At 38.9% G+C, this 144,179-nt stretch overlaps 3 protein-coding genes, 2 long non-coding RNA genes and 1 other non-coding gene across 15 annotated transcripts in view; 4 read left to right on the top strand and 2 right to left on the bottom strand.

The window, feature by feature from the left end:
• The window catches only part of ZNF260 (zinc finger protein 260), a 6,071-nt gene extending 3,223 nt beyond the window's left edge, over positions 1 to 2,848 (top strand). The window contains exon 1 of the mRNA XM_037013852.2: positions 1 to 2,848. This exon is cut by the window's left edge and continues 3,223 nt beyond it. The gene's annotated coding sequence lies outside the window, so the exon portion shown is untranslated.
• A 39,398-nt stretch (positions 2,849 to 42,246) lies between these two features.
• Positions 42,247 to 78,193, top strand: ZNF566 (zinc finger protein 566). 6 transcript variants are annotated; one of them, XM_017674546.3, is made up of 5 exons: positions 42,247 to 42,882; positions 57,713 to 57,779; positions 60,620 to 60,746; positions 61,053 to 61,151; positions 72,795 to 78,192. In XM_017674546.3, the coding sequence occupies exons 2-5, from the start codon at positions 57,771 to 57,773 to the stop codon at positions 73,814 to 73,816; spliced, it is 1,257 nt and encodes a 418-aa protein (XP_017530035.2). In that variant the 5' UTR covers positions 42,247 to 42,882; positions 57,713 to 57,770; the 3' UTR covers positions 73,817 to 78,192. The 6 variants fall into 6 exon arrangements, with proteins under 6 accessions (XP_017530035.2, XP_036869744.2, XP_073082378.1 ...); XM_073226277.1 differs by having other exon boundaries at positions 42,249 to 42,882; positions 61,077 to 61,151; positions 72,795 to 78,191; XM_017674547.3 differs by having other exon boundaries at positions 42,249 to 42,882; positions 61,056 to 61,151; positions 72,795 to 78,191.
• LOC108406046 (uncharacterized) lies at positions 57,786 to 100,926 on the bottom strand. 2 transcript variants are annotated; one of them, XR_001855344.3, is made up of 5 exons: positions 100,806 to 100,926; positions 69,079 to 69,165; positions 67,205 to 67,250; positions 65,484 to 65,560; positions 57,786 to 59,026 (listed from the first exon to the last, which is right to left on the bottom strand). It is a non-coding gene; the product is annotated as an uncharacterized lncRNA (long non-coding RNA). The 2 variants fall into 2 exon arrangements; XR_012126805.1 differs by lacking the exon at positions 57,786 to 59,026 and adding an exon at positions 64,740 to 65,076.
• Positions 85,757 to 95,290, top strand: LOC118971628 (uncharacterized). The gene is made up of 3 exons (XR_005060142.2): positions 85,757 to 92,047; positions 92,982 to 93,047; positions 94,305 to 95,290. It is a non-coding gene; the product is annotated as an uncharacterized lncRNA (long non-coding RNA).
• LOC118971644 (small nucleolar RNA SNORA18) lies at positions 89,355 to 89,483 on the bottom strand. The gene has a single exon (XR_005060159.1). It is a non-coding gene; the product is annotated as a small nucleolar RNA SNORA18 (small nucleolar RNA).
• ZFP82 (ZFP82 zinc finger protein) lies at positions 100,851 to 122,170 on the top strand. 4 transcript variants are annotated; one of them, XM_037013829.2, is made up of 7 exons: positions 100,851 to 100,992; positions 105,903 to 106,014; positions 106,327 to 106,412; positions 107,778 to 107,931; positions 108,027 to 108,153; positions 109,200 to 109,289; positions 116,730 to 122,170. In XM_037013829.2, exons 4-7 carry the CDS (start codon positions 107,797 to 107,799, stop codon positions 118,079 to 118,081), a joined length of 1,704 nt encoding a protein of 567 aa, XP_036869724.1. In that variant the 5' UTR covers positions 100,851 to 100,992; positions 105,903 to 106,014; positions 106,327 to 106,412; positions 107,778 to 107,796; the 3' UTR covers positions 118,082 to 122,170. The 4 variants fall into 4 exon arrangements, with proteins under 4 accessions (XP_036869724.1, XP_036869726.1, XP_073082359.1 ...); XM_073226257.1 differs by lacking the exon at positions 100,851 to 100,992 and adding an exon at positions 101,020 to 104,421; XM_037013831.2 differs by lacking the exon at positions 107,778 to 107,931 and having other exon boundaries at positions 100,852 to 100,992.
• The last annotated feature ends 22,009 nt before the right edge of the window (positions 122,171 to 144,179 follow it).

Genomic DNA, 144,179 nt, shown 5'->3' with positions numbered 1-144,179 from the left:
ATTTATCAAAAATTTTAATTGTCCACATAACCAGTGTTGGCATTAGAAATGTGACATTTTTTAAATGAGGAAACCATGTTACTCTTAAATTTTTTTCTCTATTCTGCCAGACACAATCCAGCCAGCCTCCAAGCCCCCTTGTTTGTTTTCTCAGAGAAAATAGTGCTGAGAAGAAGCTTAGACCTAAACAGTATTTTTTTATTTGAAGCAAATTTTTTGAGGATTTTTGTTTACTTGATTCCTTTCCACAACAAATTGACATATAGAAAGTTGTTAGTGCTCTTTTTGAATAGTGATAAAAATGAGTATGCAACATTTAACACCTTAGGCTGATTTCAAATATATCAATTTCAAGCTCACAGTAATGAAATGCTAATATAACTATAGCACTACACTGCTTGTTTGCATTTTTGAAGGTTAGTTTTAGGATTCTATATGCCATGGGTTGTTTTCATGGGTATCTGAAGTAATGTATCTAAATAACATGCATATCTTTTTACATGAGTTTAAATTATCCTATGTTTTCTATTATTCCTCAATTAAACATTCTCTCATTTTCCTTAACTGTTCTGCTGTTGTACTTACACAGCTTTAAAGTCATCAGAGCAACTAGGAGCTCTAATTCAGACCAAGCTAGGAGGATTACTTTTTGGTGCCTATAGTTGACCATTGCCAAGGCCCAGGAACAGGAATTATGATTCTCAGATAGACTAGGATGAGCAACTGCTGCATATTATTCTGTGATACTGTGTACTATAATTTTATTTAGCCATCTCTTGATTCATCTTGCCACCAGACAGCACTACAGTAAACACCCTTATAAGTGACTCTTACATTTGAGGCATTTTTATTTCTGGAGAATAGATTACAGGCAAGAGATTGGCAGATAAAAGGATATGTGCTATTTTTAAACTTTAATAGATGCTATCAGTCATTTTGTAAAAAAACTCTATTCCTGAAATAGATGGCATTATACTACTTAAATTCATGTGTGTCTGATGACTATAAACCTCATCCATTCCTGGATTTACTTTATTGTAAATTTTCATAATCAGCCCATTTGTCTATAGTATTATTTATCTCTGTCAAGTTTGAAGACCTCTTCATATGTTAGACATTAGGAAATTGTCTATATAATAAATGATTTTTTCATGAAGATTTTTAAAATTTCTATATAATCAAACATTAATTTTTTCAAAGCTTATAAATTGGTTACAGAGATATTTTAATCTCTAGATCATATGTTATTTCTTAGGATTTCTTGCAAGTTGTTTTCTTTCAGCATGTAAATGTATATACTGAAATTTATATTTCTAAAATTTAATTTTTGTCATGTGAAATGAAAATTCATTTTCTTCCAGATGGGTTTCTGGTTGTACAGCATAATTTGTTTAATCTATCTGTTCAGGAGCAAATCACACATCTCTGACACCAATCTAAATGTCCACGAGCAGAAATCACAGATTTGAACTGGCAGTCAAAAAAACAACAGAGTGGGCTTTAACCCAGGATTGGGTTTCTTACTAGCTTTGTCCTGTCAAGAAAGTGTCTTCACAACATGTTCATCAGTCTTGCTACTGCCCAAGCAAGCACAGCTCCTGGGGTCTAAGCACTACACAGAGGAGAAAAAGAATGTGTGTGGTTTACCTCAGCACCTAGGAACATCAACATTCTCATCCAGGATATTTCACAGTAATCCACTGCATCTGTATCTGCATGGTGTGCCAACATCACATGGGAGCACACACAGTTGTAAAACTGATACCCACTTCAACACAGGGAAGCTGCTCAAGGTTTCCCAAGACTTGATGCATTAGTCACATAGTCTGTCAGTGTCTACATGCCAATTTACAGCGCAGGTTCCCATCTAGGTACAGGCTGCAAATGAATTTACGGTGGTATTCAAGAAAACTTGTAGAAAGGCAAATCTAAAGTCTACGGTCAACTTTGCAGACATGGGTCAGTGAGAATGGCCTGTTCTTAATTCTTTACTGATGCCATCCTTTTCCTATTCAAGTAAAACTTCTGTTGTATAATCCTTTAAGCATATGATCTTTTCTTCACCTGAAACTGCCTTGTATTTTTTATTTATACCAAGATCTATTTCTGTATTCTCTTGTTTCACTAAACTATTTTTCTATTCCCATACTAATAACATTAATTGATAACATTTATTTAACATGAGCCCTCTTGTATTTTGATACTGCATAATAGAGCAAGTTTTCCTTGCTGTTTTTCCATTTTATTGGCTATTCTGCTAACTTTCTTTTTATCAAATGAGGAAAATTTTCTCAATTACAAAAATCCTTTAGTATTCTAATTGAAATTGCATTAAATATATACATTTATTTTGAGAGTAATACATTTATATTAGCTCTGCCCCCAGACCTAGTATACATTTGCATTTGTTGAGATTGTAATTCATGTCATTCATCAGGAGCATTCTGAACAAGATATTTGAAACCCATCCCTGCTTTATACTGTTATATTCAAAGAGGGTTTGTTACTTGGGTGAATAAGAAAAATCCCAGTTAAGGACTGAATGTATCCCCTCAAAATGTAGATGTTGAAGTCCTAATCCCCAGTGTGATGGTATTTGGAGGTGGGCCTTAGGGAGGTATTTAGTTTTAGACTGTGTCATGAGGATGGGACACCCATGATAGGAATAGTGCCCTTAGAAGAAGAGAAAGCTGTCTCCAGGTGTATGCACTTAGGAAAGGCCATGTGAGCACACAATGAAAGAAGCTGTCTGCAATGAAGGAATTGGGCCTTCACCAGGAGTTGACAGTGGTCTGATCTTTGATTTCCCAGCTTCTCGAAATTTAAGAAATAAATGCCTATTAAACTACTTGGTCTATGGTATTTTGTTAAAAGTAGCCCAAACTAAAACCCTTTCTTGTTTAATTTAACTCCATTCAATTACATATGGGGTAATGTACTCATACTAATATATAAATAAGACAAGGGTACTTTTCATTAGAGTGCAATTGTCTTGCCAATGGGTTTCAGCCCTGGGCAAGTTCACTGTGACCAAAGAAATTGACAGCAGAACGTTCTTGGGGTGAAAGGGTTATACCCAACTTTATTTCCAGGTGGTAGGTCAGTCACTGAAATCCCATTCACTCAGAGCGAGTCTGCATGCAGCAAGCCAGTCTCTTCCTCTGGGTCCCTCTGCACAGCTATCCTCTAAGCCTCTGCACAGTCATCCCATGCAGCCATCCTCTGGGCCTCTGTCCTTGGTGCTGCCACCACTCCAGCCTCTGCTCTGCTCTCCTGCAGCCTTGGAAACCATGCCACCGTGTCGTGCCCAGAGGACTGGGTAGAGCTCTTTATATAGAGTCAACAGCCATGTATTGCCCACAGGTGTGCAGTGAGCTAGTCAACCAGGGCCAGGTGAGAATCCTGGCCACAGGAACTCTCATTTTATCCACAGTAATCCAAACCCCATTACCAAGCTCTAATTTTGGAGAATTTATAAAACTTCTCTAAGCCCCAATTTCTTCACTTTAAGAAAAATATGTGAGAACTATGTAGTTCTTGGGAATGATATCACCAAAATGTTGAACTAGGAAGAACTAAGCTGTTGTTTCCCCCCACAGAAACTACAAACAAAATATCCAAGCTTTCTGCACCAACTTTGTGGTGCCCCTGGAACACAGTAAAAGGTTTACAGAAACATGACCAGTCAAGAAAAAGCCATTTTCAAATGTTTTGTGGCATTTTTACTCTTGCCCCACTCTCCCAGCATGGAAGTGATCTTAGTCTGAGTAAGCAGCACCCATTTTCCCTGTCGATCTGGAGGGAATAGAGCAGACCATGTTTGCAAAGTATGTACATCTGTTCTAACCTGCCTTGAGGATGCAAGAAGGACTGATGTAACTCATCTGTTTCTAATTACTCGGAATGCAGGTGGGAAAAGCACCAGGCACTGCTTAAATTTCTAATGTGCACTAGAAACCTACGGATACCTAAAGAAAGATTATGGCTGGAAACAAAATAGATAATCTATGGCCTAGAGGAGAAGCTGGGTTAAGACTTTGGGAAATTAGGTGTGGATAAAATGAGAGTTCTTGTGGCCAGGATTCTCACCTGGCCCTGGTTGACTAGCTCACTGATCACCTGTGGGCAATACATTGACTCTATAAAAAGAGCTCCGCCCCAGCGCTCTGGGCGCTACACGGTTGCAAGGCTGCAGGAGAGCAGAGCAGAGGCTGGAGTGGTGGCAGCACTGAGGACAGAGGTCCAGAGGACAGCTGTATGGGACGCCTGTGCAGAGAGGCCCAGAGAATGGCTGTGTGGGATGACTGCACAGAGAGGTCCAGAGGTTGGCTGTGTGGGGCAGCTGTGCAGGCAGAGGGGCCCAGAAGCAGAGACTGGCTTGCTGCATGCAGACTTGCTCTGAGTGAATGGGATTCTAGTGACTGACCTGCCACCTGGAAATAAAGTTGAATAGAACCTTTTCACCCCAAGAACGCTTTGCTGTCAATTTCTTTGGTCACACTGAATCCATAGCAAGTTTGCCCAGAGCTGAAACCCACTGGCAAGACAATTGGTGAGACTCAGCAGGGTTCATGTTGACCAAGGAAAAAGACAGGCTGCCCTCATGGGAGGGGTGCTTCAGTGGGCTGCCCCTGTGAATGGGAAGACAGTGGATCGTCCCCCAATAGGTATGTGGTCTGAGGTGGCTTGCCTCCTAGAGGACTGGGCCCCATCCCAGGACTGGAGGCAAGTGGAGGTGACACCTGAGGCGGTAGGAGTGGCCCTTGGTATAGCAAGCAGATCCTTTGAGAAGCAGAGTGCCTGGGAGGCAGTGGGGGCTGTGGGTTGGCTGCTTCTCACAGTATTAAAAAAGTCTACAGAGGAGACCCAAGAAATGGTGGCACGAGAACGCGAGCTGCAAACCTCTGGATTCCCTGAGGAAGGATATGGCCTGGATGCAGCAGGAGGAGGCAGCACGAGAGCGCTGGCAGCAAGGTGCCATTGGAGACAAGATGGCAGCGCTGCCAGGTGTTCTGAAGGAGGAAGAGGCCACCAAGGAAAAGGACAAACTCCTGAGGGAAGCACAGGTGGAGGTGGCATGAGAACGTCAGTTGCGAAGCATTGAGGTGAAGGTAAGAGACCTTCTGAAGACTGAGCTGGCATTGTTGTGAGGCACAGTAGTAGAAGAGGCACTTGGGGGAGGGGAGAGAAATGTGCCATCAGCCCCAGAAATGGAGGAGCTGGGGAAGGATGAAGGGGTGATGCCAGAGGCACTGTTGCTTCCTGTATTAAAAGCATGCCCAGTGGTTGTAAAGATAATAAAGACCCAGCAGCTGAAAGTTCCCTAAGGAGAGCAGCAGCCCGCTCCCCAGGTCGTGGAGCACGCTATGGTCCGCCCCTATACTCAGGCTGAGCCGGTGGCTGTGGGACTTAGGGGTGGATGGAATTGTTCTGTCAGGATCAGAGATGGGAAAGCTGTCTTCCCTGACAGTGCAGCCTGCCTTGAGGCAGTGATTACAGAATGCCAGGTGACATGTACAGTAGCTGAAGCAACAAGAACTTGGAAAGAAATAAGACCTATTACAAGAATTTCAGGGGACCCATGAAGGTTACAAGGACCCAGATGTGGGTTAATTTGGTATGGGCAGGAGCAGATGGAAGGAAATTAGACCAGAAGCCAAATAGGATCTTACTGGAGCTATGGCAACAACTGAAACCAGAGCAGCAGTTCCAGCCATTAAGACTAAAAAGGCAGAGGTCAGAGACAGAGCCATGAGTCTGGCCTGTGTGTCTGCGAGACTTTTTGCTGGAGAGGCTGGAGAACAATGTTGGAGCTTCCTTGCACAGGGACCATTGCAGAGGACTGAGGGCACATAGATTGAGAGAGAATCCTGGAGGGGTGGAGTGTGGATAAAATGAGAGTTCCTGTGGCCAGGATTCTCACCTGGCCCTGGTTGACTAGCTCACTGCACACCTGTGGGCAATACATGGCTGACTCTATATAAAGAGCTCCGCCCAGTACTCTGGGCATGACAGTGCAGCACTGCAAGGCTGCAGGAGAGCAGAGCAGAGGCTGGAGTGGTGACAGCGCCGAGGACAGAGGCCCAGAGGAAGGCTGCATGGGACGACTGTGCCGTACAACTGCGCAGAGGCCCAGAGGATGGCTGTGTGGGACGGCTGTGCAGGCAGAGGGGCCCAGAAGCAGAAACTGGCTTGCTGCACACAGACTCGCTCTGAGTGAACGGGACTCTAGTGACTGACCTGCCGCCTGAAAATGTTGAAAATAAAGAAAATAAAGTTCTTTCACCCCAAGAACATTTTGCTGTCAATTTCTTTGGTCACATTGAATCCATAGCAAACTTGCCCGGGGCTGAAACCCATTGGCAAGACATGAGGACATTCAAAAGTGGGTCTATATATAGGAGACTTTAGAAAGACATACACATATCACACAAGATGCTAAGTAAAAGACTTGAGAAGACAGATTTCACTTTGGGATGATCCCAAGGCTCAGAGCAATCCTCACTTAAGTAGTCAAGAGGTAGAGCCAATCTGAAATATATGTGTATGTGTGTGTGTGTGCATGTGTACACGCACATGCTTTGTTTCAACTTCTGGAACTCAATAAAATTTAGAGTTAGCCCCTACGTGCATCTTTGGGGCTGAAAAATGGGTTCCAGTTCAAGATAGTGATATAGGAAGCCTGAATCACCACCTCCCATGGATGAACTGAGTCTACAGCTACATGTGGAAAAATTGCCTCAAAAACACCTAAAGGCTAACTGAATGGTAATACGCATTGGGCAAATGAGAAGAACCACACAGAAGCAGGCAAGAGAGTGTGGATAAGATGAAGGTTCCTGTGGCCAGGAGTCTCACCTGGCCCTGCCCACACAATGCATCGTTATTGACTCTATAATAAAGAGCCCTGCCCAGTGCTCTGGGTGACATGGTGACACAGTAGCAAGGCTGCAAAAGAGTAGAGCAGAGGCTGGAGTGGTAGCAGTGCCAAGGACAGAGACTGAGACAGCTGTGCAGGCAGAGAGACCCAGAGGCATAGTCTGGTTTGCTGCATGCAGTCTCTCTCTGAATGGACGAGACTCTACTGATTGACCTGCCACTGTGGAAATAAAGTTCAGTATAAACACTTTAACCCCAAGAATGTTCTACTATCATTTCTGTAGTCACGTTGAATCCATAGTGAACTTGCCTGGAGCTGAAAGCCATTGGCAAGACAGACAGTCTAGGACAAACTCCTAAACCCTGCCTCTAGCACACACAGACCCACATGGAGAAAACTCAAATTCCAGTGCACCTCCCTTGGGAATGAATGGTTTGGACCCCATGTCAGGAAACTCATAATTTGTAGGACCTGTACCTGAGACACAAGCTGCCAAAACATCTAACTTTGAAAAACAACTGGCCTTGTACCCCAAGACCCACAAGATTGTAGCAATCTAGGAGGCAACTCTTAAAGGGGCCGCTCAGACTTATCCATTCTAGGTTCCACTCAGAAACAGCTGACTGTGCTCAGATTTAAGGGGGCTCACCTGCTTAAGAGTGTCAGCCTGAGTGGCAGGCATCTAATTTAATATACATCTAGAAGCCCACTGGGTCATTCTCCAGCAATGGTCTAAAGAAAATGAAAGTTCCTGTGGCCAAGATTCTCATCCGCTCACTCACTACACATGTGTGAGCAATATGTTATTACTGACTCTATATAAAGAGCTCCACCCTGTGCGCTGGGCTGCATGGCTGCAGGAAAGCAGTGGCTAGAGTGGTGGCAGCACCTAGGACAGAGTCAGAGTTAGTCGCGGGGGTGGAGAGGCCCAGAGGCAGAGACTGGCTTACTGCATGCAGACTTGTTCTGCGGTGGACAGGATTCTAGCGCTTGACTGGCCACTGTGGGAATAAAGTTATATATAAACCCTTTCCCCCTCAAAGAATGTTTCATTGTCATTTCTTGGTCTCAATCCAGAGTGAATTTGCCTTGGGGCAGTCCCCTCAGGTGAGACAAAGGGGCTTTTATGTGCATCTTGTGCCCCAGTCTTCGCAGCTACTGTACATACCTCTTGACTGCTTAGCTCTAGAAGTCAGAAGAGCTTGCATTTCTGGACTGTAATAATCAGTGTCACCCAGAAAAAATCTCAAACCCCTATCTGGCAGCCCAATTATTGCAGCTACTGATGGGATACCTCTACATCACCCTGCTCTGGTAGCCAGTGGTAACTCTACACTCATTGGTAACACTGGACTGTCACCAATGGAGAAAGAGTTCTAAACAGCTACCATGCCCTGGACACAGCAACAGGCAACACAACCAGGAGCTCAGTTTTTCTATGAAGGAGGCCTATTAGCTAATCATCTTGACTGTGGCCCAAGGGGCAGGTTTCTGATTAAATATGCACCTAGGGGCTAACTCTAATCCTCTTCAAAGACCTCAGAGGGTGGGCATAACCTTTGCATTCTCTCTGCCACACTGCAGAGCACTAGTATATCCTGGAGTCTGTTATACACTTCTGGTGCCCTGGTTTATATGTCTGGTGCCCTGGTTTTTGTGCCTGCCACCCAGCAGATGCCCTGCGATGGCCTGACTCTCATGGCCAGGGGAACTTGCATTTCTGAGGACTATGGCAATCAGAGAGGCAGGTCTTGGCAGGTTGCCACCCCAAAGCACTGCACAAATAGGCTGAGGTACACCACCCAAGTTTTTCTCTGAAGGGGGCCTCTTTCTCTTTCCTTATCCAGGAGCTATAGCCAGAAAGATAGGCTTCAGGTTTGGCATACATCTAGTGGATATGGAGCTATGCTCCAAGAATGTAGGTTGTGGACCCTGTCCTGGTGCTTTCCCTCTGTCTTCAGCTCACTGGTATCTCCCAGAGAAGAGCTTATAAACTTCTCTGGAGCCACAGTTTCCCAACTGCTGCTGAGGGAATACTGCCAGATAGCCTAGCCAGTGGGGCTTCAATTTGCATGCTCACAGGACTTTATATGTTTCATACTTATACAACCTGATGTCTGAGGGTCTGGCTTCCAAAGAGGATAAATTCAAGATCCTCCCCATAGGAATGCTGACAGAGTTAGTCCCTCAGCTACTGGGGACTATTAAATACTTAATAGGCTTCTTGAACAAGCACAAAGGTTTGAGAGACAAGGTTCACCTCCTATACGAGGCCACTCCTTCAAGACTAGGAGAGGTAGTTTTTTCATCCACTATATAAAAACCAACAAAGAGAATGAAGCAAAATGAAGAAACAGGAAGATGTTCCAAATGAAAGAACAAAAACCTCAGGCAGAGAAAACCTTAATAAACTGAAGAAAAGTAACTTTACCTAATAAAGAGTTCAAAGTAATAGTCTTAAAGATTTTCACCAAAATGGAGAGAAGAATGAATGAACACAGAACTTCAACAGAGATGGAAATTTAATAAAGTACCAAATAGAAATCACAGCTGAAAAATATAATATCTGAGAAAAACATGAGTTTAATAGCAGACTAGATGGGGCAGAAGAAAGGATCAGTCAACTCAAAGACAAGGCATAGAACTCACCCAGTTAGAGAAAAAAAAAAATGGGAAAAAATGAAGATAAGGGGCTTATGGGATAACATGAAAGGGACTAATGTTTGCATTAAAATGGGGTCCCAGAAGAAGAAGAGTGAGAGAAAGGGATGGAAATCTTGTTTGAAGAAATAATGGCTGAAAACTTCCCTACCATGGAGAAGGAAACAGACATTCAGACATAGGAAGCCCAGCGAGTTAAAAAGATGAACCCGAAGAGACCCACAGCAAGACACATTCTAATTAAGGAGTCAAAAGTTAAAGACAGAATATTAAAAGCATCAATAGATAAACAACTTGTTATATACAAGTGAACTACCATTAAGACTACAAAGAGATTTTTCAGAAGAAATCTTGCAGTCCAGAAGGGAGTGGCATGATGCATTCAAAGTGTTGAAAAAAAAAATACTGGAATACCTGGCAATGTTGTTCTTCAGAATTGAAGGAGGGATAAAGAATTTTCCAGACAAGAAAGTTAAAGGAGTTCATCACCAATAAGACTGGCCTTTCAAGAAATGTTAAATGACTTATTAAACTGAAAAGAGAGGATGCTAATTATTTTTTTCGATATATAAATTTTATTTCTACATGGTAGCAATTAACAATCCTAACATGAAATTAAGATAACAATTTAATTCACAATAGCATCAAAAAAGAATAAAATAGAATAAATTTAACAAAAGAACAATAAGACTTGTACACTGACAACTATAGAACACTGCTGACATATTAAATGGAGGGACATTCCATGTATATGGATGAGAAGACTCACTATTGTCAAGATGTCGACTCTCCCCAATTGGTCTAGAGGATGCTAATTATTAACAAGGAAACATGAAAGGGTAAATTTCACTGGAAAGGTAAAAAGATAGTAAAGATTGTGGATTAATCATTTATACAGCTAGTATGAAGGTTAAAAGACAAGAGTAGTAAAAATCTACAATTAAAATTAAGGAATACCAAAAAAATGTAAAATGTGACATAAAAACAAATTATGGAGTAGGGGGAGTAAAAATGTTGAGCTTTAGAATGGAATCAAACTTAAATTGTCAACCTGTCTGAGCAAGAGCAATACCATCTTGTCAAAGCCATCAAGTTGACCGATGAATAACCCTTGCATTCCTTTCTTTGACATGCAATTAAGTATTCTTATAATATCCAGACTGAAACAACACATTGCTGCCTGGGGCAGGACTCCTTGCTCTATTCCAGTGATAATATTCAGAAGTCAGCACTGAGCATACAAGTGACTGCCCTGCAAGCAGACCCTTCCTCCTTGCCTCTAGGAGTTAGCCTCCCTAAATACAAAGCAGTGCAGAGAGATCTATGTGTCTTGTAGATGCCCAGGGCAATATTCTGCAGGTAAGATCCCCTTAATAAACCTCTACTGAATTCAAACTGAAATTAATCAGTTTATTCCTTTACTTTCACAGCCCGTTTGGATTTCAGAGATTGGTTTGCTCTCCCAAGTGGAACACAACCTAAAGTAGACTGTTGTAGAATATAAATTGCTATATCTAAGCCTCATGGTAACCACAAATCAAACAACTGTAGTAACTACATAAAAGAAAGAGACAAAGGAATCTAAGTATACCAAGAAAATCATCAAATCACAAGGGAGGAGAACAAGAGAGGAACTCCTCCTTGGAAGTAAAGGAATTTTAGTGAAGAATGCATCTTCCCCACTTACCTATTTTTCAAGAAGAGGGGTTTTACCTAAACACTTCTAACTGCTTGCCCTACCTCTTAATTTCTCTCCTGGAGAGATGGAACAAAATTGCTGATTAGACAATTTATTGCCTCTCAGCTTCAAATTAGCCCTGACCTGTGAAAACAGATCTTTCTTTTTAACCATTTTTCTTTTACCAGATTGCATGCTGTTAAGTTTTGACATTATAGGTTGCTGGAGAGACATCACAGGAAGAAGTTCTCCTTGCTTCTGGTAGGGCACCTTCTCAGGTCCCTGAAAGTAAGCTATCTTCTCCCCTGCTTGGCCCCACAGATTTCTCCAGTACAAAGTACCTTTGAGTAACAGCTTTTTCTAGCGATTTGGCCGTCATGTTTTCTCCATTCTTTACTCAGAGGCATCATAGCAGACATCATGTATCTGTGCCCCAGCCAGGCCTCCACTCCCTGCCCCGTCTCCATAGCCCTACACATGCACACTGGGGGCCCCATGCAGCCAGCCAGCCAGCAAGCCAGTATCTGGCCTTTTGTCTCACAGAGATATCTGGAGCTGTCCTAACCTAAGCCCTTCATGATGTGTCCTAGGTTCCTGCAGAAGGAAGCCTCTATGGCTCCAGATTCTAGCAGTATCTACAGTGGTGTCCCAATTCCCTCTACATGCCTACTATTAGCCTCATCTCCTACTACCTAGTAAGTGTGAATCATATCTATCCTGGGCAACCCAGCAAAGTTCTTTGCCATCCAGTGGTCTTTGATAAGGTATGAACCCGTTACCCCCAACTTCTGAGTTTGTTCCTTTGTCCTCTGCCTCAGCCCTAGAGACCTTTGAGTCCCTTTCTATCAGTAATATTACTATCATTGATTAATAATTCTTTAAACTTCCCCTGTTTAAATCACTGTGTAGTTTCTTCTTTTTCTGTTGGACCCAGATTGAAACAGAGTTTGGAAGAAGACCTGGGCATAAGCTGCCCTGGCCATACTTCTTTTCTCTTCTGCTGGGGAATCTGCCTGTCTGCATATGCCATTCATTCCCCAATGCTCTAGGCCATGCCATGAGATTGAGGATTAAGAGTCTGTTCTGTCACTGTCATGATTCACTGGTGACATCCACTTGTCACTATAATTCACTGCTGTCATGATTCAGTGGTGTCATAATTCACTGATGGTTATCCTCCAATTTGCCTTTATCTATAATAAAGGTATTATTTGGCCTCCATGTGCCTTATCTCTTTGTCTTACATCTCAGATAACTCATGGGACAAAGTTGGGTGAAAAATATTTGGACTCTTCAAAAACCACAGCACTTAATATCATTTGGACACATCACATAAAAATATTTTAGACTATCCTATGCTTTTATCATCTTGCCTTGTAGTAGTTTCCTTCAATAGCTTTTGGAAAGAGAAAAAAAACCCAGACTTACCACAACATGATCTGTAAGGATGAATGAGAAAACCCCATACTCACTTTCTAGATCAGGGGACTGAATACTTGGACCTAAGATGGTTCAAACCATGGAGAAAAGGTTTCTCTTAGGCAGTAGAAGGTATGTTGGGTCTGTGTAATCAACTTCCAAATAACCAGGAGATGCGTGGATGCAAAAGCAAGAGCGTTTATTGGGTAGCCAGCATGCTGGGGTCTCGCACGCGCAGGTGGAGACCCCAAAGTACAAGTTTATTCTTATTTTATACTAGAGCGGGCCGTGTGCAAAGCGGGCCATGTGCAGAGCAGGCTGTGTGCAAAATGGGCCGTGTGCAGAGCAGGCCGAGCGCAGACACGGGCCATGTGCAGAGCAGGCCATGCATAGAGCGGGTGTGACCTGTTTCTCACAAAACGAAGTCATTAAAAAAATGGAGTAGCTTATGCCCAGACTCTTTAGTCAGGACTCTTCATCTCCCCCCCTTGAGTTTTGTTCTATTTCAAATCTTTGAAGTAATGGAATAGGGTCTTCCTTATTCGAGGGCCTGTACTGAGATCTAAGGACCATGAGTTGGACGGTGGAGATCCGTTTCTGTACAAATTTGAGGAGGGCATTGATAAGGCAGGGGCCACATGTAAGAACCAGTATCAGAAGTAAGAGGGGGCCTGCTACTCCTGATAATAAAGTTGTTAGCCAAGGGAACCAACTGAAAAGGCTTTCATACCAGTTTTGGGTGGCTGCTCTATTTCTCTGCCGGTTTTGAATTCTAGTTTTTAGTTCAGTCAAAGAATTTTGAATAACACCTGAGTGATTGGTATAGAAGCAACACTGTTCTCCTAAGGCTACACATAGTCCTCCTTGTTGCAAGAACAGTAAGTCAAGTCCTCTTCTATTTTGTAGTACAACCTCTGCTAGGGAGGACAAAGACTCTTCTAGCCGGGCTGGAGTAAGTTCTACTGTTTGGAAATCGTGGTCGATAGCATCACTGAGGGCTTTGTAATTTTTATCTTGGAGGAATAGAGATACTATGCCTGTACCAGCACTGGCCGGCCCAGCCCCCAAAATGGCAGAGACTACTATGGTGGAAATAATTTCTCATTTTTGCCTGCTTAGACTCCTTTGACTTAGGGAATAGCTATCAATTATTTCTTCTTCACCGTGCACTACTATCCGGGGGATGAGTTGCATGAGAATGCAGACATCATCATGAGTTCTAAGGGTGTCAGCATGGATACAAACAGTTATTCCTGTTTTACAGGCCCACCAAGTGTTGGGAGGGGCTACTAGGTATGATTGGATCTTGGACTTAACATTTAGGGTCTGGCTACATAAGTGAGGGTAAGGAGGCAGTCAGTTGGTGGCAACTCAAAGTTCTTGCCCTGTGAGGGCCTGTAAGGTAACTCTAGGAGCACTCTCAAAATTCCCTTGGGACCACCGGCATTTGGAGGAGTCAGTCTCAGTAGAGAAATTGGTAACTAGAGCAATGCTATCATAGAAAGGGGGTCTACAGTCTAGGCAAAGTCAGCAGGATTGGGTTACTTCTGGTTTGGAGATATTTAATACCTGATAAGTGGCCTCTACTAGATGGAAGAGACTGGGTCTGGTTAGGGATGGGGAGAAGGTTAAGTGGCATAGCTTTGAATCTGACCTTGGATCTGTCCTAGGCGAAGGGTAGGTAAGCCCTGCAGTAGATTTCTGAAGTTCCTCAGGGAGTGGAGGAGGAGGCACTGAGTTCAGTCCCCAAATGACTGGTGGTTTATTTAAGAGTGTAGCCTCCCGGAGCATAATCGTAAAAAGAACTCCGGGTCTGCTCCCTCTGCATAAAAGCGAAGGCCCCACATCCTCCCTGATTTCCACTCTTCCCACTTAGTTTTCCCTACGGAGGTGAAGTGAATGCGGATCAGGTTACAGTCTGGGTTACTCTAGCAGGTAGGCCCCTTAGATTGGCTAACTTGTATCCAGTCACCTTGTACAGAGGGTTTCCAATCTATCTTTCCTGTAGACTCACAGCCCCAGATGGCACAGAAGAAGTGTTCTGGGCCCCCACATTTAGCCTGCTGAGACTGACTTCGGCTATGTCCGGGACAGACATAGAAATTGTGTTGACGTTTCAGGTCTCGGTACCTTGGGGTCCTACACCCTATTCTTTGGGTTGGGCGTGGGTATGTGGGGTCCTCTCTTAAGCCCCAGTTTGTCCCAAACAACTTACAAACATCAAAGTACAGATCAGGGAACCATGACTTAGGGTGTCCTTCTTGTTCTGTAGAGTTGATAATGTCTCCAGTCTCGGACTTGATGATGATCCACTCAAGTCTCCTTGAGAAGTGGGGACTTCCGGCCACTGCTGCCACCATTAGTTCCAGGGTTAAAGCCTGGAGAACTAGAAGCGGCCACATGTCGGGTAATTTTTACTCTCAGAGGGTCAGTCGAATGGGCTTGAATTGTCCATGTAGACTCTTGATCTCTAGGAGCGGCCTTGACCTGAGTGTGATGGATCCATGCTGCTATCCCGTCAACTTTGATCGCTGTGGGAGTTGCTAGGATGATTGTGTGAGGTCCTTTGCAACGCAGCTCTAAGGTTTCTTTTTGATGCCTTTTGATCAGTACCAAGTCTCCAGGTTGGAAATTGTGGGGCTCCAGGGGAGGCTTGTAGTATTCCGCTTGTAAGTTCTGATGTAAGGCTTCTTGGACCTGAAACAAAGCTTGTAGGGAGGAAAGAAAGTTTTTATCTTTTTGCTCAGCTAACAGATCAGCTTGCAAGTTGGGAAGAATCGGGGGAGGCCTGCCAAATAGAATTTCAATGGGGTCATGCCTAGTCTATAGGGAGTGTTCCTGACCTTGAACAGAATGAAGGAGAAGAGAGTCACCCAGTCACCGCCAGTTTCTAGGGTTAATTAATTTGGTTAAAGTCTCCTTAATGGTCCGATTCATCCTTTCTACTTGACCTGAGCTTTGGGGATGATATGCGCAGTGTAGCTTCCAATTAGTCCCCAATATATGACTCAGCCCTTATGTTACCTGAGAGACAAAAGCTGGTCCGTTGTCTGACCCAATAAAAGCAGGAAGGCCATACCTTGGAATAATGTCTTCCAGGAATTTCTTGGCAACTACTACAGCAGTTTCTCTTTTGGTTGGAAAGGCTTCTACCCATCCGGAAAAGGTGTCTACAAATACTAGCAAATACTTGTAACCATATTTTCCTGGTTTGACCTCGGTAAAGTCTACTTACCAATAGGCTCCAGGTCTTGTACCTCTTTTTTGGACCCCCTTTTCGGTTGTTCCTCCCTTCGCGTTGACCAACTGGCAAACTTTACACCAAGAGACTACCTGATTGACTAATAATCGGAGGCCATGGACCCGGAGATGGGAGCTCCAGAGCAGTTCTGTCATTTTACGCTCTCCCAGGTGTGTGATCTGATGAATGTGTGAGACTAGTTGGGCAGCTAAGAGGGAGGGTAGAATGTAGTCCCCTTTTGGGTCCCGATACCATTGTTCATCTTTATGAGCATAATGTGGTCCCCGCTTCTGGATCTCAGACAGATCTTTCTGAGTGTACTCTGGTACTTCCGGTAAGGTGGGAGAAATAGCAGCTGGCGGGGGGGAGAGTTGGCTGCTACTAGGGCCTTGGGTGCCTCTGCTAGGGCGGCTTCTTTAGCTGCGAAGTCTGCTTTATTATTTCCTTGGGCCACTTGCCCTTCACCTTTTTGGTGCCCGGGACAATGTATGATAGCAATCGCCTGGGGAAGCCAAATGTCCTGTAGCAAGTCTAGAATCTCTTGCATGTTTTTGATAGTTTTTCCCTCAGCTGTTAATAGTCCTCTTTCTTTGTAAATGGCCCCATGTATGTGGGCTGTGGCAAAGGCATACCTGCTGTCAGTATATATGTTTAGCCGCTTACCTTTTGTCAATTGAAGAGCTTTGGTGAGGGCTATCAGTTCTGCTTTCTGAGCTGATGTTCCTGAGGGTAGGGGGGATGTCCATACAACTTCCATCTCTGTAGTCACTACTGCCCCTGCATATTTCACCCCATCTTTGACCAAGCTGCTTCCGTCCGTGAACCAAGTAGTATTGGGATCCAACAAGGGAACATCTCCCAGATCGGGGCGTGTTCCCTGTAGTTTCCTGAGGATCTCCTTGCACCCGTGTGAGGGCGAATCTAGATATGGATCTGGTAGCAAGGTGGCTGGATTCAATGCTTTGCTAGCAGCAAAGCGGATACGAGGCGGATTAAGGAGCAGAACTTGATAGTGGGTGACACGCGAATTTGACAGCCATCAGTTAGGAGGGCACTTTAAAACTCCCTCAATGGCGTGGGGTGTCATGACCACAAGAGTCTGGCCCAGCGTCAACTTGTCTGCATCTTTAACAAGAAGTGCAGTGGTGGCTCTGATGTGGAGACATGGTGGCCATCCGCTGGCCACTGGGTCTAATTTCTTTGATAGATAAGCCACTAGTCTCCCCCAGGGGCCCAGCTTCTGGGTGAGAACTCCTTTTGCCACTCCTCTCCGTTCGTCTACATACAGGTGGAAGGGCTTGAAGACATCTGGGAGGGCTAGGGCTGGGGGCTGCAGGAGAGCCTCTATGATTTTGATAAAAGCTTCTTCCATCTCAGGCTTCCATGCAAAGGAGGGTTCCTGTCCTCGGGTGGCTTCATATAAGGGCTTAGCTAGTTCAGCAAAGCCAGGAATCGAGGTGGCAGAACCCTGCTGTCCCTAAGAACTCCCTGATAGCCCGTCTACAGTCTGGGCTTGGTAGCTGGAAAATAGTCTCTTTTCTGGCCTGGGATAGCCACCCATTGGTGTCCCCCCCTTGAGTTTATATCCCAAATAGGTGACTTCTTCTAAACAGAGTTGAGCTTTTTTAGCAGATGCTCAGTACCCTGTTTTCCCAGTTTTTTTTTTATTTTTTTATTGAAGGGTAGTTGACACACAGTATTACATTAGTTTCAGGTGTACAACACACTGATTTAACATTTATATTCATGATAATTCTAGGTACCAGCTATCACCATACCAAGTTGTTACAATATTTTGACTATATTCCTTATGCTATACATTACATCCCGGTTACTTATTTATTTTACAATTGGAAGTGTGTACTTTTTTTTTTTGTGAGGGCATCTCTCATATTTATTGATCAAATGGTTGTTAATCACAATAAAATTCTGTATAGGGGGGTCAATGCTCAATGCACAATCATTAATCCACCCCAAGCCTAATTTTCATCAGTCTCCAATCTTCTGAAGCATAACGAACAAGTTCTTACATGGAGAACAAATTCTTACATAGTGAATAAGTTACATGGTGAACATTACAAGGGCAGTCATCACAGAGGCTTTTGGTTTTGATCATGCATTATGAACTATAAACAGTTCAAATATGAATATTCATTTGATTTTTATACTTGATTTATATGTGGATACCACATTTCTCTCTATTATTATTTTTAATAAAATGCTGAAGTGGTAGGTAGATACAAGATAAAGGTAGAAAACATAGTTTAGTGTTGTAAGAGAGCAAATGTAGATGATCAGGTGTGTGCCTGTAGACTATGTGTTAATCCAAGCTAGACAAGGGCAATAAAACATCCACATATGCAGAAGATTTCTTTCAGAATGGGAAGGGGGGGGAGGTTCTAAGCCTCACCTCTGTTGATCCCCATTTTCTCACCTGATGGCCCCCCTGCGACTGTGCCTGTCTTAGGTTGTTCCTCCCTTGAGGAATCTTACCCGTCTCTGGCTAACCACTCATCTTCCGGGGCCATACAGGGAAATGTTAAGTTGGTAAGTGAGAGAGTAAGCCTTATTGTTTGAAAAGGTTAGCTTTTTTACTTCTTTGCATATTTTATGCCCTGTGGCTTCTATGCCCAGCATTTGTCTTGAGGTGTCTTTACCACTTGGAAGAATTATGATACTCGGTAAATTCGATATGAGGCACGAATTCTACTTAAGGGTTATAATTAGGAAGGAAGAAGAAAAGCTATAGAAGTAGCAGGTGGAAGAAAACCTGGGAAGATTGATTATTTCTTTGACATACCTTCTTGTAGAGTAACTTCAGCATGTATAGGTTTTAAACTACTAATTAAATTGCACATACATATTAACATAATAGGAGTACAGTTACATAACCAAGACATACCTGTAATTACCAGCCATCTCCAGTGAAACCAAGAAAACCAGTTAGGCACCTTAGGCATTTGTGAAAACTTATCTATAATATGGTGAATATTGTCCAACTGAACTTGAACAGTCTGAGAGAAATCAGACAAATTAAAACAACCCATTCCTGGGTACTGTTCACATCCCATATGTTCTTTTAACAGTAAATAGTCTGTAGTTGTAAGATTTTGGAGCTCTACAATTTGCACTTCTCCTAATTCTTGGTTGAGTTCCAACAGTTTAGATCCAGTGAAATTTGTTGTTTTACTGTATGCACAGGCCAGCTTAGATATCTCCTTCATTCCCATGGCAAGTCCAGGAACTGGTGGGGTGAGTGCATCTACACCTGTAGCAGTGCATGGATCTTTGTTGGGGTTTTTTGATGGTCATCTTCTGGCATGAGTCTTCCCGAGATTGCTGATGTTGGAAGCTCTTTTTCATATCATATCTTAGTTCATTTTCGGGGTAGCCAAATTAGGCTTTGATCCTCTGTATAAACACAAACAGACCCTATGCCTACACTTTTATATGCCCTTTATATCATTGTGTAGAACTCATTGGAGGTCACCACACAGGAACTGCTTTTTTTTAAAAATCATTAATCTACACTTACATGACGAATATATTGTTTACTAGGCTCTCCCCTATACCAGGTCCCCCCTATATACCCCTTTACAGTCACTGTCCATCAGTGTAGCAAAATGTTGTAGAATCACTACTTGTCTTCTCTGTGTTGTACAGCCCTCCCCTTTCTCCCAACCCCCCATGCATGCTTATCTTAATACCCCCCTTTTTCTCCCCCTCCCTTATCCCTCCCTACCCACCCATCCTCCCCAGTCCCTTTCCCTTTGGTACCTGTCAGTCCATTCTTGAGTTCTGTGATTCTGCTGCTATTTTGCTCCTTCAGTTTTTCCTTTGTTCTTATACTCCACAGATGAGTGAAATCATTTGGTATTTCTCTTTCTCCGCTTGGCTTGTTTCACTGAGCATAATACCCTCCAGCTCCATCCATGTTGCTGCAAATGGTTGGATTTTCCCTTTTCTTATGGCTGAGTAGTATTCCATTGTGTATATGTACCACATCTTCTTTATCCATTCATCTATCGATGGACATTTAGGTTGTTTCCAATTCTTGGCTATTGTAAATAGTGCTGCGATAAACATAGGGGTGCATTGGTCTTTCTTATACTTGATTGCTGCATTCTTAGGGTAAATTCCTAGGAGTGCAATTCCTGGGTCAAATGGTAAGTCTATTTTGAGCATTTTGATGTACCTCCATACTGCTTTCCACAATGGTTGAACTAATTTACATTCCCACCAGCAGTGTAGGAGGGTTCCCCCTTTCTCCACAGCCTCGCCAACATTTGTTGTTGTTTTTCTTTTGGATGGCAGCTATCCTTACTGGTGTGAGGTGATACCTCATTGTAGTTTTAATTTGCATTTCTCTGATAATTAGCGATGTGGAGCATCTTTTCATGTGTCTCTTGGCCATCTGTATTTCTTTTTTAGAGAACTGTCTGTTCAGTTCCTCTGCCCATTTTTTAATTGGGTTATTTGTTTTTTGTTTGGGGAGGCGTGTGAGCTCTTTATATATTCTGGACGTCAAGCCTTTATCGGATCTGTCATTTTCAAATATATTCTCCCATACTGTAGGGTTCCTTTTTGTTCTATTGATGGTGTCTTTCGCTGTACAGAAGCTTTTCAGCTTAATGTAGAACCACTTGCTCATTTTTGCTGTTGTTTTCCTTGCCCGGGGAGATATGTTCAAGAAGAGGTCACTCATGTTTATGTCTAAGAGGTTTTTGCCTATGTTTTTTTCCAAGAGTTTAATGGTTTCATGACTTGCATTCAGGTCTTTGATCCATTTTGAGTTTACCTTTGTATATAGGGTTAGACAATGGTCCAGTTTCATTCTCCTACATGTAGCTGTCCAGTTTTGCCAACACCATCTGTTGAAGAGACTGTCATTTTGCCATTGTATGTCCTTGGCTCCTTTATCAAATATTAATTCACCATATATGTCTGGGTTAATGTCTGGATTCTCTAGTCTGTTCCATTGGTCTGTGGCTCTGTTCTTGTGCCAGTACCAAATTGTCTTAATTACTATGGCTTTATAATAGAGCTTGAAGTTGGGGAGTGAGATCCCCCCTACTTTATTCTTCTTTCTCAGGATTGCTTTGGCTATTCGGGGTCTTTGGTGGTTCCTTATGAATTTTTGAATTATTTGTTCCAGTTCATTGAAGAATGTTGCTGGTAGTTTCATAGGGATTGCATCAAATCTGTATATTGCTTTGGGCAGAATGGCCATTTTGATGATATTAATTCTTCCTAGCCACGAGCATGGGATGTGTTTCCATCTGTTAGTGTCCCCTTTAATTTCTCTTAAGAGTGACTTGTAGTTTTCAGAGTATAAGTCTTTCACTTCTTTGGTTAGGTTTATTCCTAGGTATTTTATTTTATTTTTGATACAATTGTGAATGGAGTTGTTTTCCTGATTTCTCTTTCTGTTGGTTCATTGTTAGTGTATAGGAAAGCTACAGATTTCTGTGTGTTGATTTTGTGTCCTGCAACTTTGCTATATTCCGATATCAGTTCTAGTAGTTTTGGGGTGGAGTCTTTAGGGTTTTTTATGTACAGTATCATGTCATCTGCAAATAGTGACAGTTTAACTTCTTCTTTACCAATCTGGATTCCTTGTTTTGTTTTTTTGTTTTGTCTGATTGCCATGGCTAGGACCTCCAGTACTATGTTAAATAACAGTGGGGAGAGTGGGCATCCCTGTCTAGTTCCCAATCTCAGAGGAAAAGCTTTCAGCTTCTCGCTGTTCAATATAATGTTGGCTGTGGGTTTTTCATAGATGGCCTTTATTATGTTGAGGTACTTGCCCTCTATATCCATTTTGCTGAGAGTTTTTATCATGAATGGATGTTGAACTTTGTTAAATGCTTTCTCAGCATCTATGAAGATGATCATGTGGTTTTTGTCTTTCTTTTTGTTGATGTGGTGGATGATGTTGATGGACTTTCGAATGTTGTGCCATCCTTGCATCCCTGGGATGAATCCCACTTGGTCATGGTGTACGATCCTTTTGATGTATTTTTGAATTCGGTTTGCTAATATTTTGTTGAGTATTTTTGCATCTATGTTCATCAGGGATATTGGTCTGTAGTTTTCTTTTTTGGTGGGGTCTTTGCCTGGTTTTGGTATTAGGGTGATGTTAGCTTCATAGAATGAGTTTGGGAGTATCCCCTCCTCTTCTATTTTTTGGAAAACTTTAAGGAGAATGGCTATTATGTCTTCCCTGTATGTCTGATAAAATTCTGAGGTAAATCCATCTGGCCCGGGGGTTTTGTTCATTGGTAGTTTTTTGATTACCACTTCAATTTTGTTGCTGGTAATTGGTCTGTTTAGATTTTCTGTTTCTTTCTGGGTCAGTCTTGGAATGTTGTCTTTTTCTAGGAAGTTGTCCATTTCTCCTAGGTTTCCCAGCTTGTTAGCATATAGGTTTTCATAGTATTCTCTAATAATTCTTTGTATTTCTGTGGGGTCTGTCGTGATTTTTCCTTTCTCGTTTCTGATACTGTTGATTTGTGTTGACTCTCTTTTCCTCTTACTAAGTCTGGCTAGAGGCTTGTCTATTTTGTTTATTTTCTCAAAGAATCAGCTCTTGGTTTCATTGATTTTTGCTATTGTTTTATTCTTCTCAATTTTATTTATTTCTTCTCTGATCTTTATTATGTCCCTCCTTCTGCTGACCTTAGGCCTCATTTGTTCTTCTTTTTCCAATTTCGATAATTGTGACATTAGACCTTTCATTTGGGATTGTTCTTCCTTTTTTAAATATGCTTGGATTGTTATATACTTTCCTCTTAAGACTGCTTTTGCTGTGTCCAACAGAAGTTGGGGCTTAGTGTTGTTGTCGTTTGTTTCCATATATTGCTGGATCTCCATTTTGATTTAGTCATTGATCCATTGATTATTTAGTAGTATGTTGTTAAGCATCCATGTGTTTGTGAGCCTTTTTGCTTTCTTTGTATAGTTTATTTCTAGTTTTATGCCTTTGTGGTCTGAAAAGTTGGTTGGTAGGATTTCAATCTTTTGGAATTGACTGAGGCTCTTTTTGTGGCCTAGTATGTGGTCTATTCTGGAGAATGTTCCATGTGCACTTGAGAAGAATGTGTATCCTGTTGCTTTTGGATGTAGAGTTCTGTAGATGTCTATTAGGTCCATCTGTTCTAGTGTGTTGTTCAGTGCCTCTGTGTCCTTACTTATTTTCTGTCTGGTGAATCTGTCCTTTGGAGTGAGTGGTGTGTTGAAGTCTCCTAGAATGAATGCATTGCATTCTATTTCCTCCTTTAGTTCTGTTAATATTTGTTTCAGGTATGTTGGTGCACCTGTATTGGGTGCACATATTTATAATGGTTATATCCTCTTGTTGGACTGAGCCCTTTATCATTATGTAATGTCCTTCTTTGTCTTTTGTTACTTTCTTTATTTTGAAGTCTGTCTTGTCTGATACCAGAATTGCAACACCTGCTTTCTTCTCTTTGTTGTTTGCCTGAAATATCTTTTTCCATCCCTTGACTTTAAGTCTGTGCATGTCTTTGGGTTTGAGGTGAGTCTCTTGTAAGCAGCATATGGATGGATCTTGCTTTTTTATCCATTCTATTACTCTGTGTCTTTTGATTGGTGCATTCAGTCCATTTACATTTAGGGTGATTATTGAAAGGTATGAACTTATTGCCATTGCAGTCTTCAAGTTTGTGGTTACCAAAGGTTCAGGGTTCGCTTCTTTACTATCTTACTGTCTAACTTAACTCCCTTGTTGAGCTATTATACACGTGGTCTGATGATTCTTTATTTCTCTCCCTTCTTATTCCTCCTCCTCCCTTCTTCATATGTTGGGTGTTTTGTTCTGTGCTCTTTTTGGGAGTGCTCCCATCTAGAGCAGTCCCTGTAAGATGCCCTGAAGAGGTGGTTTGTGGGAGGTAAATTCCCTCAACTTTTGCTTGTCTGGGAATTATTTAATCCCTCCTTCATATTTAAATGATATTCGTGCTGGATACAGTAGTCTTGGTTCGAGGCCCTTCTCTTTCATTGCATTAAGTATATCATGCCATTCTCTTCTGGCCTGTAGGTTTTCTGTTGAGAAGTCTGATGATAGCCTGATGGATTTTCCTTTGTAAGTAAACTTTTTTTTCTCTCTGGCTGCCTTTAATACTTTGTCCTTGTCTTTAATCTTTGCCATTTTAATTATTATGTGTCTTGGTGTTGCCCTCTTTGGATCCCTTGTCATGGGAGTTCTGTGTACCTCTGTGGTCTGAGAGACCATTTCTTCCCCTAGTTTGGGGAAGTTTTTGGCAATTATTTCTTCAAAGACAGTTTCTATCCCTTTTTCTCTCTCTTCTTCTTCTGGTATTCCTATAATGCGTATATTGTTCCTTTTTGTTTGGTCACTCAGCTCTCTTAGAATTCTTTCATTCCTGGAGATCCTTTTATCTCTCTGTGCATCAGCTTCTCTGCGTTCCTGTTCTCTGTTTTCTAGACCATTAATGGTCTCTTGCATTTCGTCCATTCTGTTTTGAAGTCCTTCCAGAGCTTGTTTTATTTCTGTGTTCTCCTTCCTTAGTTCTTGCATATTTCTCTGCAAGTCCATTAGTATGATTATGACTTTTGTTTTGAATTCTTTTTCAGGAAGACTGGCTAAATCTATCTCCCCAGGTTCCTTCTCAGGGGAAGATGTGGCAGATGCCGAAGCTGTCTGGGTTAGTCTTGTCTGGATCATGTTTTTTTGCCTTTTCATGTTGACAGGTGCTATTGACTGTCAGCTGGGAGGGCCAAACTTTTCACTTGCTACAGGCCTTTCTTTACTGGGACAACTGCGACCCCTAGTGGCTTGTGTTGGGTAATTGCATGTAGGCTGGGTCTTTGTGTCTTGCCCTGCCCAAGTGTAGGAATTTTCCTTTCTCCCTTTCTGTGGGCGTGTTTTGCCTTAGGCTGTTTCTCTGCTTTCGCAGTGGTGGGAGGGGTAATGGACTGGGGGGGGGGCTGTTTGGGGGTGGGGTGGGCTGTTTGGCTGTTTACCTCCATGAGGGGTCTCAGAGCTGTTGCCCAGGGGGTTAGTGCGCCCAGTTTTCCCTGTAATTTCCAGCCACTGGGCTGTGACCTGTGTTGTTTCCATCTAGCTGTTATATCCCTGTCCCTTTAAGACTTTCAAAGAGCACTGGCTTTGCTTTGTCACAGGGGCATCAGCTTCGGCACCGGCTCAGAGGTCTTGGTGCCCTATTTCCCCAGTTTTCAGCCCTCCACGCATGCACTGTGTCTGCACTCTGGTGTGGGTGGCTGGGGCTGGGTGTTTAGCAGTCCTGGGCTCCCTCTCCCTCCCTCCGGGAGCTGGGGGGAGGTGTGCTGGAGTCCCGCTGGCCGGGGATTGTATCTTACCCCTTTCACCAGGCGCTGGGCTCTCACACGTGCCGATGTAGTCAGGCTGTTTTCCTGTGTCTTCTGGTCTCTCTTTTAGGATTAGTTGTATTTGTTGTATTTTCAAAAATATATATGTTTTTGGGAGGAGATTCCCACTGTCCTACTCATGCTGCCATGTCCCCCCCACCCCCCAGTTTCATGAGTAAATCTTTAGTGGCTGCCTGACATTCTATTTCTGTCTGGGCAGCTATGAGTAAATCATCTATATATTGATGCAGGCTCACCTCTGGGTGGAAATGCCGGTACTCACTCAGATCTTCATGGAGGGTCTCGTCAAAGATGGTCGGTGAGTTCTTGAATCCCTGAGACAACCTGGTCCAGGTCAGTTGACCATTCAATCCGTCCTCCGGGTCTCTCCACTCAAAAGCAAACAGCGGTTGACTCGAGGTGGCTAGTGGTAAGTTGAAGAAAGCATCCTTTAGGTCTAGGATCATGTATACGACCCTGTCAGGTGGCAGGGAGCTCAAAAGGGTGTAAGGGTTGGGGACTGTGGGGTGAATTTCCTCCACCCATTTATTAATTTCTCGCAAGTCCTGTACTGGACAGAAGTCATTTGTCCCTGCTTTCTTAACAGTCAGTAGAGGGGTGTTCCAAGGTGACTGGCATGGGACTAGAATTCCTGCCTGTCTCAGGCATCGGATATGAAGGGCAGTGCCCACCTTTGCTTCTTGGTGGATCGGGTACTGCCACACACGGACAGGAGTGGCAGTGGCTTTTAGTTGTACCACTATCAGTGCCCAATGCTTTGCCCATCCAATGCCTCCCGTCTCAGCCCATACTTCTGGGATCATTTTTAGCCACTTATGGAGGAGCTCATAGTTGTCTTTTTCTCTTCTCGGGTTAGGGTAAAGTCTATGTTCATCATTAAGTGATAAAGTAAGAATGCTGACAGGGGCTCCATTCTGGTTATTTACAGAAACCGAGTCACCCTCAAAGTGGATGTGGGCTCCCACCTTGGACACCAGATCTCTTCCCAGAAGTGGGTAGGGGCACTCAGGGATAACCATGAATGAGTGGGTTACCCGTCCCAATTTTAAGTCTATGGATCTTTGGGTAGTCCATGAATATCGGTTAGATTCTGTGGCTCCTTGTACTCAGGACTGTATGGGAGAAAGGGGCCCCATGGGGTTCTTAAGAATTGAATGTTCTGCTCCAGTGTCGACCATAAAAGTCACTGGCTTCCCCTCCACATTCAGGGTTACCCAAGGCTCGGGGAGGGGGACTGAACCCCATCCCCCTCAGTCATCTAAGCCTTGTATCTGGAGGACCTTGGGTTGTTCCCTGGCTTCTCTCTTGGGGCATTCATTTTTCCAGTGGCCTCTCTCTTTGCAGTAGGCACACTGGTCTTTTTGCAGAGAGTTGGGCCCTTGGGAGAGGTTTTGGAATCTCGAGGGCCCCGTTGTTCAGTCAGCCTTTTTAATTCTCGGTTCTGGTCAGGACCTTCTAATGAATTAGCCAACAAAATCTTAGCTAACCCGCGGGTCTTCTGCGTGTCTCAGTTATTGAACACTTTCTCAGCCACTACCAAAAGTTTGGCTAGCCTTTCTCCCTCAAAGCTTTCTAATCTTTGTAACTTTCATCGGATGTCTGGAGCCGATTGATTGAGAAAGGCCAAACTTACTGCAGACCGGTTTTTCAGCAGCTTCTGGGCCCAGGGCAGTGTAGGTCCTGTAGGCTTCCAGCAGTCTCTCAAGGAAAGCTCCAGGAGATTCTGTGGGCTCCTGTTTCACCTGACTTATTTTAGACAAATTGGTGGGATGGTGCGCTGCCACCTGGAGACCCCCCATCAGAATCTGGTGGTAGACAGTGAGCCTCTCCTTACCTTCGTCTGTATTGAAGTCCCAGCCGGGCCTACTCAAGGGGAACCTAATATTTATAATATCTAAATCCGTGGTTGGTCTCCCATCAACCTCTGGGACTAGTTTCCGGGCTTCAGTCAGGACTCTCTCTCTTTCTGCAGTGGTGAAGAGAACCTGTAAAAGCTGATGGCAGTCATCCCAGGTGGGGTGGTGGGTAAAAAGGACCGAATCTAACAAGTTTATAAGTTTACTGGGTTTCTCAGAGAAGGGGGGGTTCTGCATTTTCCAATTATACAAGTCACTGGTGGAGAAAGGCCAATAAACTAAGAACTGTTGGCCATCGGGGCCTGGTGGGCCCGCTGCCTGCAAAGGTCGGACCACTGTGCCTGGGGTGTTCTTGGGAGCTCGTCGGTCTTGAGAGCGAGTATGGGGAGGACTCATGGGTGGGTCCTCCAGGTCAGGTTCCTCTTCCATAGGTGAAGGTTCAGGAGGATTGGGAGGAGGAGCGGATTCACATGACAGCGGATGGGGAAAGGATGGATCTTCCGAAAGGGGGTCCGATGGGGGGAGGACAGGATAAAGAGATGGGGCTGAAGGAACGGAGGGATTGGGATTCGACTTGCAGGGTGCCTTAGAGGAACGTGGAGCTTTAGAGGAGGCAGTGGCCATGAGGGTTGCCTTTAAAGGCGGAAGAAGGGGAGCCAGCCATTCAGGTCGACTTTCCACTAGAGTCTGCCAAGTGGTGATGTAAGGAACCTGGTCGGGGTGCCCAGGACATCCATATACAAGGTCCTTGACCCTGAAAATGGTGGGAAGGTCAAACGTGCCCTCCTCAGGCCACCCGACCCCGAACTTAGGCCATTCATTCCTGCAAAAGATAGAAAGTTTACCCTTTTTGACAGCAAAACCAAGATTTTCAGCCTGGGTTCAAAAGTCACTGAAGCGAGATATGAAGATAGACAGGGGAGTACAGGAAATAGAGTGCGAATGGCCCATGCCAAAGAGAAACAAGAAGACAAGACAGACAAATATGAATACACAAACAGAGAATACAATGTAAGGGCACCTCTTTCCAAAAAGAAACTAGATGAAGAGGGATGGCCTCTCCCGTAAAAGGGCTCCGTCACGCTCTCCAAAAAGAAACAGAAACCAGATGTGGGAGGACGGCCTCTCCCATAAAAGGACTCATTCAGGGAGCAACCTCCCTTCTCCCGCCAGATTGAAAAGTAAAGTCCAAAAAAACCCAGAAGTGAGCGAGGGATGTCTCCGTGCTCACCAAGGTGCAGGGAAAAATAGTGCATCCACCTAGTCCCTGGACCGCCAGATCAGGTTTCCATAGACAAATGGCACAAATACAAGGACACACGGCACATAAACAGGCAATCAAACACTGCAGTCACACTCACACTTACCTGCATGCTCCACACAGTCAACGGTTATGGGAGTGCGATCCCGGACGAGCCCCCAAATGTTGGGTCCATGTAATCAACCTCCAAATAACCGGGAGATGCATGGATGCAAAAGCAAGAGCATTTATTGGGTAGCCAGCATGCTGGGGTCTTGCACCCGCAGATGGAGACCCCAAAGTGCAAGTTTATTCTTCTTTTATACTAGAGTGGGCCATGTGCAAGGTGGGCTGTGCACAGAGCGGGTGTGACCTGTTTCTCACAAAACGAAGTCATTAATAAAATGGAGTAGCTTATGCCCAGACTCTTTAGTCAGGACTCTTCAGGTAGTAGGGTGGGAAGAGTTGGGGTTCATATGAGAGAACTGAGAGTGATAAGTGAAGACTTCATGATACACCACCATTCCAACCGTCACATCCACGTTCTGCTCACTCACTCAGCCCCTCAGAAGGTGTACTCAGATTAAGAAGCCTGTAGAGGTTGTGGTTCAATATGGTGACAGAGGGGGCTCCTGAGCACACCACTTCCCACAGATACATCAAATCTACAGCTCCATATGAAATAATTCCCTCTGAAAGAAACTGAGTGACTCCTTTGGGATATTGAGAAAAAACCCACATTGAAATGGGAAGGAGAGGCTGAGACACAACCTCACCATAAACCCCCACCTGGAATAGTGGAACACAATCTGGAGGAAAGTCAACTTCCAGCTTCCCCCTGAGGAGTGAAATGTTTGGGCCATATATCTGGTACCCCTACCTTTAAGACTTTCCTTAGAGATAGGCTCCCAAAATATTTAGCTCCAAAAGCCAATAGGGCTTGTGTCCATAAGACCTACAAGGCTATCGCAAACTGAGAAACAGTTCTTAATAGGCATTTTAAGACTCACATCGCTATCCCCCCAGGATTCAACACAGAGGAGGCAGAATGAAACTCCTAGTCTTTCTGTGAAAGATGCCTATTTGTTCATCTTAAAACTATGACTTGGGAGTAGGTTTCTAATTTAACACACATCTAGGGGCCAACTGTGTTTTCCTCCAGAGACCAGGGATGCCAGAAGGCACAATCCATGTTCTCCCTCTCCAACACAGGTCACTGGAGATTCTGGGAAAGGAGCTTTTGCACATGTCTGATACCCCGGCTATGGTGGCTTCCATCCAGAGGATACATCCCTTGAAAGCTTAACTCTGGTTGCCAATGGGGCAGTTTTCATGGGTTCAATGGATGGTCGTAAACAAAGGAATAGTTCTTAACTGCCTTTCTGCCCAGGTCTAAGTGCATAGGGAGCAAACAGAAAAGCTTATCTCTTAGTTTTTCCATGAAAGAAGTATATTTGCATGCTTTAAAAGCTGCTGCCTGGAGGTCTGGTTTCCAACTAGCTTATATCTGGGTGCTGACTGAAATCCTCCCTTTGGGACACTGACAGGTCTTGACATGCCCTAAACTACTGGGAGCCACTAAGAAGAAAGGCTGCTTGGATAATCACAAAGGTTTCATAGACAACCAGGAGACAAGGCATGGTTGAATGATTCCTTCAAGACTTGAAAAGGTGGCTATTTTAGCAAAAGCACAGAAACCAATACAGAGTAAAGGAAAATGAAGAGGTGGAGGAATGTGTTACAGACAAAACAAGATAAAATTCTAGAAATAGACCTTAGTAAGATGGATGTGACTTATCTGATAAAAAGTAAAAAATAATGGCTAAAAAGATGTTCATTGAGGTCAGAAAACAATGCATAAACAAAGAATTTCAACAAAGAGAAAAATATAAGAAATTACCAAACAGAAATAAAAGAACTGCAGAGTACAATACTGAAAAAGAAAAATTCAACAGAGGAGTTTAAAAGCAGACTCAATCAAGCAGAAGAAAGGTGGACTAAAAGGGCAGTGGAATTCACTGAATCAGAGGAGCAAACAAAAAAAAGAGATGAGTAAGGATTAAGGAACAACAGCCCTAGAGAAAAGCAGGTTTGGATTACAGCGGGAAGAACACTTGAGAAGAAATGTATCAAGGAAAAAAACCCTGAAATACTAGTTTTCCTAATGCATTTAACTACATAACTCTTCTCAAGATTACTAGGAGGCTATGTAGTGAAGAATTAACTCCCTAAGGAGAGTGTGGCCTTATCTGGGCTTCTAGAAGGTAACTCTAAACCCTTGGAATTTCCAAGTGATAGGAATGTCTCTGTTCATGATTGGCCCCTCAGAGCACATCTGATACTTTTTATATTAATGAGGTGACTTATCATGGGCTCATCAGTAGTTTATGCCAAAGAGATGACTCAGGGTAGCAACTGGGCATACCAGAAAGAACAACCATGTGATTAGAGGGTTAGTGCCTTCAGCCATATAATAGCCAGACCTCTAGAGAAGGGAAGGAGGCTGGGAGAAGGAGTTCAATCATATGGCCAGTGATTCAACCAATCATGCCTATATAATGAAGCCTCAATAAAAACTCTGCATATAGAAACCTGGGTTGGCAATACTCCATGCACATATTATCACTCACTGCACCTATGGAGACCTGGAAACTTTTGTACTTGTAACTCTCCAGGTCCCACAATCTGCTCTACATGACTTTTCCTTTGGCTGGTTCTGATTTGTGTCCTTTTCCTATAATAAAACTACAATATTTGATGGACAGTGACTGTAATGAGGTTTGTGGTGGGGACTTGATAATGGGGGGAGTCTAGTAACCATAATGTTGCTCATGTAATTGCACATTAATATAAAAAAAAGAAACACTGCAATACTAAGTACAGCATTTCCACAGAGTTCTGTGAGTTGTTACAACAAATTATTGAAACCAGAGGCATCTGTGGAGACGTCTAAATTTGTAGACAGCTGGTCTGAAATGAAGATGGCCATGGGAGCCCTTTGACTGCAGCTGGTGTCAATTTTGGGCAGACTTGGAAGTCAGGAGGATTATGCCCTTAGCCTCAAGTGTAGCCCCAGCTTCAGGGCCTTTGTACTTGACTGTTGCTTCTGTCTAGAAATATCTTCTCCCAAATTACCATGTCTGGCTCCCTTCTCCCCCTTCAAATCTTTGCCAGATTTCACCTTCATAATGCAGTCATCCCTGACAATTCTATTTAAAGTTGCATCTCTCCCTTCATCCCTATTGCACTTCTCTGCTTTCTTTATTACCATCTCACTGCACACATAATTTTCATATTTGATTGACTCTTTTCATCCTCTAATCTCTGGCAATATTGCATGCAAATTTCATTGCAGACAGGGATTTCTGTCGCTGTACTGATGTATCTTGTTAACCTTAAAAATAAAAGTCGGTTACTGCTCTAGAAGGAAGTACTCCTAAGGCTAAATAGCAGTCATCAGAGAAAATAAAACTACAGTAAAGGAAGTAGACCAATTACTAAGCAAATACAAAGTTAAATCTGCTACCCACAAAGTTAGTCAAGGAATGAACAAAGAGTATAGAATATGACACCCAAAATATAAAGAGTGGAGGAAGAGGAAAAAAAAAGAATCTTTATATTGTGTTAATAATAGTGTAATAGGTGAGTTAAGTTAGGCTGTTAGATAGTAAAGAAGCTGCCCTTAAACCTTTGGTAACCATGAATCAACAGCCTGCAATGGCAATAAGTACATACCTATCGATAATCACCCTAAATGTAAATGGTCTGAATTTACCAATCAAGAGACATAGAGTCACAGAATGGATAAAAAAGCAAGACCCATGTATATGCTGCCTACAAGAGACTCACTTCAAACCCAAAGACATACACAGACTAAAAGTGAAAGGATGGAAAAAGATATTTCATTCAACTAATAGGGAGAAAAGAGCAGGAGTTACAGTACTTGTATCAGACAAAATAGACTTCAAAACAAAGAAAGTCATAAGAGAAAAAGAAGGACATTATATAATGATAAAGGAGTCAGTCCAACAAGAAGATATAGCTATTATAAATATCTATGAACCCAACACAGGATCACCTAGATATGTGAAAAAAATACTAAAAAAATTAAAGGGAAAATAGAATGCAATGCTTTCATTTTAGGTGATTTCAACACATTACTCACTCCAAAAGACAGATCAACCAGACAGAAAATATATAAGGAAACAGGCACTGAATAACACATTAGAACAGATGGACTTAATGGACATCTACAGAACACTCCATCCAAAAGCAACAGAATACGCATTCTTCTTGAGTGCACATGGAATATTTTCAAGAATAGATCATACACTAGGCCACAAAAAGGCCTCAGTAAATTAGAAAAGATTGAAATTGTATGAACCAGCTTCTCAGACCACAAAGATATGAAACTAGAAATAAATTATGTAAAGAAAATAAAAAAGCCCACAAACATGTGGTCGCTTAACAACATGCTCCTAAATAATCAATGGATCAATGACCAAATAAAAACAGAGATCAAGCAATATATGGAGACAAATGACAACAATAATTCAATGCTGCAAAATTTGTGGGATGCAGTGAAGGCCATGCTAAGAGGGAAGTATATTGCAATACAGGCCTTCCCCAGAAAATAAGAACAATCCCATATGAACAGTCTAAACTCACAATTAATGAAACTAGAAAAAGAACAACAAATGAAGTCCAAAGTCAGTAGAAGGAAGGACATAATAAAGATTAGAGCAGAAATAAATAAAATTGAGAATAATAAAACAATAGAAAGAATCAATGAAAGCAAGAGCTGGTTCTTCGAGAAAATAAGAAAATAGATAAACCCCTAGACAGACTTATGAAGAAAAAAAGAGAGTCTACAGACATAAACAGAATCAGAAATGAGATTGGAAAAATCACTATGGACACCACAGAAATACAAAGAATTATTAGAGAAAGTTATGAGAAATTATATGCCAACAAACTGGATAACCTAGAAGAAGTGAACAACTTTCTAGAAATACAACCTTCCAAGGCTGACCCAGAAAGAAACAGAAAATCTGAACAGACCAATTACCAGCATGAAATTGAATCAGTAATCAAAAACAACCTAAGAATGAAACCTTTTTACCAGATGGTTTCACTGCTGAATTTTATCAAACATTTAGTGAAGATCTAATACCCATCATCTTTAAAGTTTTTCAAAATGTAGAATAGGAGGGAATACTTCCAAACTCATTCTATGAGACCAGCATCACCCTAATACCAAACCAGGCAAAGATACCACAAAAAAAGAAAATTACAGACCAATATCCCTGAGGAACATAGATGCAAAAATACTCAACAAAATATTAGCAAACTGAATTCAAAAATACATCAAACAGATCATCCCTCATGATCAAGTAGAATTTATTCCAGGGATACAAGAATGGTACAACATTGAAAAATCCATCAACATCATCCACCACATCAACAAAAAGGACAAAATCCACATGATCATCTCCATAGATGCTGAAAAAGCATTTGAAAGAATTCAACATCCATTCATGACAAAACCTCTCAACAAAATGGGTATAAAGGGAAAATTTCTCAACATTATAAAGGCCATATGTGACGAATCCATAGCCAACATCATACTTAACAGTGAGAAGCTGAAAGCTTTTCCTTTAAGATCGGGAACAAGACAAGGATGCCAACTCTCCCCACTTTTATTCAACATAATTGTGGAGGTCCTAGCCATGGCAATCAGACAACACAGAGAAGTAAAAGGCATCCATATTGGTCAGGAAAAAGTTAAACTGTCACTGTTTGCAGATGACATGATATTGTATATAAAGAACCCTAAGGAATCCACCCAAAAACTACTAGAACTAATATCTGAATTCACCAAAGTTGCAGGATACAAAATCAATACAGAAAAATTTGTTGCATTCCTATACACTAACAGTGATCTAGCAATAATAGAAATCAGGAAAACAGTTTCATTCACAATTGCATCAAAAAGAATAAAATACCTAGGAATAAACCTAACCAAGGAAGTTAAAGACATATACCCTGAAAACTACAAGAAACTCATGAGAGAAATTAAAGAAGATACCAATAAATGGAAACATCCCATGCTCTTGATAGGAAGAATTAATATTGTGAAAATGGCCATCCTGCCAAAAGCAATCTACAGATTCAGTGCAATCCCTACCAAAATACCAACAGCATTCTTCAACGAACTAGAGTAATAGTTTTAAAACTCATATGGAACCACAAAAGACCCTGAATAGCCAAAGCAATCCTGAGAAGGACCAATAAAGTGGGGGGAATTACACTTCTCAACTTTAAGCTCTACTACAAAGCCACAGTAATCAAGACAATTTGGTACTTGCACAAGAACACACCCATAGACCAATGGAACAGACTAGAGAGCCCTGATATAAACCCAACATATATGGTCAATTAATGTATGATAAAGGAGCCATGGATATTCAATGGGGAAATGACAGCCTCTTCAACAATTGGTGTTGGCAAAACTGGACAGCTACTTGTAAGAGAATGAAACTGGATTACTGTCTAGCTCCATACACAAAAGTAATCTCAAAATGGATAAAAGACCTGAATGTAAATCATGAAAGCATAATACTCTTAGAAGAAAACATAGGCAAAAATCTCTTGAATATAAATATGAGCAACTCTTTACTGAATGCATCTCCTTTAGCAAGGGAAACAAAAGCAAAAATGAACAAATGGGATTATGTCGAACTAAAAAGTTTCTGAACAGGAAAGGACACCATTGGCAGAACAAAAAGGCATCCTACAGTATGGGAGAATATATTTATAAATGACATATCTGATAAGGGTTTAACATATAATATATATAAAGAGCTCACATGCCTGAACTCTTAAAAAAGCAAATAACTGAATTAAGAAATGGACAGAGGGACTGAACAGACAATTCTCCAAAGAAGAAATTCAGATGACCAAGAGGCACATGAAAAGATTCTTCATATTACTAATCATCAGGGAAATGTAAATTAAAACCACAAGGAGATATCACCTCACACCAGTTAGGATGGCCAACATCCAAAAGACAAGGATCAACAAATGCAGGAGGATGCGGAGAAAGGGGAACCCTCCTACACTGTTGGTGGAAATGTAAATTAGTTCAACCAGTGGAAAGCAATATGGAGGTTCCTCAAAAAACTAAAAGTAGAAATATCATTTGACTTAGGAATTCTACTCCTAGGAATTTACCAGGAGAGAACAAGATCCCTGATTCAAGAAGACATATGCACCCCCAAGTTTATTGCAGCACTATTTACAACAGCCAAGAAATGGAAGCAACCTAAATGTCCATCAGTGATGAATGGATAAAGAATAAGTGGCACATATACACAATAGAATATTATTCAGCCATAAAAAGAAAACAAATCCTACCATTTGCAACAACATGGATGGAGCTAGAGGGTATTATGCTCAGTGAAATAAGCCAGGCAGAGAAAGACAAGTACCAAATGATTTCACTCATTTGTGGAGATTAACAACAAAGCAAAACTGAAGGAACAAAACAGCAGCAGACTGACAGACTCCAGGAAGGGAGTAATAGTTACCAAAGGGTAGGAGTTGGAGAGGGTGGGTGGCGAGGGAGGGAGAAGGGGATTAAGGGGTATTATGATTAACGCACATAATGTAGGGCAGTCACGGGGAAGGCAGAGTATAGCACAGAGAAGAGAAGTAGTGACTCTATAGCATCTTACTGCACTGATGGACAGTGACTGTAATGGGGTATGGGTGGGGGACTTGATAGTAGGGGTGAATATTGAAAGCACAATATTGCTCATGTGAAACCTTTGTAAGATTGTATATCGATACCTTAATAACACAAATGAACAAAAAGAATAAAAATACATAAATATGTAAAAGTCAGTTACTTTACTAGCAAAAATGGGTTTATTTAGGAAATAGCAGAGAACTTTGCAAAACCATAGGCATGTCCAGGAAACAACAGAAAGGAACAATCTTTTATAGAGTATAGGTTCAAGTTGGGAGGGCTGTTCTAAGCAAAACTTTATTGGAATAAATTGGAAGTCCCACATATCATTGCTTCTCATTATTTGAGTTGTGACAGTTGTTTTCTGGCTGAGCTGTGGAGGGCAGGAAGAAGGCAAAAGCCTTCCTTCTTCCTGCTGGGTAATAAAACAGCTAAAACAGTATGGCGTCAATCTCTTGTGATGGGGTCTGAGATTTATGAGGAGTGGTGGGTGTGAGCTTCCCCTGCAGGCCTCCCAAAGCCATGTCAGTGAGGTTTCCCTTTATTAATGTCCACAATCTTGTCTATCATATAATTAGCACTCAATATGTATTTGCTCAATAAATGGACCTTAGAATAGAAAAAAGGCAGTTTCATTTTCTTGTAGGATTGTAGATTGATTTAAAGTTATATGAACAGCAATCCATCCATAACAAAATTACAAGTACATTTAATCTCTGACTTGTTCAGGGGAGAGGTCAGTTCTGAGATGCAGGAAAGTCAGAGTACAAGGTGAGGAAGGAATTTATTAAAGCGAGAGTGTCAGGAAATGACAGATTAGAATAGTAAAGGAAGTACATTAAACTGCTACTCAGAATGGGGCACATCCCCTGCTAACTTCTTAAGCCAGTGTCACCTGGTGTCCAGTGTCTGTTTGGATCTGTACTGCATGGGAACTGAGTCCCTACCACCCCAGGATTTGGCGGAGCCTCAGAGCACTGGATGGAGTGAGATTATGTTCTGTGAACTTCCTAGAGACAAAGAAAGGAGACTTTCAGGCAGGCTACTAAAGAGCATGACTGTAAGCTGCATTTCTGTCTGGAACACCCAGGTGACCGTAATTTGCAGGCATTGATCTAAGCCCTCAGCGGCCCCTCCTTACTTATCTGAAATAGGACAGAGGGAGTGAAGCTTTGAGCTTAAATTTGGAGAATTAGAATGACAAGAAAAGTAACATAGACTCCACTGTAGAAGTGCAGAGGAAAAACATTGTAAGTTGAGCAATGAGAATTTTATTTGAAGCAAAAAGGTGCACATTTGGAGAAAGGAGAATGTGGGCTACCTCAAAGAAGAGGCAATGAAAGATTGGGAAAAGGCTACGCACTTAGAAAATGCAGGTGACCTCAGAGTGACAGGGGCGCAACTAAGGTTTTAGGGTCTGGGGTTTATAGGTAGTTGAAGATTTTTAGGAATGCAGTAAAGGGCCAGGTGTGGACTGGCCCAATTGTCCCAGAATATTCATCTTTATTTTTTTTCTTTTTTGTTTTTTTGTGGGAGAGCAAGGCACAGGTTTTTATTTAGAGATTAAATGAAAGGACAGAGCTCCCGGCTCACACCAGGAGGGGACAAGAGAGTTCTGTTCATCTTTATTAAGACATTAGGTTTCTTCTTTTTTAAACCTAACACAAGAAATTTACTGCTTTGATTCCTTTCCAGGGTATCAGCTTCTATCTGGAAGCATATCAATCAAGACTGTCTGCCCTGCTTCCAAGGTGAGCCACTGTCCATTTGATTAAATGGAATCTTAGCTTTAAGATAGAATTCTTTCTAAATAAGCTGGGCCTTTGAGCAGGCTAAAGTAAATCTTACAATGGTATATGTTCTCATTGACACAGTGAAAACATAGGCTATGCTGAGATACCTTTCTTTATCTGGGGAGTGTTCAACATTCTAGGTCAAGTTGCTCCTGGGCTTCTGAGCTTTCTATTTTTAACTGGTTAACTCTTTGAGTCCTTTCTAGTGGGCTTTACTGGTCTTATTCTCTTCCCACCCTGCTTACATCTATTTTCCTGCCTAACAGACAACATTTCTAGTTTGGGGATTTATCATAGATACACTAGTACATACATTCAAATCTCTATGTACACAGTATGTAGTAAAGAGTCAACTCTGCATGCTCAGGATTCCCAAATGCTGTATGTTCCAAAGAAAGGACTGGTCCTTGACTAGCCCCCAGGAGAAAGCTTCTGAGCCCTTGGAATATCCTGCCTGACACAAGTGTCTTTGAATCTCTGAGACCTACAACCACAATGGATAGTTTATGTTAACAATGTGATTCATGGTAAATGTCTGCTTTTTGTATGCCTGAGGTGCTAGGCCACACTCCATTAGTTTGACCTTTAGGGGACTTGAAACTGAATAGCTAAGGTCATTCATGTAAGTGCTCAAGCTTCTGTGAATGACCCCCAGTTAAAAGTCTGGGCATTAAGGGTCAAGTAAGCTATCCTAATTGACAACACTTTGCATATGCTGTCACACATCAGTGCTGTCTGTGCAACTCCACTGGGAAAGGACGACTGCAAGCTTGTACCTGTTCTCTCTGGATTGTACCCCATACTTATCTTGCCTTTGCTGGTTTTAACCTGTATCCTTTCACTTAACAGACCATAACCATGAACATGAACAGCTTTTTGGGGTCTTTAGAGCACTTCAGTTAAATCATCAAACTTTAGAATGAATGGTCTTGAGAACCCTCAACACAGCAAGGGTATTTCTTACACATGTTACAAATATGCATAAACCTGGAAATAATCTAATGGAGCTTGGAAAATGAATTATTCACATGCAGAAGAATGAAGTTGGACCCTTATCTAATATCATATAAAAAAATAACTGAAAATGGAACGAGGACCTAAGCAAAAGAGCTAAAACTATAAAACTCTTGGAATAAAATACAAGGAAAAATCTTCATAACATTGGATTTGTTCATGATTTATTGGGTATGATACCAAAAGCAGAGGCAACAAAAGAAAACATAGATAAATTGGGCTTCATCAAAATTAAAAACTTTTACATATCAAAGAACATTATTAATAGAGTGTAAAGGTAACTGACAGAATGGAAGGAAATATCTGCAAATCATATATCTGATGAGGAATTAACATCCATAGTATATAAAGGACTCCTGCAACTCAGAAACATTAAAACAAGTCAGTTTAAAAAAGGATTGAATACATACTTCTCCAATGAAGATATATAGATGGCTAGTGAGCACACAAAAAGATGCTCAACATCATTAATCATTAAGGAAATGCAATCATAACTGCAATGAGATACCACTTCACATCCATTAGGATGACTGTTATAAAAGGATATACATATAACAAGGGTTGGTGAGGATATAGAGATATTAGACCTCTTGTGCATTGCAACAGAGAATGTAAAATGCAGTAGCAACTGTGGATAACAGTATGGTGGTTCCTCAAAAAATTAAACATTTAATTACCATATGATTCAGTAATTCCACTTCTGTGTATACAAACAAAAGAACTAAAAGCAGGGTTTCAAAGAGATGTTTGTGCACCCGTTATTCACAACAGCCAAAAGGTGGAAATGACCCAATTGTCCTCCAACAGATAAATGGATAAACAAAATGTGGTATAAACATTCTTGTCTTTCAAAAGGAATGAAATTCTGATAGAGGCTACAACATGGATGAACCATGTAAACCTTTTTGGTAAGTTAAATAAGCCATACACAAAAGAACAAATACTGTCTGGTACCAATTATATGAGAGATGCCTAGAATAATCAAATTCTTAGACACAGAGTTGCATTATGTTATCTGGGGCTGAGAGGAGGGGAATGGCTAATTATTGTTTAATGGATACAGAGTTTCGATTTAGGTGATGAGAAGTTCTGGAGATGTCTAGTGGTGATGGTTAACAACATTGTGAATATACTAATGCCACTGAACCATACATTTAAAAATGTTACAATGGTAAATTTTGTCATATGTATAATTTACAATAAAAAATAAGTAAAAAATGAATACACCTGGAACAGAAATAAATTTGTTGGTATTGTCAGTAAATGTTGAAGCCATGGTAGAGGAGTATGTTTTCTCCAAAAACAAAAGTACAGATTAAGAGAAGATGGTTAAGGATCCTAACATTTACTAATGTTGTTGCTTTTGTTAATTATTTTTGTGATCAGAGGATCAGAATTACAAAAATGCAAGAGTGGTTTCAAGGAAATCAAGGAAATTGTCAATAATGTGGTTATGGTAACTTTCTGAAAAGAAATATGATAAACACAAAAAATCAACTCTTCCTTTTCATGTAAAGATGACAATACAAAAATTAATGTAGAAAGAATATGTTCCCAAAAAGTATACAGTGAAAAATTACTCCTTTGTCCGTACTCATCCTATTGTCCCCAATGTCTGCCACAAAAATCACTTTTATTAATTTCTTATGGAAATTTCATTTATTTGTGCAAACATTTATTCTTGTTTTTCCCCTATGTTATACAAAAAGTTGCATAGTTTAACATAAGATTCTGCATCTTGTTTTCTGCTTTTGCTTCATGTATCTTGGCAGGTTTTCATATCAGGCCATAGTGCTCATTTCTTCCTTCAATTAAATAGAGTCATACTGTTCAGTGGTTTATTTATGGCTATGTGAAGACTGCTACATGAGTAAACTTGGGCGACATGTGTTATTGTAACTAGATCTGTAGAATAAATCCCAAAGGTGGGATTGCTCAGTGAAAGGGTAAATGCAATTTGAATTTTGAAAAACATTGCCAAATTGACTTCCAAAAAGTTTGTACCAACCAGCAGTTTTTCTAGCAATGTAAGTTTTCAAATTTTGGTAATTTTTGCCATTCTATTCATAAGGAACAGTATCTCTGTATAGTTTTGTTAGGAAGGAAAGGACTTGGCTCCGTGTTGCAGGGAAGTCAGATACAGTGAGAAGAGATACCAAAATCAGGAAAGCAAAGCAAGTTTTAATACACTCTGCAGAGAGTAACAGAGTGGGCCTGCCTAAGATAAGACGGGCAGGCGTGGATGCTCATTCTGAGGCTTCTTTTATGTGGTTTTGGCAGGGCAGAGAGGTCCTTGATTGACAGCCGTCAGCTGTCTGGGCTTGTTCTGATTGGTGAAATGGGAACAGGGGCTGTGCTGTGTCTGTGCTTCTGATGTTTTTATCAGGGGCACCTTGGACATTTCCTGAGTCACTCTTAGGCCCTGTTGCTTCATCATTTTTGTCTTTCTAGTTCTATTTGACCAACTCCCTGAGTCATCTTTGGGGGGCCCTTTCTCCTTTCCATCCCACTCATTTCTGTCTTTCTGCCTAACAGTTTTAATGGCATTTGTCTTATGAGGTTGAGCATGTTTGTATTTTTTAGAACAATATGTAGGCTGTTCTGTGTATTATTAATAAATTTCTATTGGGTTGTTAGGCTTTTTAAAGCAATTTTTTTTGGGGGTACTCCTTATATAGTAAAGAGATTAGCCATTTGTTCATAACATAACAATGTTTTTCCAGTTTGTCAAACTTTTTTTATGTAGTAGTGATGATCAATCTTTTGTTTTGGTTATTGGATTTTGAAGTTTGGAAAGGCCTTTCTCACTCTCCATGATTATAAAGTAACTGACACAAGTTTTCAGTCCTTGTAATTAAATTTTTTGTTTTAGTTTCTAATTATGAACCATTTGGAGTTAACTCTGGATTTAGTACCTGGCATAATCATTCTCTTTTCCAGAAACGTTACCAAATTATCCCTATTACCTCTACTGAAAACTAGAAATGCCCCATTCACCATACCCTAAAATCCTTTTTTTTGGTTTCATTTTTAAATCATTTATCATCTTAATTACATACTCTTTTACCTATCAAATCTTTTTTTTTTAAATTGATGCTCCAGGAAGATTTATCCATTGTTTACCAATGAGGCTGAGATTTACCTTTCATACACACAGTGATAACCCATTTAAATTATCACACACACACACACACACCTGAATTCAGTCTCCCAACACCCTACCCTCTCCCCCCCCCCCACCACAAACTCTCATTACTTGATTCCTTCAGCACCCTTGCCACCCCCAATTCGCCACCCCCAATTCTCAGGCCCCGACTTTTACACAGAAGTTAGTAACAGAATAACTCTAGTCCTTTTCGCAATGTCGGAAACTCCTCCCCGTGTTACAATTAGCAATTCCTCCCCTCCAACCTCCCCAATGTCGTTGGAGGTTCCTGTTCTCCTTCCTCCCTTTTGGCCACCCAGAACAACTTTGGTCTCAGAAGCTCAGGTCCTATTACTCTGCACTAAGGAACCCGAGGCCACACTCAGGCCCGAACAAAGGCCAAAATCGCGACCCAGGAAGCCTGCGCATTCCTTGGGAGCAGTGACACGCCCAGAAGCCTCCCGCGTGTGGCTCAGAGCAGGCTACGAAGAAACAAGACGAATTTCAAACGGTCTGTCCACCACTTTCCCTGCTCCGAACTACATTTCCCAGAGGGCTCGGCGGTGTGAAGTATCGTTCCTTGCAGACTAGCCGTCCTCTGAGCCAGTGCTCTGGGGTATAGTGGGACGAGAATGGGAAGGAAGCCTATTTGAAACGCGCGGAGGGCCTCTGAGAGCCACGGCCTGAGTCTGAGCCAACCTTCGTGAGTCCTCTGGTGCCCGGACCCATGAGGGGGCGCAATCTTTTGCCCTGGGCCGCAGCTAATCCCGGATAGAAATGCCGACGGTGGGGAACCATCTTGTCCGTCACAGGTAAGTCTATGACTACATTTCCCAGAGGACTTCTGGGCATAACGTGATTCTCGCTGAATTCAGGCTCAAAGTCACGCGCCGGCGGGATCCTCAGGTCTGCATCGGCAACTGTTCCCTTGCTGCAGAGGGTTTTGCAGTTTTGGAAGCTTGGAGAGAAACCTGAGGCAAGGAACCCGCGGAGAGGGCGGGGCGGTCAGCGGAGGAGTTGAGATTGAAATTGTGGAATTGTGGCTGTTTGGTGGTGTGTAGTGAATGACCGTGTGATTGTGACTGGCTGTTACTACGGTGTGTGGTTCCAGTGAGTAGGAGCCTGTGACTGGGCTGGTGTGACTGGATGCGATTCTGTGAAGTATGTGCGCGATTAGGACCACGTGCGGTATTGTGTGGGCGAGTGTGGGGAGCTTGTGACTCGGGGGGTATGATACACCGTTTGACCCTGTAGGGGTGTGTGATTGTGTGACCGTGTGCTGCAGAATACTGGTGGGGGTATCTGTGAATACTGTGGTTTTATCTGTGGTTAGTGTGATGATGACTGGGACCATTTGCAGGTGTACGCTGCCTGTTACAGTGCGGTCGTGACTGAGTGCCCTCTTAGTAAATGTGTGATTGTGCTTATGTGACCGTTTGAGGCCCTGGGGGGTGCGGCCCTGTTGTTTTAGTAGTGATTTACACCTGGCTGTATGTGCCCATGGAGGTTGTGTGATTATGTTGTGTTATTGGATAAACATATAAATCGCCTATGTATAACTCTCTAAGCATTACACTGTAGTTTTCCCCGTTTTTGAACTTTATTTAACTTCGCTGTATTGTATTGCATCCTATTATTTAGCCCTTCTTGTAAATGGTGGACATTTTAGTTATTTCTAGTTTTTAACTTTATAAATGCAGGAGCATTCTTTTACACCTGCCTGAATTTACCTACATATGGAATTGCTGGTTCATATATCTTCCACTTTACTAAATAGTGCCAAAATATTTACTAAACTGGCTGCACATATTTATATTTGCTCAGCAACCTTTTAAACATCTTATTGCTCTATATCCCTATCAAAACATAGTTCTGATAGTTCTTTTTTAAGTTTATGGTACAGCATAAAGTACACAAAGCTTAAGTATACAGCTGTGTAATAGTTCCCTAGATCAACATGAACTTGGTCAGCACCCCAGAAATTTCCTGCATGGCCTTTCCCAGTTATTTCTCTCTGAGAATCACTATTCGGAATTGTTTCACCATTAGTTTTAACCATTCTTGAACTTCATATATAAATGGAATTATGTAGCCTGTGCTCTTTTATTCCTGGCTTCTTTTGTTCCATGTTATGTCTTTGGGATTCGTTAGTGTTGTTGAGTGTAACTGTACTTACTTCTCATTATTTGGGGATATGTTGCAGTTTATCAGTTGATTACACATTTAATAATTCCCAGTTTTGAGGTACTATAACATACATGCTTTTCTCTTGGATGAATATTTAGCAGTGGAATTGCCAGGTCATAGGGTAGGTATATGTTTAGTAGATAATTACCAATTTCTTGTGTGGTTATACCAATTTACACTCTATCCAGCAATGTATGAGAGGTTCAGTTGCTCCACATCATCTCCATTATTTGATACTGTCAGTCTTTTATTCTGGTGTTGTGTAATGGAATTATTATTTGCAGCTTTAATTGGTGTTTCCCTGATATGGAATGATGTTCAGCACCTTTTCAAATGTTTATTGGCCATTTCGATATCCTGTTTTTGTTTTTTTTTAAGATCTAATTGACTTTATTAAGTGATGCATGAATCGGGCAGCATTCTCTCTAGCAAGTGGAGAGATGCTCCCGGATTTACTGCTTTTTAAAGTGTGTATTCAGGTCTTTTTGCCCACTTGCCCTTTTAAAAAGTTTTTTCATTTAAAATACCTTTTTCTTTTTTTTTTTTTCTTCTTTTTTATTGCATCCTGTGATTTTCAAACAAAACTTTAATGGTCCCCATGCCTGATCTGAGGGGCTGCTTTCCAACCTGGAGGTGACTCATACTTTTCTTTTTTTTTGTTGGTATCATTAATGTACAGTCACATGAACATTTTGGTTACTTGATTCCCCCCATTCTTAAGTCCCCACCACATACCTCATTACAGTCACTGTCCATCAGCTTAGTAAGATGCTATAGAGTCACTACTTATCTCTGTGCTATACTGCCTTTCCCCTGCCCCCCACCCCCACGTTATGAATACCTTTTTATTTTCATACTGTAAACAGTGTAAAGCATTCCCATATACTCTTCTTTCAGGCGACCATGGTACGATTATGAAAACCAGAAAATTTACACTGATATGTGTCTTTGGACTAATTTACAGAACTTATTTAAATTATGGTAAATGTCCTATCAGTGCCTTGTTCTGTTCCAGGATTCAATTTGAGATCCCATTTTGATTTAGTTACCTTGTCCCCTCCCATGTTTTGTCTTGTTATCTTTCTTCTGAGGAATACTGACCAGTTATATTCTATATATAAAATTATAGAATGTCTTTCAAGTTGCATTTGTTGGTTGCTTCCTCATGATCAAATTTAGATAATGAATTTTTGGCAAAAAGATCACAAAAGATGCTGGATTCTTGTCAATGTGACATACCAGCAGTCATATGATGTCAGTATATCTCAAAGTAAAGTAATGTTTACTTTGATCACTTGGTTAAGGTGGTGTCTGCCAGGTTTCTCTTCTGTAAAATTAATATTTTTCCCCTTTAATTAGTAAGTTTCTTGTAGGGAGATACTTTGAGACTGTGGAAAAATGCTGTTGTGGGTAAAATTGTAATGTTTCCAGAATATCTCGCCTCACTTTAGTGCTTTTACATATCCACAGGGGTGGAGAGAAGTTCATCTCCGTATCAGTGGGTAATTACCTGGGCAACCGAGGGTGTGTCTGAACCTGAGAGGTTAGGGGAGGGTCCTTGCTTGCTTGCTTCTGCCAGAGCAGGAAAGAGAAACGGCCCTGGACTGCAGTTTATAGGCAATAAATGGATTTTAAACTATTTCTCCCTTTGACTGATTTCGGTTTTAGAGGTATTTTGCCCCGGGATTTCCTCTCCCCAGACTTACAACTGTTCTCATAATACTTTAACCCATTAACTTTAACATCTGTTGATAATTCTTATCTGTAAAAATCATTACTGTGATGTTTGCCCAGTGATTTCTCTTTTCATCATTCCTTCTGTGTTTATTAATTTAAATTTTACTGTATTTAAGAAGAGGTGTCTCTCAGTCCTCATGTGTTTATTCAGTTATTTACTTATGTAGATACTTATTTTGTCCTGAGTTTTAATCCATTATTACTGTTATATACTTTGTTGCTCAAATTGCCCCAGATTTGGCTGTTAAGAGCTCCTTCAAACTGGCTCCTGTGTCTTTTTCAACATGCTGTTATTGAGCACTTTCTGGCACCGTAATGTTCTAGGCTCATCTTGTACTTGCCCTCCTCCAGCCCTGGAATCAGCAGTTTCTCCCACAAGCCCTGTTTCTGCTTTGGTGAATGAATTTATATACCAGGCTCTGGACACTTTGTGTGCTCATTGCTTTTGGGATGTGTGGGTAAAATTGTAACATTTCCAGAATATCTCGCCTGGCTTTAGTACATCTGCGTATCATAGGCGTTCAGTGGTAGAAGGAAGTATGGCTTTAGTGCATCTGCATCATTCCTCAAGGGTGGAGAGAAGTTCATCTCCATATCAATGGGTAATTACCTGGGCAACTGAGGGCTTATCTATAACTGAGAGGTGAGGGGGAGAGCCAGTTTTTGGCTTCTGCTGAAGCAGGAAAGAGAGAAGCAGCCCCAGACTGCAGTTTGTGAGCAATAAATGGGCTTTAAACTTTATTTTTCCCTTTGACTGATTTTGGTTTTTAGAGGTATTTTGCCCCGGGATTTCCTCTCCCTGGACTTAACACCTGGCGCAGTGGGCAGGATTCCTCTGACCCAAAATCTGTTATAATGGGTGTGACCTTTGGGAGGGCCGCCCATAGAAATGATGGGGAGGAGTGGCATTTGAGCCGAGGGACATGTGTCTACACTCGTGTGGTCATGGAGGCGTCACCACTGCTGCTGGATGCGCCAACCACGGCCCTTGGCCCAAGCCTAAGGCTACTGCTTCTGCCACTGCTGCTGCTCCTGCTGCCCGCTGGAGCCTAATCACAACTATGGAAAGGAGCAGAGGTCACCTTGATAGAGAAGCAACTGGCTGCTGTGTACCACACCTTGCTGGCTACAGAGTCCATTGATGGAACAGCTCTGACCAAGGTAATAACCACCTATCCCATCGTGGGGTGGGTGAGAGACTGGACCCAAAGGCCATGGAGTGGTGTGGCACAGACACCTACTGTATATGATGTGACTGGCCATTTGCCTTTGGTATCCCCAGGGAATGATGAAGCAGACTCATTGGCCCAGGTGCGATGCCTAGAAGGAAAGCCTGCCTCTGATGTGGCCCAGTGGCTATATCAGCATTTGTTGCATGCGGGGCAAAAGACAATGTGGGCTGTAGCCCATTGGTGGGCCTTGCCATTGACCTTTGAAGAAGGCAGCTGAGCCCAGAAGGAGTTCTCTGCCCATTGTGCAGATCAGCAAACCACCAAGAGGGGCCTAGAGTGTCTCTTTGCAGCCTATGGCCAGTCGCCAGTGATTGAGAGTGATCAAGGCACCCACTTCATTGGACATCCGTTGCAAGGATGGGTGCAGCAATTAGGAGTAAAATGGATGTGGCCCTGGAAATTTCAACTCATGGACTGGCGATGGCTGGCTCTTCTGGCACTTTGGGGAAAAGACCTGGAAGCTGGCTTCCTGTGTATTCCTGAAATAACAAAAGTGGTCCCCCACAATCATGATTATTTGCTTCTACAGTCCTTGTGTCCTGGATGCACCCCCTGGCTGCAGCTGCCGTGTGATGGCTGGAATGAATGAGCTTTGGACTTAATCTGCATGGGACTTTGAACCTTGCTGAATCCTCTGGCTTGAGAGTTATCATGATTGTGTTGCTGTTGTCAAGAAAAAATGCTTCAAGAGAGATTTGACTTTGTCTAATGTTTGGTAAAAGTTTTGTGAGCAATCTAGCATGGTTGTTAGGAATGAGTTAGCAAGTGTAGGAACATATTTTGTTCTTAGAGATTGTGCTGTAAAGCACATTTACTCAATCTGCATAGGCTGAATCCTCTGGCTTGAGGATCATCAACATTTTATTGCTGTTGCTACTATATGTTATTAGATAGGTCGGAAGAGGGGGAACGAGTAAATTGTAAGGTGAGATTTCTGGAGGGGTGGCCTGTGGGTAAAATTGTAACATTTCCAGAATATCTCGCCTGGCTTTAGTACATCTGCATATCAATAGGCATTCAGTGGTGGAAAGAAGTATAGCTTTAGTGCATCTGCATCATACCTCAGGGGTGGAGAGAAGTTCATCTCCGTATCAATGGGTAATTACCTGGGCAACTGAGGGCTTATCTATACCTGAGAGGTGAGTGGGAGAGCTGGTTTTTGGCTTCTGCTGAAGTAGGAAAGAGAGAAGCAGCCCCAGACTGCAGTTTGTGAACAATAAATGGGCTTTAAACTATTTCTCCCTTTGACTGATTTTGGTTTTTAGAGGTATTTTGCCCTGGGATTTCCTCTCCCAGGACTTACAGGATGTAATTGCTGTAATTTCTGTCAGTGAATAGAGCTACAAAATATAGAAATGTATATACACACACCTATATCTTTTTATCTAGCCATCTATTTATTTGCATATATTAAAAAACTAATCGTAAGAGACAGTACAAAAACAAAAAACAAAAAACAACACTACCTCTTATGGCTCAAAAAAAGCTAACATACATCTAAAAACAGTGAAAGGAAATTAATGTAATACTTAATTTGTTTCCAATGTTTTTCTGAAAATGACCCATTTTTAGCTCATATGACTAAAATGCTAAGTAATAAGTACTACTAGATGAATCAACATAAAAATTGCCACTTAGTAAGTAGGCAGTTTATGCTAATCTCATGCAATCCAAGTATAATAAAAAAGCCAAGATCAGTATAGGGCAAGCAACAAGGACATTATAACCTGAAAAGTTGTGTTTAAAACAATTTATATTTGCCTTGTTCATATTAATTACAAAAAATTATACTAAGTTTGAAATTATAAACAGCGTTCAAGCATTCAAAAATGTATGCTAATTAATTGGTATGGCTTTGTCTCTAATTTTAATAATTCTGTAGTTTTCTAAATTTGTATAAGAAAGAAGTTACTTCTAGGGCTAGTCATAGAGGTTTATTTGTCTGGAATGGACAAAGAATAAGTAAAAAGCAGGTAAATGTCAAAGAGAAAAAGTTGCTACATGATCTCTAAAATGAAGAGTAGCTAATGTTTACTAAGTGCCCACTTGGAGCAGTATGATAATCAAAAAGAATGACTCTAAATGATTGTAAACATCAAATACATAAAAATAGGTTAGTCCATGGTGAAAAAGAGAGAGATACTACACATTTGCTACTATTGCAGACATTCAAATCCCATTGGCATACAACCTCACACTCAGTAAGTCAAACATCTGATATAATTTAAGCAAAACCTTCAACAAACAAGTAGAAACAAGATATGCAATAGTAATATAGTCCCTAAAATAAGTATATGTAGTATGTTAGATACAAATAAGTGAATTATTGTTATGATTTTATATATATGAGAAAAATTTGAAAATAAGCTGTGTAGCTTAAGAATTTCTTGTTATTCATGAGGTTATTCGAATATATGCTATCCATATATTTTATTTCCAAATAGACTATTAATAAAAAGAAACTTGATCTATGAAAACAAAAAACAACACTACCAAGTCATATTCATACTTTTGATTCCAATCCAGTACTACTGAATTCTGTCAAGAACTGTGAAGTGAATGAGATTTTTACCCTACTTGTAAGTTCATTATATAAACATCTTGGAGAAAGAGTCCAGAATACCAGCACTGAGTGCCTGTAATTGCAAGATGTGCAGAACCACACAAGACCAATGGAAAATGGTCTCCCATCAGGTTTGACCATTTCCTTATTTGTAACTCCCTTCTCCAACAGTGAAACAACTGTTTTTTAGTATCAATTTTTTATATAAATCCTAGAATACATCGTTTGAAAATTGATAATGGTTACTTGTGAAAAAAAATTTACTAGCTACAGTAAAGCAATTGTATGCAACATTTTTTAACCTTTAGTATATAGTATAAAAGTATATATAACATTTTCCAAAGTTACTCCATTTAGTTTTTTTCCTTCCCACCCTCTTCAGTGTAGCTTTGTTACCCATTTTCATACCTGTTGTGTGTTATACTTTGGGTTCCCCCACATCCTGATTGATTATAACCTGTCACAATGATGCTGGGGTTCTTGTTTGCAGAGTTGAAGAATGAACTTAGCAAACACCCAAGGTAGGAGAGCCAGGGAGAGGCTTTTATTGAGAGATACAGTGAGAGGACAGAGCTCCTGGCTCATGCCAGGAGGGGACAAGAGAGCCCATAGTTGTGCATTGTCTAGGGGTTTTATAGGCAGTTGAGGATTTTTGGGAACCAGATGAAGGCTTAGGGGTGTGGACTTGTTAAGTGGTCCCTGAATATTTATAATTAACTTAACACAAGAAATTTACTGCTCTGATTTCTCCCTGGGGTACTGGAGTCTTGGTCTGGGAGCATATCAAACAAGGCCACCTGCCCAGCCCCCAAGGTGGGTTGAGGTATTGTTTATTAAAGAGTAAGTTAAGAATCTTACTTCTTAACTTCCTAGGTGTTAAAATGTGATCTTGTCTTTAAGGTGGAATCCTTCCTGCTTTTTACTGTTTTGTTTATGGCTGAGTCTGCATGCTAAATTAGTTGCCCAGTTTGCAAATCACCTCATGAGGTCTCAAGGAGAAAAGACAGCACATAGGCCTGGGCCTTTTAGCATGCTCAAGTGAATCTTCCACATGATTACAAATGATTAGCATACTAAAAACATGTGCTACTCTTCTTTATCTGGGGAGTATTAACTGAGCTCACTGAAGAATGACTCTAGAGCTTAATGTTTCACACAAAGTTTTGGTAGGGGATTTCCTTGTGTGTAGTTACATTGCTCTGACTAAATATTCTTCTTTACTTTTTCCAGAGGCCCTCACCCTACTCTGAGTACACCCCAAGGTCCCTATCTCAACAATATTTTGCGATGAAACATTAATGTGGTTCCTGTCCACCCCTTATACATAATTAGCCTCATTAGTTTCTACTTTATCCATCTGGTATTTCTTTTGTGCATCTGAGTAGATGTATGTGTTCTTGTGAGTGATCTCTTTTTTGCATTAAAGATAGCATACTCTTTTAAGTACTTCTTTGAACATTGTTTTTTTCACTTAGTGATGTGTCCTGGACATTGTTGCACAGCAATTCAATGAGATGCTTATAATTGTTTTTTTTACAGCAACCTAATATTCCAGTATATGAATTTATCATAGTTTATCATAGTTCAGATACTCTCCTATTAATAATGGGCATGTAGGTCATTTACAATATTTTGCTACTAGGAACAGTGCTGTAATAAGTAACTGTATATATGTATTTTTGCATTGCTGGGGGTATATCTTCAGGGTAGATTCCTAGAAATGGGATTGCTGGGTTAACAGGTAGCACATCACAAAAGGTAGCATAAAAGTACATATGCAGGTTTGTTAGGTATTGCTTAAATTCCCCTAAAGAACTGTTGTTCCAGTTTTCATTCCTACTTGCAATGTATAAGAGCACCTATTTCCCCCCCACAGCCTAGGTGACAGAATGTGTTGTCATGCTTTTTAGTTTTTACCATTCTAACATCTGAAAAATAGTATCTCAGTGCTGTTTCTTATTTATTTATTTATGAATATGCTTGAACATTTTACAATCTTTCCTTGGGATTACCTATTTATGTCTTTCCCCATTTTTTTCTAGCAGGATTTTAGCTCTTTGTCTTTTGTATCACTGTGTTTTTATATCTTGAGAAGAAATCTTTATTTATTCCCTAGATCTTGAAGATACTCTCCTGTGTTTTCTTTTAAAAGCTTTATAGATTTTATGTACATATTTAAGTCTGTGATCCATTTTGAATTAACTTATGGATGGGGAGAAGTAGGGGTAAAGATTAAGTTTCTTTGTTTTTTGTGTTTTTTTTTTCATTCAAGTATCAAGTACCCTATTGTTTCAGCATTATTTATGGAAAACATCACCCTTGTTCATCTGAATTGCAAGGAGCTTTTATCATAAATCACGTGATATTATATATGTAGTTTTCTTTGACTCTATTGTGTTTTATTTGTCTTTTTGTCAGTACCACTATCTTGAAATCTGTAGCATTAATCTTAATTTTCTTCTTTTTAAAGACTGTTTTGGCTATTATAATACATTTGACCACAGTGTATTAAATTTAAAAAAAAAATCACTGTCTTAGATATGCTTATACTTTGTGTAGAATTTCTGTGTGTGTTCTTGAGAAATATTGGCCCATAATTTTCTTTTTTTCTGATGTCTTTAATAAGTTTTAGGCTTATATTAGCTTTATAAAATGAATTGGGAAAAAATTCCCTATGTTTCTTTATACACTACATGTAAGACTGAAGTTATTCCTTGTGGGATTAATATATAATAAAGTAAACACATCAGAATCCTTGTTCTGTGAGGCTTGCTCAGTCTCCAGATCCTTGATGACGTGGTTGTTCTAAAAGGGGAAAAACAAGACTAGAAGGCGAACGTGCCGGAGTGTGTCCAGAACACTGGGCACACGATAGGTCTTGTTGATGCTGGGGTTCTTGTTCACAAAGTTGAAGAATGAGCTTCACAAACACTCAAGGTAGGAGAGCGAGGTACAGGCTTTTATTTAGAGATAAAGTGAAAGGACAGAGCTCCCAGCTCAGGCCAGGAGGGGACAAGAGAGCCCAGCGTGGTACGTTGTCTAGGGGATTTATAGGCAGTTGAGGACTTTTGGGAACTGAGGGCTTAGGGTGTGGACTTGTAGGCTGGGTTGTGTCTGTTTGCTAGGGCTGTTTACAGTGAAGTCACCAGTTATGCTGAGATACCTTTGGGGAACACTCAAACATTCCAGGCCAAGTTGCTCCTGGCCTTTGACCTTTAATTGATCTTACTGAAGATGCCTATATTCCTAGTTTAGTATCTTTACCATAGAGAATTAGTGTGACCTTGACTTTGCATAATGCTGAACACAGAGTTTCAATAGGGACTTTACATTGTTGCATTGCTTTGACTGTAAATATCTCGTGTTGCTTTTTCTGGAGGCCCTCACCCTATTTTAAGGTCATGGTCCCTGTCTCATTGTGACTCCCCTTGTGTTTTTCTACAATAAATAAATACTTCTTGGGAGTGTCACATCTCAATGGGCTGGAGACTGCATGAGAGCTAAACACAGATTTAAGAACTGATAGTATTGAATTCCCACTTGAACCCCTACACGTATTCTATAGATGTTAACATTTACTTGCTCAATAAATATGAGGAGTGCCTTTTTGGCATCACTCTTGTGCTGCAATGCCTTGAGTTCTCTGGCTGGTCCTTTCAGATCTTCAGCATTTTGTCATGTTCCCGCCAAATCTTCAGGTCAGAAGTAAGGAGCGACCAACATTCCTTAAATATGGAAGAATTCACTTGTGAATCTATCTGAGCCTGAAGTTTTCTTGATAGGAAGATTTTAAGTTATGGAATCAGTTTAACTCTTAAGATGTTCTGTTGTTTTGTTTGCTTCATCAGTTTTGGCATGTTTTTAAAGGAATTTGCCTATTTCACCTAAGCTTTTAAACTTTAAGAACATAAAGTTACTAGTATTCTCTTACTATCTTTTTAATATCTGTGGCATGTGTAACGATACTCCCTTTTTTATTCCTGATTTTGTTCATTTGTGTTAATCTCTCTTTTTTTCATCAGTGCTGACAGCAGTGTGTCTTTTCTTCCTTTGTGTACTCCAAGATTTTTTTCCTTTCTGTTTGGTTTTCATCAGTTTGACTATGATATGTGTTTGTGGTTTTGCTTTTTGTTTTGTGTGTTTGTTTTTGTTTTTGTTCTTTAGATTTACTAGACTTCTTGAAACTAGTTGAGGCTTTTGATCAAGTAATCTTTTCCAATATTAATTCCTCTCCAATCTCTCTTCTCCATCTGAGACTCCACTTACATATATGGTAGATCTTTTGACTGTACCCCATGTGTCTTTTATACTCACTTCTGTTTTTTTCTGGGTTTTTTTTCCCCCTGTACTTCATGTGGACTTACTGTTGACTTGTTTTTGAGTTCAGTAATCCTACTTTCTGCTTCTGTGGTCTCATGTTAAAAGCATGTAGTGGTTCTTAATTTCTTAATTTGCTAATCTGGATTGTCTATTTAATTCTTTTTATGGATTTTGAGTCTGTGTAGTTTCATCTTATCCATTTGCCTTTTTTTTTTTTGGTTGTCTTTAATATTTTGATTATAGCTATCTTAAATTATTTGTTTGCCAGCTCTGGTATCTGAATTGCCTGTGGTTCTCCTATTTTCTGTTCTTATATCCTTGCAGGTCTAGTAATTTTTTAATGTATGGTAGATACTGTTGTTTTATGTCTAAAACAACTGTGGGGGCCAAGTCCAGCCACTACTTACTTCTAGTCTTCTCATTATATAAGAAAAAATTAAACTGCTTTTAGGTCTTTGTTACTAACAAAGTTCCTAGCATACAGGGAAGTCTTCAGGATAATGTTGAAAATAATTTAAAGCATTATACATTGTTATTAAAGTATGGGTTTATTATTTAGAAAATTAGTGCAAAATTCTCAAAAAAAATTTAAGTTATTTACTAGATTTCAAAGGACTCTTTTTCTGCAGTGGTATATTTTGGCAGCACTCCATACCCCAGGTGTGGTCATTTTGCAAGCAAACTACAGTTTTGGCCACAGAGGTTGTTGGCTTTAAAAGGGAGGAGTGGATCCCCCAGATGCAAGAATTCAGCATGGGAGGATGAAGAGGGTTGGGATTGTGATGTACAATATGGAGCTATTAAAGTAGGATTGTTTCCTGCACATTCTGCTTGGAATGTGTGGCACTTGAGGATGTCCTGTTAACCAGGGACAGGCCAAGAGAAGAAATCAGAAAGGGGGACTTAAAGTAAGGAGTGTGGGAGAGGGAACTCTATTTCCAAGTCATTCTGGATTACTGTTGGTTCTTTAGTATCCAGCACAATGCTTGGCACATAATAGGCTATGTGGTTGATGAAAGAATTCTAAGAGTTTAGTAAATAGTAATAATACTAATAATATTAAAGGAGTGCTTTCAGGTTTTAGTAGGAAGACACATTTATGAATTACTTGAATTTTCATTTCCTGGAATATGTATAACCCTGAGGTAAAAGTAGCCATTAAAATAGTCAATAACATGGTACTACTTCCTGGGTGGTGAGTTTTTTTTTTTTTTTTATATAATTAATCTACAATTACATGAAGAACATTATGTTTACTAGGCTCCCTCCTTCACCAAGTCCCACCCACATACCCCTTCACAGTCACTGTTAATCAGCGTAGTAAGATGCTGTAAAATCAGTACTTGTCTTCTCTATGTTGTACAGCCCTCCCCGTGCCCCCCACACACTATACATGCTAATCGTAATGCTCCCTTTCTTCCCCACCCTTATCCCTCCCTTCCCACCCATCCTCCACAGTCCCTTTCCCTTTGGTAACTATTAGTCCATTCTTGGGTTCTGTGATTCTGCTGCTGTTTTGTTCCTTCAGTTTTCCTTTGTTCTTATACTCCACATATGAGTGAAATCATTTGGTACTTGTCTTTCTCCGCCTGGCTTATTTCACTGAGCATAATACCCTCTAGATCCATCCATGTTGTTGCAAATGGTAGGATTTGTTTACTTCTTATGGCTGAATAATATTCCATTTTGTGTATGTACCACATCTTCTTTATCCATTCATCTACTGATGGACGCTTAGGTTTCTTCCATTTCTTGGCTATTGTAAAATAGTGCAGCGCTAAACATAGGGGTGCATCTGTCTTTTTCAAACTGGAGTGCTACATTCTTAGGGTAAATTCCTAGAAGTGGAATTTCTGGGTCAAATGGTAAGTCTATTTTTTTGAGGAACCTCCATACTGCTTTCCACAAAGGTTGAACTAATTTACATTCCCACCAGCAGTGTAGGAGGGTTCCCCTTTCTCCACAACCTTGTCAACATTTGTTGTTGATTGTCTTTTCAATGATGGCGATCCTTACTGGTGTGAGGTGATATCTCATTGTGGCTTTAATTTGCATTTCTCTGATGACAAGCGATGTGGAGCATCTTTTCACGTGTCTGTTGGCCATATGAATTTCTTCTTTAGAGAACTGTCTTTTCAGCTCCTCTGCCCATTTTTTAATTGGATTATTTGCTTTTTGTTTGTTGAGGTGTGTGAGCTCTTTATCTATTTTGGATGTCAGCCCTTTATCGGATCTGTCATTTATGAATATATTCTCCCATACTGTGGGATACCTTTTTGTTCTATTGATAGTGTCCTTTGCTGTACAGAGGCTTTTTAGCTTGATATAGTCCCACTTGTTCATTTTTGCTTTTGTTTCCCTTTCCCAGGGAGATATGTTCATGAAGAAGTCACTCATGTTTATGTCCATGAGATTTTTGCCTATGTTTTTTTCTAAGAGTTTTATGGTTTCATGACTTATATTCAGGTCTTTGATCCATTTTGAATTTACTTTCGTGTATGGGATTAGACAGTGATCCAGTTTCATTCTCTTACATGTAGCTGTCCTGGGTGGTTAGTTTTGTATGAAGTTATTGATAAATTGTTTAATGATAAGGAGTTTAGTGTGTAGAGAATTCTCACTATAAGTATTATAAAACTATAAAAGTTTATACTTTTATAATCCTCAGTTTATTGTATTCCTGTGTCTTATAAAAAACTTAAACATTTAAACATCCACCACAAATTCAGTTAGTCCCACTAAACAATTTAAACTTAGTATTTTAATGTAACTTATTCTTTTAGAAGCCCACAGAATATAGACAGTTACTACAAATTTTGTTCTATATGTATAGTCAAAAGTATCAATGATGTGGGTTTAGTTCATTTCTATGTTCTTTAATTAAAATTATGCTAATTTAATATATAAAGTTTCAGTGATACTACTTTGTTTGCTCTTCTGAATTTCAGTTTAAGGCAAGGCTCATTAGTCCCAAAAATCTTCTCAAACTAGGCAAGATTAAATCTGGTTTACCAGTCAGTTGTTTCTTAATCAGGACTTGGGTCTTGATTGTACAACCCAAGATTGCTAAAAACTGGTTTGACCAATGTCTATCTAGACTAACATGCATATGATCAACTTTTAGGAATTAATCATTTAGAATTCATATATGGGTAAAATGATATATGTACAGGATATATTACAGCATTGTTCGTTATAGTGAATGACGCTGGGCAGCAGATTGGTTGACTTAAAGTATATCAATTTAATGGAATACAGTGTAGCTGAGACAATTTTATAACTGTGTATGTACTAGCTGGGATCTGGTCCAAGATAGATTAAATAAAAAAAGTAATGTGTGTAATAGTGTACATAGTATGCTATATAATTTGTGTTTAAAAATGTATATTTTTATATGTGTGTATATACATACTATATTCTCCAAGCCATATCAGGTTGTCCCAATCTGGCCTGAGGTTCTGGGAGTAGGGGGTAATGAGAGATTTGCCTGTTGTTCTCACTAATACCCCTCACGTGTTGGTGTAGAGTGAACAGAGTGGAAGTGATTGTTCTAGAAGCTATGTCGCATGTGGGATCTCATGTAACTACTTTTGCCTCCCCCAGCTCTTAACTTTTTCCAAAAGAGGAGCCCAGAGGAGGACTTTCTGCAGATATCAAAGCCATGGCTCAGGTGAGATGCTGTTTCCTTTTGCTCATCTATAGTCATTTTTACCCCTAGTACATGTGAACATTTGCTTTCCTCATTATGATGCTTTTGGTGTTTAAAAAAAGCAAAACAAAAATTTTCAGGCAGTTTACTATAAACAGTGCCAAAGTTCTCTTACCCTTGCTCTAAAGAGAAAGGTCTCTAATAAGCCACTATAAAGATTTCTCTTTTGGTGGAAATGTTTATAGAAAAAAGAAATGGTTAGATAATCATTTTGGAAAAAAGAAAAGAATGTCTGGTTAAATATTTTTACACTCTTAAATTACAGATAATGGTTAGCGGGCCAAGTGGTTAGGTAAGGTTTTCTGAAGAGGTCTTAATCAGATTAAAATCCATCAGAAAACTGCTTTTGAATTTCATCAAGAATCCTTACTTGTTCCCACTAACATTGTGACTTACATAATGTAACAGTGGTCTGACTGAGAGGTTTGGAAAATTTTTTTACACCGGTTAGCATAGACCCCTTCAACGACCAGACCCCCATTGCCCTCCTCACATCCCCATTCTTCTTTTAAACAATATTTACAAACTCATTTAGTAAGTTCTTCAGCATCATCTATCTCAGGCTTCTGCCAATAATCTTTATAGGACAGAAATGTGTTCCCAATTTGTTTGTTTTTTAAGTTGAAGTATCATTAATACACAATCTTATATTGGTTTCAAATATATAACACAGTGGTTTAACAGTTAGCCATATTAAATTCTCACTCCTACTAGTGTAGTTACTATCTGTCAACATAGAAAGATGTTACAGAATCATGGACTATACTCTCCATGCTGTACTCTATCCCCATGACCAACTTGTATTATGATTGAGAATTTTGGTGCCCCTTTATCTCCCTCCCCTTCTTCTCTGCCCCAGCCCCTCCCTTGTGGTAACCTCCAGTTATTTCTCAGTGTCTCTCCATTTGTTAATTCATCCAATTTGCTTGGGCAGTGATTTAATGGGCTAGAGATGAGAAATCAGGGGCACCTCATAGGGAAGAGTCCTGGTCATCACAGACCTAGGTTTCCCAATAAGAAAATACGTGGAATGGTTTTGTGTGTTTCAGTCTTAACACATGGAAGGATGTTCTGGTGTCTGAGTCTTTTCAGTTTGGGAGTGTGGCTGGTTGGTAGTTGGTGCAAAGCTCTGACACTTCACCAGATCATCCATGATGTGCAGACGCAGTAATGCTATCGTGTGCATCTGGATCTTCCTCCATCAATTCCTGTAGCTCAGGAACAAAGGGAATTTACGGTTAGTAAATGATAGTTATAGTTAAGATTGGGCCAGTGTTGAGGAGGTCTTTAAATGTCACCTCAGCATCTAAAAGCGAAAGAAAATTTGTCGTTTATATCGATATAATAGAATCTTCAATTTAAAAATATGGTTATAAGAGAATTTGTTATAACAAGAAGCAAATCTTATATAATAGTGTGATATGAGAATGGATCAGTTTTTAGTTATATGCAAATTTAATTTTCTAAGATAAAATACTTTTAAAATCATTTTACTTCCACAAGTGAAGTAGTACTGTTCCAATCTTGCCCATCACCAGTCCCACTCCCAACAGGTGGCTGCCCTCAACTCTTGAATATGGATGGCTTAATTAGTATCTTTTGTTGAATCAGTTTTATACATTATCTTTTAACTTACTACAGAGTGGAAGGGATATTGTGCTTCCATACTGCACACTTCATTTCCTCTGATTGTTATTAATTATATCACAATTTTTGATAAATCAATAGCATATACAATATTATGCCTGCAAATATCACTCCCTGTTGAGCCAGAGCATGGCTCGATTGTTTCAGCCTTTCATTTTTGCTGGGTTAATCACTCTTCTCCCCAGCATCTGCATGGCTGTCCATGTATTTACATCCAAAATCTCCAGAATCATTGCCAATTGTGAGTCAGTATGTTTTCCATCAGGTTAAACACATTTGTTCCTTTTGGATAGAAACTTCTGTCTCCATTCCCTTTTTTATCCTGCTCTCATCTAGTCTGGTTATTTTCTAGGCCTGCTACATAGTTTTCCCAAGATTTCCCTTTTTTTTTTGTTTTCCTTTGCTGTTCTCTTGTGTTAATTCACCTGTTTCTTGAATCCTGTGTCTTCCTCTGTTCTGGTTTACTCCCCCATTTTGGCGGAGCACATCCTCTGGTAGTTTCCTAAGATACTGTGCTTGAGGCCTTTCATGTCTAGGAATGTCTTTTTTCAACCCTTCACAGCAGATGATAGTTCAGTTGTAGAATTCTAGGTCACAATTTCTTTTCTCTATCAGCATATTGAAAAAATTTTATTATTCCTTGTTTTTAGTCCTGTTCTTGAGAACTCTGTTGCCTCTCTGATTCTTGATTCTTTTTATATGACCTGCTCTCCTTTGGATGCTTTTAATGTCTTCTCTTTATCCCTTATTCCAAAAATTTTACTCAGCTATTTGGGAAAAGAAAGAAGAGGATCACATATAATTGATGACTTACTCTATAGACAAGTATTGTGTGAGGAGGTGTTTGTATACTATTTCATTTAATTGGGAAACTCCTCTTAGCTGGATTTTGTGTCTTTCTAGACTTGTTTGGGTAATGGCAGTGTCCCACCGCAGACAGGCAGATTTGTCTGGGGGAAAACAGAATGATGTGGAAGCACAATGATTCAGTCCCACATTATCTGTTTGCAGTCCTCCACTTGTGTCCTAAATATTCAGCCCTACTCTATATGCTTGCTGTTTTCACTTCTTCTACCTTTGTTTTTTCTTCTCTCTTTCCTTCACAAAAACACTTCCTTTTATTAATCAAGTGATATACATGGTTGTTGTTCTAGGAGTCAGTGATGTTCAGTGATGTGTCCATAGACTTCTCTCAGGAAGAGTGGGAGTGCCTGAATGATGATCAGAGAGATTTATACAGAGATGTGATGTTGGAGAATTACAGCAACCTGGTTTCAATGGGTAAGGACATCTGTCCATAATAATTCAGATTTTGCCCTCAGAAGGTCTGCTTCCTCTGGTACGAAATACTCACCTACCTTTCCAGTAACCAGTTGGATTTCTACATCCTGTTCTCAGAGGAGTGTTTTTAACATAGTAGAGTTAGAAAGTGGAAGCTGCACTGAATTATGGGGAAAGTTTCAAGTCCTCTGTTACGTTTCATAAATCTGACACACCTTTCTTTGTCTCTTTCTTAATAATGAAGGGACTGGATTTGAATTCTGGGATAGTCTGATCATAAACTTACCTCATTACTTCTCTTGTAAGCAGGGCATTCTGTTTCTAAACCAGATGTGATCTCCTTCTTGGAGCAGGGGAAGGAGCCCTGGTTGGTTGACAGAGAACTAACGAGAGACCAGTGGCCAGGTAAGTGAGGCATGGCAGGTAATGAATGACCCAATGGTCAGTGGAGAGATTGCATGTTTGAGATGCTATCTGGGCATTTACGCCTTAAAAACTTAAGGACCAATGTGCAGAGGTAACCCTTCTCAGCATCACCTTTCAAATGACCACCTTTTCCCCAACTTAACACACTCTGCCTGCTTTTTTCCTCTTATACTCTCTCCCAACTCTTAACTAGTTGCTACTGTCCTCTTCCCTCTCTAATGATAATTCTTTTTTTACCTGTATTTTGAATCTAGGTCTTCATCAGCTTCTCATCCTCTTTTGTATTTAGTCTTAAAAAAGCATCACTGTCTTGTGAAACATTCTTTCTATTTTGCCAAAGACTTACTTCTTTAGGGTTTTTTTTAGATATAATAGCTCATACAGTCATTGATTCATTCATATTTTTAATGAACTTTTACTGATTTTTTTTCTGTGTGTGAGGTACTCTGCTAGGTACTACAGAGATGAAAAAAGGAATAAGCAATTTCAGGATTTGTAGTTGAGTAGGCTTACAAGAACATATCTGTATATAACTTGTATAAAGTAGGACCACCACAAGAGAGGCTAAAATAGGGAGCTCAGCAGAAAGTGAGGCTGAAGATACAGAAGAGATGCTGAGACACATAGATGTTATAGAGGGAGATTTGAGCATGCATATCATTGACTTTATTTCATTGACTTTATTTAGGTAGACTGTTAGAAATAAAGAGCCTGTGCCTCCTCTGAAACATAATAGCTGGCAAAGATAGAGATTTGGTATGAAGGAGGGAGAGCAAGACAACATATTCATTCATTCAGTATCTGTTCATTGAGTATCTCTTGTATGTCTAGCACTATTCTCAATACTGATATTATAACAGTGAATGGAATATGCAAACTTTCTATCCCCAGAGCTTACCCTCCAGGGAGGGGAAAGATAAACAAATGAATATATAATGTATTGAGTAGTAGTAAGTGCTAATAAAAAGGAACACCAAGTGGAGAAAGAGGGTGGGGGTGGTGCTATTATGTTATGTGTCATGGTAAGAGAAAATGTTTCTAATAAAGGTGGCATTTGGCCAGACACCTGAAGAAGTACAGCAGTAAATCACTGTATGTGGTTACTGGGAGTAAGAGCACTCCAGAGAGAGGAAGCAAAACATTCAAGGGCCCTGAAGCAGGTGTGCCTTGTCTGTGTTTGAGGAACAACCAAGACGCCAGTGCTTTATCTGTCCCGGTTGTTAACTGTTCAGTTTTTTTTTCAAATAAATCCAAGACTGCATGTCATTTCAATTTTATATAACATCAATATCTAATTCTAAAAAATATGGACATTTTTCTCCCTTACATAACTTTAATGCCATCTTCATCCCTAATAAATTTTACAGTGATTTCTTCACATACTGTCATTATATTAAATACTGGTGAGAATGGAGATTTTCACATTAATGGTGCTATTATCCTCAGCTTCTCCACTACTATATTTTATACTTTGTATCTATTACTATCCTTATTTTTTCAGTCACTTTTTATGGTCTTTATGAAATTAAAACATTTGCCCATTTCCAGAAACTGCTTTTAACTTTATGATTTTAATTTGGATTGGCATCTTTAATGTGTAAGTCTTAATGTGTTTGTATTCAGCTCCTTTATGGTTATTGTGACTTCTGAATTTAGACAATTAATTGTACTCTACAAATTTTATAGATATTTTATTCTCTTCTTTTAACTTTCTGCCGTTTGTTTTTGCAATAAGGTATGAATTGAAAGTACAAATCAGTTACCCCCCCAGCCCCGCACAGGTCTTATTTTAGCACCATTTACTTAACAGCTGCTCATTTCATCATTTTTATGTGCCTATTCAGTAATAAGTTCTGACTTATGTTAGTCTGTATTTCAGAACCTCTTTTCTGTTTCTTTGATCCATCTATCCACTTGTACCTACAGAAGTAGATATGCTCAGCAGACAGTATATTTTAATTATTTTTTTGCAGATTATCACAAATACAGAAAAGCAACAAACTATAGGTGGATATTCAAACAATTATGAAACGAACTTTCATAGAACTATCACCCAAGTCAAGAACTACAACATTACCAGCACAGATCTTTTTGTGTCTATAGTATCTTTGTATCCCTTCATAGTTTTACCACCTGAGAGTGCCACTAACAACAATATAGTTTCAGTTTTACTTGAGTTTGATATTTATATACTTGGAATCTATTATATATCCATTTATATCTTGCTTTTTTAATTGAGCATTTTGTTTTAAGATTCATACACACTAATTGTTTATAGTCAGAGTTGATTCACTCTATTGTAGGAATATACCACACTTTTATCATTTTTACTGTTATGGACAGTTGGGTTATTTCCAGTTGTTGACAGTTACAAACAGCTACTATGAACATTTTCTGTATTTTAGGACTAGTAGAAAAATGAATGGGTCATAACACATCATATGTTCAACTGTCTTATTTTCAACTTTTCATTAATACCTGTACATAGTAGTTTACAGTCTCAATAGCAGTATTTGAGAGATTCCATTGTTGCACATGATTCCTAACATGGTATTATCAGACTTTGATTTTTATCCATTAGTGAATGTATAATGATACTTCAGTGTGATTTTACCTGGCATTTCCCTTCTTACTGTTGAGTTTGAACACATTCTCATATCACTCTCTTGGTCTTTTGAAATCCTATAGTGAGTTACCTGTTCAAGTCTTTACTAGTTTTTCTTTTGGATTATCCGTATTTTTCTAAGTGATGTGTAAGGATTCTTTATCTATTCTGCTTATAAGAACATATATCTTATACTATGAATTGTCTTTAGCTTTATGGTTTCTTTTTGTGAAAAGAAGTTCTTAATTTTAGTCAAATTTATCAGTGTGTGATTCAAATTTGGGTCTCATGTAAGAATTTCTTCCTTAGTCTATTTTAAATCTTACATGAACAGAATCACACTATCTCTACTTTTTTGTCCTAAGAAATCTTTGTTTACCTTAAGACCCTGAAGATATTCTCCTGCATTTTCTTCTTAATGTATGATTGTTCCTTTGTAATCTTTTCCTCTAATGAGCTAAATTTTTACTGTAATGTTTTCAGATATGGTTATTTTTATTACCCCCATATTTTGCTTCTGGTAATTTTTCAATCTGAGGACTCATTTTATCTTTTTTTATTAATAAGAAATCCTTGGCAGTCATCTGTTCAAAATTGTCTTGCTAACATTTCCTCTTTTCCCTCTTAAGCTCCTACTAAACAGACATTAGAATATCTGGATCTTCTCCAGTGTCTTCTTATTCTTCTTCCATTTATATTACCATTACATAGGATTCCTTGGCTTGATTTGTTTTGACTCATTAATATATTCTTCACCTATAACTTTTTGGCCCCACAACCCATCCATTTAGTTTCTTATTTTTAAAAAAAGTATAGTTGTTTGTAAAAAATAGTATATACACAATAGGATATATGTAATATATAGTTAAAGCAAAATTGTAAGATAATGACATGTAAATCTCTAGATTTGCACATGTAAGAGATTTGCTAGGAAATATGCCCAGCAAAATAATTGCTGGGTCTTGGCATACATATTTATGCAGCTTTACAAGGTAATGCCAAACTGTTTTCAAGGTGTTTTTGGATCACTGTCTTTTCCTATAATTGATTATATTATTATATTATCATATTTCCCTATAATAAGATTCTTTTCATATTTTAAGAATCTGATTGATGAGTATAAAATCTTATTTCATTGTTTTTAATTCAGTTTTCCTGCATTTTGATCATTTTTGTATTAGGCTGTCTTCAAAGATTTACAGAAATTATGTATTTTCCAGGTACTAATTTTTGGTCAGTACCATGTTTTATAGATACCTTTTCTAGTTGTAGCTTCTTTATTCATTTTCTTTATGATATCTGTTGACGAACAGTAATTCTTTGTGTTAATATGGTTAAATAATATAATTAGGTTAAATTATTGTAGTTTATGAAAAAAAATTATACTTTTTTCATGTATGCTTCATACCTTTGGGGTCTTTGGAAACCTTCCTCTAGCCTAGTTTTCTATTTTTTCTTCTAGGAATTTTCATGTTTTGACTTTCTGATTAATAAAGCCCTATTAATATGTAACTGGAATTGATTTTTATGAATGGTACAAGTTGGAAGTCAGTTGTAATTTTTACCCATATGGAAAACATATTATTACAGTAGTCTTCCCTTTATCTGCGTTTTCACTTTCCATGGTTTCAGTCACCCTTAGCCAACCACAGTCCAGAAGATCAGTAGTAGCCTAAAAGTAGGTCACAATGCCTGTTGTCACTCACCTCACTTCATCTCATCGTGTAGGCATTTTATCATCTCACATCATCACAGCAAGAGTGAGTACAGTACAGCGAGATATCTTGAGAGAGAGAGGCCATATTCACATAACTTTTAATACAAAATATTGTTGTAATTGTCCTGTTTTATTATTAGCTATTATTGTTAAATTCTTACTATGCCTAATTTATAAACTAAACTTTATCATAGGTATATATGTACAGGGAAAAACACAGTAAATATAGGGTTTGGTACTAACTGTGTTTTCAGATATCTACTGGGGATCTTGGAATGTATCCCCCACAGATAACTGTATCTTTGACCAGCTGAATGAAAAGTCCAACATATATTTTTCACTGATCCATAATGTTCCTTCTGTCATATATTAAAATTCCATATATACATAGGCCTCTCTTGTTCCATTGGCTTTTTTATCTATTCCTTTCATAATTACTCTTGTTTTTATAAAAAGTCCTGATCTCTGATGGGACAGATCCCTTCACCTATTTCTTGGTTATACTTGTATTGTTGGTAAACTTAAAAATAACATTTAAATAAAGTTTCATTAAAAAATGTTGAGTTTTTTTAATGTCCATTTATAAGAACTAGACAAAGTGGGTATAGAGAAAATATACCTCAATAAAGGCAAGTCTTCAGCTAATATATTCAGTGGTGAAAAACTGAAAGCATTTCCTCTAAGCTCAGGAACAAGACAAGGGTGCCTACCTATCCTTTTATTCAACATAGTACTTGAAGTCGTAGCCAGAACAATTAGGCAAGAAAAAGAAATAAAAAGCATCTAAATTAGGAAGAAGTAAAACTGTCTATTTCAGGTAGCATAATACATATAGAAAACCCTAAAGACTGCACCATAAAAAATTGTTTGAATTAATAAATATACTAAAGTTGCAGGATACAAAATCAATATACAAAAATCAATTGTGTTTCTGTACACTAATAACAAACACTCAGATTAAGAAAATAATCACATTTACAACTGCATCAAAAAGAATAAATAACTAAATAAATTTAACCAAGCAGATGAAAGACATGTATATTGAACACTATAAGACATTGATGAAATTGAAGACAACACAAGTAAATGGAACATAGTCCATGATTATTGATTGGAAGAGTTAATACTGTTAAAATGTCCACATTACTCCAATCTATAGATTCAGTGCAATTGCTATCAAAATTCCAAGACACCTTTCAGAGAAATACAACAAATAATCCTAAAATTTGTATGGAACCACAGAAGGCCCTGTAGAGCCAAAGCAGTCTTGAGAAAGAAGAACAAAGCTGGAGGAGGCATCACACTTCCTGATTTCAAACTATATTACAAAGCTATAGTAATCAAAACAGTAAGGTATAAAACCAGAAACATACAGAATAGAGAGCCCAGAAATAAACCTGTGCATATATGGCTCGTTATGAAAAGGAGCCAAGAGCATACAGTGGGGAAGGACGGATTCTTCAATACATGGTGTTGGGAAACTGGGCAGCTGCATGCACAAGAACAAAACTGGAACACTATCTTATACCTTACACAAAAAAAATCAACTCAGTGGATTAAAGACTTGAATGTAAGCCACAAAACAATAAAACTCCTAGAAGAAAACATAGACAGTAAGCTCCTTGACATTGGTTTAGGATTTTTTGGATTTGACACAAAAGCAGAGGCAGCAAAAGCAAAAGTAAGTTGAAGGGGACTAACTGCACTTACAAGCTTCGGCAACAGCAAAGGAAACCAACCAAAGTGAACAGGCAACCTGGAGAGAAATGGGAGAAAATATTTGCAAATCATATACCTTATCAGGGTTTAATATCCAAAATATTTATACAGAACCCATATAACTCAATAGCAAAAGAAAAAAAACCCAATTGAAAAATAGAGAATATAAAAAGAAACACAGAAATTATAGAACTTAGAAATAAAATGGCCAAAATTTAAGGAACTCATTGGATAGGCTCAATAGGAGAATGGTGATAACAGAGGAAAACTAATGAACTCCAAGTCAAGTTAACATAAATTAGTCGATATGAATAACAGAGAAAAAGATTTAAACATAAAAAGAATACAACTTCACTGACATGTAGGATAACAAAGGCTTAATGTTTGTGTTATTGAAGTCCTAGGAGAAGAGGAGAAAGTTCAGGACTGAAAAAAGTTTTTCAAGAAGTAATGACTCACCAAATTTGGTGAAGGATACAACAAACATACCAGTTGAGAAACTCAGCCATCCCAAAGAGGATAAACCCAAATAAGCCCATTCCTAACACATCATAATCAAATGGCTGAAAATGGTTGACCGAAAAAAGTAATGAAGGAACCATAAAAAAATAGTGCATTAATTATGAGAACAAAACAGTTTGAAGGACTAGATTCTCTTCATAAATCATGAAGGTCAGAAGAAAGTGGAACAATATTTTGTGGTAAAGATCACCCCAGAATTCTGTTTCCAGAAAAAAACCTTTCAGGAGTGAAGGTGAAATTAAGAAAACAGCATTGCAAATGTACATGGCAGCTTAGACTGGCCTCAGGGTCCATGTGGGACTGGGTAGCAGTAGGGACAATGGCTAATGAGGGAAAGTCTGCCCTGTCTCAAGGGGGTAAGACTAAATTTCAGGAGACAGCCAGTCATATGAGAATGGAGGCCCAGTGGTAAAAGCCAGAAATCCAGGTTTCTGTATTAAATATCCTGAGAGCTCAAGGCTGGTAACTAACTCAAAACTATAGGAACTGTTGGGGTCAATACCAAATGCAAATGTGAGTAGAATACAATGTGATTAATTAGGTTTTTACTTCTATGGGGTTTTTTTCTTTGAATTTCAGAAATTTTGCCAAGATATAGCTAATATATGTATGTGTATATATAATACACACATATATATATATCTATATAAACTTTCCTCAGAAATTCTCAGCATAAAAGGGAACCATCTGATTACTAACCATGTTCTTTTACCCCAGAAATTTGTTTTATTGTTCGTTCTGCATCATCATCATATTCTCCTCCTGGAACTTGTTTTTATATTTACTTCCTATCTAATTTTCCTTCCCCATGACTGTCACCCAATTTTTTCACCATTTCTATCCTTTCTCATCTGGGAGTTGTTTTTTTTTTGTCAGAAATTAATCTGATCATATAATTATGATGAATTAATTATGTTTGGCTTTTCAGTATGGAATTGGAAAATTTAGCTTTATACCTTTCTTCATCCTTTAAGTATATGTAAATTCACATTAAATCATTTTTATGTAAACAGTTTTCACTGCTGAGCTCTGTTGCTGCATTCCACTTCTTGTATGACTTTTTCTTTCCCATGCAGTTAATCCTTGTCTTTATTGAGAGTTGCTTAGTTTCTGGGTAGCTGTCACTAACCTCTTCTCAGACACATCAGGTAATGGGTTTGTTTCTTTTTTACCTGACACATCCTTCCTCTAACCCTCTGTTCTTCTGCTCCATTTGAGACTATTACATAGCTGTCATTTTAGAATTAACCTTCATGATAATCCCATGGGTTCCCTTTACTGCTATCCTTTGAATTCTTTTTAATTCTCTTCTGTACTTGGATGCCTTAGATATTTTTGAATACCTTGACTATGGATCTCTTGCCTTCATCTTTCTTGGTTTATTCCTTCATTGTTCTGAACCACATCTTCCAAAGGCAACCAAGGAAAGTCTGCAAGAGAAGTAAATAGGATATTTTGGAAATCCATGCATATCTGAAAATGTTTTCAATTCATCATATTTGGCAATTTACAGATACAATTTTATGTTGAATGTAAGTTTTTCAAACATTTGAAGGCATTACTCCAATTGATTTCTAATATCTTCTAACATCTTTTATTGAGAAGTCCACAACTCATCCAGTTTCTTAATTCCTTTATGCAACTTTAATCTCTTTGGAAGCCTTTGAATTTATTCTTTATTTGTAATATTCTAATATTTCATGTTGAAGTATCATGATGTTGATTTTTTTCTTTTCTTTGGCTAGGCACTTAATGAAACACTTTATTCTGAAATTTTAGACTCTCTTAAATTTTCTTATTTTTTTAATCACTGATTCCCCATTGTTTTCTCTGTTCTCTCTTTCAAACTTTGACCCACTTTTTGTATCCAGTGCCTGGGACCTCAGTAAAGGCTTACTAAATTTTTTTAACGATTTAACACTCATAATTCACTTCTCAAGTTTCTTGTCCTAGCCCTCAAAATTTTTTGTTTGCCTTTTCTATTTTCCTGTTTCTTTTTATGTCATACTTTCTGTGAGATTTTTTTAAGCTTAATCTTTCTGTTAATTTTTATAAAACATTTTTCTTTAAATATTTCCTTTTCTGACATTCTCTTGTGGGATTGTTGTATGTTGGTTTTAGAAGCATTCTTTTGACTATTTTAAGAAAATTTCTCCATTGTCTCTTTTTCCTGAGTTCTTCGTTGTTTATTTTAATCTTTCATGTTTGAGATTTACCTGAAATAGCTGGTGACTCAAGGCTGTATCTCATACAAAACTGGCATTAGAAAGCTTGTTTGTGTCTAAGGATGTATAGATTTGGTGGTGGTAGTCATTGGGGAGTGATCTGCTGAAAACAGTTCTGTGGTTGATGCTGCCTATCAAGTCTTTTCTCTTGGGCTGGTTTTCTACAAAATGGAATCCTCTACTTTCTGAAAATAAATGAAATAATGTTGGCTGCCAAATTCTGAGAGTTTCTGGGTATAGTGTGCTAGGAATTAGTCTGCTTTATGGGGCAGGTCTGAGAATCTGAGGTCTGTGTTTCTCACAGATTTTCAACTAATCTTCCTTTTGCATCCCCTCATGTTCCTTACTTTCAGAGGCACCTGACATTGTGTTTCTTGAAATTCTCTGGATTCTACAATAGATACAAGTTAGGTTTCAGGTTTTTTGTGGTTGGTATATTATTTATTACCATTACATCTACTCTCTAGCTTCCAAAATGAGGTTGCTGTTCTTTCCTCTCCTATTCTCTTTGTCCTCCTAGAGTTCCTCCTCCATTTAATCTCATTACTGTAACTTTTATTGGGACCTCTTGAAAGCAGTAATAAATGTATAAATTCAATGTGCTGTGTTTGAAAAGAGTATGTCCTTTTTTTCTAGAGGAATTTTTTTGACTCTTTTTATTAAGGAATACATATTCAAATACTAATTGAGTTAGTCAGTAAATATTTGTTGATCTTACACTGTGTACCAGATACTTTGCTTAGAGTTGGATAAAGACATAGATATTTTCCTTGCCTTTATAAACTTAAGACCTATTGAGGGAAAAAGATTAAATAAATATGTAATTACAAATTGTGAAAATTGTGTTAAGAAAACAGTGCTGAAAGTGTAATTACAAGGGGGGTATAATTTGGTGATAGGATCTGGGAAGGCTTCAAAATGTGTAACCATTAAAGTAACCGCTAAAGTAGTTGCCAATCTGAGAGTGAAAGAAAACAGCTTCTCTATGAGGAAAAGTACCTAGAAAGGCCTTAAGAGGAACTGAGACTCGGGAGCATTTGGAAAACTGCAAAATAGAGCCAGTGTGGATGGAGCTTAGTAAACCAAAAGGGATCATAGTGTGAAATTTGGTTGAAGAGGCAGGCAAGAACCAGATCATTTAGAGCTTTGTAGACCATGTTCAGGAGCTTGGCTTTTATTGTAAGAGCAATATATGGAAAATCACTGAAGGATTTTAAACAGAGTAGTGGAAAGCTAATGCCATTCTAGTGACACGGGTTCAAGATTGCGAACTTCAAGGAGGGAAACCTAGGTAGGAAGCTATTCCAGTGTTTCGAGAGAGAGATACTTTGTATTCGGTATTGAAGATAGAAGCGTGTATTTAGGAGGAAGACTAGGCAGCAGCTGCTGAATCCGCCCTATGAGGAAGAAGAAGAAAATGGTACTGGAATGATTTTCACTTTTTTGGCTTGAAGGTTTCATGCTGGGTCTATAGTGTGATCTCAAAATATTTCCTTGCCTAGTATCCCCATTTTTAAATAGAAATTCTTCCATTGTATTATCCCCAAAGTACTAAACACTTATTTTATACCAAATACTTTTAATATGTTATTCCCAAACCTCACAATGATCATAAGATATGGTTAAATTCTTATTGTACAGACTGAGAATTGGGGGCTCAGAAAGATGAGCTAATTTCCCCAAGAAAATAAAGCTTACCATTAACAGTTTGAGTTCAAACCTCATACAACTGAATCTCGTACCTCTGATTATTCAGTAGTAATATACTGCCTCCCATTATATTCTGTTCTGTTCTCTTTGACCTACAAATACCCTTCCTGTCAGTTGGTCGGCACCACTATAGTGCGTGTGCTCTTATTAAGTCCTCTCTTTTCTCCTGATATAATAATCATCACAGAATTCCAGAGCATACATAGTATTTTCATCAAATCCCAAATAGACACCTTATCTCTCCACAAAAGAATCCTCCCTATCCACCACTCATGCTGGATTCATTCAACACTTGACTTTTCTTAAGCTATTCTCCCATCTGGATTGCTACTCTCTATTCCCTTATTGTTTGTTAAAGAGACCCTGGGCCTCCTGTTCCTAAATCTGGATCAGTGCTGTCCAGTAGAACTTTCAGCATTGAGGGAAATGTCCTATGCCTGTGATTTCCAGTACAGTAGCCACTATCTGTAATTGGTTCACGAACACTGGAAAAGCAGATAGTGCCATTTAGGAACTGAATTTGCATTTTTACTAAATTTTAACTATGTTAAATTTAAATAGACACTTGCTAGTGGCTGATATAATGGACAACACGGCTGTAACCAGTGGCTGGCAAACTTTTTCTTAAAGGGCCAGACAGTAAATATTTTAGGCTTGTAATCAATGTGGTGGCTATATTCCAATAAAGTGTTATTTATAAACATTGTTGCAGGACTGCAGACTCTAGTTTGTGGTCCCCTGGGAATCTCCCCTTAGTCATATTAATTTAATCCTGACAAGAACCCTGTAGGTGTAATCATTCCCCTTATTTTACAGTTCACACTGTGGATGCTCTTATGTGTGTGTGTGTGTGCATATGCTGTCAGATTGTGTGTGTGTATGTTTAGAGCCATCCTGTAACAAGAGGTAAGACTGAAGCAGCTGTATATTTAGCAAGCTCCCCTAAGCAATTCTGATGTATAGCAATGTTTGGAAATACTGTCTCATCTCACTATGTGATCTCTCCTCATTCTTTCTTTTCTCATCCATTAAAAAAAAATTCAGTTTAATTCTCCCATTTTGATTGAAGTTTTATTTCTCCCAAACAGAAAAATGTGAGTGATTGCTTTCATATTTTCTTTCAGTCCTGGAACCAAGATATAAGACCAAGAAATTATTTCTGAAGAAGGAAATTTATGAAATAGATTCAGCCCAGTGGGAGATAATGGAAAGACTTACAAGACATGACCTTCAGTGCTCTAGTTTCAGAGATGATTGGGAATGTGATGGCCAGTGTGAGATACAACACGGCTCTCAGGAGGGACATGTCAGTCAGCTGATGCTCACTCATGAAGTTCTGCCCACTTTCAGTCAGCATCCATCCTTCACATTACAGCAGGTCATTAATAAAGAGAAATACTGTTCAGCTAAGGAATATAGGAAAACCTTTAGACATGACTCACAGCTTACTACACGTCAAATAATTGATACCATTGAGAAGCCCTATGAATGTAAGGAATGTGGAAAGGCCTTTAGACATCCCTCAAGACTCAGTCATCATCAGAAAATTCATACTGGCAAGAAACCATTTGAATGTAAGGAATGTGGAAAAACCTTTATTTGTGGCTCAGACCTTACTCGGCATCACAGAATTCACACTGGCGAGAAACCCTATGAATGTAAAGAATGTGGAAAGGCCTTTAGTAGTGGCTCAAACTTCACTCGACATCAGAGAATTCACACTGGTGAGAAGCCTTATGAATGTAAAGAATGTGGAAAGGCCTTTAGTAGTGGCTCAAACTTTACTCAGCATCAGAGAATTCATACAGGGGAGAAACCCTATGAATGTAAGGAATGTGGCAATGCCTTCAGTCAGAGCTCACAACTTATTAAACATCAGAGAATCCATACAGGTGAGAAACCTTATGAATGTAAAGAATGTGAAAAGGCTTTTCGTTCTGGTTCAGACCTTACTCGACATCAGAGAATTCATACTGGTGAGAAGCCCTATGAATGTAAGATATGTGGGAAGGCCTATTCGCAGAGTTCACAACTTATTAGTCATCATAGAATTCATACTGGTGAGAAACCCTATGAATATAGGGAATGTGGGAAGACCTTTGATTATGGCTCACAACTTATTCAGCATCAAAATTTGTACTGGTGATAAGCCATAGAATGTATGAAATGTGTGGGAGGCTTTTAATTACATCTCAAAATTATTCAACATCAGAGAATTTAACTTGATAATAGTCCCTCTAAAAATAATATAGAAACATCTTATTTGCTGACCAGAAAAAAATCATGTAGGCAAAACACCCTATGAATAAAATATATTTTGGAAGTCATTTATAAAAGCTCATGTTTCTCTTGACATCAGATAATCTAGTGAATAATGAGAATGATGCACTTTTGTCACCTTCCTAATCTTATCTTAAACATCAGAGGATTCATGCTAAAATAGTACTGTGATTTACATTCTTTTTCCTCTAATTTGTCTGTAATTGTTATATTCTTAATCTTTTCATCCATCTTAAACTTATGTGACTATAAAATTCCAACTGTTTACATTATGGTTTGTAAAATACCTTTATTTTTATAATACCTTTAATACCTGAGAGAAGTGACCTTTATTTTTGAAGATTGGCTTATTCTTTTTGCTCTTTTCAAAATGTACTCTTATTTTTAAAATTTCACAAACAACTTTCCACTCAGTAAATAGAGATCCTTTAATAGTTTTATGGTGTTGCCTTGTGTTGCTGTAATATCGATTAAGTCCCTGTTGGTACACATTGTAGTTTCCTCCTGAGGTTTTACACACATTGCCTTGATGAACATTCTCCCCAGGCATATCTGTATCCTTGATTTTAATTGGAAAATAAAGCTTGAATGTATTTTCCTTACAAAAGATTTAAAGACTACCATCCTTTTACCCATTTACCTTCCCAAAAGGATAGTCATTATTTGTTCAGTATTTATCCTTCCTGAGCGTTTTTCTGTTTTTAAACATATATGTCTCAGTAGAAATTATAAAATGGGGATAATTATAATACCTATCTCATAATTTTGTGAGGATCAGATGAACTAAGACACTGAAAGTGCTTAGAATTGTGCCTGTCATAAGTTGAGCCACTGAATTGTTCATCATTGTTATTGCCTTCATCATTATCATTAATTAGTATTATTTGTTGAAAAAGTTGTTCCACAGACCTTATTCAACATCAGGCAGAATATATAATTGAAGAAAGACCCCTTGAGAGTAATAAATTTTTTAAGTTTTCTGTCATCACTTATCTCCTATGGAATATGAAGTAATCTTGGGTGTTGGTGGGAAAAGTGATGTGTTATGTGTGGGGAGAACTTTACTCAGACTGTCATCCTTTTTACTACTTCATATAATACCTAATACAAAACCAAATGGATATAGACAAAACATTGGTGACAAGAAGTGTGAAAAGAAAGCATTTTGTTTGAAAAATAATGGATATATATATATATATATATACAGAGAGAAAATTATAATTACTAACTTAAAATGTTGTATTGAATATACCACTTCTTTCTGATACACTTGAAAACCTAAACAAAATTATTTCTTAGGAAAATAAAAATTACTAGTAATGACTCAAAAAGAATTAGAACTCTTGGAAGACTACCTTATAAACACAGGAGAAAGCAGGAATTTAGCATGAGGTATTGTAGGTATTACTAATGAAGCACCAAAACCAATTTCTTTTCAGGCAAAATGTTATCAAGTATTCAAAGAACTGTTTGTTATATGGAAGTAGGCATTCTTTAACATACTCTACCATAATCTTGATGTTAGAAACCAGTTAGGAGGACAATAAAAAGGAAGTTATTTTACAGTATCATCCATGAAGATATAGGCAAGCATACTAAAGAAATTGGTAAACTAAAGTATCTACTAAAAGAACAGTAGAAATGAACCTGGTTGGGACAGTAGTTAAAGAGGATGCTCAGGGCTCAGTTCCAGCTAACTGATGCTGTGAGGAAGTAAAGGCCCCATTTTGCCAGCTCTTCTGACTGAGAGAATCCAGAATTTTTTAAAGTGTGTGATCGCCCTTAATTTTTAAATGGCTGCTTTGATTTTGATTTTTATTTAAAAACATCATGAGGACAAAAGAAGATAGATTGACTTTACAAGTGGCCTGTGGGTTACTTTTGTTCTGGACACTAGAGCAGTAAGTGTGCAAGAGACTTGTAGGAGTTTTCAATAGGTCAAATCCTTTGGCCACATGAAATTTTTTTTTATTAAGGTATCATTGATATATACTCTTATGAAGGTTTCACATGAAAAACATTGTGGTTACTACATTCACCCATATTATCAATTCCCCCCCACACCCCATTTTAGTCACTGCCCATCAATGTAGTAAGATGTGGCCCCAAGGAAATTTAGGGGAGGTGGGGGGAATAGTACCACACCAGATAATTTATCCAGAATTTCTTAGGTATGTACAGTTGTAGATTAAAAATATTTCCAGAGACAAAGTAGCTAAACTAAGTATAAAGGTTGTTTTTAAAAAGGACTTGATCCAGCCCTATTATTTTCTACATGCATTTAAAAAAAATTCTAAGCATCATGTAAGGTAAAAAATAGGGTATGTTTTATATGTTGTATATACCCCATTCCTAAGCTATACACACACAACTGAAAATGAAATAGTTAGCCTATAGAGGAAAAGTAGACCATCACAATTTTGTGCTAGCAGCAAATACATCACGGGAATTATATACTGTGTTCTAGACCAAGAGTCAGAAAGTTTTCATGAGGGACCAAATAGTAAATATTTTAGCTTTTGCTTCTGTGGGCGATACTATTTCTGCGGCAATTACTCAACTGCGCCATTATAATGTGGAAGTCTACTAAAGGTCCTAGATTAAAAAGATTCTGAAGTTAAACAACGTTCCACAGCTTAGCTTGGTTTAGGTTAGTGTTTTGAGATGGACTATTCCTGAATCTCAATTTTCATGCTCTGTAAGCAGCTTCCTACATCAAAAGGATAGCATTCTGTGGAGGGAAAAGCCACATATCCCAAGTTTCTATAGGTCTGTCCTTCTGTGCCCCACACCCTTACTTCTTAGATCTCATGTTAGAGGTTTTTTGTTTTGTTTTAGACATTGAGTTACTTTACTTCTTACAGGTTCATGCCTTTGAAATATTTCATAATTGAGAAAAGTAGAGTGGGCAAAATATCTGCCAATGGGAGAATCAGTAAAGACAGGTCTATTGGTTTACATTACTATCAAAATGAGAACTGCTAAATGAAATTTTATATTCTCTTATGAGCATATTTTAAGTCATTTACTGATTTCATCTAAAATTACAGTTGATGCATTTGCACCCAAACCAATGAAACAATACAAAACAAAAAAACAGTATCTCTGCCCCTCTCCGTTCCTCTCTCCCTTCCCCTCTGTCCATTTCCTTCTGAGTAATGTTTAAACTTCGTGTGTCCATACCCCATGTATTTCTTTGTGCTTAAACATTAATGAAAATTATTTTAGTATATTTAAATGAATATTTTACAGATTTCTTTGTAACTTGTTTTTTTACATTCAGCTGTACCTTTTGGATTCCCCTTCAAGTCAGTAAATGTTGATTTAACTTAGCTTTTTTAATGGTTATAGTATATTAGTATACTTGTACTAACATCCATTCAGCTATTCCCCAATTATGATATTTCATATTGTTTCCTCTTGGCCACTTAAAAGGAGTGCTGCAATAAACATTCTTATATTATATTCTTGTCTGTTTTATTTTTGTAAAGTAGGTTTCCCAAAACATTTTTGTTTTCAAAGCTCTTAGGAAGGTCTTATTGAAAATTTCAGAGGGCAAGAGGATAAAGGAACTGTGTGCAATTTTTCATATACATGTTTATGTGGGTATTTTTTTTATTAAGGTATCATTGATATGCAATCTGATGAAGGTTTCACATGAGCAACATTGTGGTTGCTACATTGACCCATATTATCAAGTCCTTCCCCACACACACCCCATTGCAGTGACTGCCCATCAGCGTAGTAAAATGCTATAGGCATAGGCTTAATATTTTAATCCATCTGGAATTCATAATTGTATATGGTGTAAGAAGAATGTTTTGTTTCCATCTAGAAATAAAGCCAGTTATGCCAAAACCAATTACTAAGGTATTCATCATTCTCTTACTGAATTAAAATGAAAATGCTGTTTATCATATATTAAGTGCTTATATCCTAAAATCTATTTCTGTGCTCTGTTTTCCAGCAATCGTTGAGTTATACTTTTCAGTAACTTGGAAGTAAAGATACATGTATTATTAATATATAGTTTTTATTTGGAAATAAAGCCATATTTCTTTATTAGAATTTTTAAATTATTTTATTCAATTCCAGTAAAAAAATCTCTTTGGGATTATATTTTGAATTTTGTTCAACTTAAATAGAGAGGATCCCAAAATGAATTCACAGTTGACATTGAGTGAATAGTCATTAATACATGTATACCTTGAAATTTCTGACAAGTCATCCTTATCCTCTAATATCATTATAATATAATGTTTCACAATACTTAAAATACAGTAGTAATATCTGAAATTTTAATCTTTTATTAGGGTATTGATTATGTGATAGAATATCTTTTTTTTTATCTTTTATAATCTGAAAGATAAAATTATCCATCTCACAGTTATACCTATTTTACTTATTTCATGTTTTAGACTTGATGACAGTGGGTGTTGGGCAGAACTTTTTACCATATTTTCTTCATTTTTACAGACTGAAGGATCAGTTTTTGAGGGTAATTTCTGCTTCCAATTTTCATCCCTAGTCATTTATGTGTTATAAATGATTTATTGCTGTGGTGAAATGTGTTAAAACTCATAAATCGCCTCCTTTTATTTGACCCCGAATTTCTCACATTCCCCGGGGCAGGCTGTGATTCTCTGCGCCTACCTTGCAGGCCCAGTGCACTGCTTGTATGGGTCCCAATATCTAGGGTTTAAATGAAGTATTAGGATGTGTATTTTAACTCCAGATTCAAGCTGCCTCTTTTAATAAAGCATTACCAACAAAAATGCTCTATTTCTCAATTAGTGGAGAAAGCAGGAAGAATTTTAACTCCCACAGAAATTTCTACCACAGTCACCTTTGTTTCATTTATCCTTTAATGGGAACACACTGGTTAGAGTCAGTTTGTTCTACGTTTTGTTAATTTGAGTAGATTAGGATTCATTCAAAGAATATTGAGTTGCTCATGGAAAAACAGTGCTGAGGAACGAAGACGGAAAGTCAGGGTCAGTGCTGCAAGTGAAGAACCGTGGTGAGGTCCGCACTGCTGCTGGACAGGCATCCCCAGCTTTCGCGCCTGCCAGCATGAGTGCTGGACTCGGTGCTCCTGCTACTGCCTCCTGTGTACCTGAGGTTACTAATCACCCCGCTGGACTCTCCATAGTCCCTGTTCATTTGTTCCTTGCTGTTCTGAGATGTGTGTGTGTTTGCTGAAGCCCAGGTCCCATCCCTGTGCATTAGCTGCTGGGAAGACAGATGCACTTTCGGTTTAGGGAGCATCAGCCTCTATTTAAAGATGGGTGTTTCCCATGATAGCAGAGGTGCACACGCTGGTCAGCCAGATGCATGACCTGTGTTCACAAGATGGCATCCCACTAACATATGTCATTCTTCCCATAACAGGAAATGAAGACCTTACTGAAAGTAATACAGCCTTTCCTCATTCAACTGAAAATATAATGGGTAGCTTCTAAACCTCCTCCTGTCTGGCAGGATCTCCTGGGTAGGCATTCGTAATCCTTTGTCTAAGCTGTAACAACTTATGTAAAAGGAAAAGGAGAGTAAAGAAGAAATGTTATAATAACATATAACTGTATATCAATTAGATAGATGCTCCAGTCTTTCTGTAAATGAGGGTTGTGACCCATTCGTTTTAGTTAGCAGATTGGGGAGGTTTTAAGGTAAAACGACCCAAAACTTCTTTACTAAAGGATCTGAATTTTTTTTGGTTACTACAGTTTTCTATCAATTTTTACTACTGGAAATGATAGCAGAAATTAGCCCAACAGAATCTTTGGGTTCTATCCATGTTCCATTTGAAAATGTCAGATCCCTTGAAAGCCAGGATCCATCAGCCTGGCAAACACCAATCTACCCCTGCCTGCCTTTCACCCCAGCCTTTGGTCTGTTGCCCATGGTCACAAGCACCGAATAGCCAAATTACAGTCTCATTTCACATTTTATTGGAGTCACTGGTGAAAACATTCCTTCATGTATTCTCTATATGATCTTTGTCAGACAAAGTATCAAAATTTCGGTAATATTTTTGATCTTTAGGTTTGACTTCATAATTAGTCTTTCAGAGTATCCTGACATTTGATTATAGTAATTAATGTTGCAGATATGAAGGGGGAGGAGCATGAGAAACAGTAACACCCTTGCAAGGCAACAACCTCAGACAAAGTAATCATAGGATCTTCAAGCAAAGTATCTCTAATGATGCATCTTAAAGTTTATGTTGTCCACTAGTGCATAGTTATATGAACTTGTTTTTTATTTGCATAATTCATTTTTTCCATCTTTAATTTCAAACTTGAATCCTTAAGTTACAGGTGTGTTTTGTAAACACCATGTAGTTGAATTTTTAAATCCAATCTGACAAACTATCTCAGAGTATTAGATCCATTTTTATTCATTGTTTTTACTAATATACTTGGCTTCAAATATACCATCTTAATTTGTGCTTTTCTGTTTATTTTGCCAGTTCTATATTCCTTTTAACCTCCTTGTTTTCTTCATGATTTAAAAAAATTATCATTTTGGTTTTTACCTCTACTAATTTGGAAATTCTACATTCTATTTCTATGTTTTTGTAAGGGTTACCTCAGAAAATACCAATCATACCACAACCTTTGAAGGTCCAAACATTACTCACTCCCATGATAATAGAATTTCAGCTACATTTATCTACCCATTTCCCAATATAGATTACTATTCTCTTGTATTTTTCTTTTCTTTTTTTTTAAGCCCCATAGACATGACTGTTTTTTAAAGTCACTGATCTTTGTACCTATGATTCCTGTATACTTTTTCATTTCTTCTTGTACCTCAGCACTCCTGTCTCTGGTCCTTTTCCCTGTGTCTGGCTATAGACTTCCACAATAAACGTTATTTTATTTCAGCTTCTGTATATTCCACTCCCTTGACTTTTCAGTGCTGCTATAAAAAGTCAGCTGTCAATCTAATGGCTACTTTGAAGGTGATGTATCCTTTTTTTTCTTTTGCACCTTTAAGATTTTCTCATTGTCTTCAATTTTGTGCAGTTTCTCCATGATGGGTCTAGGTTGGGGACTTGAAACAATGGTTTAGAGACTTTTATCATCTTTGGAAATTATTCATTTATGGTTTCTTATAATACTGAAGTTCAGTTGCAACTCCAACTCAAGGTATGTTAGACCTTCTTACCTTCTCACTCTATTTTACGTATCTTCTAAACTCTCTTTGGTATATTTCCTCATTTTGTCTGTCTGTCACAGACTCTAGTTAATTTCTTTTTATCTGTCTTTCAGGTGATTTTTGTCTGTGTGTCCAATTTTGTGCTCAAACTGTGCACTAAGTATTTAATTTTGGTTTGGTCCTTTTTCTAATCCATGTAATTTTTATAGCTCCCTACACATATTTTAAGGAAATAAAATCAAGCTTTAAATACAAGCCAGATTCTTTGGTTACTTGTGGTTGTGATTCAAATGAAAACCTATTGTTGCTTGTCTTGTGTTTCTGTAGATTTTCTATCACAGTACCTTGTTTCATTGTAGACTTAGTTTCTTTTACCACATGCTTCCCACTGCCCTTGAAAACAATTATTTGTGAAGATTCCCTGAGATCAAGCAACAGTTGATATTACTTCTGCCAGGTAAGGAGGGCAGCTTTGGAAACTACCTCAAGCCATGATCAGAGCTTGAATTCCTGTCCCACCAAAGTTATGTCAGTTCAGGCCCCAAACCTGCTTAAGAGCTAGTAAGCATAATATCTTACCCTTTTAGAATTCCAGTGTTTGTTCATTCTCGGAGAAACTGGAGGTTTTCCAGCATTTGCTGGAAATGTTTTTAGGCTTGAGTGGCTATTAACAGACTGACTTTTGAGGCAACAGCACTGACTTTTATATATCTTTGCACGTTTCCCATGCAGACCTTCCTTCATGGACCACTTGCACTCCTCTCCCAGAGGTGTGGCAAAACCTCAGCCTGTTCACTTTGGCCCGCTGTGCTTTCCAGTGACTATCTGTTGGTGTTCTTTTGTTTTTAGATCACTTCAACTGCCCCATTACTTCCCTTGGTTTCCTTCTTTACAGACGCACCATATAGGGACTGTGTTTTGTTTTGTTTTTTCCCCCACCTGCTTATATTTGGGTGTTCATGGTGATACCGTCTGTATTAGTTTGCTGGGATTGTCCTAACAAATTACCACAGACTGGGTGGATTAAGCACAGAAATTTATATTCCCACAGTTCTTGGAGATGACTAATCCAATATCAAGCTGTCAGCAGGTGTGTTCCTGAGGCTTCTCTCCTTGGCTTGCCAGTGGCCACCCGCTCGCTGTGTCCTCGCAAGGCCTTTCTGCTGTGCCAGTACATCTTCAGTGCGTCTCAGTGTATTGTTTCCTCTTCTTATTGGGGTGCTAGTCAAACCACCCTAACAGCCTCATTCTAATTAAGTCACCTCTGTAAAGGCCTTGTCTCCAAATACAGCCTCCCCCTGAGGTACTGGAGATCAGGCTTTCAGCATATGCACCTTAAACCCCCATAAAATTGCCTCATCTACTTTTGCTTAAATGTTGTCAACAGGTTTTTGGTTTTGTTTTCTGATTGCTCTTATTTTTTTTCTATTAAGATGTCATTGATATACAATCTTATGAAAGTTTCACATGAACAACATTGTAGTTTCAACATTTACCCATATTACCAAGTCCTCACCCCACCCCATTGCAGTCACTGTCTATCAGCGTAGTAAGATGCTGTAGAGTCTTTACTTGTCTTCTCTGTGCTGTACCGCCTTCCCCGTGCCCCACCTACATTATGTGTGCTAATCATAATGCCTCTTAGTCCCCTTCTCCCTCCCTCCCAACCTACCCTCCCCAACCTCTTCCCTTTGGTAACTGCTAGTCCCTTCTTAGAGTCTGTGAGTGTGTTTGTTTGTTTTCTTTTTCCTTCAGTTTTGCTTTGTTGTTACACTCCATGAATGAGTGAAATCATTTGGTACTTGTCTTTCTCTGCCTGGCATATTTCACAGCTGATTGCTCTATTTTTATATGGGGATTTGGGAAGATTTAAAAGCTGTGCTGCTGCAGCCATGCTTTTTCTAGTTTGTTTACTAGCTTTACTGAGGTAAAATTTCCATAAAATTCTTCAATTTTTAGTGTACAATTGGTGAGTTTTGACAAATGTATATAATCATTAACTTGTTACCACATCATGATAGAATGTTACCATCACTTGCTCCACATCACTAATCATCAGGGAAATGCAAATTAAAACCACAATGAGATATCACCTCACACCAGTAAGGATGGCCAGCATCGAAAAGACTAAGAACAACAAATGCTGGCGAGGATGCAGAGAAAGGGGAACCCTCCTACACTGCTGGTGGGAATGTAAGCTAGTTAACCATTGTAAAAAGCAACATGGAGATTCCTCAAAAAACTAAAAATAGAAATACCATTTGACCTGGAAATCCCACTTCTTGGAATTTACCCAAAGCATACAACTTCTCAGATTCAAAAAGACATATGCACCCCAATGTTTATTGCAGCAGTACTTACAATAGCCAAGATATGGAAACAATGTAAGTGTCCATCAGTAGTTGAATGGATAAAGAAGATGTGGTACATATACACAATGGAATACTATTCAGCCATAAGAAAGAAATCCTACCATTTGCAATAACATGGATGGAGCTAGAGGATATTATGCTCAGTGAAATAAGCCAGGTGGAGAAAGACAAGTGCCAAATGATTTCCCTCATTTGTGGAGTGTAACAATGAAGCAAAACTGAAGGAACAAAACAGCAGCAGACTCAGAGACTCCAAGAAGATACTAGTGGTTACCAAAGGGGAGGGGTGTGGGAGGGTAGGTGGGGAGGGAGGGAGAAGGGGATTGAGGGGTATTATGTTTAGTACACATGGTGTGGGGGGATCACGAAGAAAACAGTGTAGCACAGAGAAGGCAAATAGTGAATCTTTGGCATCTTACTACATTGATGGATGGTGACTGCACTGGGGTATGGATGGGGACTTGATAATATGGGTGAATGTAGTAACCACATTGTTTTTTCATGTGAAACCTTCATAAGGGTGTATATCAATAATACCTTTAAAAAAATGTTACCATCACTTCAAAAATTTCCTTCATGCCTGTTTGTAGTTAGTCCCCTCTTCAACCCCTACCCTTGGCCCTTGATAGCCACTGATCTGCTTTCTGTCCACAATGTCACCTTTTCTAGAGTTTCCTATAAGTGGAATCATATAGTATATCTTTTTTTTTGTTTAATTGAAGTATCGTTGATATATAATCTTACATTTGTTTCAAATGTACAACACAGTGGTTCAACAGTTACCCATATTATTATTAAATCCTCATCCCCTCTAGTGTGGTTATTATCTGTCAACAAAGATGTTCCACAATCATTGGCTATATTCTCCATGCTGTATAGTATTTCTTTTATGTAAAGCTTCTTGTATTTAACATAATTCTTTTGAGATTCATTCATGTTCTGTGTATCACTAGGTTATTCTTTTTTTCTGATGATATTGCATTGTATGTAATATTCTAAGTTATCTGTTCACTAGGCATGGTTTCTAGTTTTTGGTAATGCAAATACAGCTACTATGACCATACACATACAAATCTTTGAATAAGCAGGTATTCATTTCTTTTGGGTAAGTACGTAAGGGAGTCATGTCTGGGTCGTGTGCTGAATTCAACTGATCAAGTTCACTCAACTTTATGAGAAACTGCCAGACTGTTTTTAAAAATAGTATACCATTTTGCATGTACACCACCAATATTTGAGCGTTCCAATTGTTCCATATCCATGGCAACACTTAATATTTTTCAGTTTTTTTTAAAAAGTTACCATTTTAATGGGTATGTAGTATCATCTCATTGTTTTAATCTATATTCACTTCCATTTTAATTTACATCTCACTGTTTTAATTTACTAATGATACGTATCTTTTCATCTAGGTTTTGTTTTATGTTATTCACATATGTTTTTTGGTGTTGTATCTATTAAATCTTTCTTATATTCTGGGATTTGGTTTGTAGTATTTTGCAGAAAATTTTTACATTTATATTCATGACAGATATTGGTTTGTAGGATTTGTTCCTCTGATGTTTTTTTTTTCTAGTTTGATATTATGCTAATACCGACCTCAAAGCAAAGTTGGAAAGTATTATTTCCTGTTTTGTTTTTTGGAAGAGTTTGTGAAGACTTGCTATTAATTCTCTAAAAATTTGGTAGAATTAACCAAGAGGCATCTTAGTTCAGTCTTTTGTCTTTGGGTAGTTTTTAATTATTAATTCAATCTTTTTATTTTTTATGGATCTATTCAGATTTTCTATTTGTTATATAGTCAGTATTTTATGTCTTTCTAGGAATTTGTCCATTTCATCTCAATTATGTAATATATTGGTATATAGTTGTTCATAGTATTCCTTTATAACTAAAAAAGTTTTCTGTATTGCCAGTATTAATGTCCTGTCTTCCATTCCTGATTTGAATAATTTGAGTTTCTTTTTTTTAGTTAGTATAGGTAAGTGTTAATTTTGTTGATTTTTTCAAAGAACCCACTTTTGGTTTTGTTGATTTTCACTGTTATTTTTCTATTCTCTATTTAATTAACTTCCACTCTAATCTTTATTATTTCCTTCTGTTTACTGTAAGTTTAGTTTGCTATTATTTTTTCAGTATCATAAAGTAGAAATTTAGATTGTTGAGTTCAGATTTCTTCTTCTTAATATAGAAATTTTACTGCTATTAGTTTTAGGTGCATCCAGTTTGGCAGGTTGTATCTTTATTTTCATTTATCTTGAAGTATTTTTAAATTTACCTTGTGATTTTTTTCTTGACCATTGATTTTCCCACCTGTATGACATGGAAATTCTGTGCCATTCCTACTTTATTTTTTGCTTTCTTCCATGTTTTGGATAATTTTTCTTAAAAATATTTATACAAATTCTTTTTTATACATAATTGACACACATTTTACTACACATATTTTACTAATTTCAGGTATACAAAAGAATGATTTGATATTTGTATTATTGCAAAATTATCATCATAATATCTAGTTCACAATCATCAGCATATAGTCACAATTTTTTTTTCTTGTGATGAGAACCTTTAAAGTCTATTCTCCCAGCAACTTAAAAAAATGCAGCATAGTATTATTGACTGTAGTTACCATGTTGTACATTACATTCCCATGCCTTTCCATTTTATAACTGGAAGTTTGCAACTTTTGACCACTTTCATCCATTTTACTCACCCCCTGCCCCCAACCCTTGGCAACCACCAATTTGTTCACTGCATCCATGAGCTTCATTTTTTTGTTTGTTTTATGTTTGTATGTGTACATGAGACCATATGGTATTTGTCTTTTTCTGTCTGACTTATATCACTTAGCATAATGTCCTTAAGGTCCATCTACGTTGTCACATATGGCAGGATTTCATTCTTTTTCTGTGGCTGAATAATACAACATTGTGTGTGTGTGCCACATTTTCTTTATCCATTCATACATCAGTGGACACTTAGGTTGTTTCCATATCTTGGCTATTGTAAATAGTGCTTCAGTCTAGGGGTGTGCATATATCTTTTTGAGTTGGTGTTTTTGTTTTTTTGGAAATGGAATTGCTGGATCATGTGGTAGTTCTATTTTTTATTTTTTGAGGAACCTCCATACTGTTTTCCATAGTGGCTGCACCAATTTGCATTCCCACCAACAGCACACAAAGGTTACAATTTCTCCACAACCCCACCAACTCTTGTTATTTTTTGACTATAGATGTGCTTACACGTGTGAGGTGACATCTCACTGTAGTTTTGGTTTGCATTTCCCTGATGATTGGTGATGTTGAGCATCCTGTATACCGGTTGGCCATCTGTATGTTTTCTTTGGAAAAATGTCTATTCAGATCTTTTGTCCACTTTTTAATTGGATTATTTGTTTTTGTTGAATTGTGTAAATTCTTTATATATTTTGGCTATTAACTCATTATCAGATATATTATCTGTAACTATTTTCTCCCATTCAGTAAGTTGTCTTTCCATTTTGTTAATGGTTTCTTTTGCTATACAGAATCTTATAGTTTGATATAGTCCCACTTGTTTATTTTTGCTTCTGGAATCAGATCCAAAAAGTCTTCACCAAGATTGATGTAAGGGAGCTTACTGCCTATGTTTTCTTCTAGGAGTTTTATGGCTTCAGGTCTTATATTCAAGTCTTTAATCCATTTTGAGTTGTTTTGTGTATGGCATAAGATGTAGTCCAGTTTCATTCTTTTGCAAGTGGCTGTTGGGTTTTCCCAACACAATTTATTGAAATGACTGTCCTTTTCCCATTGCATATTCTTGGCTCCCTTGTCATATATTAATTGGCCATATATGTATGGGTTTATTTCTGGGCGCTCTATTACATTCCACTGATTCATGTGTCTGTTTTTATGCCAATGCCACACTGTTTTGATTACAACAGCTTTATAACATAGTTTGAAATCATGGACCTATTGATTTTTTAGGAGTGCATTTTAAATTACATATTTGTGAATTTCCCAAATTTCCTTGTTATTTATTTCTAATTTCCATTTTAGTCAGAGAACATAATGTGCATGTTTTCAATCATTTAAAATATTTGAGGCTAGTTTTGTAACCTAGTCCATGGTCTATCCTAGAGGGTGCTCCATGTGTACTTGGAGAGAATACATATTCCAGAATTGCTGGACAGTGTATTCTGCAGATGTCTGTTAGATTAGTTGATATATAGTGTTGTGTAAGTCCTCCATTTCCTTGCTGATCTTCTACCTAGTTTTTCTAACCATTAATGAAAAAAAAATATTACACTCTCCAACAATTATTGTTGAATTGTCTATTTCTCTTTATTTTTTCCAATTTTTTAAGTCATCTGTTTTGGTATTAGGTGCATATATGTTTCAAATGTTATATCTTCCTAATAGATTGTGTTTTTTATCAATATAAACCATTCCTCTTTATCTCTAGTAACATTTTTTTGTTTTATACATTTTGACTGTATTGATAGAGCCACTCCAGCTGTGTTATGGTTGGTGTTTGTATAGTACACCTTTTTTTATATCTTTTTTGTAACTTTGAATCAAAGGGTGTCATGTAGAAAGCATATAGTTGGATCTTGTTTAAAAAATAGTCTGATAATCCCTGCCTTTGGTTGTATTTTTTAATACATTCACATTCATGTCTAATATTACTGATACTGAATGTATTGCTGCCATTTTACTTTTCATTTTGTATGTCTTATGTCCTTTTGTTCCTCTATTAGCCTTTACTTTTTTTACTTAGAAAATATTTTCTAACAGAACATTTAAATTATTTTAATGATTTTTTTACCAGAAATTTTTTAGTTATTTTCTCAGTGGTTACTCTAGGACTTAGCATATATATCTTACATGATCAAAATCTACTTCAAATTAAGTCCAGTGAGATATGATTATGTTACTCCTATATAGCTCTATTCCTTCCCTTTCTTTGCTTTATTATCATATATATTACACCTATATATAGTGCAAACACAACAATCCATTATATTAACAATCGCTTTATATAATGTTATGCCTATTAAAGATGCTTGGATAAGAAAGGAGAACAAGTATATATTTATAGAGTTCGTGTATTAACTTATTGACCATCTATGACTTTCTTTTGTTCCTGTGGATTGGAGTCATCAACCATTTATCTGGTACTGTATCCTTAGCCCAGTTCATCTTTGCTCCTATTCACCTTCTTTGTATTGTTAACTAGCAAATATATTATATTTCTATGTGTTATAGGCCCCCAAATATTGTATATTTCATTTTATTCATTCCTATTTACCTATTTATTTTTTAACTGATAAATTTTATTTTTATTCCATCCTCAGAAAACACTAGAGAAACTGAGCCAAAAATGCAAGCTGATTTTCTATAAAACATATAAAGGGCTTTTCAAATTATGTGTACCGTAGGCAAAATTATTTAAAGTCAATAAAACTTTAAGGAATTATACATATTGTGATTCCTCCCACTTCCGATCACCTTAGTTCCTCCAAAGTCTGCGTCCTGATCTTCACGACGGCCCTTTTAAAATGAACTTGGCTCGATCCACAGTTGTTGTCCGTCCAAAATTCTTTTAATTGGGCTTTTTTGCTCACCGTCGAATATGGACATACTTAAACAATTCTCCACCTATGATCTCTGGGATCCAGTTTCTTTGAACAATTTATTTTAGGGCCACGTTTACAGTCAGAATAGATGAATCTGCCTCATTCTTAGTTTCAGACATCCTCTAATCATGAATAAGTTCGAATCATATTCCCTCCTAAGCTGTCGCCCCAGAAGAGTACAGATCATTGGAATATGCCAATACCTAAGATTTTTTAAAATGATTATTATGTATTTCATAGTTTTACAGACCCGTCATATAGTTCTTCCCCACAGATCTAACACATAGTTCTCTGAGTAAAGGAGACCACATATATATTCAGTGAGGTTTCCATTGATGTAAGTCTACAGAAAAAGCTCCATCAGGATAGACATCAACTATTCAGTTGCTGTTAAGTAAGTAAAGAGAAAAATGGGGAAAAAAGCACATTTATAAATTTTTATGATTACATGATTGTCTTTACTAGTACTCTTTGTTTTTCATATGGATTTGAATTAATGTTTGGAATCATTTGCTTTCAGCTTGACAAAGTTCCAGTAGTATTTCTTGTAAGATGTATCTGCTAGTAAATAAATCTATCAGTTTTTGTTTATCTGGGCATATCTTTATTTCACCTTTATTTTTGAAAAATAACTTTGGTGCATATAGGATTCTTCCTTGACTTTTGTTCTTTTAGCAGTTTGAGTATGTCATCTTCTGCTGTCTAGCCTCCATTTTTGCTATTGAAAAGTCAGCTATTAACCTTATTAGTGTTCCTTTATATATGACAAATTGGTTTGCTCTTGCTGCTTTCAATTTTTTTTTGTGCTTAACTTTCAGCATTTTTTATGATAATTATGTTTTTGTATGTGGATCTTTTTATGATTTTCCTTCTTGGGTGTGTGAATTAGTATTAGAAAATCAGTTAATATGATTCTCCACATTAACTGATTAATGGTAGAAAACCACAGGACCATCTTTAAACTGCAGAAAAGAGCCTTTGATAAAATTAATATCCATTCATCATCAAAATTCTCAGAAAGATGAGGAAAGAAGTTCTTATAACTGAGAAAGGATATCTAAGAACATGAAGAAAATGTTATACTTAATATTGAAATGTTGAAATGTTTCCTTTGAGATCATGGGGCAAAGCAGCAATGTCTGCTACCATTACTGCTAATCCACAGTGTGCAGGCTGCATCACTTGGCGACTAAACAAGGCTACACCATATGCAGTGCTTCTAGTTCTGTGCTAGTAATAAAATGTTGCTCCCCTTTCACACAGATAAGGCCATTCCAGTGTGAAGACACTAGATGAATGTGAAATATTAAAATCATGTTCTGTTGCTGGATGGTCATGCATTTGTGGACTCTTCAATGACTAATGATGATGAGAGCTTAGCAGCTTGAAACCCATGTTATACTAATAATAATCAGTTTCCCTACTTGCATGAAGAATTGAGTTGCAGTCAAAACACTTACCACATTTCTAACATGTAGCTTTTCTTTTATGGATACACTTTGATGAGTGAAAAGATTTGACCTACAATGGAAACATTTACCACATTATAGTGTTTGTATGACTTCATTCTTCCATGCTGTACATTTATTAGTTTTATTTTCTGCAAGGACTTTCTGAGCATTACACAGCATTGATTAAAAAACAACATCTCAATATGGCTTTTCTACCATCTTGAATGGTTGTATATTAATAAGAATGTGTCTAAATTTCTTACCCTTCATAAACATGTATTGGGTTCCAAACTGATGTGCAAGCTGTCTTGTCTAACAAGGCTTGACTTTGACAAAAATTTCCAACATGAGGAACGCATGTCCTCTGTTTTCCAATTGTGTCACTAGTGTTGTTACATCCCTTGGGTATCTCCCCTATAACCTCTTTGGGATAGCTACTTTGGGTTTGTGGGAATTGCTCTACTATATAGAAGTCTTTGCTCAACAGCTCCTCTTCCTCTGTATCTATGGGAAGATTGATCTACATGTATACTTTGTTTGGGGTTTTCTGGTTCACTGATTTTTTTTAACTTAAAAAATACGTACTTCACTCCTGCAGAGTATGTCTGAAAATCCTGTGCCCTGTATTCCTAGTAAGTTCCACTTGCCAGGCAATGAAACAAAGGAGGACATGAAGATAGAAATGTGTTTAATTAGCCACATAGCTATACAAAACTTTATTGAACATTCAAAGGTATGTACATAATTGTCACTTAATTTTGTGTCAGTTGATAAAGAATAAATATCAGACTAATATACACCAGCTTAGTGTTTCCAAAGGAGTCACAAATACCTTTGCATTCAGGCATAGACCTTCCACAAACATTAAATGTTTTGAGGATGAATGCAAGTAAATGGGAAACAAATGACAAAGTGCTGCTCACAGCCCTATTCCCTCATGTAGATTTTGACATTAAAAAAAAGAAATCCCTTTCTGTTACCTTCTCTCAATGCCCAGTTCAGAATTTCTGAATTTGTATAGACTGTGCCAAGGAGAAACCAAAATTACTATCCTAGAACCATAACGGAGAAAAGTGGGATTTATTTAGCAATAACACATTTCTGAAATTGTCATACGTGATATCACTGAGGTCCCATGACATCTTTTGAGAGGGTTTATGGGTTTTCTCGTCCCCAAGGGACAGTGCATAGGCACGTCTTGAAAGCTGACTACCATTTTAACAAAGGAAGCCCCCCACATAGAATAAGAAGAGGATTGAAAGAAAAGGTGCAGAAATGTTCTAAGAGAACAAAAACAAAAAATAATTAATTTTAAGGCTTACCTTAGGTTTCCTAACCAAGGTTTTTCTTTTTTAATCAATATATTTTTCAACCAAAATATATCAACAATTAAAACAGGAGACAGAGACTGCAACCCCATCACATCCCGTAATGTTCCTGAATCTGACTCTCTCAGTCATGGTTGGCTACTTGCACCTCAAGAGTCTCTGGTAAGATGACTGAATTACAGAGTTATTTTCTTGGGATATAACAGTCTTTCTGGCTGACTGCCTAGCTTTTCCTAATAAAAATTGTCTGGAGAGCAATAACCCAATGATGATACTCAATTACAGATCTCGGTAAGAGAGGCCCAGATCTTAGAGTAATCTGGACAATAAGCCTAAGATTCTCAAGCTGAGCAGCCCCCCTGTCCCACCCCTCAGGAGACATTTTTGGTTGTCACAGCTATGGGTGGGGGAGGGACTCTATTAGAATCTCAAGGGTAGAGGCCAGGGATGCTGATAAACATCGTACAATGTGCAGAAAAGCCCCCAAACAAAGAATTACCTGACCCAGCATATCAATAGTGTTGAGGTAGAAAGTTAATTTGACAGCATCATAAGATGCACAGGAGGAACACAGGAATTCTGGTCATAAACCTTGTCTATAAATAAGATAAAAGATATAGTTTGTTTTTCTAAGTATTAAAATCTAAAGGAAGCAGAGTGGTAACAATTATTTGTGACTGCACGTGAAGAATGGCCAGTTGTCACCTCTCTCCAGTAAATCTCCAAGGAGGGGAGGATGCCTTAAATAGCCATACATGGAAAATATGCTATGTTAGCTCAGAAATCAATTGCTGAAATCACCCACTTCCACCAACCTGAAGTCTCTCTTCCCAAGCTAAAGAACTTTCTGTCTCCCTCTGTGGTATCTTAACACCAATGCCTAATTGTACACAGACACACACACACACACACACCTTTACTCTGCACTATTTCTGAGTAGTATGAGGTTATATATGTTTTATTTCTGAATCATTTGGCCTAAAATGGTATTTAGGCTAAGAAAAAAGTTGTATCATGAAAAACTGCTGGTCCTTTTAGGAACAGGTATCAAGTAAAATCATTTTTCTTTTTTTTCATACTGGTTTACCTCTATCAGAGGAGAAATATAGGCAGGAAAGCATCTGGTTTCCTGAACAAAGAAATGGGAAAAATCTCCAATAAGGTGAGTTGGGCTTATTTTTTATGCTCACAAAAGAACACAAATCTATACTTACAAGAAGCATAAACCAAGAATTCTGCTTGCAGCCCAGATTTCTAAAATGCCAGGAAGGTTAGCTTCCCTATACTTTAATTATGCTTTGGTAACCTCCTCTTTGGCCCTTTTTCTGGCTCCTTGGCTAGACAAAATGCTCTGCAGACATTATCTTTTTTGGAAAATGAACCTTTGCAATTACTTTCTGTATATGAGAAATAAATTGCAGGCCAAGATAGAATTCAGAACTCCTTCCCCCAACCAAATAAAAAAAAAACAACAACAACAAAAACTCAAGCAGGAGATGGAGTCACATTTTCCTTCCAGGACTGTGAACAATATTAGACATCTAACTCATATAACTTTTCCTTATATTAAAAAGTGAGGCCACTTTTCTCAAGGGAAATAAACACAGCCAAATCCAGCATGAAAGGATATTATGAATCTATTAAAATATTTATTAAGGGTATGCAATAAGTGTTCATGATGTAATTTTAAGTGTGTTCATAATACATAATAGTAAAGTGACATTTAAATATCACTTTAATAGATCTTGTAATATACATCAAATAGATTAAATTTTTTTCCCTTTCTTGTGGATATATAAGGAAGTGAAATTTTCCGTGAGAACATACTAAAGGTCATATTAATCTTGGTGATTTGCATGACCTAATTTATTCTGGAAATAATGTACACTCATATATCACTAGTCACTAGACCACTCATATCTATACATAGTATACTTTGTTTGGATTAATAGTTTACATATGGAACCCCTGAATTTAACTTCTCCCCAGTTTTGTACTACTTCCACTATTATAAACAATGCTGTGGTGAATAAGTGTTCACACATATTTTTGTGTATTTGTCCCAGTATTTCCTTAAGATAACTTCTAAAAGTTGAACCACCGGCTTTTGATACATATTACTAAACAGTCCTCATGAGCATAACTGTTTTCTACTTCCATGCCTACCCTGGTACTCTTCATCTTTTAAAATTTTCTCTAACTTAAAATAATTCATTTTAACTGACATTTCTTTCAAGACATTTATTCACACTAATTTGATTAAATTTGTATGTTTGTTAGCGACATATTTTTACTTTTATTAACTGCCTATTCATATCCTTTTCCCATTGCTATAAACTTTTTTTATTGCTCTCTCTCATTGCATTAAATATGAATACGTTGTTGTAAAGATACAAGACACATTTGAAATTTCTTGTAGGCTTTGAAGTCACTAAGAATGCACTGGCCTGCCATCCTGAGGAGCATTTCACACTCAGAAGCCTACCTGATGATCTTATGTAGAGTGAGTACGATATTGTCATTTATAATAGGAATTATATATTTGGTCTTCCTCCTGTTTGTGGCACAGTACTCCTAAAACCCTTGGAATTTCCTGTGAAGAGAGTGATCAAAATGTCTCTTTTTTTATTAAAGGACTGTTGGTATACAATCTTATGTTGGTTTCAAATGTACATCCCAGTGATCCAACAGTCCCTGTGATCAACTTACATTGTGATTGTGAATTATTGTGCCCTTTTATCCCCCTCCCTCTGACACCCACCTCAGCCCTACCCCCTTGGTAACCCTTAGTCACTTTCCAGTTTCTATGAGTCTATTGCTGTTTTGCTTCTTCAGTTTTGCTTTGTTTTTATATTCCACAAATAGGTGAAATCATATGGTGTATGTCTTTCTCTGCCTGGCTTAGTTCACTGAGCATAATACTGTCTAGATCCATCCATGTTGTTGCAAATGGCAGGATTTTTATGGCTGAATAATATTCCATTGTGTATAGGTACCACATCTTTATCCATTCATCTATTGATGGACACTTAGGTTGCTTCCAAATCTTGGCTGTTGCTAAGTGAAATGATAAACATAGGGGTGCATATATCTTTTCGAATCAGGGATTTGGTTTTCTTCAGGTAAATTCCTAGGAGTGGAATTACTGGGTCAAATGGTATTTCTATTTTTAGTTTTTTGAGGAAAGTCCATACTGCTTTCCACAGCAGTTGTATGAATTTGCATTCTCACCAACAGTGTAGGAGGTTTCCCATTTCTCCACAAGCTTGCCAACATTTGTTTTTTGTTCTTTTGGATAGTGGCCATTCCAGCTGGCGTGAGGTGATATCTTATTGTGGTTTTAATTTGTATTTTCCTGATGATTAGTGATATGGAGCATATTTTCATGTGCCTGTTGATCATTTGTATTTCTTCTATGGAGAAGTGTTGGTTCAGGTCCTCCGCCCATTTTTTAATCAGGTTATTTTTTTAGGGGGGTTGAGGCATATGAGTACTTTATATATTTTGGAAGTTAACCCCTTAACAGATAAGTCATTTACACAAATATTCTCCCATACTGTAGGATGCCTTTTTATTCTGCTGATAGTGTGCTTTGCTGTACAGAAGCTTTTTAGTTTGATGTAGTCCCACTTGTTCATCTTTTATTTTGTTTCCTTTGCCCGAGGAGATGCGTCCAGGAAAAAATTGCTCATGCTTACATTCAAAAGATTTTTGCCTGTTTTCCTGTAAGAGATTTATGGTTTCACGACTTACATTCAGGTCTTTGATCCATTTCAAGCTTACTTTTGTGTATGGAGCTAGACAATAATCCAGTTTCATTCTCTTACATGTAGCTGTCCAGTTTTGCCAACACCAGTTGTTGAAGAGGCTGTCTTTTCCCCATCGTACACTTATGGCTCCTCTATCATATATTAATTGACCATATATGCATGGGTTTATATCTGGGCTATCTATTCTGTTCCATTGATCTATGGGTCTGTTCTTGTGCCAGCAACAAATTGTTTTGATTACTGTAGCTTTATAGTAGAGCTTGAAGTCAGGGAGCATAATTCCCCCTATGTTGTTCTTGCCTCTCAGGATTGCTTTGGCTATTCGGGGTCTTTTGTGGTTCCATATGAATTTTAGAACTATTTGTTCTAGTTCGTTGAAGAATGCTGTTGGTATTTTGATAGGGATTGCATTGAATCTGTAGGTTGCTTTGGGCAGGATGGCCATTTTGACAATATTAATTCTTCCTCTCCATGAGCATAGGATAGATTTCCATTTATTGGTTTTTTAATTTCTCTCATGAGTGTCTTGTAGTTTTCAAAGTATAGATCTTTCACCTCTTGGTTAGGTTTATTCCTAGGTATTTTATTCTTTTTGATGTAATTACAAATGGAGTTGTTTTCCTGATTTCTCTTCCTGCTAGTTCATTGTTAGTATATAGGAATGTGACAGGTTTCTGTGTATTAATTTTGTATCCTGGAACTTTGGTGAATTCAGTTATTAGTTCTGGTAGTTTTTTTGGTGGATTTTTTAGGATTTTGTATGTATAATATGTCATCCGCAAATACTGAGTTTATCTTCTTCCTTACCAATTTGGATGCCTTTTATCTCTTTGTGTTGTCTGATTGCCGTGGCTAGGACCTCCAGTACTATGTTGAATAAAAGTGGTGAGAGTGGGCATCCTTGTCTTATTCCCAACCTTAGAGGAAAAGCTTTCAGCTTTTTGCTCTTAAGTATGACATTCACTATGGGTTTGTCTTATATGGCCTTAATTATATTAAGGTATGTACCCTCTATACCCATTTTCTTGAGTTTTTGTCATGAATGGATATTGAATTTTGTGAAATGCTTTTTCAGCATCTATGGAGATGACCATGTGGTTTTCATTGTTCTTTTTGTTAATTTGGTGTATGATATTGATTGATTTACAAATATTGTACCATTCTTGCATCCCTGGAATCAATCCCACTTGGTCATGATGGATGATCTTTTTGATGTATTTTGGATTTGGTTTGCTAATATTTTGTTGAGGATTTTTGCATCTATGTTCATCAGGGATATTGGTCTGTAATTTTCTTTTTTTGTGGTGTGCTTGTCTGGTTTTGATATTAGAGTGATGCTGGCCTCATAGAATGAGTTTGGAAGTATTCCCTCCTCTTCTACTTTTTGGAATACTTTAGGAAAGATGGGTATTAGCTCTGCTTTAAATATTTGGTAGAATTTGGCTGTGAAGCCATCTAGATGTAGAATTTTGTTTTAGGGAGTTTTTTGATTACCAGTTCAATTTCACTGCTAGTAATTGGTCTGTTCAGATTTTCTGTTTCTTCCTGGATCAATCTTGGAAGGTCAATGTGTCACTTGATATGTTACTGAGGTGACTTTGGAACACCTAAGGATGGGTCTGGCTGCCAGGAAAACCAACCCTGTAATTGGATGTTTGGAACTTTCAGTCCCACCCACTCTGACACCTGGTGGATAAAAGAGGGATTGGAGGCTGGATTAATCACCAATGGCCAATGACTTAATCAATCATGTCTAGGTAATGAAAGCCCATAAAAAAACCCAAAACGGGTTAGGAGAGCTTCTGGCTGATGAACATATGAATATTCTGGGGGAACGACATGGAAGTTCTGTGCCCTTTCCCCCATACCTTGCCCTTTGCATTTTTTCCCTCTGGCTGTTTCTTATCCTTTTATAATAAACCGGTAATCCAATAAGTAAAATGTTTCTATGAGTTCTGTGAGCCACTCTAGCAAATTAATTGAGCCTAAGGGGGGTGGGGGTTGTTGGAACCTCCAATCTATAGGTAGAAACACTGGTGATAACCTGGACTTACACCTGGCATATAAAGTGGGGGAAATGAGGGTTAGGGAAGGAAAGTCTTGTAGGACTGAGCCTTAACCTATGGGATTTGATGCTATCTCTGGGTAGATAATGTCACAATTGCGTTTAATTGTAGGACACCCAACTGGTCCATGAATTGGTTTTGCGAGGCACTCCCCCAACACCCCCCCCACACACACATTGGAATGGGGTTCAGAACCCTTCAGTAAATAAATATGGTGTTTGGTCCAGGCAATCTACAACTAAGGAGTGACCACTGCAGCAGCACCCCTGTAGTAATGCATTCAAGGATGCCCACAAGCTCCAAGCACTGCTTCCATAATAAGAACTCATTTGTTCAGCTCTTCCCAGCTTGGGAAAGCTATTTCCTGAGCACCTTGTTTCCACCAATGGGAGTGGCACTGTGAGTGTCAAGGCTCTGTAAGAAGAAGAAGAATTGATTGCTAGCAGGCAAGGCAAACATCAAGTATTGGAAGAAGTCAGGACTGATTTCAAAGAAAACTCAGTATTGCCCTATAAATTGTGTTATACTACCTCACCACTCAGTAACCTTCATGCCGTGAAGATGTATCCATTCTAATGATGTCACTCTCTCACCTAACTTCAGGTGATAGCTGGCATGAGAGGAAATAATAGAAATGACTTAAACTTAAAGGTAAACATACTGTACAGAGTCCTTATTAAAACCAAATATTGTAAATGTATTTGAAGCTGAGTTCACAGGCCATGTAAAATCAAACTTATTAGCTGGCATTCTATAAAGTGCTTTCCTTGTTTATTAATTTTTTTCTTATTTAATGGGATATAATCAATTACAGAAATTACTGTTGGAACAGGGAAAATAATTATTTCAAGTAGTTTTTAAACACTAACTGTATAATTAAGAGGAATATTCTCTAAAACAGGAGCTGACAAACTTCTTTTATAAAGGGCTAGGTAGTAAAAACAGTTGATCCTCAATTATTTGTGGATTCTATATTTGCAAACTTAGATACTTACTAAAATTTATTTGTAATCCCACAGTCAATGCTCACAGCACTTTTGTGAGTCATTTGTGGATATGTGAACAGTGATGAAAAATGAGCCCCCCAACATACATGTTCTCAGCCTAACTCAAACAAGGTGGCCCTCTGCTTTCTTGTTTCAGCTATTACACTGTAAACAATGTCCTTTTCACAGTCTGTTTAATACCACATTTTTTTTTCTCATTTTTGTGTTTTTTATTGGTAACTTTGCTGTTTAAAATGACCTCCAAGCATAGTGTTGAAGTACTGTCTAGTGTTCTTAGGTGCAAGAAGACTGATGATGTACCTACCTTACACAGAAAATATGTGTTAGATAAGCTTCATTCAGGCATGAGTTATGGTGCTGTTGACCAGGAATTGTGTTAATGAATCAACAAAATATGAAAAGTGTATTTAATAAAAACACATAAAACAAGGTTATGTACTGATTAGTTGATGAAAATGTGACCAGAAACTTGCAGGAAATTAATCCTGTTTTTCCCTTAGGAGCAATGGTTTGCTAATCAAGTGTTTACAACCACTGTAAAACTATTGTGAATGAGAATAGTCTATTTTAGGCTCCACAGGCCATTCAGTCTAGTCACTACTCAATTATTCCCTGGTAGCTCAAATGCAGCCATAGGCAATACATAAAGGAGTGTGGCTATGTTCCAATAAAGCTTTATCTATAGCCACTGAAATTTGAAGTGCATGATTTTCACACCTTACAAAATATCCTTCTGTTTATTTAAACACTTAAAAATATAGACACTGCTCTTTTAAGCACTAGCTATACAACAGGAGGTGGGTCACATTTGCCTGTGGGCTGTAGTTTACCAAAACCTGCTTTCGAAGTACAACAATACTAGCTTTATTGTTAGTAATAACATGGACATTGCAATTTTAAACTTTTATGGTGATTCTAGACTAATGCAAATAAATACGTTAATATTACAGAACCAGGATTTCTAGAGAAAGGACTGGTATTGAAAAAAAGCAGAAATGTAAAATAAAAGATAAGAATAAAACCCTGGAATGTTAAATTTGAATTAGTAATGTCAGCATGAACTCATGCTTTGAGTCTTAAGTTTCTTGCCCTCCTTTAACAAAGGGAAAAGAATGCCTGATCTAGAACCCAAGATATTTGACAGCCTAATCCTGGGCTGTCTGCTCTTGCTGTACCGCTTCTCTTTAATGTAAAGATGTTCTTTGTCTTAGGGCTTCTTAAATCTTCCCAATAAAATCGCCTTAACACTAAGAAAGAGGGAAAGCCCACTCCTAGGAATCTGGGGCAGATGCAAATCAACTGCTGCACGACAGGAATTTCCATTGAAATCTTACTTTAAATCTTAGTTATAAATATAAATCTTATTTATATTCTCCATAACAAACCTGTGATTAATTGTAAAATAAATGCATAATTTCCAGAAAAACCAGTTTTTCACCAAATTCTTCAGCAAAGCTAATGCTCTTTGAGGATACAGCCCTCCTTTCTGTATCAGCGTTGAGGAGAGTGAGACTCCTGGTCACATCCCATTCCAGATAGCCATCTACAGTCCCGCAGGAACAGAACAAAACACACCCGCCACACAGGCGCATCGTTTCTCAGACGCGTACTGAGTGACTCAAATCCATGGTCTGCAGGGAGGGCCCAAGGAAAACAAATATATCAAAACAGCCACACAAAAATGTTCAATTAGACACGTTCACAGAAACACAATCTCATGCACTCAGTTTCACAGACCCCCCCACAACATTCTGTCCTGCACAGCCTGACACACAACTCCAGTCTTAAATAAACCTTCAGACCGCATCTCGGTCCCCGCAGACGCGCCGTCTCAAACAAAAACCTCACCCAAAGAAAAAAATCGAACCTAGAACCACTCCAAACAGACGCACAGTGCCATCCCTCACAGAAAGTCGCCGGAGTCCCCAGTTAGCCCCACGGAGAGTGACGTTTGTGCACAGCCCCGTAACGAGCCAGCGGCTCCTTCCCGCCCCATCCCAGGCCCTGCCACTACTATTTCAGGACAAAGAGCCGGGAACCCCGCCCTCTCTGGGGCCCAACTGCATCTTGGGCTTACTCAGCTTGCTGGCTGGAATGATGCTCCGCCTCCTGGGGCTGGCTGCGCCTGCGCACTCAGGGCGTACAGCCCGAGCTCCCGACAACCCCAGCGCGCGGCCCGTTAGCCTCGGAGGCTGTGGACATGCCTGAGGCGTTGCATCCTCGCTTCCACTGGGCAGCGCCGGGAGGCGAGACTGGCGCCCCAGGTGAGGAGCCCTACCTTTGGCTCGGGGAAACAAACCAACCGTCCTTATGAAAGGCTTTACTGCCCGGGGATTAGGAGAGGGAGGGGCAGCGTTACTGCAGTGCACAGCGTCAGGGGTGGCGCAATCTCAGGCTCAGTGTGCGTGACAAACGACGTTGATTTGTGTGTCTGTATGTTCGTGGGCGTGACGGGGCTGGGGTGTGGCATCGCATCATGTGCCGTTGTGAGGCTTGGACTGATGGCTCATGGCGTTTGTGTGACTGGAGCTGGCCGTGGGCAGTGTAACTGACCCTGGATTCACAGCTGAATCACAGACCTCTTAAAGCACGGGCTCAGCCACAGAGACATTGCGCCGGGTCAGAGATCTGAACGAAGATGAAAGACTTCCAGCAAAAAAGCTCAGGCCCGATCTTGGAATAAGAATATTAGAACTGTATGTGCGCCCCAGGCTGGCTCTGGTAGTGGTCCCACCCCACTACATGCTGGGGCTCGCGCGAGCCCACGCACTCACAGTTCGCAGGGCTCCAGCTGCAGGTTTCAGGGCCACGGAGTTTGCTCCAGGAAACTGCTGTGAAGTCCGATTCCAGTCCACACATCCGCGATCCGGGCGTTTTTCTAGTACTGGGAAAAGTCAACGGTACTTTTCTCTCTCATTCGTTGTAGGGAACAGATGTGGTCGTGGCGTGCCATAATTTAGCCAGGCTGGGCTGGGTTCCAAGAAAGGCCTGTTCGCTAAAGATTCCCGTCTTTCCCAAGTCCTGTCAAACAGAAGAGCTCAGAGGCGGAGGTGGAATGAATTGCTAGTGCCCATTTAAAAGTTAATGTCAAGGCGAGCGAATATTTCCTCTTGTTCTGTGAAATAACATTTTTAGTTTTTAGGACATGGGAACATTGATTCCTTCCTAAAAGTGCTGCCCATTGAGTGATACCTAGACCTCTTCCCTCCTGCCTATATGTACACATCCATTTGGCAGGTACTTCCCATTACTTCTGTGAGCTTTCTTTTTGTAACAATGTGTCAAGTTCTTTGGAAACTGTCTGGTACTTCATAAGTACTTAGTAAGCATTAGCTATTTGTTGGTAGGTAGTGATTTGGGACATCTGCCTCCAATAAATAAGAAAAACGATCTAATCAGGAAATACCAAGCTAATTGTGGTGGGCATTTCCTAGTTTTGAAGAGTAAGATGCTCAAATGGTGTGGAAAAAGAATTCTTAGCCAGAGATTATTTAAAATCATTTGGAGTTTTCAGGGAACCCAAAACTCCTTGCAAATTGTATGTAAAATTGTTGCAGATATTTGTTAATATGCCATTTTTCATTTTCATAATTTAATGAGATTATCAGATATTATCCAAAAAGATTCACATCCACTAGCCTGGAATCAGACTAATATCTGAAAATGTGCATTGAGATAATAAAATTAGTGTCTAACAATAGAAAATTATTAAATAAATTACACCTCACTTATGTGCTGCAATTGTATGCCATTAATATGTGAACAGTGAGAAATGAAAAAAGTAAATGATCAATTTTAAGCAATAGTCATGGTTTTGAACAAGATGACTCAAGAAAATTATAATTATGTATATCTTTTAATAAACTACAAATTTGTAAGACATTTTGCAAGGATTGTATCAAATACCAAACTTTAACTATTCCTAGAGAAACAGAGAGAGAAAGCATATATTGTGTACCCAATACTGTCCTATTTTGGTATACCTTTAGTAAATTCAGGAATGCTGCTTACCTTGTGTTCAGTTACAAAAGAAAGATAGGGAAGGTAGCTCCTTGTTTTGATTAGCAATAAAGAACTGATAAGTGTTACTTATTTCTGCCATGTTGATTTTTTTGCTGAACCCACTCATGTCACAATAGGCCTTTAGACTCACACTTTCTCCCCAGCTCTGTTTTTTATTTGTATGAAAATAGCTTATTTTTGTTTCTGATGATAAGTTTATTGTCTTAAAAAAATGCAGAGAACTAAGAACTTATAAAGAAGAAAAGTTTTAATTGCCCATAGTTCCACCATTTAGAGTTAATGAATATTACTATTTTGATGTTTGTTTTCCCAGATACTTTTTTCTGTGTACTTTTGTGTATATGTTTGCTTTACAAAATAGAATCACAAATATTATTTAAGGAGATAAAGATTGTCTAACACTTTGAAAAGGGAGTCTAGTGCAATCATAAGATTTATATTGCTGTGTCTATACAGAGTGAGTGGAGTACAGTGGTTCCCCTCTAATCTGAAAAAGTAATGTGCGCTTGTCAGGATAATGGAGGCATTTACCAGAGCAACAAGTTATCAAGTAAGATACCCATTCAGAATCAGAGACTTTTTTTAGTGGTTTGAGGTTGCTCCTCTTTACAGATTTATAGCAGGGAAAAAAGTGGGAGTAGTGATAAATATTCAAACCTGTTATACAGAAGAGCTCGATCAAATGTTTTTAATGTGTTTGGTATGACACCTTACATCAGATTTCTTGAGTTTTATGATAGTGAATGGGAGTCTCTTTGGAGCTGCTAGGGATGGAGAGAAAGGGGGCCATGCTCTACTTCTTGATTTTTGTGAATCTTTTTTGCTAATATTATTAAGTAAGAAGAATTACGTTCTCAAGCTTGGTTCTAAAATTTATTAATGATATAGGAAAGAGAAGTTCTGAAATTTCAGAAAGCTTACTATATGAAAAAGAGCCTAGTAATAAATTATTGAAGAAAATTATTTAAGATAATTTATCAAAAATATTAAAGATAATTTTCTTTAATAAACGGTATGATGCATGTAATGATTTTCATGTTATTCAGTGCTTGTAATGAACCATTTTAAATGCTTTATATATATTACATTACTTAACCTTCACAACAACTCTATTAGATACTGTTATTCTCCAGTTTATCTATGAGGAAACAGAGGCTTTGAAAATTAAGTAACATGTCCAAAGTCTCCTCGTTGATAACTGTCAGAGCTTAGATTCATATCCTGGATCCTAACAACAAGGCCTGTGTTCTTCATGTATAGGAGTCAACCATCTCCCAGCATTATCCATATTCGTTGGTAAACCTCCTTGCATATATGCCCTTGTGTACTTCTACAATATTTTTGAGGTTAAGTTCCTAGAATGGAATTTCTAGGTTGAATCATCAGACATTTATAAGTTCTCACAATATGCCTGATCCTCTCATCTTGTACTTATACTTGGGGAAATTAACATGTCTAAAATGACACGGCTGCTACTCTTGAGTTGCTTATTATGTATCAAAGTCCATAAACCTCTACAGGAGTAAGACTAAGTGTGATGAAAGTTATTGAAGAAGTCAGGTGGCATAACTTATTATAGGTCATTCCTGGGAAGAAGAGGCATCATCTGATTATAACAAGAATTGTCAGGTTGCTGCTAAATAATACTAAATCCATGGGACTTTGTGGAGGTAAGTGGATTTTATGTAATCAGCTTTGTGCCTTACAGTTTTTAGTCTCATGATGTTGATACAAAGTGAGACCAATAGGACAGGAAGATTCAGCAGTTCTTTGGAAGGCATCATGGCTAAAATGACTGGTTCAGAAGCAAGACAAATGCATCAGCCAACTTATAAGAGGCAGCAGCAGTGAGATAAGGCATTGATGGAGGATGTTTAACCATTCTTTTCTAGGCAGAATTCTAACATTCATAAACAGACTTACAAATCACAGTTGGATCATATATTGGGAGCTAAAATAAATAAAAACAGCTTGTTTTCTTCCAAGTTCAAGGGATGACTGCTTTAAAAAGTGAGACTCTTTCACCAATTTGAAGAAAACTTCCTTTTTATAAAAATTCTAAAACACAGTTCTGGTATATATGGCCATATAAAACTGTGAAGTAAATGTAAGCAAAAAGAAGGAAATTAAGATCTCAATGTGAAAATAAGCAGTCTTTGCAGATTTTTTTTCTGTCAATGCCTCTTTATGCTAATGTATATATACTTTATAAATATAATCATAATATCCATTTTATTTTTCTAAAGGCTACATGTCTTGAATTTTTTTGTATATCCTTATATATTTTCTAAAGCTTAGCATTTCGTGAGTAGTATGCACATACTTATATATGTACATGTAGGTGTTTTTGCCCTACTGTAACAGGATCACACTAGTCACAACTATTGTTATCTTCATTCGTCACTGAACAACATGTAGCAAACATATTTCCATCTTCCAGTTAAAGATCCACATCATCATTTTTAAATGGCAAGTTTTTTTCAGTCAATGGATGCTTTTAATTTATTTAATTAATTTTCTCCTGAAGGACATTTAGGTTCTTTCCAGCTTTTTTTCCATTATGAAAAATGTCTGTCACCACACTGTTATATCTTGTCCACATATACATTTATTTTCTTTAATCCCCAAAGTAGAATTTATGTGTCAAAGGATTTGTATGATTTAAATGCTGCTTGTACGTATTTCTTAATTCACACAGTCTATAGGTTAAAATGTCCATTTCTCACAAACTTGCTAATATGGGCATCAGTACCTTTTAAAGTGAGATTTAATGTCTTTTGGTGATTTGATGTGTTACTTTTATTAGTGAGGAATAGAATAGAAACATACTCTATTATGTTTCTGTCATTGGAAGAAGAGATTTTAGGTTTCAGAGGCAGGAGCTAGTTTGAATGGGAGCTGACTTTGTGATTAGAAAAATAAGGATTCCAAATGCAACTTGGCTACTTATTAATTGAATTTCTCAAATGATTTCACCTCTTTTAGTGTAAAACTTCTGATCCATTGCATAGATAGGATAACTATTATACTATGTAGCAATCCTGAGGGTACAGTTAATGTATGTAAAACCTATTATACAGAAGTTCTTGATGAGTAGATATGTGTTACTGTCTGCCTGCTGAGAGCATGAATCCACACCTCTTCAACCTAGGTTGTAAGAAAGAGAATGGCAAATGAAGGCATGCAGGAAAGCAATGTGGATGATTCTGACTGAAAAGAGTGATGAGCCCAGAAGATTCTGGAAGTTATTGTCCTGGCTGCAGGTAGGCAGGGCTGTCAGTGCAGTAATTTGGCAATGATAATGGCTGCCAGGGTTGGTTCCTAATGAATCTCTTTGTATCTGATGAATTCCATCAGGCTGTGAGGCTTTGAAAGAGATTCTGGTTTAGATGATGTGTCCACTTACCAGCCCTGGAATTTTCAATTAGGGATTAGATTTGTCCAGACTCCCCATATTGCCCTCTGTGTGTTGGGGGGTGGGGGAGGGTGGGGGAGGGGGGAAGGACATACTGATTTGAATATTTTCAGAGTTCTGAGAAGTATCTGATCTCATGATCTCTTTTTCCTCCCCTTAGCTCTGGCCTCTGTAAGCTCTGCTTCTCCAGCCTAGTAAACCCCAAGGCGAACTGACCGGTTCTTGAATTTCTAAATCATGGCCCATGTAAGTTACTGTTTCTCCTTATGGAAATAACTGTCATGTTTAGGTTGCAGGAGCATTGCCTTATCCTGAAACTTCCTACCTATGAGATCCCGATCTAAGGATCTTCTCTCAATTCCTTCAAATCCAGTGAGGCCATGAGACTAAGCACAATGTCTATCCTCTGAATGCTGTTTTTTACAGTCATTGTTTATGTATTCATTGAACAAATCATTCAGCTACTCCTGTATGTGCTCAGTCTTCTGCTAAGAGCTGCAGTGAGCAGAAATGAAATCCCTTGAGGGAGATGTTTGACCATCTCTCAGGAGCTGATGAGAGAGGAGGGGCCCATTTAACTACTCATGGGAAAACACAGGACCTTTCCATACTGGAGTTTTCCAAGTACAGCTTGTACTTGAACAACACAGATTCACTTACATGTGGATTTTTTTTCAGTAAATATATTGGAAATTTTTTAGAGTTTGCAACAATGTGAAAGGACATTTTCTTATCTCCAGCTTATGCTATTGTAAGAATACAGTATACAATACATATAAACATACAAAATATGTGTTAATTGTTTATCAGTAAAACTTTTTAACAGTAGGCTATTAGAAGTTAAGCTTCTGTAGAATCAAAAATTATAGGCAGATTTTCCACTTTGTTGAAGGGGTGGGTGCCCCTAATCCTTGAGTTGTTCAAGGGTCGACTGTATATAAGATTTGCTGCTGGTAGCCTCAGCATCAGCCTTTGTGAAGCTTATAGAAGTGCGTAGGGATGTGGTTGGGTCTTTCATGCAGAGAGATCAGGGATCTTTCTTGGGAATCCCTAAGAGTTACACAGTAGGAACAGGGTTGAATAGGATGTGCTAGCCTAGAATGACATCTTTGTGATTAGGGATCATCAGTATCAAGAATCTATATCTGTATCTTCTGACTCAGGAACAACTAATGCACACAGTAAGGGATGGAAAATCATAGCAAGTGAGAAGGTCAGATACAGAAGTAGTTGTAGATTCTCAGAGTTGAGGAGAACTGTAAATATTTTTTATAGATCAAAAATATGTAAGTATAATGATTATCCTATATATCCATTGCATAGACTGTTATACAACCATTTTTTTAAGTTCATTAAAGCATCTGTCATAAATTGGAAACTGCATATGATATGATCTGATTCAGTGATGAACTTGAAGGAAATTCTTTAATTGTATTCAGATCCTTTTCTAACATAAGATATTGTAGGGAAACTTTTTAAAAAAATTTGTTCTTTAAGGGGAAAGGGTGGAAGAACGCACATTTCATAATTTATGAAGGAGACATATAGTAAGTAGAAGGCCTTATACAGTATTTCATTTAATTGGAAAATTGATTTTATTTTCTTTCCCAGACATGTTTGGATAATTTAGATGTGCCAGACTATACAAAAGGCTGCATCTGTAGCAACAGGATTCTTCGAGGACGCGTGGGCATGCTGCTGCCGGTGCACTGATTTCCTAACTCATGTTACAAGTTCCAGCCCGAGCCTCTTTGCTTGCTATCTGGTCTGTTTCCTGCAGTATCTCTTCCCTCTTTTCTCCTTCCTTCTTAAAGCAAATTTTCTTTAATTTCAGTTGTATTATATGGTTTGTCATTTCAGGGATCAGTGATGTTCAGTGATGTGTCTATAGTCTTCTCTCAAGAGGAGTGGGAGTGCCTGGACTTAGAACAGAGGGATCTGTACAGAGATGTAATGTTAGAGAACTATAGAAACTTGGTCTCATTGGGTAAGATTATCGGCCTCTACTAATTCAGACTCTTTTCTCTGTAGTATCAACTTTTTTCTCTGGAATTTCAGGAATATCTTTAAAGAACCTGTCTAAATTTCTGCTCCCTGTACTCAGGGGAATGCTTTGAGCTTTATTCGTTTGGAAGTGAGCACCTCCATTAAGCATTTTCATCTTTCCCATCCTTAAGTGGCCTTCAGGCCTTCCTTAATGATGGAAGAGCTGGATTTGAAATCTGGGTGGCTTACAGCCTTACCAGTGTCAAATAGATCACATTTCGCTTTGTGTATTTGAACTCAGAATTGCCGTAGGAGTTTTGTTATTTGTTGGTATACCTGTAAGGAAAATAGCTTCTCTATCAAAAGGACACATAATATTTGTAGTGATAAGTTGGATCAACAAGATTTATTTACATTTCAAGAGAACTCATTTCTTTTGTTAATAAACACACTCACTTTTGCCTACTTTTATAACTGAAAGTTGAAAATCCAAGAACTTTGCACTTAACATTGTATGAATATCCTAAGAAATAACAATAAATGTCTCAGGATGCTTCTTATTTTCCTATTGGCAAAATAGCAACAACGATAAATAATAGTTAATAAAATTAATGTAGCACTTATATATATTCTAGGCAATGTTTAGATACAGATATGCATTATTATAACCTTCTCAACAATCATGTACAATAGGTACTATTATTATCCCTATTTTATAGATGAGCAAAATAAAGCGTACAAGTAACAACAACCTGGGATGTTGCATATTTGAATCCAGTTGGTCTATGCTCTCAACCACTGTGGCCTCTTAAGAAAGAGGACTTGTATGAATATAAATTAAAATAAAACCTTTTTCTCCCTCTTTAATCTCTATTATGTAACCTAAGTATTAATATTTTTAACCTCATTGCCCTTCTGTGTTCTAAAGACTTTATCAATTATCATTTGACCTGTAGTTTGTTAAAAATTTAACCAAGACTGAATCAAAGTAATTATGAATATATTTTAAATTTCCATATCTCCTTATGTTTCTTTTCTTTTAATCAGGATGCTTCATTTCTAAACCAGATGTGATTGCCTTATTGGAGCAAGGAAAAGAGCCCTGGAAAGTTGTGAGGAAAGGAAGACAATATCCAAGTGAGTAAGGGCCAGTTGTGCAGGGGGACGCCATCACCAGAGGAAACTGCCCAACTCAGTTGGTCGGAGGCATACCCTTCTGATGTTGTTTAGAAAGTGCCCTTTAATAGTTCCATGGCCTGAGGAAGAAATTAAGGTCTTAGTTGGTGACAGTAATAGAAGTACTTCTTTGTGCCATTTACGACTCTTCTTTTTTCTCTCCAATTTTCCTTAACCTTTGAAGGGTGCGTGGGATATAGATGCTATTTCTTCATTCCCTATTGACAACCATTCTACCTGTATTTTGATTCAGTTGCTTTCTTTTTTCCGTTGATAGAAAGAAAGAACTTCCTTCCTCCCTCTGAGCTAGGCCCTACCTAGACATTATCAATCGGTGGTAAACAAGACCAGTAGAATCCCTGTCCCCATGGAGTTTACCTTGTAATAAGAAACATAGTAACTGTAAGTAAATAGAAAATGTGATGTCAAGTAATAAGAGAGTGCTATGAAAAAAGAAGAGTAAGGGAATAGAACGGTGTGGGATAGGAGGCTATTTTAGTTATAGTTAGAGAAGCTTTTTTTCTTCTAGCTTTTCTCATAAATTTTAAATGAGGAACTAAAAGACTGCAAAGAAGAAAATATGTTTGATGTTGTAATAACAGATCTTTTATCAGCTATTAAAGTTTCATTACTCTAGATTATTCTAGAAGATAGATCCTTAGATCACAGAATATCATTCTTATTTGCCTTTTTCCACACAGGCGTATGTATCTACATTCACATCAGTAAGAAACATGAATGTAATAGATTATAAGGAGACTGATCCCTTGGTGTAGCTTCTACCTCTGTGCTATTTTCATCTCTCTTTGAACCTCTTGTTTAAAAATGCCCTTAAAATTATTTATATAGAGACATACATTATCATTTTGTATTTTGCATTCTGTATGTTTAGGTTTGTCTGAGGAGACGTGTTTTAGTTTAGAGGTTCTTATTTGTAACAATAGTGTCATTTCATTGCCCACACTCTTTATAAATGTTAGTATCTTCTGACTCACTGTCTACCAAAGGAAAGAAAAACATGCTTTTTCTTCCAAAATCTTGCTTTTTTCTTCATTCACACTTAGGTAATTAAATGAAATTTAAAAGTATTAATACAAAAAAAAATCAGAGGTTCCAAGTGAATAAGATGATATCAGTTAAGCCATGAAACATTTAGTCAAACTAACAACTGTTGATTCAAAGTTAGACATTTTAAGCAATATTATTCTTTTTCTTTTTCTTTTCTTACTTTCTTCCTTTAAATAAGTTTTATTGTAGTATAATATGCATACAGAAAGGTGGACAAATGAGGAGGGGGGGCTTTTTTGAGGAGGTGATATTTGAAGAGAGATGTGAAGTAAGGGCCCAAGCCATGTAACTCTCTAGGGAAGGAGCTTTCTGAGCAGACAGAAGAGGCTGCAGGAGGAAGACAGCTTTGCATGTTTGAGGAAGGAGAAAGGTCCTTATGGCTAGAACCAGGGGTGGAAGGAGAGAAAATAACGACATGAGGTCAGAGTTAGGCAAGGGCTAGATAATACAGTCATTAAGAGAAATTGAAACCTAGTCTGCTTTAGGGTCTAAAATGATCCCTCTGGTTTAGTACAAAAGCAAGAAGGACCAGTATGGAGGCAATTTCAGCTGTTCAGCCTGTAAGTAATGGTGGTTGGGATAGAATGGCAATGGTAGGAGGTAGTAAGAAGTTGTTAGACTTCATATGTAGGAAGGTAGTGCCAAAAAGAAGACGCTGAAGGGACTGTTAAGTGTAGTATGTGGGGAAGAGGCATCAGGGGAGGAGATAGGGGTGTTAGCTTCCACTGCTGGGTGAATGGTGGAAGCACAGTGTGCAGAGGTGGGGAAAGTAGGAAGAGCAGGTTGGAAGGTAGACACTGAGTTGATGTTTTGGATATCTTAAGTTTGAGGTGTCTTACTATTCTTTCCAGTTTGAGATGTTGAGTAGGCAGTTGAAATACATACACCTGGAGCTCAGGGAGAGATTATGGCCTGATATACATCTTGGGTGTCTTAATTTATGGTTGGAATTTAAATCTGTGGGTCTGAGTGTGATCATCTAAGGCAGGCATGCAAATAGAAGAGAGCAGCTAGGGGAAGTGGCCTGAGGATTGATTCATGGGGCACTCCACCATTTAGACCTTTGAAACAGGGGGCAGCAAAGGAGATGGAGAAGGAGCAGCCACAGATATAAAATAAAAATGTTCCAAAATAGTAGGAATAGAGAATGAGGATTGAGAATTAATCCCAAATTCTGGCAAGATGGAGAATGCTTGTGACCTTGTCAAGAGTTATTTCAGTGGAGTCAGGTTAAAATCTGGCTGGAGTGACTTAAGAAGAGAAGGGTTGGTGAGTCAGTGATGAGAATAAGCACGGGACAATCCTGGAGGAGCCTGTGTGGAGGGAAGCTGGGAAATGGAGTTCATAGTTACACTGGGGGTATGGGTTATAGGCTCTGTATTTCATGATACACTAAATCATTTTTATGTGCTCATGGGAGTGATTCTGTAGGTGGGGGAAGTTAATGTGAGAGAGAAAGCATGGTTGTGGGAGCAGTGTCCTTGATGTGGAGCTGGAGGAGGGCCATAGGGTCCAGGGAACAAGAAGGAGTAAAAGGGAAAACTAGTCAATGAAGGCAGGTCTGTCGGTCTGGGTGGAGAGAAGACGGCATATCCTTCTGTTGCTGCTGTTTTCTCAGTGAAGTCAGAAAGATGACCATGAATAGAACGTGAAGATTGCTCAGCAGTAGTATTCTGTATTGGTTTATTCAGAATGTGATTGATTGGTTATCAGAAGTACAGTTCCTTGGATTTTAGGTTTGATTACTTTCAGATCTTTGTATTCCATCCCCAGTGTTCAAATGCAAATAGGACTTCCTTGGAACTAAATCTATATCCCAGACCTTCTTATATCAACAAAGCAAGGTGGTTAATAGTAAAATGCCCAAACAGACTAAGTAATAAGTCCAGGTGATTTATGTGACATTTTCCATTTAATTAAGGCTGATTCTCTTACAGAGGGGGAATCACATTTATGCTTTTTTTATATTTAGATATTTTTAGCTGATTAAAGAAAGGGTTTATGTTTTTATGTTTCACATCAGCAATCTTTATTAATACAGTAGAAATCCTTTGATTAAAACGAACTAGTATTTGGTCTGTTAACTCATAAAAATGGGTCAGATATTTCATGTACACACCACGAAAGTATTAACTCTCGACATTAAAATGTGTGTCTGTTTGCCAATACTTCGGAAATTTGTCCAAGCCTGCCTTTCTACTGTGTCTCATTAATTTTTTTTTTTTGGTTCAGTTTTTTTTTTTTGTATCATTACATGAGGAACATTATGTTTACCAATTCCATCACCAAGTTCCCCCCACATACCCCATTACAGTCACTGTCCATCAGCATAGTAAGATGTTATAGAATTGCTACTTGTCTTCTCTGTGTTGTCATTAATTTTTTATCTAAACCACATACATAATCCATAGTCTATTTCTAGTTTGAAATTTTTTTAAGTATAACAAGAACCAAACCTCAGTGTGAATGTAGACTACATCTTGATTGCTATGTTTTCCCCCATCTTTTACTGTTGGCCCTCCCACACTTAATTTTTGACAGCTGTGATTTCTAACTGTGTATATTTATGACCAGTTTTTCCAAAATGTGCAATTTTATTTTTGTAGAATCAGGCTCTTCTCATAGTTACTCATGAATTTACATGTTGTTTAATTAGATTAGATTAATCTAATTCTTCAGTTTATTCTTTTTCTAATTTTTTAGAGGTGGGGGTAGTGAAACCTGCCTAAACTTGTTGGGAACAAACACAACTGAATTAACGCTGCTGTCAGCTGGGCCCATCCATGTGACTGTACCCCCAGAACATGACCAGCCACTGACTGGTCTCTCGTGCCCTGTCCTCCATGTCTGTTGCCTACTCTGGAGACAGACAATAGTAGCTGCTCTCTGGCCTACGGGAGATCATCTCCAGGATTCAATATACCTGTCAACTTTGAACACAGTATTTATTCTGTTGTTAGCCATTGTCTTCACACCTGCTTGACTTCTTGGCATGAATATGTTTGGTAAGCCACTCTCACCTTGTGCAGAGAAATCTCCCTTTTGTGAAAATGTAAGGTCAAATGCTTCACGAGTGTTTCAGAGTTTTCCTCATGAAGGTTATGCATATATTTTATTTATTCTTTTAGTTACTTTCATGACAGATCTCTTTTTTTCCCATGGTATTGTTAAATGTATCTATGGAGGCTAATAATTTTTGTATTCTGATTTTATATCCGACTACCTTTCTTAAATTCTGTTAGCACTTGTATTATTTAAACCTCTTAAGTTTTCCAGTCATGCAATCATATCATCTGGAAATACTGCTTTACTACCTCCTTTTAAATTCTTCTGTTTTTTTCCCCCTAATATTTAATTATGTTGACTAATAACTTCAAGGCTGCCTTTTTGTTCAGATAATATATATTTTATCATTTTAAGGAAGTAATCACTCCTGTTTTACTGAGGTGGGTTTTTTTAGTTAGGAAAGTACATTTTTTAGTTGTCTTTTCAGCATCTGTAGAGTTAATCATATGAGTTTTCTTTTCCTTCCTTAGCTCTCTTAGTATGTCGAATTATTCTGATAGATTTTTCCCATATTGACCACTTTAATCTTCTTTGAATAAATAACACTGGGTTTTTGAACATGCTATTTTATTAGATGTTTAGAAGTTTTACATCAGTTTTCAGAAATTATTATGTAGTTTTCTTTTTATGAGTGATCTTTATTTAGTATGATATTACTTCATGAAAATAGTTTGGAAGTCATCCTTTTCTTAGTTCTCATTCTAAATAGAATTCAGATAGCTTGTTCTTTAAAGCTTTAGTAACCTAGTAACCTTTTTAAAGCTTTCTTCTTGGGATTAAGATGGTAAGTCTGACCACATTCTGTTTGTTGTATGGAAATTAATCTGTTTAAGCATTATATCTGTTCTGGTCAGTTTGGGTAAATTATATCTCCCTAGAAAATTACTTGTTTCAGCTATGTTTTAAAATTTATTGGCAGAATAATCTTTTTTTTTCACTATCTGCTCTTTTCATTACATTAAATAATGGTTTCATCTGTTTTGCTTTTTTTTTTTTTTTAAGGAATGTGCTTTATGTATTGGTTCTTTTTTCTGTTTTCTAACTAACCTAATTCTGTTTTTATATCACTTAATTTCTTCTGCTTTTCTTCAGTTTATTCTTTTTCTAACTTTTTAGAGTGGGATTTTTAATACGTTTTACTCTTTCATTTTTATTGCTGTATTTGTTTTAAATTTTTTCTAAACATGATAGTTTATTTTGTATACTAATTTAACATAGGGTTTTTAAAATTACTACCAGTGTTTTCTAAAAAAAACACTATTTTAGACCTTATTTCTCTGTTGATCTAAGAGTTATTTAATACAGACTTATAAAATTTGAAGTGAGTTTAGTTTTTTTATTATTATTTCTGGTTTTAGTAGAAAATTTCTATGTAATTTCAATTTTTTTATATAGACCATATTATAATAATTAAAAACATTATTTTTTTTTTGTCTCTCACACTCATCTCATTCAGCACTTAAGTTTTCCTGACATTTCCTCCTACTGGCTTACCAGCCTCTGGTTATATCCAATATGATGTTTGTTAGCAAATTTTTTCACACTCAAGTGACTACAGGCCCCTTAATCTCTATTAGTGAGTTCCTTACATAGCATATCTACTTTTTTTTCCACTAAGGATTTCTTAAGAACTTCAGTAAGGTGTAAACAGGTTTCCCTGTCTGAAAAAAATCACTGGTACACATTTCTAGGAAATGCAGGAATGGCCTTGCCTCTGAGGGAATGGAAGAGAAAAGACCTGAACAGGGGGATAAAGGAACAAAACCAGCTGAGCATTTGTAAAATAGATAAGTTAACAGAATAAGCTTAAAGAGAAACTGAGTAGGTTAGGTAGAACTCCTTGGTTCTGATATGGAGCCAAAAAGTAACCTGTAGCTATGTGAGGGAGAGAGTGGACATAGGGTATAAGCAAAGACGGTTGTATAGGAATATACATCCTCCACTTTCCATTTATATGTTTAGTTGGGTGAGTAAAGGGAATATTTAATCATTGTACTAATGTGTGACAGATTAGAGGCAGAGAAATATATTCAGAATAGGTATGTAACTATGGGAATTAGATAAATGAAATCTATTATGTGCTGTTGATAATGGAGAGTCATAGAAATTCTTACTGCCCTTTAGGTTTAGGGGTAAGAAATAAGCAGAATCAAAATGGCAAAATTAATAATTATGTAATCTCAACATAGATATTTGTTGATATCCATATGTGATATAGATATAAAATAACAACATAGTTTTAGATACTAACAGTAGAGTCAACCTTAAAGGAAGTGACTTTTAACCTAAGACCTCAGGATGAGAAGGAACCAGGTATGCAAAGCGCAGTCCGAAGATCTGTGAGGTACAGAGCAGACCGTGAGAAGTCCTGAGAGATGGAAGTAAGTTGGACATATTCTCAGATCTGAAAGGGGACCTTTTCAGGTAGTATAGCAAGAGGACAGTGATTTGAGATGATAGGTTATTGGTAAGTACGGGCCTTTAAATGAGAGGAATTTTTATTTTATTCTACGAATAAAGAGAAATAGTTGGAAAAAGTTAAGTATGAACTCTCAACTTTTCATCTCCATCAGAATCATGTGGAGAATATTAAATATTGGATTGCCTAGGACTGTAGAATCTGTTCCAAGTGCTTTCACATAATGTAGGGGGTCACAGGGAAGGCAGAGTACAGCACAGAGAAGAGAAGTAGTGACTCCATAGCTTCGCTACGCTGAGGGACAGTGACTGCAATGGTGTGTGTGTGGGGAACTCGATAATATGGGTGAGTTAGTAACCACAATGTTGCTCATGTGAAACCTTCGTAAGATTGTATATCAATGATATCTTAATAAAACAAAACAAAACAAAAATTTCAATTTAGATGTCCCTTTTTAACAAATTTTTTTCAATTAGTTGAACCAAGTGATACCCAGAGTCTTATGGACTTCTCCACATCATCCTGTTCTCTAGTTATTAGCATTAAATAAATATGAATTAAAAAAGAAGTACTTTATATATAAACTCAATATTCATTACAAGTTCCCTGGTGACTCTGATCTATATCTCAGTTTGAAAACTACTGACTTAAAATGTTTACTAAATGACCAATCTCACTTTCTTACACGAACTCTCATTTTTCCTGGTGTTCTCTTATGCTTTTTTTTCCAAATTGTTTAACAATATTTTTAGAATTTCACTGGGTGCTACTTTGTCTTTTACTTCTATTGTAGAATATTACTTCGTTTAGAAAAAAGATATTACATGATCGCTCTTGTTTTCTTACAGATTTGGAGACCAGGTATAAGACATTATCTTCAGAAAATGACATTTATGAAATCAGCTTATCCCAATGGAAGATAATGGAAAGAATTAAAAAACATGGCCTTAAGGGCCTCATTTTAAAAAATGATTGGGAGTCCAAAAGAAAATTTGAAGGACCAGAGGGATATTTTGGCCAAGTGAAAATTACATCTCAAAAAGTGTCTTCTTATCAGAAACGTACATCTCTTATGCCACATCAGAGAATTCATTTTGTTGAGAAACCCTATGAATGTAAGGAATGTGGGAAGGCCTTTAGAGTGCGCCAGCAACTTATTTTTCATCACAGAATTCATACTGGTGAAAAGCCCTATGAGTGTCAGGAATGTGGGATGGCTTTTAGACAGACTGCACACCTTACTCGACATCAGAGGCTTCATTCTGGTGAAAAAATCTATGAATGTAAGGAATGTGGAGAATCCTTCATATGTGGCCCAGACCTTAGACTACATCAGAAAATTCATATTGGTGAGAAGCCCTATGAGTGTAAAGAATGTGGGAAGGCTTTTAGAGTACGTGGACAACTTACTCTCCATCAGAGGATTCACACTGGTGAGAAGCCTTATGTATGTACAGAATGTGGAAAGGCCTTTAGACAGTATGCACACCTTACTCGACATCAGAAGCTTAATATTGGTGACAAACACTATGAATGTAAAGAATGTGGGAAGGCCTTTTTGTGTGGCTCTGGCCTTAGGGCACATCACAAACTTCACACTGGTGAGAAACCCTATGAGTGTAAGGAATGTGGGAAGGCCTTTAGAGTGCGACAACAGCTAACACTCCACCAGAGGATTCACACTGGTGAGAAACCCTATGAATGTAAGGAATGTGGGAAGACCTTTAGTCGTGGTTACCATCTTATTCTTCATCACAGAATTCATACTGGTGAGAAACCTTATGAATGTAAGGAATGCTGGAAGGCCTTCAGTCGTTACTCACAACTGATTTCACATCAGAGTATTCATATTGGTGTAAAACCCTATGACTGTAAGGAATGCGGGAAGGCTTTTAGATTACTCTCTCAACTTACACAACATCAGAGTATTCATATCGGTGAAAAACCCTATAAATGTAAGGACTGTGGGAAGGCCTTTAGATTGCGCCAAAAACTTACTCTACATCAGAGCATTCATACAGGTGAAAAACCCTTTGAATGTAAGGAATGTAGAAAGGCCTTCAGACTTAATTCATCCCTTATTCAACATCTGAGAATTCATTCTGGTGAGAAACCCTATGAATGTAAGGAATGTAAGAAGGCCTTCAGACAACATTCGCACCTCACCCATCATCTGAAAATTCATAATGTAAAAATGTAAGAAAGTCTTTTTAATCCCGTGTTGTAGGACACTATGAATGTAGTAATTAATCCCCTTTGCTTCCCTCATACATGCCACCTGGGCATGGCGTAAGAGGTTTTATATAATTAAAAAAACATGGTGGTATTCCACCACCATTCAAACCTGATAAACTTCACATTCATTCTAAAAAACTAATCCTATTAATACAACAAATATGGTAAAGTCTTTTAATTTGTAAGAATCTGTTATTTTGCCTTGACATATATTGGTTAAGAAATTGAGCCATTTATGTTCTGTGGAATTGCCCACATGCTGGATTTGGCTGTTTGCTTCTCTGTGTCATTAATTTTTTCCTTTATTGGCCAAGTTTCCTGTAGGCTGGCAATTACATTTAGAAACTAAATTATACCTCTGGCTCAGTATTTTGGGCAAGAACATGTCACAGGTGGTGCTGTGTGCAGATGTTGCATCACATCAAGGACACAGCCTGGCTGACCTAATTTAGAGATGTTAACATAGATTAATAGGCTCCCTCATTCTGCTCAATTTTTTAAAGGCTTCCTATCAATCTTTATCACCCTGGTCTTTGCATCTATTGATATCACTGCCAAGATCCATTATGTCATAAATTAGTATGGTTTCTCAAAATTCTTTTGACCTTTAATAGCTACAATTCTCTAATAATAAGAAACTTCTCTTCAACTTCTGGTTGTCTTAAAATATAGTTCTTAAAGGTAAAACACTTCATTTTACCTCTTCATTTATTAAAAATGCCCTAATATACTCTATAGCTGACCAATGCATTTGTTAAGAAAGAAAAGCTATCAAAGGCTATGGGGGTCATAAGGACACAGGAGCCCATTTGAAGGCATTACCACAGACCTAAGACAGGACAATTTGAGCATTAAAAAAGGCTACAGTGTATTTTTTAAAATAAATGTAGTGGTTATAATACACATGACTTAATTTCCAAATAGTTTTTTAATGTTATCTTTTGTTAATTTTAAGTTAAATTTAGACTGGGGCCAGAGAATATAGATTGTAGAATATCTGTTTTTTTAAAGAATAAATTGAAAAAGAATTTCTCATTTTCATTATTTTAACAAAAATAAGTTAAGTTCAACAGGGATAAGGGTTAGTGGAAGGTATTTACATACTTATTGCTCCCATTGTCTGTCATGTGAATATTTAGAAGAGGAACAGTAATGATAACAATAAAAAATTCAGTGGCTTAAAACAACCATTTTATTATGTATCTTGATTTTGTGGGTCAGGAATCTGCACAGAGGCTCAGTCGGTTGACATTTGATGTCAACTGAGGTCACTTTGTGGCACATAGCTAGCAGCTGGTTTGGAGGATCCAGAATTATTTCACCAAAACTAAGACGCTCAAATGTCTGATGTTTCGGGGGACACATCTGAGGCCGGCTTACTTAGCAAGGTGCTTCTCCCTTTCTGTGTAGTCTCAGGGCCTCTTCACGTGCTCTCGTCAGCATAGCAGCCAGATGTTTTAAACATAACATTTCAGGGTCTGAACTTGAGTTTTATTTCAAAAGATGAAGTAAACTCTACCAGTAAAGCCTGGGTCCAGAAACTGGCACAGTGTACTTCTACTGTATTCTACTGGTCTAAGCAGCCAGTCTGCCCAGATGCAAAGGGAAGGATGTGGATTCCATCTCTTGATGGAAGGAGTGTCAAAGAATTTGCGACAATCTGGATTCTGCGACAGCACTGTAATACCATTTTACAACTGAAAAAGTTACAGCACACAGCAGTTAACACCTTGTTCAATATAATACAAATAAGAAAGTGATGGGATAGATGATCATAGATTAGGTCAGCCAGGCTGTGTCCTTGATGTGATGCAAGGGCTGCACACAGCACCACCTGTGACATGTTCTTGCCCAAAATATTGAACCAGAAGTATAATTTAGTTTCTAAATGTAATTGCCAGTCTACAGGAAACTTGGCCAATAAAGGAAAAAATTAATGAAACAAAGATGCAAACAACCAAATCCAGCATGTGGGAAGTTCCACAAAATAAATGGCCTGATTTCTTAACCAATATATGTCAAGGCAAAAATAACAGAATCTTACAAATTAAAAGACTTAAGGAACTTAACCACTTAAATACAGTGTATACAATGCATTGGAATCCTTGGGTTAAAATGTACCCAACATTTGTTTTAATCAGGTATGGTAAGATGCACATACATGGCAATGATAGTTATGAAGCAAGTTTATCTTTAGAGATGCCTTGAAAAAGGAGGCACCGCATGCCTTGCAAGGCTTTATTATGAAACAGGTAGGGGGAGGGCAGAGCATGGCTCGGAGCCTTTACTGAATTTTTCCCCTCAAAGGAATGGGTGACACTGGGTAGGTACACTGAGCAAGTTTAGGATTGAGTAGTTGTAATAATTTTGGTGGGCTCTGAGTTTAGGGGTGGCCCCTCCTCGTCTGTACCTGGCCCTGGGATGATTTAGGGTGGGGTGATATTGCCTTGGTGTGTGAAAGTTTGATCAAGGAGATAGTTGGGGTATGGGCTCTGAATTGGTTGGTTTGTATAGGTATGCTCTCAGGGAAGTCAGCTGTCTAGGAATTTGCTAGCCCTGGGAGGGGTACTCTCTCCAGGATCAAGTCCCCAGATGCCAGAGCATAAGAATACAGAAAATAAGTAAACAAGGTCAATAAATTGTGATTTGTACAAATAGATAAATGTAAGCCTAGAGTGGGTATTAAGCAATTACTGTTTTGTTAGGCATGATTGTGGCATGGGTCTGGATGTTGGTGTGTGTGTATTAGAGATCCTTCTGCATTAGAGATCCAACCTGAAGTAGTCAAGTGTGAAATTAGGTCTATCATTTGCTTTAAAATACTTGAGAGAAACAAAAAGTGGGCTGAAAAACTCAAACAAAATTTGCAAATTGTTGCTAAGTGTTGAAACTGAATAATGGGTACACAGGGTTCATTGTATTACTTGTACTACCTTTGCATACATTTGAAAATTTCCATAGTAAATTTTCTAAGTAGAAAATCAAATCTAAAATGTTAGACTACTTAGTGATACATGATAATGTGATGTCTACAAATAAAAATTTATGGGAAATGAAAAGGCTACTTGGTAGAAAATTAACCTGAATGCACTTAGAAAAAAAAACCTGGTTTGAGGAACTAGTGTTTGTCTTATTCACCATTCTGTCCCCCTATCTACAGTATAACAGGCAATTGATATAGATGTTGAAAAAAAGAAGCATTAGCTTAAGCCAGAAAATATATTTTTTAACTAATATATTTTTTAAACTTCAGTAGCAGGAATTTAAACAATAAATGCAGAAATTAATGTAATAATTAATAAAAGACTTTATCCAAGGATGATCTCTTTGAAAAGACCATTAATATAAAATTGGCAGTTATTATTTGAGGGAAAAAAGATGACTCATTTATGGCTTTAGGTATGGGAAAGGTGAAATAATTATATATATCAATGAGATTTAAAGTTTTTAGTTACATGTATTACTACATATATTTCAATATGTATAAAAATACAATGAACTATCTAGAGGAACCTAAATAATTAAAGTTGCTCAAGATACTGTAATGTGAAATGATTTACCAGGAATATTCAGGGGCCTGACCTGTTGTCATTTAATTAGCTTTTCAGATTTTAGTTTTTCTAATGTACAATGTAACAATGTTGAAAAAAATAACAAGATGCAGCCTTAATATCTTTAAAAAGAGTCTTAGCTTCATCAGCTTTAAAAAAGGAATGAATTATTTGAAAAACAGTTACTCAACATTGAAAATTTTCTACCTTCCACAGAATAAATATGAATATTCACACTTCATTTTCAACGAAAATTCTGTGATGTCACTGTAGTCATACATAAAGACTTGTACTTCTAGGTTCATTTTGTTCAGAGTGGTCAGACTGGGCGGATGTCATTGAATGTTCATTCACCATCTAGAACAAAGTATGTCTTTCCTACTCATGATTTCAAATTGCCTTTCATTTGTAAACAGTATATACAATGTTTACACAAAAATATAACCACACCAAAAAAAGTATTTTAAGTGCTATAATAAAATTAATTTTTGCTAATAGGCCAATGTGTTTCTCCTGCCTAGTAATATTTTCAATGTTAAAGAGACAGTATATTAACTCTGGAGACAGTATATTAACTCAAAATTTCTGAAAGTGTTCCACAAAACATTAGTAGTTATGGTACTTGAAGAAAGTTATTTTTGTGGTCAAACAAGCATGGGAGTTCTGTATACTATAAATATTTTTGGGGAAAAATCACATTAAGTGCCTAACAATAGATTATCAAAAAAGTTTCATCTTACCTAATCCAATGTATCACAGACATCATTGTGGAACTCCCATCCTCAATACCTATTGCAGATGTGATTTTGCTTTGGCAGATGTTGCCATAACCAGAAGAAATGGCTTCAAGGATAGAAATGTCAGCATTATGGCAGGTGTATTGTTATCTGTATGGCAAAGAAAGCAATTCATAGCATGTTACCCAATCAGCTGCTTACATTTTTTTAATTAAAAATTTTGATTTTCAATAGAATAGAAAACCCCTAGCCCTATTCTTTATATTAATACACTGATATGTATTTAGGCCATTTATTGATCAATATTTAGGTTATATACAATTTCTTATTGAAAGATACCTTACTGAATATGTTTGTTTCTTGGTAGACATAAGCAAGAATTTCTCTGAGGTACTTTTATCGAAAAGTGGGATTGCTCAGTCACAGGTTATATTCACTTTCAACCTCACTAGATATTGCTGTAGGAGTGGAGAACATCATTGTAGTGCCAATTTACAATCCTTCAAATAGTAAAGTATCATTTCCTTCTATCCCCATTTCTGGTATGTGCTTTATAGTGAGTTAAGCACCCTTTCACATCTCTTCATTTCTAAACAATACAACGTACCAATTCATGACTTTGTCCGTGTTCCTTTTTCAAAAAAAATTTCACATAAGAATTATGGGATTCTTAAAAATATTCTAGATCAAAATCTTTTAAATTATTAGATAGACTTGCCTTCTCCAAGATTATATTGGCTATTTATTGTAATACTGTCATATAAAATTTCAGTATAGATGCAATCACAGCTTTATTCATTACCCAATAATCTTTTTGATGTAATTTATTTTTAACTAGATTCTTGGTTTTCTAAGCAGCCATGTCAACTGCAAACATACAATTTTGGTTTCTATTCTGAGTTTAGAGTTAGTATTTTATTAATTACTCTTATTATAATAATCTCCACAATAAGATTTAGGTTAGTCGTGGTAGCAGGGTCTGGCTGTTTTTCTCTGTTTTTAATAGAAATCACTTACAGTAATGTTTGCTCTATGCTTGAGGTAAATAGACTTTGTTGTGGCTCAGTTGTTTCCTTTGGTCTCTATTTAAACTTTTTTATTAGATATGCCTTCTGATCATTGTCAGATGTCATTCTGGCACATTGATAAAATACTTTTCTCCTTGAATTGGTTAATATGATGAGTTGTACTTTGGTCAGTAAGGCAGTATATGTTATTGGTGCAGGAATGAACAAATAGACTGATGGAACAAAATAAAGAGCCCCAAAATAGACCTTTGTATATGTGGTCAAGTGACTTATGGCATATGGTTGGGACATAGTAGTCTATTCAAGAAGAAGTTGTATATCCATAATTATAAAAAATCAATCTTGGGAAGGTGGAGAAAGTTGGTGGGCAGAATGCAAGGCAGAAACCTCCTCCCACACACAAACCAAAGAAGCAACTATAGCATATCAATTAAACCTGAAAATGACCTGATGACTGCAGAACAGACCACCTACACATGGTGAAGAACAGCGGCAGAGCCAGGGTCAGGACCCTTCCACCATCCCAGCCCACAGAGCAGGGAGGGGACAGATGCAGAGAAACTCTGCACACCTGGCCCTGGAGATCTTTGGGAGTCCACAATGCACTAGGTTCCAGTGATTTTTAGAACTGAACACCAGGGACAGTTGGAGCACTCTGGGAGGTGGAGACTCCAGCCATTTGTGGAGGACAGGCATGCTCTGCTGGTCCTGCTAAGACCCAAAGCAGAGTCAGCAGTTTGAAAGACTTGCCAGCAGTGGGAGGGGTAACAGAGGGGTGAAGGTTGGACAGTGTTCTCTCTGTAGGAGAAAGGGCGTGTGGATAACATTTTCTTAGCCCAACAGGTTGGGCATTCTTGGGGGGCACAGACACTCCATCCCCCTCACTGGCAGCTCAGCCTGAGGTGCTTCCCTGCATGCTCCCCTGACACACTTGCCCCAGCAACATAGTTTGCTGCCTGCCAGGCAAAGGTAGGCTTTACCATATTTCTCAGCCCTGTCTCAGCCCAACTAAGGAGGTGCCTGCAGGAGCTAGCTCCAAGTGCTGCTTTCTCCTTGCAGCCAACACAGCCTGGTGCCACACATGCCCTTTGACTTACTGTTTCTGAGCTGCAAGATCACCCTACCCTCTCCATTAACCCAGCAGCCCCACCATTGCTGCAGGGCAGGCAGAGGGCAGCCCTTCCCACAACAATTCCAGCAAAAGCACCCCCACTTTGCTTACAAAGGCCCAGATGAAGCCAACTGTCTTCCAGGATAGATGGAGATACACCACTACTGAGCAGAAGACAGGCAGCCATGCCCACAGCTTACTAAGAGCAACTTGGGCTCCACTCCAAAGGAGAACCAGGAACTGGAGAGGAAAGAGTCTTGAGCTTCGGTGCACCAAAGGATAACTTCTTCATAAAGTCATTACTGTCTAGACCAGGAAGCATAGCAGATCCATTTAATACAAAAAACAAACAAACACAGAAACCCTGACAAAATGAGGAGGCAAGAGGAATATGTTCCAAATGAAACTACAGGATAAGACACCAGAAAGAGGGCTAAATGAAACAGAGATCAGTCTTCTTCTAAAAGATTTCAAAGTAACAGACATAAATATGCTCACTGATCTGTGTATTGAAGATCTCAGGGAGGACTTTAACAAAGAGATACAAGATCTGAAAATGAGCCACTCAGAGTTGAAGAAAACAGTTGCAGAAATGAAATATACAATGGAGGGAATGAATAATAGCTGCAAGTAGAGGAGGTAATCAATGAGATAGAAATTAGAGAAAACAATGAAGCTGAGGAACAGAGAGAATAAGAATCTCTAGAAATGAAAGAATGCTAAGAGTCCTGTGTGACAACTCCAAATGAAACAATATTTATTTAATAGCAGTACCAGAAAGAGAAGAGAGAGATAAATGGATAGAAAGTCTCCTTGAGAAAATAGTGGTTGAAAACTCCCCTAATTTGGAGAAGAAAATAGGTCATGGAATCACAGAGAGCACCTAACAAAAGGAACCCCAGGAAGAAAACACCAAGACATATAATAATTAAAATGACAAAGAAGGATAAGGAGATAATATTGAAAGCAGCCATAGAGAGAAAAAAGATTATTTATGATGGAAACCCCATAAGCCTATCAGCAGGTTTCTCAGCAGAAACTTTACAGGCCAGAAGGGAGTGGCACGATATGTTTACTGAAACAGAAGGACCTTTAACTAAATCCTCTACCCAGCAAGATTATCATTCAAATTTGAAGGAGAGATTAAACAATTCCCAGATAAATGAAGGCTCAAGGAATTTATAATCACTAAACCAGCATTATAGGATATGTTAAAGGAACTGCTGTGTATGGAAATGTTCCTAAGGCTAAATAGTTTTCATCAGTGAAACCCATAGTAAAGGGGGTAGCCCAATTACCAAGGAAGTACAAAATTAATACAAAAGTAGTAAAAACAAATATACATAAAATCAGTCAAAGGATACAGAAAAAGTGCAGATTATGAGATCTAACAAAGTGTGGAAGAGGAGTAAGAAGAAAAATGAAGTACTGTTAGACTGTGTTTGGAATAGAGCAATTATCAACCTAATATAGACTGCTATATAGTCAGGAAGCTATCCTTGAACCTTATGGTAACCACAAACCTAAAGCCTATAATAGATACATAAAAATTAAAAAAGAGAAATCCAACCACAACATTACAGAAACCATCAAATAACACGAGAAGAGTACAATAGAGGAAGAAAGGCACAGAGAGGAGGTATAAAAACAATGAATAGAATGTCAATAAGCACATGCCTATTAATAATTACCTTAAATGTAAATGGACTGAAGGCACCAATCAAAAGACATAGGGTGGCAGAATGGATAAAGAAACAAGACCCATCTATATGCTGCTTACAAGAGACTCATTTCAGACCCAAAGACATAAAGAAACTCAAAGATATGAAAAAAGATATTTCATGCAAATAATGGGGAAAAATAAGGAAAACCAGTACTTAGAAAAAAATACATTTCAAAACAAAGAAAGTAACAAGAGACAAGGACATTACATAGTGAAAAATGGTCAGTCCAACAAGAGGATATAACCATTCGAAATATCTGCATCCAACATAGAAGCACCTAAATATGTAAAAGAAATACTAATATAATTGAAGGGGGAAGTAGTTTGCAACACACTCATTTTAGGAGACGTTAACACAAAACTCATATCAATAAACAGATCAACCAGACAGAAATTAAACAAGGAAGACAGAAGCACTGAACAATACATTAGATCAGATGGACTTAACAGATATCTACAGAATATTCCACCCAAAAGCAGCAGGATACACATTTTTCTAAAGTGTACATGAAAAGTCCCACAGAATAGATCATATACTAGACCACAAAAAGAGCCTCAATACATTCAAAAAGATTGAAATTGCATCAGGCAGCTTCTCAGACCAAAGTGGTATAAAAAACTTTCAAAAAATCCTACATGGAGGCTAAACAACATACTTCTAAATAATGGATCAGTGAACTAATTAAAATAAATCAAGCAATACAAGGAGACAAAGGAAAACAAGAATTCAACAGTCCAAAATTTGAGGAATGCCACAAAGCAGTTCTAAGATGGAAATACATAGCAAAACAGGACTACCTCAGGAAACAAAAGCAATCCCGTATAAACAGTTTAAACTCACAATTAAATAAACTAGAAAAAGAAGAACAAATGAAACTGAAAGTTAGAAGGACATAATAAAGATCAAAGCAGAAATAAATAAAATAGAGAAAATGTAACAGAAAAAATCAATGAAAGCAAAACCTGGTTCTTTGAGAAGATAAAAATAAGACAAACCACTAGCCAGACTTGTCAAGAAAAAAAAGAGAATACACAAATAAAATCAGAAAAAATGAATAGTCACAATGGATACCACAGAAACACAAAGAGTTATTGGAAAATATTATGAAAAATTATATGCCAACAAATTTGACAACCTAGAAGAAATGGACAACTTCCTAGTAAAATACAACCTTCCAAGGCTGACCCAGGACGATACATAAAATCTGAATAGACCAATCACCAGCAATGAAATTGAACTTGTAATAGAAAAAAAACTCCCAATAAACAAAAGTCCAGGACCAGATGGTTTCAGAGATGAATTCTAACAAACATTTAAAAACTAATACCCAACCTTCTTGAAGTATTCCAAAAAGTAGGAGGGAATACTTCCAAATTGATTCTATGAGGTCAGCATCACTCATACCAAAACCAGACCAATAACAACAAAAAGAAAAATATAGACCGATATCCCTGATGAACATAGATGCAAAAATTCTCAATAAAAATTAGCAAGCCAAATTAAAAAATACATCAAAAGGATCATCCATCACAACCAAGTGGGATTTATTCCAGAGATTCAAAGATGGTATAATATTTATAAATCAACCAATATCATACACTACATTAACAAAAAGGAAAAAACCACATGATCACCTCAACAGATATTGAAAAAGCACTTGACAAAATTCAACATCCATTCATGATAAAAACTCTCAACAAAATGGGTACAGAGGGTAAGTACCTTAACATAAGAATATATATGACACACCCACAGCCAGCATCATACTTAACAGCAAAACGCTGAAAGTTTTTCTCTAAGATGAGGAACAAGAGATGGATGCCCACTCTGACCACTCTTACTCAACATAGTACCGGAATTCCTAGCCATGGCAATCAGACAAGACAAAGAGATAAAATGCATCCAAATCACTAAGGAAGAAATTAAACTGTCACTATTTGCAGATGGCATGATATTATACATAAAAAACCCTACAGACTTCACCAAAAAATTATTAGAACTAATAACTGGATTAAGCAACATTGCAGGATACAAAATTAATACACAGAAACTTGTTGCATTCCTAAGTACTAACAATGAACTAACATAAAGATAAATCAGGAAGACAATTCCATTTATAACTGTATCAAAAGAATAAAATAAGTAGGAATAAGCCTAACCAAGGAAGTGAAAGACTTATACTCTGAAAATTATAAGACACTCATAAGAGAAATTGAAGACAAAAATAAATGGAAATCTATCCTGTGATGTCTTGCTGGAGGGGGCTTCAGCTCCAGGCAAGGTCACTCTGGATTCAGTGAGATGAAATAATGACAATGGAACATTGGGGGTAAAAAGTCTTACATTAAGCTTTATTCTCATGGTGGCAAGTCAAGGAATAGAATCACATCTGCATTCAAGTCTGCAATTCATTTACATTGCCAACTCACAGAGCCCGGCACAGCATTGGGCACAGCTCTTTATAATAGCAACACAGACAATTATGGCTCATTGTAAACAGTTGTCAAGCATGAATAGGCCAATTACATCATTACATGTGTACACTGGGCAAGTAGATTAGGTTCAGGTGAGGATCCTGGCCACAGGAACTTCCATTTTCCCTACACATGCTCATGGATAAGAAGATTTAATATTGTCAAATGACTATCCCATCCAAACCAATTTACAGATTCAATGCAATTCCTATCAAAATACCAACAGCATTTTTCAATGAACTAGAATAAGGAGCTCTAAAGTTCACATGGAACCACAAAAGACCCCAAATAGCCAAAGCAATCCTGAGAAAGAAGAACAAAGCTGGGAGTATTATGCTCCCTGCTTTACTAAACATTCCAGGCCAAGTTGCTCCTGGTCTTTTGCACTTTAACTGATTTAATTGAAGATGCCTATATTCTTAGTTTGGTATACTAAAAAGCTACAGTAATCAAAATAGAATGTTACTGGCACAAGAACAGACCCATAGATCAATGGAACAGAATAGATAGCCCAGATATAAACCCACCCATATATATCATCAACTAATGTACAATAAAGGAGTCATGAATATGCAATGGAGAAAAGGCAGCCTCTTCAATAACTGGTGTTGGGAAAAATGGACAGCTACATGTAGTAGAATGAAACTGGATTACTGTCTAACCCCATACACAAAAGTAAACTCGAAATGGATCAAAGCCCCGACTGTAAGACATGAAAACATAAAACTCTTAGTAGAAAACATAGGCAAAAATCTGTATGAGCAGTTTTTTTCCTGGATACATCTCCTTAGGCAAGGGAAACAAAATAAAAAATGTGAGCAAGTAGAACTACATCAAACTAAAAAGCTTCTGTACAGCAAAGGACACCATCAGTGGAACAAAAAGGCAACCTACAGTATAGGAGAATATATTCATAAATGATTTATCTGATAAGGGGTTAACACCCAAAATATATAAAGAACTCATATACCTCAAGCCCCCCCCCAAATAATAACCTGATTAAAATACTGCAGAGGACGTGAGAAGATATTTCTCAACAGAAGAAATACAGATGGCCAACAGGCACAAGAAATGATGCTTCACATCTCTAATTGAAATAGGGACCATGGGTTTAGGCAGAGTAGGGCAAGGGCCTCTGGGAAAAAAGCAAAGCAAGATAATTACAGTCAGAACAATGTAACAATTTGCAAAGAAGCCCCTACTGAAACTCCAAGTTAAGCATTACACAAAGTGAGAGTCCCACTAATTCTCTAGGGTGAAGATACCAAACTAAGAATATAGGCTTCAGTGAAATCAGTTAAAGTTCAAAAGACCAGGAGCAACTTGGCCTGAAATGTTTGAATGTTCCCCAGATAAAGAAAAGTATCTCAGCACAGTCCATGACTTCATTGTGTCAATTAGATCATGTCATTGTAAGATTTACTCTAGCCTGCTAAAAGGCCCAGCTTATTTTTACCAGTACCTATATGCTGTTTTTCCTTCTCTAACCCTAATCAAGTAGTCTGCAACCTGGGAAAAAGATGAATTTGGTAAGCAAACCCAGTTATAAACAGCCCCAAAAGTTAAGAAGTAAGATTCTTAACACACTCTTTAGCAAACAGACAACCCAGCCCACCTTGGGGGCAAGGCAGGCAGTCTTAACTGATATGCTCCCAGAGGGAAGCTGCTATCCTAAAAAGGAATCAGAGCAGCAAATTTCTTCTGTTACTCATCAAAAATGAGCATTTTGGGACCACTTAACAAGTCTGCACTCCTAGCCCTTTACCACATCCCTAAAAATCCTCAGCCACCTATAAATCCCCTAGACAACATACCACCATGGACTCTCTTATTGCCTCCTGTTGTGATCTGGGAGCTCTGTCCTCTCACTTTATCTCTAAATAAAAGCCTCTCCCTTGCTCTCCTACCTTGAGTGTTTACGAAGTTCATTCTTCGACTCCATGAACAAGAACCCCGGCATCATAACCATCAGGGAAATGCAAATCAAAACAATAATGAGATATCACCTCACATCAGTTAGAATAGCAAGAAATAACAAGTGTTGGTAAGGATGTGGAGAAAAGGGAACCCTTCTACACTGTTGGTGGAATGCCAATTGGTACAACTGCTGTGGAAAGCAGTATGAAGTTTTCTCAAAAAACTAAAAATAGAAATAGCATTCAATACAGTAATCCCACTTCTAGGAATTTACCCAAAGAAAACAAAGTCCCTGATGCAAAAAGATATATGACCCCTTTGTTTATCACCAAATTATTTACAATAGCCAATATATGGAAGCAACCTAAGTGTCCATCAATAGATGAATGGACAAAGAAGATGGGATACATATACACAATGGAATATTATTCAGCCATTAAAAAAAGAAATCCTGGCATTTGCAACAACATGGAGGGATCTAGGGGGTATTATGCTCAGTGAAACAAGCCAGGAAGAAAAAGAGAAATACCATATGATTTCTTTTATTTATGGAATATAAAAACAAAGCAAAACAGAATGAACAAAACAGCAGTAGACTCACAGACACTGAGAAGTGACTGATGGTTACCATGGGGGAGGGGTTAGGGTGGGTAGGTGGGGTGGGTAAGAGGAATAGAGAGGCACAAAAATTCTCAGTCATAATGTAAGTTGGTCATGGGATAGTCATACAGCATGGAGAATATAGTAAAAAATCTGTAACACCTTTCTATGTTGACAAATATAATTGTACTAGTGGGTGTAAAGATTTAATAATATGGGTAACTGTTTAACCACTATGCTGTATATTTGAAACCAATATAAAATAAAATTGTATATCAATGATACTTCAATTAAAAAAATGTCTCTGAATTGTCTGATGTTTTTCTCCTACTTAGGGAGTTTGCGTTTTTTGGGGAGGAAAACAACATTAACTGCCTTTCCTATAACATTATAGCAAATGTATATGATATCAGCTCAGCTTATCACTGATGATGTCAGCCATGAACACCTAGCTGAAGTAGTGTTTTCCAAGTTTCTCCACTGTAAAGTAACTTTTTCCTGCTTCCCATGCTATACTCTTTGGAAGTCACTATGCACAATCTACACATAAGGCGTGAGCAGTAATGCTTCAACAACTTAGAATTTTTCTTACGGGTTATTTGTCCATTCTCCCTTATTTATTCATTCAACAGTTTATTTATGTCAGGATAGACCATGGATATTTATTTGTTTGGGTTATAATACAGTATTCTATTTCGTCTTTGTTTTTTGCTCAAATTGTTCCCACTTTGGCTATTGCAGACTCTTTAAATTGCAGACTCCTGTGTTACTTTGACATACCCGATGACTCTTTTTTTGAGTACTTCCTTTATTTTTGTTAAAAAGGACACAAGTCCAACACGGTGTCATTTCTGCTAGCCCAAATCACCAAACCAGGGCTTAATACCTAACATATTTTCAACTTCAACCTCCCCCAGAAATGTAGTCAGTCAGGATTTTTCTAGTCAGCATAAGTCAATGCCATGTGTCCTCTTTATCCTCCAAATGAATTCACCTAATAAAAACCTTTTGTCCCCAGATGGTGACATCACCCAAAATAATTTTTTGTCTTGTTTTGTTACAGTAGGTAGATAGCCAGACAAGAGCAAGGAGGGAGTTGGGAACTTTTTGGTCGATGTTTACATTTTGTTAGGTGCTTGTTTTTGTAAGGCTGGAGGCACTGGAGGGAGGAAAGCAAGGACAGTGCAAACGGAACAAAGACAGCACCAAATAGCTCTGTGCCATATAAGAAAGGAACAGACAGCTCTTCAGGGATTCCAGTCCCATGATGTGCTGACAAACCCTGGATGCAGACCTCCTCCATCCGGAAGGAGGAGACCTCTGGCTGTCCATCACCCAACCCTGAACCAATAAAAAAATTCCCCACATACCCCTAGTGAGGCCCACTTCCCCCTCCCTTCCCTGTTCTCTTAAAAACTCCCCACCTCCCCTCCTGGGTGCAACTTCTCCAGCCTCTATTTACATAGACTGGTGAACCTCGTCTGGGAATTGTGCTCAAATAAACTGCCTGGCCATTTGTCGCCTCTCATCACCTGCTTATTTTGGCTAGAATTTATCTTACAGTTTTTATCCTGTATATTCCATGTAAACTGTTCTCATGGGATTGGGCAGTGAGGGTATAGATAACAGAACTGCCAAAACTGACTGGTTCTAACATGGAGGAGAAGTTCACCCTGACTTCACCTCAAAATACATTATATACTCATTAGCATACTAAAAATCACACCCCTTGGCACCCTGGCAGTTCCGAGGCAGACCATCTAAGGAAAAAAAGAGGGCATCACCTTATTTCCCAGAAGGCCCCTCCCTCTTCCAAGAAACCTCTCCTATCCCAATGGATAGTCCACCCCCATCCTTAAACTCCAGCTATAAGACCACCCAATTCAAACCCCATAATGTTGCTCATCTCTGGAGTATGCCTGCACTTTCACCTTGTGTGTGTACTTTTCCTTTACTAAACTTCTCTGATTGTAGCTGCTTGCCCTGCTCATGAAATCTTTCTCTACCAGAGCCAAGAGGCATTTCCCAATTTGAGGTCTCACCTAGTGTGCAGGGAGCTCTTCCTGGATTGGATTTCCTGACCACTTGAATTCCTTTTCCTGTCTTTAAAAACCTCTCCATTTCTGTTGCCCTTCAGAGCATCTCACTACTGGCTAGAGGGGATGCTGCCTGATTCATGAATTGCTTAATAAGGCCAATTAGATCTTTAAATGTACTTGGATGAATTTTGTCTTTCAATACTTTCTAGTACTATAAGATATTCCAGGCTCATCTCATATATTCCCTACCCAGCCCTAGAATCAGCCATTTCTCCAAGGAACTCTGGTTTGTTTCAGTGTGGAATAGCATTTGAAACCAAGGTCTGGCAGAGGGATTGCTAATTTTTCCTGGGAGGCCATTGCTTCTAGGCCCTGTCACTAGACAGAGCTAGAAAATGTATTTGTGTATATTAAAACAAATATGTATAATTTTTTATACATGTGTGTGTTTAAAAAATTCAAAACTAGACAGAGCTAGAAAATGTATTAGTGTGTATTAACACAAATATCTATATTTATACATGTGTGTGTGAAAAAAACTCAATGGAGCAAATTAACAATCTAATTAGCTTTATTCAATGATTCACGAATCAGGCAGAATCCCATGTAGCAAGTAAAAAGGAGCTCTGAGAAGCTGTGGGTGGGACAAGAAAGTTAAAAGACTGGATTATTTCATTCAAGATTAACTTCCCTTAGAGGAAGGCTGGTGAAAGGAAAGGAGCGACACATAGCAGCAATTCAACGGAGAGTTCCGCTTTATTAGGGAAAGGTGCTGGGTTATATAGGAAGGGGCATGAATTGATTGAGGTGTCACTTCTACGGGGCTGGTGGCTGTTGGCTAGGTGCTGGGATTGGGAGGGGGGCGAGAGGTGATTGGGCTTCAGGTGGCGTCGGCAGGAACCGAGGAACCCGAAGAGAAGCCGGAAGTTTGCCATCTTACTGGTGGGGACCCTTCATTCCCCCCTTTCTCCTCTATGGGTTTGTGGACGTCGCTTTCTCTCTGGCTGCTTCCAGCTGAACAGGGGCGGAGAAGGGAGTGAGGGCTTGAGGATTGGGAGGAAAGGGTTGATAGGACTCCCCGCAATAAGGACGAGTAGATGTGGACTTCTTCAGGTTTGGAAATCAATGAAGGTTCCCTGTAACCATAGGTTGAGGACCTGTTGATTCCAATGGTGCCAAGAGGATATGGGTGTCAGGAGCCAGGCGTCTGCGGCCATTATTTCCAGGAACAGTTTCCAGTGGAGAGAGGGGTCCATCTCAGCGTGTGGTGAGGAGGTTATCTGAGGGTGAGGGATCTTCTGTGGCCAGAAGCTGGTAGTTCCTGAGTAAAAGCTGGTTGAAAGCCTGATTAGAGATTTTTCCGACTTGGGATTTGATGAACTTTATTATACAGGGTAAGAAGAGACAGGCGAGAATAATGATTATTATGGGGCCTGCAATGGGCCAGAGCTAGGTGAGGAGGGGGTTTGTTAGTATTGAAGAGAATGGGTTGGAATTGGAAGCAGAGTGGAGGCTGGAGGCAAGGTCGGTGAGTTTGGTAATGTCAGTTTCTACAATGCCGGATTCGTTGATGTAATAGCAGCACTCTTCTCAGAGGAAGACGCAGGTGCCGCCCTTCTTGGCTGTAAGCAGATCTAGGGCTCGCCGGTTTTGAAGGGTGACTTTAGCTAGCGAAGTGACTTGTCTTTGGAGAGAGGCTAGGGAATCAATCGGCAGTGGATGTCAGGGCTCCCTCAAGTTTGGCGTTGAGATCTCTAACTGCCTATAGAGAGTGACCCAAGGCTTCTCCCGAAAACCCCACCCCAATGGCTGAGGTGATCAAAGAGCTACTGACCATGATGGGAAGGAAAGCAGCTCTTTTTGTGCGCCAGGGCAAGGGAGGTTGGAGCTCAAGGAATTCTGCCATGCTGTAAAGTGTTAACTGTGGGATTAGGGTGACGAGAATGCAGAGTGTATCGGAGTTGAGAGGCAGTGAATTGAAAAGACTGCCATTACACTAAAAGAAGTGTCCCAGTTGCGTAAAAGTCTTAGAGCCGGAGGTAGGGGTGTAGATAGAGAGGCAGTGAAGTGCGCTGGAGGGGGGTGGAGTTGGGCAAACACAATGGTGGATGGTGAGATTATCTGCGCATTCTGGTTCCCATAGTGGTATGTCTGCCAGGAGGCAGAGGGGTTGTCTTTCTGAATGGAAGGAGTAGTTGGAAATATTAAGGGGCACGGTGGCCAGCAGTGGGCGCTGTAGTGATGCGCACAAGAAACAATTGGCTGTGTTAAGGGTGTGGTTGAGAAAGATGGTGGTGTCCTGAATGAGCTGTAATGAAGAGTAGGAGAAATGGGAAGAGGGGCGGGGATAAGAAGATGAAGAGGCGCTGTCAAGAGTTTGGATAATGACTTTTTCGGAATGTCTGATATCTGATGCAACTTGAGAGATCTGGGAATGAGGGAACATACTTTTGAGAGATATGAAGGGTACCGTGGGGGGTCGAGGACCCCCCCATAGTAAACTGAGGCTGTGACTCTGGCAGCCCATCGAGAGTCCCAGGGATCTGGGATTGATAAGGAGAATGAGCCGTTGGGATATTTCATGAAACGGTTGGAGGAGTAATACTGTGGGTACTGGAAGTTACCCATGTAGTGAATGGCGCAAGACTAGTAGGGACATCTCCTGTAGGTATCTGGCCATCGCCTGCAATAGGCTTGTCTTTGGTCATGGAGGAAGCAGAGGTAGGGAGAATAAGGGTAGCTGCTAGTGAACACTTCAGTGGAGGGAGGAAAGTGGAGGTATAAAGGCTCAGAGCAGCCTTTCAGAGGGCAGTCTGATGTGGCCATGAGGGCAGTAACTTTTGTTTGATGCTGTGTGTAAGTCTGTCTAACTTTGAATCGCCATACAAAGGAGGCTGGGGTGGCGGGGAAGACAATAGGAATGAGGGGAAAAAAAGCTAGAGCGCAGTAAAGGAGGAAAAAGTCATGATTAGGGTATGGATGGCAAAGAGGGTGAACGGGATTTTGGAGGAAAGAGGACAGTAAGGCCAGGAGTCTGGAGGGACGGAGGGAGAGTCCATAAACTTTTGTAGGTTAAGAGATCTTTTAGGTGATGTGGGGACAGAATGGAAAGGGGCGCTCTGAATGTCAGTTTATGAGCTTCTTTCTGCAAGAGCTGTCTAGCGGCTAATGCTCGTAGGCAGGGGGCCCATCCCTGAACTGTGGGGTCTAATTGCTTGGAGAGATAAGCTACTGGGGCAAAGGATAGGCCATAATATTGGCCTAGGACTCCTAGAGCTTGACTGGACCTCTCATGAATGTATAATGAGAAGAGCTTTGACAAATCAGGAAGATGGAGAGCTGGGGCTTCTACAAGGGCTTGACGGAGCTTAATGAAGGAGTGTCGGGGTGAGGAGGATAATGGTTTTTTAGGGGGGCTCTTGCTGAGGTCGTATAGGGGTCTTGCCAACAGGGAGCAGGGAGAAGTTAGGGATCTATGCTCTAAAATATCTAGCTAGGCTTAGAAAGGAAAGGATTTCTGTCTTGGTTTTGGGAATGGGCAGGTCAGAGAGGAGCTATTTTCTGTCTAAGGTAATGGACTTTCTTTGTTGAGATAGAAGGAATCTGAGGTAAGTGACAGAAGGGGAAGAGATTTGAGCTTTGATGGGGGATACTCGGTAACTTCTGGAAGCTAGTAAGTAGGGAGGTAGTGTTAAGTTGAGACTGTTCCCACGAGAGACTGCAGAGTAGAAGATTGTCTATGTACTATAAGGTGGACTTGGAGTGATTATGATGAAACTGTTTGAGGTCCTGAGCTAGGACCTGTCTAAAAATATGGGGACTATCTCGGAAGCTTTGTGGCAAAACTGTCCAAGTGAGTTGTTTAGAATGTCTTGTGTATGGGTCCGTCTAGGTGAAGATGAAAAAATCTTGGGAGCAGGGGTCTAGAGGGATAGAAAAATGGGTCTTTGAGATCTAGGACAGAGAAGCGGGATGCCGAGGCAGGAATCTGCGATAAAAGGCTGTATGGATTTGGAACTAAGGGATGGATAGGGACAACGGCTATGTTGATGAGGCGAATGTCTTGGACAAGGCGGAAAGATCCGTTGGTTTTTTTAACAGCTAATATGGGGGTATTAAATGGGGAGTGAGTGGGTTTGAGGTAATTTTTGTTTAAGAGATCTTGAATGATGGGTTGGAGGTCTATGAGGGCTGAGGTGGTTAGGGGGTATTGGGCCTGACACATATACTGAGAGGGGTCACGTAATTTGATAGAGGCAGGAGGACATAGGGCTACGGAGGGGCTTGTAATTTCCCAAACTTTGGGATTTACAGGGTGTATGAGGGCGGAACCAGAGCTTTCATTGGGTAGAGGGGGGTCGTTGGCTATGAGGGCCATCAGAAAGGGAGTACTGGGGGCTGTGGGAGTGGATATAGTTATGGAGACGTGGAGGAGGGAAAGGATGTCTCGTCCTAGTAAAGGGATGGGACACTGGGGCATAACCAGGAAGGAGTGGGAAAAAGGTATGGGATTGTCTAGGATTGTGCATAAAAGGGGGGGGGGTTTAATGGGAAAATCTGTTTACCTCTTACCCTGACTATAGGAGTAATGGCAGGCATGATAGGGCTCCGGTATTCTTGCAAGACTGAGAAGGTGGCTCCTGTATCTAGGAGGAAGGAGATGGGGCGACCGTCTACTGTTAAAGTAACCCTGGGCTCCTGTTTGGTGATGGAAATGGTCGGGCGAGAAGCCCCCGGGCCCCGTCAATCTTCTTCTGCCAGCTCCACTATGGCGGGCTTAGGATGGGGGTTGTTAGTCCAGCCTCCCCTTCATGTGGTTGGGCAATCAGACCCCCAGTGGCCCTTTTTGTGGCATCTGGGGCATGGGGTGGTAGGAGATCTGGGGGAGGGGCACGCCCTTGACCAATGTCCCTCTTTTCTGCAGTTGAAACAAGCTCCTGGGGGGGGCTTGTCTGTAGAGGGGCGCCCAGGTTGTGGTTTTATCAGCTGGGCCAACATCTGGAAATTGGCCTGATCAGCTTTTTGTTTATGGCGTTCTTTCTCCTCCTCCCGGTTATGGAAGACTTTAAAGGCTACTGTTAGGATCTCAGTCTGTGGGGTAGTGGGGCCCTGTTCTAACTTTTTGAGTTTAGCTTTAATGTTGGGGTAGCCTTGAGCTAGGAAGTATGTCATAAGGACATGTCTTCCTTCAGGTGTTTCTGGGTCCAGGCTGGTATACTGTAATAGGGCTTGAGTGAGTCTGTCTAAGAACTCCGAGGGGATTTCGTCTCTCTTTTGAATTATGTCTTGGAGCTTTTGAAAATTGACTACTTTACGAGCTGCCTTTTTCAGACCTGCTATTAAGCAGGAGGCAAAAATATCTCAAGAGCAGAGAATTATGGCGGTGTTATAATCTCAGTGTGGGTCTTGTTTGGGGACAGCAGTGGGGTCAGGGGGATAGGTGGGGTCAGTCTTGTGGGTTTCAGTAGCGTGCGTTTGGGCGAAGTCCCAAACCCGTCTACGCTCTTCAGGGAAGAGAGTATTGGCCAGGAGCATGAAAATGTCATGATGTGTGAGGCTGTAAGACTGGAGGGTCCATTGAAACTCCCTGATGTATGTCGTGGGATCAGTGGAAAAGGAACTTAGGCGTTTCTCTAGTTGGGCTAAATCTCTTAAATGCCTTTGGATCCTGCTACCTCTAGGAGGGGGGCGATAATTTTGGCAGGCTCTCGGGACTAAGTCTGAGGGGGACTGAAGGGTTCTGGTTCAGTCTGTGGGGGAGTGACGCGGTCTAGCCGTGCCTAGTCGAGCAGGTCCTGAAGTGCAGAAGGGGGGCAAAGAAAATAAAGATAGAATCAGACCCACGTGTTGCCAGCCTGCAGCCCAGCTGCTTGGCTCTGCTGCTTTAGTTGGGCTTGAACTCATGACTCTGAGGTTAAGAGTCTCATGATCTACTAACTGAGCTACAGCAGGGCTCTAGTTAATCGCTTATGGAATGTGTTGTTCTCTATTCCTGCTACATCGGCAAGTGGGGGAAGGGCATATTTAGAAGCAGGGGCGGTGTCTCTACACATCTTCAAGGTCTCCCTATTTTCAGAGTGAGGAGTCTTGGCAAGATATGTTTTTGTGGACAGATAACTTCTAAGGACTGCACATGTTTTTGTGGACAGATAACTTCTAAGGACTGCACCGGTTTTTGTTTAGCTTGTGCTTTCCCATGCTGCGTTCAGACATGGGGGGAGGTGCTTTCCCATTCTCTCTACAAACATGTGAGAAGACAAAGGCGGTCCCTAACAGGGGAGAAACAGGTGATGAGGGCAAAGACGGAGGAGGCCCTTGGGACCTAGTTAAAGGGGGGGCAGAAAGGCTCAGGCTTAATCTGCGGGGGACGAAGGCGGAGGAGGTGAGATGGGGGAGGATCTGGTGGGGGAGGAAGGGAGAAGGGCTGTTGTAGGAGAAGAAGGGGAAGGGAGTGAATGGGACGCTTCTGCGGGGGCGGCGGCTTGCAGGCTAGGAGAACTTGGGAGGGGGCGGTGGGGGGGGAGTAGGAGGCGGAAAGCTTCGATATAGGGAATCTCCTTCCATTTTTTCAGGCGCTGGCAGTAGTTAAAAAGATCGCGAGTGATGTTAGGATCAAGAGTTCCCCCTGCAGGCCATTGGTTGTTATTGTCTAGGGGGTATGTCGGCCAATCTTGGGAGCAATATTTACAGAGAAGTTTTGGTTTTATATCAGGCGTCAGGGAGAGGGTAGCTAGATGCTTAAGCAGGCATTCAAGAGGTGAACCTTCAGGGAGGGATGAGGAGGCTCCCATGGCTAAAGGACAGAGAAGGAGACAAACAGGGGAAGATGAACAGAGATCCTCGGACTGGAAGCAGACCACAAGGAGACAAAGGGCATCCCCGATGATCCTTGGTGGTCTGCGGAAACTCGTATATCGAGTTGGAATTTCTTAGGAAGTGTGGGTCGTCACCCAGACTTCCCTAGGAAGGCAGAGTGCTGGAGTCACATGGTACCTAGCGCTAGGCGTTTTCGGCGGATGGAGCAGAAGGAGGAGGGGGGGAAAAGGGAGCGTTCTCATCTACAAAGGAGTCACCTCATTTATGGCTGTTGGAGGGGGGTGCCTGAGAGTCAGCCGCAGCCGTGAAGGCTTGAGGCGGGGATTTATGGCTGTTGGAGGAGGGGTCTGAGGGTCCTTCGCAGCCGTGAAGGCCTGAGGCGGGGAGAGTTCCCTCCTCATCCCCGAGCGTCAGGGCCTTGCCGGACGATCACGGTCGATGGCACTGCGATAGCTCGGAGAAGAGTGGCCCACCCCAGGGGGAAAACTTACCTAAAGGCCAGAGAGGAGTGGTGAGTGTGATGAGCCAGCGCCGCGAGGGCAAACTGCTGCTGGTGTCGGGGGGAAGACGGGGCCCAGTTGGGGTGTCCCGTCTCCCGGGTTTCGGCACCAATGAAAGGAAAGGAGCGACACATAGCAGCAATTCACCAGAGAGTTCTGCTTTATTAGGGAAAGGTGCTGGGTTATATAGGAAGGGGCATGAATTGATTGAGGTGTCACTTCTACGGGGCTGTTGGCTGTTGGCTAGGTGCTGGGATTGGGAGGGGGGCGAGAGGTGATTGGGCTTCAGGTGGCGCCGGCGGGAACCGAGGAACCCGAAGAGAAGCTGGAAGTTTGCCATCTTACTGGTGGGGACCCTTCAGCTGGGGTTCTTATTATGCAGATTACCTAAGTAGCCCTGATCGAAAAATTCCAAACAGACGAGTTTAAAATTCCATTTTTGGGAGTGGCTGAAACTGTAATTACGTTAGGTATTAAGTGGGGTTTAGCAAAAATGACTCCATTTTGGGCCTGTTGTTTCCTTTTAACAGAGTGTATCTATCTATATCTGTATCTATGTTTTATGTAAATATATAAATATGCATCTTATGTATTAATATCTGTATATTAAGCTAAACGAGAGTTCATACTGACTTCTCTGGCTCTAATCCAATAACAAATAATTCATTCTAGCCTTTTGTGATATTGTGACTTATATTAAGAAACATATATTTGATCTTCAACCCTGTTTCTGGCACAGAGCTCCTAAAACCCTTGGAATTTCCTAAGTAATGAAGGCAATAAAGGTGTCTTTTGTTATGTTAATGAGGAGACTTTTGGAAAGTACCTAAGGAAGGGAGCTATTGCCAGGGGAACCAACCAGGTAATTAGAATCAACTTCCCTACCAGCCCTTCCCCTCACAATTCTGGGGGAGGGAGAGGGGTTGGAGATTTATTTCAGTCTCTAATGGCCAATGACTTAATCAATATGCCCATATGTGCGGTAAATCACAGAATTTCCAGACCTTTCCACCTGGCCTTAGTCCATTTACATATCAGTAGGTGTTTACTGCTGCAGCCTCGAGGGATCCAGGGCAAGGGGTGGAGAGAATATGGCCATTCTCTCCTTCCCTCCATTCTTGGTATGTAATTGGCCTGGCATCTGCCAGTCACCAAGGACCCACCCACGGAGTTCCTTCTGGAAGGGGCAGGTGGGGAAGTGAGCGTGCACCATGGCTGCAGAGACACAGAGCACAGAGCTTTGCTAACAGGGACCAGGGAGAAAGGAGAGAGCACACCACAGCCAGAGGGGACAGACAGAACCAGGTTTCACCGGAGCAATAAAAAGGGTTTCTCCTTCCCCTTGCCTTACTTTTGGTTCCACTGGATTATTTGCTCTGTGGAGACACCCTTCCGTTGAGAGTTACATTTGGCATAGCCCAGCAGGGTCCAGTGAACCCAATATCTGTCCTTATATGTCTGATGTTTTGGAGGGCTGCCCCTATAGATGGTGGGGAAATACCCTTGAGACCCCACTGTGGGTGGTGGGGAGACACCCGGGAACCCCACCTATGGGTGGTGGGGATTCACACGGGGATTCCCCATAAGGGATTTGGTCTGGGATAAAGTGCATCCGAGAGGAGTGGGCCGCTGCATGCAGTTGAGTTGGCCCTCTATAAAAATAGGGGCAGTCTTAGGAGAACTGAGTGGCCGCGGGGTGGCCAGAAATGTGGGATGGCTGTTTTTTGTAGCATTGGAAAGGGTTACCAAAGAGAGATGCACTTCAGCATCAATTGGAAGAACAGGGAGATGAGATGTGGGATGCTCTGATAAAGGAATGAAAACTATTGAGAACTGAGATCACACTGCTGAGAGACATAGTAGTGGGGCAGGAAGAGGCAGCAGAAAAATGCAAGCAGCAAGAGGCTGTGGAGGAGGTGAAGGAAGGGGTGGTGCCTTCATCCCTGGAGATGGTAGAGGAGAGTCAGGGGAGGAGGGGCCAGGGGATGATGAGGAGTTGGGGCCAAGTGCGGAACTGTTGCTGAAGCTTCTGCCTGAGGCTCCAGCCCCTCAGATATTGAAAGCCCGGCCAGTCGTAGTTAAGAAAATAAAAATGCAACCACAGTTTCCTCAGGGAGAGAGGCAGTCCCTTCCCCAAGCTACGGAGCACTCCATGCTCTGCCCCTCTCCCCAGCCAAGCTGATGGCACCCAGTTTTGGCAAAAGCCCTCAAAGCCTCTGCCTACATGGAGTTTGAGTCTTTGGAACTTTAGGAGTAGAGGGCATTATTCTGTCTGGGTCAGAAATGGGTAAACTGGCTTCCCTGATGACTCACCCCCTCTCCTGCAGAGGTTGCAAAATGAACATCACACCCCAAGGAATCATGCACTTCTGGATCGGCTGACTGCAGCCTTAAGGGCATGTAGCTGAGGGTGAGCAGGGGAAGATGTTCCCAGCCCAGAGTAAATCGCCTATGAAACCAGGGAAACTGAAATAAGTCAAGGAAAAGGATGGGTTAAGATAAACCATTTTTATTGCTCACAGTTTGCTCGAATTCACTGACCAGGCTTGGCACCATCCATCTCCTCTGGCAACAGCTCATGCTTTGTAGCCACAAGCACTGTCTACTTCCTGCATGCACCTTCTGGGAGCAACTCCATTGATGGATCCTTGGTTACTGACAGGTGCCAGACCGATTATGTACCAGGAACAGAGGTGAGGAGAGAATGGTCATTTTCTCTCCCCTCTTGCCCAGATAGATGGGAGGCTCTGCAGTGGTAAATATCTATTGATATATAAATGAACTAAGGCTAGATGGGAGATTCTGGAAATTCTGTCATTTACCCCACAGGGCAGTTTGGACTAGTCAGGGTGATGTACCACATGTCTGGCAAACATATGCAGACCTCCAGCAGGTTTTATGGGGGTTGGGCATGAAAAATATCTTCTATAATATGGACCATCAGAGCCCATGAGAAGTTATTCACTGTGAGAATGAGAACCTGGTGCTCCATACAGCTCCCCCATCCCTCTTTGTGTCCCTAGTGACTATTCTGGCCCCCAACATTGGGCAATCCATAAGTGAGGTTACTAGTACTATAGATCTGGGGGAGGTTGAAACAATAAGAGCACAGAAAGAAATGTGGCCTATAACTGAAAGGAGAGGTTCAAAGGGCCTCATGAAGGTCTTGAGAACCCAGATGTGGGTTGATTTGATAAAGGCAAGGGCAGTGAAAGAAAAATTTGATGGACAGCCTAATAGAACCTTCTTAGAGCTGTGGCACCAATTAAAATTGAAGCACTGTTTCCAGTCACTGAGGTCCAAGATATGAAAGCTCCATGTCTGGCTCATGTGTCTGCAAGACTTCTTGACTCAGACCCCACCTGGGCCCCCACCTCCACAGGAAGGTGATTGGGTGCTGTGGTTTGACTAAGGGAGGGTTAAGGCCCCCATCTTTGGGGATATGGTGGGGACTGGAGGCCACATGTAGAATTAGCAATTCATTGGTCCCCAGTGAATGTACAACGTGCCCTGGCACTGATGAACACAGGAGCTGAATGTTCTTTTATTTATGACAACCCTGGGTG

This window comes from Manis javanica, chromosome 17 (genome assembly GCF_040802235.1).
Source record: "Manis javanica isolate MJ-LG chromosome 17, MJ_LKY, whole genome shotgun sequence".
Taxonomy (NCBI): Eukaryota; Metazoa; Chordata; class Mammalia; order Pholidota; family Manidae; genus Manis; species Manis javanica.
The sequence above is the reverse complement of the archived record's forward strand: the minus strand, read 5'-3'. Positions and strand labels throughout refer to the sequence as shown.

What these genes read in the sequence shown, in the direction of transcription:
- ZNF566 (XM_017674546.3), top strand. An exon ending in CAGCAACCTGGTTTCAATGG is followed by an intron (nt 60,747 to 61,052) that starts GTAAGGACATCT and finishes TTCTCTTGTAAG; the next exon opens with CAGGGCATTCTGTTTCTAAA. An exon ending in AACGAGAGACCAGTGGCCAG is followed by an intron (nt 61,152 to 72,794) that starts GTAAGTGAGGCA and finishes ATTTTCTTTCAG; the next exon opens with TCCTGGAACCAAGATATAAG.
- ZFP82 (XM_037013829.2), top strand. Translation starts at nt 107,797, where the DNA reads ATGTGCCAGACTATACAAAAGGCTGCATCTGTAGCAACAGGATTCTTC. An exon ending in GCCTCTTTGCTTGCTATCTG is followed by an intron (nt 107,932 to 108,026) that starts GTCTGTTTCCTG and finishes TTGTCATTTCAG; the next exon opens with GGATCAGTGATGTTCAGTGA. An exon ending in GAAAGGAAGACAATATCCAA is followed by an intron (nt 109,290 to 116,729) that starts GTGAGTAAGGGC and finishes GTTTTCTTACAG; the next exon opens with ATTTGGAGACCAGGTATAAG.